Raw genomic sequence first — 115,780 nt, forward strand, 5'->3', positions numbered from 1 at the left:
GTTATTTAGGTAATTACTACAACTGTGGCTTAAGGATAAAAAATAAATAGGTTGTACAGTAATGTGTATGAGGAGGCTTTTGTTAACACTGCAGAAGAAAAATAAACCTACATCCCTGGAAGGAAAAGACAGCTCGTGATCACCTGAAAATGAAAAATATCCATTTGGAACAGGGACTCGGGTAGTGATGTGCACAGAGCCTCTGTGGAGGTAGGAGATGGAGGTGCAAACCAGGCTGGAGGATGTGGCTGGGCTGTGTTGTGCCAGCCCTGCTGCTGCTGAACATCCTCTGTCCCCGGGAGGGCACCCAGAGGGCTTCAGTGTTTGATGGTTAAACCAAAGGCTTAGCTCTTTGAACATGAATGACTTTGATTGATTGGAGTGCACTGGGGTTGCTCAGTGAAGGAAGTGGAGATACATCATCCTCAGGGGCTGTCTGGAGACATCCAGTGTGGGCTGCTCAGGGAACCTGCTGATACTGGGGAGTTATTTCTCAGTACTGCTCTGTCTTAAACACAAGACTCAGCTTTAAGGTTTTCAGTGGTCTGATATGGGGATAGATGTTTTCACTTCCAGGAATTACAGGCAGATTCCTGCATTCTCACTCCTGGGCAGCAGCAGATTGTGACTGTGCTGAAGTCCATCCTCAGTGGTTCCTGAACACGAATCATTAAGGTTGGAAAAGACCTTGAATATAATCAGATCCAGCCATCAACCTCATGTGCATATTTATTGGGAAAGATCTAACATGGGCAATTTGAAATGGATCCAACTCATGCAGCAATCAGAAAATCCAATTAATTTTTTCTCCCACATTACTCATCACCAAGCCCCCTGTGTTGGCTTCTGCAGGGTAATTAGAACACTGTGATAGCAGGTTTTGGCAGCTGTGTTGGCAGAGGTGTGGGTATTCTTCAGTGTGAAACTCCTATGAAAAATGGCATTTCCATGCAGACTGGGATTTGAAAAGTAATTCTCCACAGAATGGTGCCATTTCACATTTTCCTTCCAATTTGAGATGAAAATATTGTCAAAATATTGGCATTGTGCTCAGAGTTAATGAGAGACAGGGTTGTTCCATGTTTGTTTGTTTTGAATTCCTCCTGCAGCTGTACTTCTGGGGCTTTCCAATGCTTTTCTGTCTGTAGCAGACACCATCTGCACTTTCCTTCCCAAAGATGGTCCAGGAGGAAGATCCTGTAGAAGGTCCCCAACCAGCTCTCCTGCTGGCATCACTGGGACTGTTTTGGGTAAAAACACACTGTTCTTGCCACTGCTCAGTGCAGCAGGGTTTCACCTGGGGTACTGCATCCAGCTGCACTGCTCACAGCCTGTGCTGACTGGCCTGGCCTTTTGGCCCCACAAATACCCAGGCAACCACACTTCCAGAAAGGGCTGGAATCACTCTTGCCTTTTCCTAATGCTTACAAATATTTCCAGAGACAAGGGGTTTACCCAGCAGAGCACTGTGTATTCAGAGAGTTGTTTCTTCACTGGATGTTAGGATGAAGTTGTTCTTTGGTGGAATAATTTTGTAAGCTAATATTTAAAAAAGGCCCTAAAATATTTGTTTTCTTAAGCTTCAGCTGCAATTTCTATACTTTGGAACATACCCAATATATGCACTTCAAATTTTAGTAGAGCTTTAGTTTGTAACTGAAGTTCTTCATAATCTATTCAGGTTTGTACTGAAAAGTGATTTGAGACTTTAAGGAACAGCATAATCCAAACCAGAGGGAGACCATCTGCAGGTTGATAATTTCCTCCTTGAGAACCTGTTTGCCTCCCCTCTCCACATGCAGGGTGTTTCTTGGAGCTGTTCTACATCACAGCGCTCTGGATCTCGGTTTTGTTGTGGATAAGTTTGGGGGTTTATTGTTTGGTTGGGTTTTGGCAGCAAGTCTTTAGAACATGGGGTGTGTTGCTTTTTTAAACCTTTGTCTAGAGGTATCTGTGGATTTTTTGTTTCCTTCCAAAACTCCTGGTTAAGGAAGAGCATTTGATAAACGAGGGCAGTGGCTTATTGGTGAAACCAGCCCGTGAGGAAGCAGACAGGCAATTGTTCATGAGCAACAAGGCTTGCACACTGAGGTTATTTGGCAGAACTCTGATGTCTGGGCTCCAGCTCCTAAAGGGTGTGTGGTTGGCCTGGCTCAGGTGCTGCAGGGAGCCACTGGCACAGCTCCTCCCGCTGCCAAGGTGTCTCCCAAAGGTGGGCACGGGTTCCCAGCAGGGTCCAGGCTGTCAGCCAAGGGTTGCCCAGCCAAGGCAGCTGCTACAGGGCCGGTGTCACCCTGTGTCTGCTGCAAGGCATGGCAGGACCTGGGCAAGGACTTGCTGGCGGGATTTGTGGTGGATTTATTGCATCCCAAAAGCGTCAAAAAGCACCTGTAAAACTATCACAAGCACAGAGAGAACAGCAAATTAGCAGGAATTTTATTCATTTCAGTTTCTATAAGACAGGGTTCATCTTATGGTCTTGAAATTCATTTAAGTTCCTGGAATGATCCTGAAACAATATGAATGTAATATTATTTTATATTGGAAGTTGAAATGTTTTGTAGAAAAATTATGTCTCTTTGTGCTAAGATACCTTAAACTCAGCACAAGCTGTATGGAGGCGAAAGAGCCAGAAACAAAACATTTTGGACAGGCCTGTAACCTGAGGTAAAGGCCTGTAACAGTTGTCCTGTGTTTTTATTTAATGCAAATATTACTGGCTATATGGCAACGCAGAGAACAGAAGGGACTAAATGCTCTTCAGCCTGTAGGGAGGTTAGTAGGATGCCGTTACCTGACTGACCTGATGCAAACACTGTCTGCTGTGGCACAGAGATTTTAGGGAGCTGGGCTGCAGACAGTTTATGGATATACAACATTACTGAAAGCATGGTATGGATTGAGCTGATTGAATTGCCAATGAAAGTGATGCTGGCTGGTTTGAATTGTGTTTCACCAGGGAAAAGATGAAAAGGTGGTTTAAGCTCTTAGGTGGGGTTGGTTCAACATCCATTACTGGAGGGATTTTTTTCAGTGGCATGGCAAAAGATACTGACAGTGGAGTGAATCTGTTAAGGATGAAGTTAAGGGATTCTGTTAAGCATGGAATTAAGAAAACTGCCTGTAGCAGAAGAAAAGTGTATTTTAGGTGTTATGGATTGTCTGCATGGCCTCTCTTACAGCTGCAGGGTCAAAAACAGATAGCTGATCTCTGTGGTAAAGAGTTCAACACAACACTTTGTACAACACAGCTGATAGCAACAAGGTCTGACAACTCTTACTATCAACTCTTACTATCAAGTGAAAAATCATCCAGCTTTTTCATTAGTAGACTTGCTTGCTGGGGAAAACGGCTTTTTTAACGTTTCACAAAATTTTTTGTAAGTTGAGATTCTTTTTTTTAATGAGAAACCCAATTTTCTCAGGATTAAAACTTGCTTTGTAATAAAAATAATCTTAACTTTTTCATCAGCGTTGAGCATTGAAATATTAAGCAGCTTGTGGGGAGTACTGTCTATTTTCTGGGGTTTGCTTCCCCCCTCCCCTTGTCGTCAAGTTCATGTAGGTGGGCAAGGCTCTTTCCAGCCACCTTTCTGTAGTTGTTTTATTCCCAGTAAATTTCTGATACAGCTTGAGAGTCTCTTTAATCTGTTTAACCTTCACCTAGTCCTTGCCTGGAGGCATTTGCTCAATGTGAATATTATTTTTTCTGGGCTGTCCTTGGATTTATCCAGCTTGATTAGATTTCTGAACATTTACAAAAGTAGTGGTGGGGGAGCCTGGACATAAAATTGCTTTAGAAATACCACAAAATTAGAGGGAAATGACAACTGCATGAGTTACCAAGGGATCTCCTATAGATTTCCACAGCATTGGGAATGCTGTCAGTGTTGAATGTGGTTATCTGGGTGACCAGAACCTCCTGCTTGCACCATAAGTCTGCCTGGCAGTTCTGGGTGGCTGCAACCATGGATAAAGTGTCTCCTGGTCTGAGATGCTTCTACTGTCTCCTTTCTTGAGTGCAGTGAAACCCAGAGCATTGACTTCTTATTCTGTACTAAATATAGAAATCTGAGCACTGATTGCTGCTAAAACACTGACTGAGCAAAGGAAACCAAGTGGAATTTGGAAAAAAAACCTACCAACCCTCACAGAAACACCCACACCCCCCACCCCCCCCCCCCCAAGCAAACTGAAGTGTGTATGCAACACTAGTAGTAAAATTTTATGGTGAATTTAAGGAGTCTGATGTGGATAAACCCAGTTTAATTTGTGTATACCTGATGCCTCTTAGTGATCTATTTAGTAAAAGATTAATTTAAGGATTATCTGTAGACAATTCCTCCACACGGTCTGTGTTGTTTCGGACTGATGAGTGATTTTTAAACTGCCTCTCTTGATTTGACCAGGGTTGCACATATGTGAAGTGAGGCAGACTTATCCTTTGTGTTTTGGTGTCTTTGGAGGTTTTTCCCCTGGTATTGGGTGGCAACAGCTCTTCAGTGTTCCAGGCAGTTCCAAGAAAGAATTTATTTAAAAGCCAAATAAAGAAGAAGTGCTCATATTGCAGGGAAGACATCAGGGAGTCCTGCAGGCAGCTGAGCATGAGCAGAGAAGGCAACGTGCTCCCCCGAGCTGTTAGTGACAGTGAGTGGAACTGATGGATGGTGTGGAGCTGATGGATGGTGTCCTGGAAGCTTTTACTCCCTGGGAATTTCCCATGTCCCAGTAAAAACACCCACAGTTCCTGCCAGACTTAAATCAATATTTCACCATAATCTGTTGTTTTCAAGAGAGGGTGAACAATTTACTACCTGTGCTTCCTAAAAGCTTTCAAAAATCATTTCAAGTGGAGGATTTGCTGGACTCAGAGAAACAAATTATCCACCTGCTCTAACACCAGCAATGCAAACATCAATGGAAAGTGCCTGAGCAATTGGGCTGATGGAACAGAAGGTGGCTGGGGGACTGGACTGGCTCAGATGTTCTGTGCTTGCTCTTTGTAGATCTCTGTTCATCCTCACTTTTATTCTCTGTCCCTGTGCAAGGGGCTGCCCCAGCTCCTGCCTGCTGTGTGCTGTCCCCTGCTCCAGGGGCAGCTCCTCAGGCAGTGCTTTCACATGGATTATGGCTCCCACTGGCTCTTAGGAGAGGCAGAGCAGGACAGAAGAGTGACTGAAGGATCTGAGTGGGGTTAAAAGAGTAAATCAGGGAAGAGAAAGTCAGTGCTGCAAAGGAGTTACTGTGGGCAGTGCATTGTGCTGGGGCACAGCTTGGGGCAGCAGGGGCTCACATCCTTATGAGGCTTCATATTCTGAACCAGCTTCTGACAGTTCCTGCTGCCCTCACTGTTTCTCATGCCACAACATAAATTTCTTCTCCTCTACATTTAACTTGCTGTTTGTCAAATTGTGTAGTGGAAAGGAAGGACATATCACTATCACTTGCTATTTGGACATGTGGGTAGTTGGTCATCACACTTCCAAAAGTGCACACCTGTCAAACAAATTTGCTCCTTGGAGCCCTTTCTCAGCACGTCCCTGTCATGGATTTCAGTGATGTCAGTGATGCTATTTCTTTACTCCTCACGTGCACCGAATCCAAATAAACAGAAGGATAACATTTTACTTACCTGTTTGTTCAGAAATATGTAGATGATGGGGTTGTAGACTGTGCTGCTCTTGGCAAGGATGGATGGGATGATGCTGGCTGCGGGGGTGATGAGCCCAGGTTTCCCAAACGTGGCTATAAGTGCCACAGCTGCATAGGGCAGCCAGCAAAGGAGAAAGCAAACCACCATCACCACCACCATGATGAGGATGCGCTGCTCCCGGCTGCGGCCCGTCCCTTTGTTGATGCCACTCACCTGGGGGGGAGAGAGGCACAGGGATGGCATTAGCACTGCTCATACTGGGAGCATACTGGTGCCTGGGGGCTCCTGGAGTGGCCACACTGAGGGCAGGGATGGCAGAGTCATCTGAAATGTCCTGGCTGGAGGAGAGGTCTCCAGTGTGGTACGTTATATACCAAAGTGGGTACCTAACAGCTGGAAAAGGACTAGGAAGAGTGCTCTTCATCTAGAATAGTCTTCTCACAGCATTTATGGGTAGTATCTCGGGCAGGAGGAAATAAGAACTCTGCCCTGGTCTAACTGGCCTTGGGAGACAGGTGATCCCCGTGCTCCCAGAATGACTGCTTGTCTTAGTCCTGTCAGGACTAATGCCCCCAGCCAAAGATGAAATCCCCATACCCAGAGGGTGCTGGGGCAGGACAGGAGACAGGCAAGAACATGAAGAAAAAGGCTTTGAGAGGACTTCCTCCTCTGATCCATTGATCAAGTGAGTAATTGAATAAAACTGATTTACAACAGGCTCCCTCTCTGGACTTGGGGCTCACACACACTTGTAAGTAAACCACACTGTTTATAAACACTGTTGGCCTGTGCCTCATCCTTGTTTCCCAGTTTTCAGTGTGTTTTGAAAACCAGACCTTTCACTGACTGCTGTGTAGTGCCTGCACTGCAAAGTGCTGCAGTAAGCAGGAGGAACTAATTATTACCAGCAGTTTTGTGGGAAACCCATTGGGATGTATTCGTGTGCTGGAAGTCACCTTGAGACTAATTAAAGAACCTAACCAAGAGTGTTCAAAAAATAGAACATATCTGTAATTGCCTGCTGAGGAAACTCAAATACCAAGTACTTTATAAATATCCTGTTAATGTGCAAATGAAATCTTTTATGACACTTGTCTGTGATTTAAAAGAAAAAAGTGATACTTGCCACTAGGCAAATAAAGTTGTTAATCAAAATATTTTCATTAGTGAGAAGTGAATATTTCACTCAGAGCCACTACAGCCATCAGTAGCTCAGATTTATTCACAGACATCTTAGACAGATAGCTGCCATTTATCTTCTTTTATTGCATTTCATGGAGGTGATAAGAATTCTGTATGGGACCTTCCCAGTTTCTTTGTGCCTTCCTGAGACTCCCTTGTCTGCCTCCCCATGCCAGAGGCACCTGGGGTAGGTGGTGGGTGATGGCTGGCACATGGTGCACCTTGAGGAAAACCAAAGCTCCCTTTTTCTTGTTGCTTTCTATTGATCTCAGAAAGGCAAACCAATGAACTCTTCCTTCAGATAAGGTCAGAGAACACAAATGTTTGCTGGATACTTCCCAGATCCAAACCAGCTTGGTCTGAGGCTGGTCATGGGAGGAGGACTCTGGAGGGGTTTCCCATTTGATAATCTTGAGCAGGGCCCAGGTCACAGGGGGTTGGTGTAATGCTTGGTCTCCACAGCTCTTTCTGGATGTCCTGCTTCAGCCTGGGACAGAGCTGAGTGGGCACAAGCTGCTGCTTTTGGGCAGTGGGCTGAATATTGACATAAAGTCAGTGGGATACTTCTGGTGGGGTGTGTTCTACCTCTGCAATGCTCCTTTCTCAGGCAAACCTCTGTCAGGTTTCTTGATCTCTTGGCTTTTGAAGTATTTTATCCTTTCCTGAGAAACGAAAAGCTTGCAGTTTTCAGACTGCTGCTGCTGGGGAATGGTTTCATGGGTAAGAAAGGAAAGGTTTGAATTTCCTTGCCAGCAGCAGGAAATTATTATTTTCATGCTATGAGGCCAGAAAGCTTGAACATCCTCCTACTTCTGTAATTCTCCTTGAAGCATTTTTGCTTTCAATTACAAAGCTCCCCTGGTCAGTCGAGGAAACCTGAGATATTCACATTCGAGGCACTTGCAGAAAACTTGCAAAAGTAAACTCAGCAACCTTGAACTGTTGCTGCACCTCATCAGCAGATGGTGACTGGGATATGCCACACAACTGCATCCAAACTTGCCATGGGATCAGCTTCTGTACGTGGACAAAGCAAAGGGCTCTGTGATGCTGCTGAGTGGTGCTGGGGGCTTTTAGTTTAATTTTGGCTTGATGCCTTCCAGGGAAAGTAGGAACTCAAGTCTGGCCCATGTGGCTTGTCTGTAGTTGCTGGCCCGTGCAGGCTGGAATGTCAGCCCAGGCTGTTCCTGGCTTAGGGATAACAGCAGCAGTGGTGCCACAGGAATTTAGCAGAGTTACTCTGGCAGTGCACTGAGCTGCTGTACAGTGTCCTTTGCTTCTGGTTTTATGAAGAATCTAAGCCTCAGTCTGCTGTGCAAGAAATTTTTTTAACAAATCTCACTTTTTCTCTAGGTTTTGGTATAGAAAACAGCCACAAAAAATGTGCTTTTATAGCTTTATAATTTCTTTGCTGGAAAATCAGTCTCTGTTCCTTCTACAATGACTTTTTCAGCTTTCCAAATTTATTATACCTCTGTATCACTGCTTCCATATGTTGTGTGTGTGGTCCAGTGTACTGAGTTAGCAGGACTGGGGAGTTGGAAGCCTTGGTCACATCTTGCTCTTACAATGGTTTTTTCACATGCTGTCCATCGGTGTTAGTTTTTACATGGAAACCTACAAAAAGGGTGAGGAATAGCTGTGAATATTCAAACTATCCACCAGACTAGATTAGGTCCCGACTCCTGGCTCTGTTCAGCATCCAGTCCCTGCCATGGGCAGGCAGAAAGGCTGAGGCTGGGAACAGTTGTGGGTAGTGAAAAGATGGTTTCCCAGTGGGCTGGAGTCACATTCCAGGACAATTGATGTGAGCAGGAAGATTAATGTACTGGAAATGTTACTGTGCACTCACTCTGCACGTAAAGCTGTCCTTTTCATCCAAGAGCTCACTGTGACACTCTGCTGTGCCCTTTCCAGCTAAAACTCAGCTCAAACACTGCGACCAATGCAGCATTTAATTCCATATATTATAAAGGCATTTCCATGGAATATGCTCTCTCAGTGCAACCCATGACTTCAGGGGCTTGCTGGGTACAGCAGGAGTTTTTTATGCTGCCTGTTTGGCTCTTCCTGGGACATTCTAAACCATGATGTGCCAGTGCTATGTATAACCTTCTGGTATTACACAGAAACTGAGGTGGGGATGGCCATGAACACAAGAGAAGGACAGACCCTGTGCTGAGATCTATCACTTATCAACTGTTAGTTTATGTTTTCTATTGCAGAGAAGCACCTCTAGATGGTGATTCATCCTGCAGAAGGGATTAACTGGCTTTTTTTTATGTAATTGCCCATAACTGGGAATTTACCATCCTCCTAGTGCAGGAGCAGAGATGCTCAGAAACAGTGTTTGTGTGGTGTGGAATTGGATGTCATGGACAGGAGAAGGACACGGATGAGCAACTAATGCAACAAATAATAAGGACAGATTTAAAGAGAGGTCACTGTGGACACAGCAAATTCCTGGTTGAAATTGCTGACACTGTGCAGAAGTAACAGATTCATCACATTGCTAGGAAAGTAAAACATTTGTTTTCAGCAATGGATATGGAAATTTCTTGGTAACATCCAGGACCGAAGAGCACAGCTAAGTGTACCCACGGCCACCTGGGAGGTTTAGCGATGAACTCCTGAATATTCAGGATTATCTGAGAATCTCAGCTGAGTGATGGACTATGTTTTCTCTTTTTTCTTTATTGTAAAACAACCATAGTATTTAGACTGTGGAGAATTGCCAGCAATTCTCATGGGACTAGGAAGCCGATCCTTGGGAAACATTGGAATAAGGGAGATAAAGGGTAAAAAATACTCAACCAAACTGGGTATGCACCAGCCTGAGCACACCAGCTGAGCCCTTGGCTTATGTGAGCAAAGCAGAGACAAATCAGGCATCACAGACACCCTTGAGCTGTGGCAGCAGCTGAACCCCTTCAGACATCACTGCCTGTTCATCACAAGAGAGCCCAAAAGTTATGGAATCAGATATACCTGGTTACACACTGCAGAATTCATGACTGCAGTTTGCTTGAGTGCATACCAGAGAACCAGATTATAACCTAATGAAGTTGCAATTAAATTGTATTGCCTGTACATTAAAAGTCGATCCAATTTCTTCTAAAGTGGATGTAAAAATTCCTGATGGTCCCTGCTCATCAGCTGTGCCCTTTTAAGAATTGATAAACAGAGATAGTGGGTTTGCAGTAGGTATGTTGGACATTTCAGGGGAAACTTTTGACCCTCTGGGGTTTGAACTAGATGATTCTTAACGTCCCTTTCAACCCATTCTGTGATTACTGAGAATTTCCTTGGAGCTCAGAAAGATAATACACAGCTGTCATACAGTCCTGGCTTAACATTATCTCATGGTCTTTTCTAATAATAAAAGTTTTTCTTGGAGAGAAAATACTGATGTTTATCTAGGAAATAAATGGCTGATGAGTCCATCCAGAAACATGGCAAGAACAAGCTGGATTTTGTTTTTAAGGAAGTTTTTCTATCCCTGCTAACATTTGAGACTTTGAATTATTCTTAAAAGCTTCTCACTGCAATCATAAGAGCCAGAAACATGGTACCTGCAACCACAACAAAGCATAGGCTTTCTTAAAGATCCCATCCCCTCAGTGCCTTGTCATAAAAATGACAGTGAGGAAAGCAAGTTGCCAACTCTGCGTTACAAGTCCATTTTAATGCTTGTTCGTGGGAGGAATGCTCTGCTCCTGGAAGACCTTGGGCTTTTACTCCCAGAGCAGATTTTAGACTGATGCAACCACCTTGAACCCAGTGGATCAGTCTGCAGTGCAGCACAGGGAGAGACGGTAAAGAACAAAGCTGGAGAGTTAAAATGACTTCAGGCAAAAAGCAGCAATATTGCTGGTTTGTCACTTGGAAACTCCTGCCTCCCAGATTTCTGGTGTGCTGCTTACCAGCACTAGATCCAGTAAATTAACATATCAGGAGGCTTAGCACTATCACTGATAAGAAAAGCCTCAGTTCCTTCATCTAAGACAAACCTTTTCTAGTGCCCCTTGTGCATCACCAACTAAGCGCGGTCCCGGCTGGTTGGGGTCCAGGTCTTTCCTATATGCAAGAGGACGATTTTGAAGCCTGTCTGATTTTCATATATATATATTTCTGCATGCTAGTTCTTGGAGTGTGATTTCTTGTAGAAGGTGTGAAATGAAAAGGATTTATCAGTCCTCTGAAAGTCACAGAAAATGCAGCACCTTTTTCTGCAATGGCAGTAGAGCTCTGGCTGCACACCCAGAAAAACTGGTGGGGAGCAGAGATAGAAACTGCTTTAAAATAGTGGGTATAAGTTTCAAGGGCAAAAACCCCACAATGACTCTCAGGGCTGGGAATTCTTCCTCAGGATTTCCAAAATGGAAACAAGCGTGTCTGGAGGCAGAAGGCTGTGGAGACCCTTGCAGTAGCAACTGCATATTTCTTCCATGACCACACCATTCTTGGTGCTTGGTTTCTTGCCTGGGACTAAGTGTATTTTTGGGGACAATGGAACACCTTATGCACAGGGAGGAATAAAACATCTGTAAGAAATTGCTTTTGCCTCAAACCACTAAATAATTGCAACCAGCATTCCGTCCTTTTGCAGAAGAGATGTGGCCTGAGGGAGCTGAGCCTCGAGTTTTGCTTCACTCAGGAGGTGCTCTGCTTTCCCTGCTCAGGGTTTCTGGTCTCCCCTGCACTGTCCTGTGTCCACCTCTTGCCCAAGCAGAGATGTGAGAGTGAATGTCTGTGATTTATGCAGCTGTGAAAGGTCCCCTCTCTTCTGAAGGCATGTGAAAATATAAGGAAATCTTCAGTAAGATGAACACATTTTTATTATTGGAGCATGATAATACTCTCCATACATTATCTATTTTTTCCCAGCTGAATATTTCCTTTTTTCCTGCCTTTCTTCTATGCTGTTTTACTTTTTGCTCCCTCTGTTATTCAAGACACAGTTTGGGCTGCCCTGAGAATCTCACAGCTTTTGGAGTGCTATGGAGACTTCCATTTCACTTGGCTCTGCTACAGGCAAAGGGATCCAGATGACAAACACTGTGACCATTCATGATGTGCAAAATGTCTGGTGCTCCAAATCCCACTGATGCTTATGCATCAACTTCAACCCTAAATGCAGTGTGTGTTCATATGACTTAATGAGTTGGGTTTACACCAAAACATCCCAAGTTTGCCTGTTCCTGTGGAAGGGACACCAACAGCTCACTTTTGGTGGGTCCAAACAAAACTTCTGACCCCTGGGCTGTGCTCCTGGTGCTGCCCAGCTCTAAGAGTCGAGGGAATATTTGCCTCTGCAAATCATCTCTTTTTTCCCCATAAATGATGGCTGTGGAAGGTCTCCCATGTGAAGTGCATTAACAGGAATGATACTGTGGGAATTTGGCCAAAGCCCTTGGAACTGGCAGTAACCAAAGGAGGGTGTCTCAGGCTGTGTCCTGCTGGCAGATCACACAGCCCATGCAGGGGCCATCCCTGTGCAGGCCCTGCCATTACTGATGGCTTTCTGGAAGCTGCAGTTTCCAATATTAACACAGACTTCTGCCAAAGCTTATAGGGAGGTGAGAAAAGAGAGAGAAGAAACCTTTTTCCAACTTTTCATTTCTGAGAAGGCTTGGAAGATGCTAGATGAATAATAGTGCCTTGTGTTGTGCAAGAGAGAGAGAGAGCTCTGTAGCTCAGACATGCCTTTGAAGTGCTCACAGCATCCTCTCACACTTGCTTCTGTCCTCACAAGAGTAGACCATATGATTTTAGATCCAAAATTAAATCTAAATTCAGTTCCTCCCTTGCTGTTATAAACACAGCAGACTGCAATCATAGAAGTCTTGCAATCACTACAAGGGGTTAATTTTTAATTTCAAAATATCAGAGTATTAAAACAATTCATTCTGGTTGTTATTTGCAAAAGCTGGAGTACCGAGTGCAGGCACAATGCAGTGCTGCTGGGAGGTTGCTGGGTTTAAGCATTGCCTTGTCCCTCTCCAGCTGAGTTCTCTGTAACAGCTGCTGTGCTTCCAGGCTTGGGGGATCATTGTTTAAAGCAGGAAATGTTACAGTTTGAAGGAAACAAGTCCTTTGGAGTTATTAATCTGCATAGCTCATCTGTCAGTGAGAATGAATATCAAACCACTTCAGCACTACTGATGTTCACACTGGTTTGGTTCCTCTCCTTCTGCATCTTTCATTGATGCCTTAATGGCTGTGATGAGAGTATGTTCTTCTCACTGAGAGTGGAACTCTTCTCAAATGTTATCTGTGATACACGGCAGGGTACCAGGAAGAGCCAGAGGAGGAGGAGAATGTGGTCCCTGGGCAGCTCAGCCCGCGGGGCACGGCTGCTCCCTGCTGTCCTCCCGCAGAGAGTGCTCTGAGGGTCACTGCTTCCCTGACTGCACATGCCTCAGCACTTCACTTCTGAGCTTTGGATGCACCTGTGGAGAAATATTTGAGCTCCAGGGGACAAAAAAAAAAAAAAGTGGTATATCACAGCAGCTTTATTTTCAACTAGAAAAAATCGTTAATGTTTTCATCAGGTCAGTGACTGCTGTTGGACAAATCCCATGGCACACATATGTGGTGGTGGAGCATATCTCCCCTCCAGCTCTTTGGAGAAGCTGAGGACAATCACTGTGCCCTTCTGCAAAGCAAATCCTCCAGGGAATCACAGTATTACAGAGTGGGGGAAATGTTGCCTGTTGCTTCAGAGCCAACACATGGACTGTGGCGCTCCCTGGACATGAGTCTTGTGTTCATGTAGGTATCAGATCCACTGCTCACAGCTATTGCTGCTGATGGAAGAGTTTTTCCCCAGCTCCCAGAAGCAGCACTTGCTGCAGGGCAACCTGCAGCAGAGATGAACTAAATACGAGCAGTTTGAATGATGAACCAAGTGGAGCATCTCGAATGGGCAGAGCTCCTGCTACCGTTCAAGTGGGGAAATACAAAACCATAACACAGTTGCATTTGCACTGGAACTGAGGTCAAATGAAGCAAAGAAAGCCAATTCTTGAGTTATCCTGTTTGTAGGTGGATTGATCCTGTTTCTAAAGGTGACTGCCCTCTTCGATCACCTGCCCTGCATGGTCTCTGCAGGCTTCTCTGGGCACAGCTGACTCAAGACCAATTTCTCTTTCCTGGCATCTGAGGTGTTTAGTGCTGAAGCTGTCGTGCTTCCTGTCTTTGGGAATGTGTTCATCTCACATGCCCAGTTCAGTCTCAGCTTATTGTTCCTAAGCACTGCAGCAGCATTCACACAGTCTACATCAATGCTGAAGGACCAGTGTAATTACCCTTTTCCCTTCCTGACAGTAGAAGGCAATTGCTGGGAAAGAGTGTTTCCCCCTTCCCCCAGTTTCCTCTGCCCAAGCTGTATGAAACTATTACCCCAACATTAGAAACTGCTGGACTTGCTAATTGACAGAATGAAATTAATATGTAACACATCAAATGCCTCTCTGCACTTTTTTCTTTTCCATAACACTTGAAGAAACACAGGGGAAAAGGGCTGACGAAAACCCTGCCAAGGTGTTGGCTTTTCCTGCCTTGCCTATGACTACTGCTATTGGTAGATTTACACTGCTGTAACTCAATGCAGGGCATGAGTCTGTGCAGAAAAGCAAAATATTGAGCCCTTGCACTAATCTACTGGAATGAACACTCATCAATATTCTGAAGGCAGAACTTCAGATTAATTTGACAAGGAGATGATAAGAAAGTAGCCTGTACATGAATTAAGGGAAAAACCATCCCAACCACACTGTAATATAGTGACACAAGAGCTGGAATTGATTATATTTGCATTCTGACAAGTCATGTGAGAGGACTCAGCCAAGCTTGTCAACAACTGTAACTAATGACTTTCTAACCCCTGTGCTCACAAAATGATTTATCTATTATCAGGGAGCAATTTTAAGGTCTCATGTGCTGCCTATGGCTATTCCGAAACCTGGTTGCAGAACGGTTGTTTCCTGTAGGTTGCATGGATGCAATGGGGAATCACTGCTTGTGTGTCCCTTTTGGTGAGCTGGCTATTTCCAGTGGGGATTTGGCATGCAGGCCATGTCTGCCCAGGTGGTTTACCCAAACAGGTTTGTGCTGGGCATCTTTACACCCCATACCTTGGGCTGTGCATGGCCAGGATGAGCTCTTGATTCTTCAGGATATCCAAGAGCCCAGGGTGAACTTGACACTGGCTAACAAGTACTTGAACTAGAAGAAGTTCCCAACTACTATTTTTTGTAGCCCATTAATTGTTTGCATCACTGAAGTTGTCTTTGAGGGTCTTGTCCATGTGCACTGTTTCGCTGACTTGAATGGTTTTGCAGAAGTAATATCAAAGACATGACTGAGCTTTTCAAACCAGCCACAGGGCTTTGGATGGAAGATGAATCCAGCCTTCCTGTGCTGCCCAGCTTCGTGTCCCACAGGGTTTGCCCTGCTGCGAGCAGTTGCCTGCATGCTTCACCCTGAACCTGACAGCCTCTAACCCCGCTTGGCTCCTGGGCCCTCCGAGACCACCAAGCTCTTCAGAATAAAAGGTGATGTTTGAATTTGCTTATCCACTTCTCACAGCTTGCTCAGCCTGGTTGCCAGCTGTCTCCCAGGCTCTGTTTCACTTCTGTAATTTCTAAACCTTCATAAACTGTCATTCTTCTCCAGTGATTTGAGTTGAGGGATTATAGCCTCCCTGCTGTAGCATGTAGCATGGATGAGATCCTGTGTTCTCATCTGGAGCTACACACTCAGCTCTAGGAGAAGCAACATGCTCTCGAGGCTGTGCTAGCAAACCCAGGGCCCTTATAAAGCATCCCTGCTCTCCGCAGCAAACTCCAGTCAGCAGGTCTCTGCTTGCAGCTCCCTTTGAGGAATGGGTCCAGACACAGGAGGCAAAACCAGCCCTTGCCACACCACTGTGGCAGCATGGTGAAGCTCTTGTGTAGGAACCTGAGGAAGGTGAGATGACCCCTTGCACCCAGCTGCCTGGCAGCATAACTGCATTGTGCTTTTGCCTCCCCCCAGGGAAGCAGCAGCCTTTGCTTTTGCCTTGGCCCTGCACAGCCCGTTACAGGGGAGGTATGAAACCAGTATCAAAGTAGAAAGACTTCTCAGAAATAATTAAGAATAAAGCTCAATGTGTTTGGAAACCCAAATATCCCCCATTTCCTAATGGTTTGTTTTTAGAATTCAGATTTAATGTCAACAGTGTAATACTGTCAACTGTAATATGTTCCAGTTCCTCTGGTATTCATTTGAAACGCCTCAGAGCAAACCCTTCCCTCTGGCCATTCCCTGCCAGCCTGAAATGAGAGGTGGGGGGAAAAATGGATCCTCTCTTAGTGGTTACAATTTCCTTCAGGTTTAAGGAAACTGTGATCTTAAAGCAAGACAGTGGGATCTGTCAGCTGCTTGCAAACAGCACAGGAGAATGAGAGAGCCTGGACTGATTTCCTAGAGTTTAAGCATCCCTGCATATTTCCTGTGATGACAATCAGGTCAGAAAGCAGAGCATGAAAATACAAATGTCAAGCGAAAGGATATAATTTTTCATGCCTGGCTGAAACCAAACATTCTGATCTCCCAGTACAAGTTTACTCCTGTAAGTGGTGCAGATAATCTCAGTTACAGGGAGCTCTTCATGGCAGAGGCTGAAAGAATGATTAAAGGCTTACAGAGTGTTGCCTGTAATTTGGGATCCACTAAAAGCACAAATGTCTGTTGTTCAATCCTTAAGTGTTTAGCTGGCATGTGAAGCTTATTTTGTTCATGTGTTTTTCCTCCCTCTTGCACACACCAGGGATTTTGCTGCTTCTGTACTTTGCTGCCATGGGAGAACCTGGGCAGCAGCACAACCTGCCTGTGTCAGGAATGGGCACAGCAATGGGGATGGCAATGGGGAGGCTGCCTGGGCCAGGGCAGAAGGCAGGACAGAGGCTCTGGGGCTCCTGCCCCTACACTTCCCCTCACTCCTGGCTTCCCACATGAGCCCAGGTCCATCTGCAGTACCATCCAGTTTCAACTTTCCCTCTTCATGGAAAATCCTCCTTCGTGAAAAGATAACTCGGATCCAGACAAACCAGGTATGATGGCAGTGGTAAAAGCTAAGCCTCAGAATGGGCTCTTCCCCCACATGCTGGGCCTTCAGGAGCTCTGTCCCACAGGGTCTCACAACCAGTATAACACATCACATGCACAGACTTCGCACAAACTGCAGAAAAAATGACTCTTCCCTTCTAAGAATAATTTTCAAAGTTTTCCCCCTTGTTCTGGGGTTCCTGCAGGACCAGACAGCCCAGGAAAGGCAGCTCCTGACCTTTAGAATTATCACCCATCTGACAGGGAGTGAAACAGCTCCTGCCACCACCCTGTCCCCTTTCCCTACCACTGTGGTCCCTGGAGGACCAGTTCACATCACTGAAGGGATCCCATCACTTGCTGCATTCACCAAGGGCTCTGCTAAAGCTGCTCAGCTCTGCTGCTGCCTGAACTGGTGGCATAACTCACCTTGTTTAGAATGTCCACAGCAGTCCTGAAGACAGACAGCTCTCCTGAGCCCAAAATCAGTAGGAAGACTATTTAATATGCAAACTTACATCCTTCAGTGCTCCCACTCAGGTGCGGCTCCAGCAGAAACACAGGTTCTGTTTGCACTGCAAGGCAAGTAGAGCTTGTCCAAGCCATGGCGATCACTCTAATGTGTTGGACAGCACAACCTTCCCACAGGGAACAAGGTTGTCTTGCTGTTTCTTGCCTGTGGAGGAGCTTTGGAGAGGAAGAGCCTCTCTTGCAGGCATCACCTGCTCCAGCCCCAGCTGCTGTGAATACCTTGCAACAAACAGCACCTCTAAAACATTACTTGTGGCTTTAAAAGATGGAAAAACACTGAAGTTTATGAGAGCCATCCCCTGCCTGCACTCAAGAGACTCATCCATGGTGGTGCAGAGGCAGCAGCTGTTCCCAGCAAAGGGTGACCAAAGAGGACTGAGCTGGCTTCCATAGGGAACAAAAGGTATTTGAAACAAGGCAATGGGCTGGGGAAGCATAAGGATTAATTTAAACATCTCCACTGATCTGATTTAATTCTACCCAAAGTCTCTGAGCAATAATAAGCTTAAATTAAATGTTTACATCTGCAAATGTGGCTCATAGAGTGATTTTTATCTAATTCCTTCTTATCTTTCAGGTGTTCTCTGCTCAAGGTGAGCCAAAGCCAGATCTGGTAGCACTGATGGAGCTGGTGCCCAGCCTGGGGTGGGCACCTGGGCACAGGGGCTAACTGGGGAGCTGTGTAGGCGGGTGAATGATCCCTTTGTGCTGGGATAGTCCAGTCTGAGCTGCCCAGTCCTTGTCTGTCCACAGACTGGTCCTCAAGGGGGTTGCCACGCTCAGGGTCTCTCCCAGTGCCACTGCCATGAGGAGACAGTGACGGTACATCACTCCCCACGACTCACAGCTAAAAGCAGACGTTCTTTGTAAGAAAAGAAATCTCTGCATCAGCATTTCCAGCTGCCTGATGGTGCTGACCTGATGGTGTTCAGTACTAAACATTGCACTGGGTGGGTGAGCAATATTAAAAGCAAATATTCCTTATCTCCAGAATAAAAGCTGATGGTCATTTATGGATTGGCTTTGCTTTGTGTATAGTCTTTGTGTTTGCTAAACTCCATTTTCCTGCTTTGCCTGATTCTGCCAGCAGCTGGATTATATATGACTATTTTTTCAGCAGCTTTTTTTGCAGAGTTCACTTTCATGCTTTCAGAGAAACACTGATCTATAGAAATCACAGCTCCCACACCTTCCACTGATCATAGAGCCTCTGGACCTGTTGGTGATGCTCACCCTTCTATAGATTTCCTGCAGATTTAAGTCCTAGGACCAATCTCATCAAGGTAGGTTAAGTCTTTCCTAGTTTTAATTAGTAATCACTGGTTTCTGCTTGGTTTGGGGTCACAGTAAAAAGGCAGCTGAGGAATCAACTTACCTGCCTTACAGCACAGAGCAGCTTCCCATATGAATAAACAATGATGACAAAAGGGATTACAAGGCAAAAGATGAAAAGACACACAATGTAGGATGCGTTGTTGGCATCCTTGGAATGCCAGTTCACAGAGCAAGTTATGCCTGGTCCTTCCGGCCCATAGCTGCTCCAGCCGAAAAGGGGAGGAGTGGTCCAGACCAAGGAGTATGTCCAGGACAGGATGATTCCTGTCCATGTTTTCCTGTAGTTTGTCATGTCAGCCTCTGTTTTTCTTGTCATGGTGCAGTAACGTTCGTACGACAGTACAGCCAGGGAGATGAGCGAGATGATGCCTGCACCAAACCAGACATTGGCATTAGCACACATGGCTGAATGAAGGCCTTGATCCATCTCCCAAAATAAAACTTCAAGTTATAGATGAGACTGACAGCAGTGGCTTTGGAAACTTGGTGGGCAAGGACGGGGGCTGGAGGTGCCCTCCTAAGAGCAAGAGGTGCTGAGAGCCTGAGCTCACTCACTAACAGTTGGGAGTGTTTAAACCTGAGTCCAGCCAAGGCCAGTCTGTTGTAAAATCTGATTAATAATACAGCACATCTCTCTGAATGGCTAAGTGTGGGTATGTGAGCTGCAGCAAAGTCCTGGCTTCTCCATCAGATTTGGTGTTTACTGCACCTGTAAAATTGAAGATTAACAGCTAGATTTGCCTAAGGTACAGGGCTTATCTGGCTTCACAGGATTCCTTAAGCATCACTACTTTCACTTGAAATTATGACATTGGCTTTTTGCCTCCTGGGATTTACGCATTCTCCCAGATATCTTTTTTTTCCCCCCTGTAGGAAAGGTGTGTGAGGAACAATAATGTCAGTGCATATCTGCTGACCTCTCTGCACAACATTCTCCACCACTTCTTCCATACACACATGGAAATGCTGCTACATACACATATGCAGATGCAGATAGCAAAGGAAGCAGGAAAAAGCCACCCTGTCCTTGCCATTTCTTCAGCTGTTACAGTCTCCAGGCACTTCTTGGATGTTTTGATGCAGCCATATGGGTGCTGGTGACCTGCACCAAACCCTCCCAGCCCTGGGCAGTGCTAGACCTTGAGAACATGGCACTTGCACAACAAATGTATGTCAGCAAGGGCAGACACTCTAGAGGAATAAAAGTGCTTTAGTTACGGAATTTTGCAGGTTTAGAGAGAAAAGACAGTTCTCTGAAAGTGGGAAGAGGATGTGCATCACTGGAGAAACACGCTTAAATAAAGCAGGAGCCAGGAGAGCTTTCCTTGCAGAGCTTGTGTCACTTGAAGGAAATTAGAAAGTCAAAATAAAGACCCAGGTCTCCTGGTGCCAGCCCACCTCTGAAAGAACATGAGGAACAAGGGGACCATGTTGCTCAGGTTTGAAACTTAACTTGATTCCAGGGGCAGAAATTACAGCTCATTAAAATAATGCATTTCATATCTAAAGCATAAAGACAGCTTTAAGAGGCATAAAAAATCCAAGCATTCTTTACAGGGCAAGGTAACTCTTCTGAAATGCAGAAAAAGAGAGGATTGTGTCCCTCTACTACCTCCAAAGTACAGCCTTCTCAACCCTTCTTGTGGAAGCACAGCCCACAGGGTTTTCATAAGAATTCAGTGCTGTGCATAACAAAGAACTGTAGATTAAATCCAGGTCCTGAAGCCCACTGTGCTAGCAAGTGCCCCAGGGTACCTCAGCATGGCCCTCACAGCTCATGAGCCTTTACAGAGACAGTTTTAAGGGTCTCCTGCAATTGGGGTACTGTCAGCAGACACCAATAAAATGACTCAGCAGCAAATCAAAGACATGCAGCAGTGCTGGAAGAGAGGTAATTTCTAATGCTGATACAAGAGTTTGTAATTTCCCTCCACGACACACAGTTTCCAGGCTGCACTCTGCAAGTGATGCTGGCAGGTACAATTGGACATTGCTGGAGCTGCTGGTTGATGTTGACACGCTCAGATTAAACTTTTCTTGGCAAGTAAAGGTTTTACATGCACAAAGCTGGCTTGTATGACTTCATGGGGGAGGGAAATGGCTGGAAACATGTGAACTGCTACTGCAAATATAACTTTAGAGTGAGCATAAGCAGTGTGAGTGCCTCCTAAAGTGGTGGTGTACAGCCTGGATGCCGTTCTAAACTACTCCTCTGGTTGTTCAGCTCCATAACTGATGGGCAGAGCGGTGCTCTACTAGTAAAGCCTCTGGCCCATATGAATGCTACCTCAGGGAGGGCCCCACTGATGTGTGCCAATGTCTGCAGGCTGGGAGAGATTGTCAGTGCTGGGAAGTTTGAAAATACGAGATACTTTTAAAGTTAGCTCAAAGAAACTTCTGCTGCAATAGCTTAGGCTATAGCACAGAGCAGGGAGGACAATGCAGGGGCAGGTCTGTGTACCTGCTGTCCACACAGCCCCCTGTCTCCACCAACTCAGGGTCTCCCTTTGTGTGCCTGGCGGGCTGGTGGGGAAGGGGCTGGGTAAAGGCAGAGGTGCACAGGGCTGCTCTTTTCTGGTGACTGCCCTCCTCCGCTCTACAAACACCTTTGCCTTGCCTGGAGTCACACCAGTGCCTGGGACCTGAAGCTCAGCACTTCCCTCCCACATGCTGGGCTGCTCCGGGGGTCCCTCTGTGCTGGCCTCACAAGGGAACGACAACCCCCTGCATGACATTCCTGGGCCTTTGGCTGCACCCACGTCGCTCCTGCTGCCCTGGTGGGCGGGTGGCAGCTGTGGCAACCGGGATGGGCAGTGCTGGTCTGTCCAGCCCAGCGCTGCCCGCTCCCACAGCAGGGTCGGGGCTGGATGCCACCAAATTTCATAGAAATCTCATCTGTGGAGGCTCAGAGCTGCCTGCGCTGAGATGTGCACCTTGGGGACACGGTTTGGTGGTGGGCTTGGCAGTGCTGGGTTAAAGGTTGAACACTATGATCATAAAGATCTTTTCTACCTAAGCGATGCTATGATTCTACTCTCCGCTTTCGTCCTTTAAAGTTTGTGGAGCTGTAAACACGCACTTTGCAGCCTGAATGAGGACTCACGCTCAACGCTGCCTGGTAGCTTACGGGCTTTTTCCAGAAAAACAACCACCGAAGTGATGAAGGTTTAATTTAACGCCAGCCCTATGCTCTTGGCGTGCCCGATGTCCCGCTGCCCCGACACAGCCCGTGCTTCATCCCACCCGCCGCTCTCGCTCTGCGTTCAGTCGGACACGCACCTTAAACATGCATCTGCCAATTTGGGAGATTCCCACCCGCGCCTAGGGCTGTTCCATCCCCTTCCCGTCCCCTGCCATTCCCATAAGTTGTCGCAGCTGTCCTGTCCCCTCTCTGTAGCTGTCTCGGTTGTCCTATCCCGTCCCGTCCCCGTCCCCTTCCCTTCCCCGGAGTTGTCGGGGCTATCTCGTCCCGGTCTCCTGCCCCTCCCCGGAGCTGCCGGACTGTCCCGTCCCGTCTCCTCCCCGGAGCTGCCGCGGCTGTCCCGTCCCGTCCCGCCGGGCGCAGGGGTGTCCTGCCCCGAGTGGTGCAGACCCCGCAGCATCGCTGGTTCCCGGCCGCCCCCCCGGCCCCGGTGCGGGTCCCACTCACCGCAGAGGGCAGTGGCGAAGCCGTGCCAGGCGCAGGCGGGCCCCGGGGCGGCGGCGGCCCCCGTGGCCAGCCCGAGAGGGGTGCCCAGCGCGCAGCCCAGCAGGTCGCTGAGCGCGATGTTGAGCAGCAGCAGGTTGATGGGGGAGCGCAGCGCCCGGAACCGCCAGAAGAGCAGCAACACCAGCAGGTTGCTGCAGAAGCCCAGGCTGCCCACGGCGCCCAGGCACACGGTGGCCGCCAGCCGCCCCCCGGGGCTCAGGCACCGGCCCGCCTCGTCGCGGCCACCGCCGTCCCCGCAGCCGCCGCCGGGCACCGGCATCGCCGCGCCGGGCCGAGGGGTCCGCGCCCCACGGCGCGGGGAAGGCGCTCGGGGGCCGCGCTCCGCCCCGTGCCCGTCACCGCCCGCTCCGCTCCCCCCGCCGGTGACGCTGGGTCCCGGCGTGACCTCCTCGCAGGTGTGCGGGCAGCGCTCCCGGGACCTCCGCGGGGGTGGGGCCGGTCTGCGGGACCTCGCTGGTCACAGCTCTGGGAGATGGGCAGAGCCGCGGGTATCCGTACGTTGGGGTCGGAACCAAAGCTCTGGCTGTGTTCAGGCAGCGCCCTACACAGAACACACGTAGCTTAGCACCGAGAGATATGTGTCTCGGCCGGGTAGAGCCTTTCAGAGGAGAGCTGTGAAGAGCACGGGCTACCGTAGACTTTCCTATAGTGAAAGAAAGTTGAAACTTGAATAGCCAGCTAACTACAGAATAGAGCATTTCTTATCATTTAAAATTCCTTAAAATCTATAGGGCACTTCTACAACGCAGCCAGCTACTGGTCATACCCCACCCCTTGGAAAGAAGAGTGTTGTCAGGTATTTTAGTGTTTTAGTGTGCTGTCCTGGGGGCAAAAAATCCCATGCTGTTCTACTTGTAAGGGAATTGTTCTCTATGTTTGCAAATAAAACCAGAATTTTTCTAATTTCATGCAGCTTTGCTGCTATGAGCATTAAGTGCCGAAAGAGAGGGCATAAAGGTTTGTATACCCACCTCACCCCTCTTTTTATTCTCATTTTATCAACTGTTTATTATGGGGACAGGGAAGTTCGTAGTATCTCTGCTTGTAATGACCTTCAAGTTATTTCTTTAAATGCAAAAACAGGCACTTTGGGAAAGCTGGCTGCTTCTTGCCTTCCCCCTGGGATGCTAAGGATTTGCTGGGTTAAGGATGGGTCCAGCAGAGTGCTATTGTCTTATCAGCATTTCTGAAAGGTAGGGTGACAAAATCATGCCACCGTGCTTTGGAAAGCATCAATAATGGTTGCTGATGGCTCTACCTTTTTTTTTTTTTTTTGAGGGGGGAGGGGGGGGCTATAGGAAGCAAGCCTGTCTGTTTTTATAAAAAATATCTCTCAGATTTCAAGGTTTGCATGGCCCTACCCAGTCCTTGAGGTGGGAGAGGGCACTGCCTGCACAGGCAGACAAAGTTGTGCAAGTGGAAAGGAAGAAGATGGGCAGAGTTCATGTGCGGCCAGCTTGTTGGATGCTCAAGAACACTAGATAATCTACATGGCCTGCACAGAATCTACAGTATAATTACAAATAATAACATATGTAAAATCCAGGGCCACTGTGTTTCTCAAAGGGAGAATTATTTGAGATAAAAAGAGGCTGCAGCCTCTGATGGGAATAAAGCTGAAAGGATGTCTCCCATGGCTCAGAATCACGGATTCTTTTCGGTTGGAAAGGACCTTCAAGATCATTGAGTCCAACCTTTGACCAATCATCACCTTGCCACCTAGACTATGGCACTGAGTGCCCCATCCAGTCATTTGCTGAACCCTTCCAGGGGTGGTGACTCCGCCACCTCCCTGGGCAGCCACTCTCTGGGCCCAGCCTTCAGGCAGTTCTTAAGATAGCAAAGAGTGCACCTGTCCAAGCTGTGTGCTGACAGCTGTTCCAGGAGAATGCCCTGGGATGTTTCAGATCATTTACTGAAAATGTGTCAAACAATCATTTTGATAATATAAAATCATTTTGATCTGATAATTTCATTTCATCTAGAAAAACACACAGTATTTGTTGCAGCAAAAGGACTTGGCATCTCACTTGGGGGAAAGGTGCTACACTGCAGCACATCTGTTACTTAAGCATCTGGAAACTCGACTGAAATTGCACAGCTGCTGTTGAAACTGGTTTCTCTCCCAAAAAAATTGATAGGAATTAGCTAAAACCAAATGTGAAATCTGGAGAGGTTTGGTTACGTTTCCTTCAATTTTAGCAACGGCCACGAGATGGCACAGGGCTCCTCCTGGTAAGATGCGAATATGATCACTAGGAAAAAGGGTTATTCAGGTAGCCTGAAGCAGAGTTTGGCAGAGCAAAGGCTGCTTGAAAATTAAACCCGGACACACGATGCCCATGAGACCTGAGCTTCAAGCCGTGTCTGGGACATGCCAGCCAAGCAGAGGGTGTCCTGCACCCCATCTCTCCTTGGCATGCCCACAGTGGTCCTGTGCCAGGGGGCTCCAGCAATGCTGAGGGTCCAGTGGCAGCTGGGAGAAGGTGGTCTCCATGTCACTGTCTGGTTCAAGGGCTCTCTATTTAGACGCCCCAGCTCACACACAGGGATGGGTAATCTCTTTGCCAAGGCTGGGAGCTGCCCGTGTTTGCTCTTGCTGCCTGACTGACATGGGTGCTGTGACAGCTCCCATGGCTGACGGCCACAGTTCAGGAAGTGCAGGACATGCTTCCACTCGGGGAGCCAAGGGGAGAGCTTAGAGGGGCAGCAGAACAGGCATTTCCGTGGGTGGATGCAGGAGCGATGGCACTGCAGTGCCAAATGTGGCATTAGCAGCTGGACTCTGTGTGCCAGCAGATTTGCTACTGGGCCACTCTGTTTAGGTATCCAGCAGGAATCCAAACACATTTCCTACACAAATATTTTCATAAAGTCTGGAAAGGGGCAGAATAGAGATACAGATAATTCCTGCCAGATTTCACTACTCTGCGGTTTATGGAGTCCTATAAATCCCTTGTCCTGATGTTTTCCACATCCTGTGCTGTGCAGATCCCTGGCTGGCATTTGGTGTGTTGTTAAATACACAGTGGAGATGTGGAGGTTTCCCCCGCAGTGTGGAAAGTTGTCAGGGTGATGCACTGTGGCTGTTTGCTGGGGCTAGGGGTGAATGCTGACTGGAGGAAACCCAGAGCAGCCTCTTGTCTTGCTGTTTTGAGCTATTTAACACAAGACCACACAGCAAGTCCTGCAGGGAGGATGTGTCAGCAGTAGTTCTTGGAAATCACAGCTGTGCACAGTCCCCAAGGGCCATCCCCTTGCTGAAGGACCTCCATGATATTTGGCTTGAGGGGACGAGACCCTTGCAACCCCCAGGTGATTCCCAATGGCCCTGAATTGCAGCCACAGTCATCCATGGCAATAAAGTTAACAGCGTTGTGGCAAATTATCATTTTCTCTTACTAATGATAAGAGAGGTAATAATCCTCCTACTGGACCAATTACAGCCTGTGAAAATAAGGTAATGAAAATAACTCCCATTGCCAGTATTTGAAAAGTTACAATTTACATGGAAAAGGATGCTTATGTGACTAATGATTATTTTATACATGGCTCTCTCTTGTTCCATCTATTCTAATCTCAGCAAATCAGGGTGTAAATAATCATAGAGGATTAAGTGCCACAGGAAAAGGACTGTGAAATTCTGTAGAAGTAAAACTCTGGTTGGTTTTGACTTCAAATAAACTTGGGTTATCTTTTGCAAAACTATCTCCACTTCCCACTGCCAGGTATTTCTGCTGCTCTAAGAAATCAGTGTAATTTCCTCAAAGGTTTAGGAGTCCAGCATTCTGGGTGTCTCCTGGCAAGGCATGGCTGGACCCATGTGGATTTGGAGGCAGCTCCCTTGTTCGCTGGTACATGTGTTGGGAAAGTTGGGTTGCTCTCCTGCTTTGTCAGTCCTTGCTTGCAAACTCTGGGAGGGATCAACCAAGGAGATGCAGGTTATGGCCACTGTCTGCTGGGAGCCCTCACTCCTGCTGGGCTGGGTCAGTCATCACTACACCAGGATGACCATTGCCAGAGCTGTACATGGCTGTCTGTCAGTAACATGCATAATAAACTCTTCTTACCACTAATGTACCTTGTCCTGGATGCCTGGAGTCTGTAATGCCAATTACTGCACCGGATTTCTTGCTGTCCACTCCTTGGCTTTGGCCAGGGAGGGTAATAAAGATGTGGTTTTGCTGCTAAAGCATCGTAAGTTCCTCCAAAAGCCACTCATCTAACTGCTTGTAATTGAACACTTGATATGTGTGAAGGATCATTTGATGTTATCTGTCTTTTTGCTATTGCAGTCCCTAATGATATCTCATCTTTAGATGCCAAAATAAAATCAATCAGCTAATGAGTGCCCTAATGATTGCGTGATTAATGCCCATGTGAACAATTGCTACTCTTTGCTATAAACAGACAGGCTTAGAACTGACTTTTCTCTTTGGTCCTTCTTGTTTCAAATTTTGGGGTTTTGGTTTTTGTTTCTTAAAGATTCTTCCATAAAAAATATTCTTTTATAAATCATCATCTATCTCCTTGTAGGCCTGTTAGCTCTAAAGTATCTTAATGGGGTCTACTGAGTTTGAACAGTGGTTATGCCTGCAACGAGTTAGTGTCTGCTCTTTATTTTGTACAGATTGTTATAAATATTAGTGCTTGCCATTCACTAGGCTTTTAGTTCGAGGTTCTGAGTGCCTGGAGTGACCTGATTTTAAAGCATCTGACTGTTTGCCATGCGATCCCTTTGGGTTGACCCATCAAATATGTTTTGCTGCTCCTCTACAGAGAACTTTCTCTCCAAGATTGCTGCTGTGAGTGCAGCAGTTTCAGTCTGTTTACCCTTTTCTAGCCAGTAACAAATAGTTATCAAATTCGAGTGGTTTTAACTAAAACTGAAACAGTAGCCATAGATAGTAACAAAGCTTTTAGGAGCCCTTTTAATTAGAAAACAGTCCCCCCAAATTACCCGGAATGGTTTGCAGTGGTGGAGAAACAGCAGTAGCTGGGAACATTCACAGGCAGATTTATTTAGGTGTCCAAGACAAACTGTGTGTGGCAAGGGGAAGAGAGGGGAGGCAGGAGCAGCATCTGCCTGCCCAAGGGGTCCCCAGCTGGCACAGCTTGCACTGAGCCATCCTACTGCCCAGGAGCGTGGATGCTCACACAGACACACACAGATACACAGACAGACACAGATACACACAACACACAGCTTGAGCTGATTGCATTCCCAGAAAACTCCCCTATTAAAATGAGATCTCCACTGGACTGCAAGTGTCTCTTCACCTCTTCCTTTTGCCTGCTGCTGGTACGGTGGTTGTTCTCTAAATACTCCCTGATGCTACGTGAAATCCATGTGGCTTCCAAGAAATGTCTCTGATCTGAGCATGGCCATGAAGAGGAATGAGAAAGGAACACACTCTAGCAAGGAAATATTTTGAGTTGTGCTTGGTTATACTGAGTTCAGAGAAAGCTACTGTATTTTGGTCCTGAGCCACAGGCTTGGCTCTCTCAACCAGCCATGAGCAGCCTGGATCACTCTGCTGAGACTCACAGAGTTTCAGATCTCTCTGCAAAATGTTGCTCTTGGTGGTGTTTATTAGTGAAGACGTGTAGTCTGTACTCCTCTCCAGCCATTCAGCTTCCCGAAAAGGTAGGGTGTGGTGGAACAGGTGAGCACAGCACTATGGTCCTTATGGAGCCCAGAGAGCTGAGATAGCATTCTCCTCCATGCCAGGGAAGGGGGCTGGGGAGGAGTGTGTATATCAGGAAACCTGGAAATTAAAGCTGATGGATAGTAAACTGGAAAGAACTTAATTTAGCACTGAGGGCACATAGATACAAAAAAGCAAAATAAAGTTAGTGCTTGAAATCTTAAAGCCAGTAATGTCTGTCTGAAAGATGACCTAGTACAGAAACAGGGTGTTTTCCATGCAGAAATCTCAAGGGAAATAAGGGAAGGGTTTTGGCTAGTTGAAGTCAGAGGCCTCTTTCCTCTCCCCATGGCCCAGGCAGGTGGGTACTTGGCAGGTGAAGCTCCCTGGCAGATCTCGAAGGCTGCAGAGGAGCTGTGATATGAAAGGCATCCCTAGGATGCACTGCTGTGAAAAGTGTGACCTGTGAAATTGGTCACTAACACACAGGTTCAGAAACATTGTTATTGTCTCAAATGTTAGAAGAGTTATATCTTAATTTCTACTGTTTGGGGTTTTTTTTTCCTTGTTTTTCTTCTTATGTGCCTGGTTTTTCGATATAGGAGTGGAAAAATCATGATTCCAAAACAATTTCTGATCTACCACTATCCTTTATAGCATGAGGCCCTCGAAGAGCCCCCACTGTCATCTCCTCCAGTGGTCCAGCCGGACTCCACATTGCAAGGCATTTGCCTGCTCTTAAGCCACCAGTTGCATCTTGGCAGTGACAGCTGGATAGGTTTTGCGATGCAGAAAGTGTTACTGCTCCCCTCTTGGGGGCTGGGGGACCCTGGTTGGTGCAGCCAGGCTGGATTTGAGGCAGCAACCACAGCAAGAAGGCAGCCTGGGCAGCACTAGGTAGTGCAGGAAGGTTCTAGCATTTACCGCAGCACTTTGTTGCACTATTTGCCCTAAAATGAGTCATGAAAGAGGTTGTCAAAGAAGATGGTAGATAATATGCTGTGGAAACCAAAGAAAAAGCTTAATGACTTTTTCTCAATCTTTTTTTTCAAGGCCTATTAAGGCTCCTGGGATGTGCTAAAAGCCACAGAGGTTTCTGTGCTCTACATGTTACAGACAATTGCCAGAAATTATATTTTTTTAGAATGGGGGAAGGGAAAACACAGAGGGAGTCTCTCAGCCATCTGATGCTGCTGGTGCTCATAAAACTGCCCTGGTACCACAGCCATGGGTGTCCTGGTGTCATGCATGTCCTGGTGCCATGGGTGCCCTGGTGCCATGAGTGCAGCACAGTGCTGGCTCCTGGCAGGACAGGGCTTGGAGCTTGGAGGGCACTGCCTGTGGATGTGACTCACTGCCAGTTAGACAAGGCCATTTAGTAGGTCACCAGACTACCCACTCTTCTCTTTGCACTCCTGGCTGCAAAACCCGGGTGAACATGTTGAACCTGGTGTCAGCTGCCCCTTTCCCCTTTGAAGGGTGCACAAGGGCCACAGCACCAAGCAAAGGTTTAGGGGTAGGTGATGAACAACCAGGGTGTCCTAGGGCACTCAGCTGTGCACAGCCAGGTGCTGAGAATCATTCTGGATCTGCTGTTTAACTTGTTTTGTCCAACTGCAAGTGTTTAAGAGTCCTCCAGCAGGTCTGCATAAATGACACACTTGCCTCAGGCCCCCACTGTGCTGTGGTTCATGCCCTCAGCCACACCAGAGCAGCCTTTGTTTGAGAGGTCATACCCACTGTTCCCATAAATAACAAGTGCAAGTGGTTGAAATAGAAGTGTGAACTTGCCCACAGCCTGGCGTTATTCACATCTGATTGTTACGGTGTTGAGGGTGACATCTGCCACTTGAACCTTAATACCTCAAAGGAACCCATTTCCTTTCTTTGGCAACATTAAGAATAATTTGAGCCTCAGCTCTCCCAGCCAAATTTCACACTGGTGTCAGCAAAACACTTTAGCTCAAGGTACAAAGATGAGCTTCAGCAGGTGCACAGCCTGGTGCTGCTCACAGGTAGGGCTGCTTGTGCTGCGTTTTGACCAATGCTGGTGATGCCAGTGTTTTCAGAATGGGGAACTTCAAACCCATTCAGGCAGGAGTGACTTTTGATATGTAGGTATAGCACCTAAAAGCAGCCTGGACCAGGTTTAGGACTTCAGGAGGTCCTGTACTGGTACAGATGCCTGCTACCCTCCCAAGGATGAGCTAAACCTTTCACTAGAGAGGGTCTAGAGGCCATGGGATCTGTAAGTACTCAAATGTCTAGAGGAAATGTCACTGTCACGAGAACCTGCCCACACACTGTGGCACTAATCCGAATTTTGGAGAGGATGCAAACTCTTGCACTTAAAACTGACTAAGTTGGAAACAATAATACAAAGTTAAAAAATTACCTTTAGACAGCCTGCTGTGCCCATCCACAGCCCCACTCTGTGCTCACCCTGGTTTAATCACTGCTGCCAGATCCTTGGCACAAGGGATGGGACGAAGAGCCCCCCTGTGTGGCTGGTGCCCCTTCAGTGGGGTGCTGAGCCCTGCAGAGACCCCACTGTGGGGTCACTGTGCAGGCTAATCCCACTGAACACACACACAGGTCCACATGGATGAGGTGGGCATGGATGTGCTTGCAGCCACATAGGATGCACGTCCTCCTTCCTGCAGTGGTGAAGGGTTATGGGCACACTAATAGTAACTGTGTTTTAGCACCTCAGAAAGTTTGATAAAACCAATAGATAACTCTGTCATCTTGTAGCAAACTGGGAAATCGCTTTAAAATTAATGAAGTCATGGCAAGTTATTTCCTGTACCTGGAAGTTTTTAAACTTAGGGGTCTAGGAGGCAAAAAATAATACTACATCTCACCTTCTTGTATGCCTTCTGCCAATACCAGCAGAAGAGGCTGATTTTGCCTTGACCTTTTACTTCAGAGAGGAGAGCTATTAGATGAGAAGTTTCACCTGTGTGCAGGATGCTCAAGGCCAAGGTGAGTACAGTGATTGATATCTTAGTTGGAATGCCAAAAAGATACTGATGCATGGGAACAAATAAGGTGTATTTGAGGAGTTGTTGGGATGAAGCAATTGTCTAAAGTTGCATCAGCTAGATAAGAAAGTCAGGAGATATCTGTGTTGTTTTCTGAGGACCAACCTCCCATGAGAGGTCTTTCCTTCTCCAAAACTACCAATACTGTGATAAATGAGTATTTTAAACTATTAAAAGTATTTCAGCCATTAAAATTAGGGTGAGGTAAAGGGCAGGGACCCAAATAAGAAGCTACTGTCACTATTGCAACAACAAAACTTGGGCAGATCTAGAAATCACTTGACTAGCATCAAGTGAAGCCCTGCCCTAAATAGGCAGAGGATGGCACTGAAGGCATGAGAAGGTGCATGATTGTTTATCTGTAGGCTCAGGATCCATGTCACTGTCATCTGAAATATGCATTGTGGTCAGATATTTGCACAAAGAGGCTCTGGGGACATCTGTTGCTCTTCTGAGTCAGAGGCTGTGGCAAAAGGCTATCACAGGGTATAAATGTAATGGAGCAAAACAGACACAGCCCCAGCCACCCAATGGACTTCTTAGTTAAATGGGATCCAGCCCAGCTTATGAGGTTCTCATTTTTCCCTCTTCAAGTGCTGGCTACAGCTCACTGTTCTGCACAGCCCTGTCCTCACTCAGGGCTGGGAAGGAGAGCAGCCATCACCACTGGATAGTGTCTTTTTGGTCAAGTTTCCTGTCAAAATTTTGTTTCTTTTTTTTCCTAACAGGGAGGTCTTGAAGTGGGAGGCCTATGGAGGGCATGTATATGGCGGCAGAGCTGTCTCATTGTGAGGGTCTGGGGCAAAAGGCTGTCTATGGCACGAGGGCAGGGGCTTGTAAGTGTCATGATATGTTAAATTCTCTCCAATGACGAGTGGTTGGATAACACAGAGTGATTAAGTGAGAGTGAAAATGACTCAGTGCAAATCACTAGCACTCTGTGGGTGCATTGCTTTAAATATGTTTTAACTGTGGAGATGCTGAAAACCAAGATGTCCAAGTTCAAAATCAAATTCCAGTGTCAGAGACTGGAGCTGAACTTACCAAACCACATTTTCCTTGCTTTATATCTGTGCAGGGGGGAAATCTCACAGCGCCTGTGCTTATCAGCCTGTGTTTCTGTTTTGTTCTCTCGGTATATTTCAGCACAGCTCTGGAAAGGGGAAAGGTTAACATTTATAGATATGCTTATATTCTTCCCTGGCCTGAAAAGCAAATCAATCTTGAACAACTTAACTTTTGATTCTAAAAGGCAGTCCTGCGAAGGTTACCAATCAACCCCATCACCGACATCTTATATTTTCTATGCCTACAGAGACAGATCTATAGATAACACCACCCCACAGTCTCAAGGTAATGTAATTTGCTTTTAGTCCTGTTATTCCAATTGCACAGTTCAATTATGTTGAATGCTTGGTAGCATGTGCAGGAAGGCAAAACCCATTTGTCATCATTAGCTGCTTGTCCTCCCCCCTGATGCTTTGGAACTTGTGTATCTCTGTCAGGACACAAGTATTCACACACAAGGATTTAGATTGTCTCGAGACAGGTTAGTTTTACCTTACTGATGATGTGTTGTTACAATAGTAGCCACTTAATCCTTGATGAGACATTGATCTTCCCTGGAACTGGAACCAGTGCTAACAGTGCTTGTGTGGTGTAAGGTTCATGCAGGAGAGATAAACACTGTGCCTAAGGCCTTCAGCACAGTCCTGGCACATGCACCTGCTGCTGCCTGGTTAGCTGGGCACAGCTTATGCCTCACATACAGTTTGGAAACCATTGCTGCGCTTGAGCCTGGGTAGGACTTCACATACTGGGGTTTGTAGTGATGCTGGTACAGGTCACCTGAGGTGTTTGAGTGGTCAGACAGAGATCACCATCCACTGATTCCTTCATGCCAGCCTACCCCTGGCAAGGGGCTGTCCCTGACACTGCTGAAGCCTCAGGGGACATCCACTAAAAACTGTTTTCCAGCTTTCCACATCACCTTGGGAGCAGCCTGTTGAGAACCCCAGCCCTGCCAGGCAGTGGTGGCTCCGTGCAGGCACCTCTCCTGCTGTGCTGGACACAGATGCTTTATCAGCCATCACTGCTGTACTGCTAACAAGGCTGCCATGCTCTATTTTGCTTTTTCAGTGATTTTTTTTCTTATCTGCTGTCTTCCTGTGTGTGACTTATCTCTCCAGCAAAGATAGGAGTAGGTTTCAAGTATGCAGTACTGAAGGAGAAATTAAAGTATAACTCCTTGGTATGAGTAATCTCTTCCAAACCTCACTCTCTAGTCAGGTAAATCTAGTCAGTTAACTCTTCCTTCTGGAAATATTAAATCGAAGAGTGAATGAGCTGTTCCTAAATTTCCATTTATGAAAGTTATTATTAAACCATATTCCTAAATTTGCTTTCAATTTCAGAAAACAGAAGGAGGTCAGATGTAACAGCATCTTTTTGGTACAGACTCATTAACTTTCTAAATGAGTGAGATGGATTTGAATTTAATTTGTCACCTCTCCTTTCCCAAGTTATTTCTAGTTCTGAAATGATGGGATAATTTTCTTTCTGAAAATGCATGTTTATGGAACACTCTTCCTTCCACACCTCTGTGAACCCTCTGACGGCTTTCCTGCCTCTGACCTCCTGCAGCGAAAGTTTCGCAGTATTGAATCTGTGTGGCAGAGTATGGTTATTGTTCATTAAGGAAGGAACACTCAAGGGCATGGGAGTGTGAGGGGTTACTGTGACAATGAGAAAATGGCCCTGTATCATTAACTTTTGGCTCTTATCCTGTGCTGTTTCTGTTCCCCTGTGTGTGCCCGTGTGTGCACAGTGCACCCTTAGCTCTGGGTTAGCTCATGCCCATGAGCTGTGCTGTGCTGGGTGCAGTGGCAAGGGCTGAGGTGGATGTCCTGTAAAAAATACCCCCACATGGGGCAGTGGAGACATTTCTGTAGGGGAAAAGCGTCTCAGCTGAACTGCTTGTTCTTGTCTGTATTTATGAAAAATAAAGTGTAATGTAATTGAGAAGACAAGTGGAAAAGTAAGTGTGGGGGAAGAAGGGTGATGAATCCAGTGAGTTTTAGGAACACCTGTACTTCAGGAAACCAGTATATATCAACCAAATCTGTGCTAGTAATGCTTAGAAGACTGGGAACAAAGCAGTCCTATAGGCAAAGTCCAAAATTCTAAGCCTCTAACACTAGCATTTGCTACATTGCAGGAGTGATGCTCCTTCCAGCCTGAAAGGGCCTCTGTTCAAGTCCAGAAATGGGGAGGATAACTGCAGACAAATTAGAGGTTGGTAGTGAAAGCTGAGGATAAATTGATTTGCTCTCCTGGGAGCAGACAAGGTCAGAGAATTACCAGACCTGCCTCCACTCTCTTCTTGTTTCCCATTAGCAAACCCCATTTTTGTCCTTTATTCCTTTTTTATTTTTTTTAGTGTCTTGTGGTTGAGGAAAAGAGATAAAAAATCTGGAAGAGCTCTTGAAACCTTAGATGTCTCCACTCAAGCACAGGGCACTCAGAAAAAAAATTACTCTTAGGGAGGGAGAGAGAGAGCAAAAGGGTTTTTTTCAGCTCAAGAAGTCAATGATGTGAGTCTATACCATCAATGTAATGAGGCTGGATAGGCTGGTGCCTAAAGAGCCTAAAGAGCACTAAGGATCTGCTCCAGTGTGTGCAGGTCATATGTAAAATTCATTCAAAGCAGGGGTACCTGTGGGGTGTATTTATACAGCATTGTAGGAGTGGGGTATTGCTGCAGCTCAACTTGAATGTATCATGGCTGGCTGTAAAAATACTTATCTCATCTTTGTTTTCCTCCTTCTTGGACATGAAAACATAAATTGTAAATAAATTAAGTTTTGAATTTGGAATATTAATGAAGGTGAAGACCTTCCACACACAAAGGATTGCACAGAAAAGGGACCTTTCAAATTGATACCACAGGAGAGAGATGTAGTGATTTGGGAGTGGGAAGGAAAAAAAACCAAAGCAAGTTTGAGAGTGTTTTTGCCTTGCTACCATGAAAAAGGTGGCACCTTCAAAGGTCACCTAAGCTTGCTCATAAAGGTTTGCAGCATCCCATGTAGGTGTTGCCCCTGTTTCACACCGCAGCCAAAACCACACCATCTAGTCCTGATTAGTGTCCTATACTTTAGCAAAATACAAATGTATGTAAACTGTGTCAGCTTAGCATCCTCCAGCACTAAGATCTGGTAGGAGAGTGATGACAAATGCCAGGCCCTCAGAAGGATCTGGCATGTGGAACCTTCTCCTGCTGTCCTTGGGGGAACAAACCCTCGTGTCTAGGCTGGAAATTCTGTTGTAGGAAGGTGCCACTGGCCTTACTGCCACAGACCTACATTCTCCCATGTTGTTTGGCTGCCACTATTCCAGAGGTCCTCTACTGCCATGTCTTTGTGTCTCCTGTTCCTTTCCAGCGGTGCACCTCAGCAGTCCTGACTGTATGCGCAGCCTGTATCCATCTCAGTCCCCAGCCACCTCACCCTCCTGGCTTACGCTCCTCTTTGGGGCTCTTTCCTAGATCACCACCTCCAAATCAGCTGCTTCTCACCTGCACCTCCCCTTCCCTGCCATGGAACACTCCTCCTTCCCTTGTCTCTCCTCCAAGGGCTGAGTTCCATCTCCTGACATTGCTGCTTCTTAGACCCCACCATGAACTGCAGGTCCTGGTGGCACATAAGAAGCTCATCTCCTCCTCTACTTGCCAAAGGCAACATAAAACCATGGATGCTGCTGCCCAGCACAGGGCTGGGAGGGTCTGTCCCCTGGAGACACCCTGTCCTCCCCATTCTGTGAGGGGGCAGAGCTCCTGGACAGCAAGCAGTGCATATGAGTCCAGCCAGGGATGGATGCCACCACAGCTCGTCCTTGGTGCTCAGTGCTAGAACAGATGACCCTTATCTCCACCTAAGAGGGACACCAAATCACATGGGAGCTACTCATGGCTTTTTGCCTCGTATGGTGGAGGAGGCTGGACAGCCTGCCTTGTTGGAAGCAAGGCCAGCAAGAGGTGCATGTCCCTTCACATTCTGGTTTTGGACTGCAGCACCCCCTGAATCTCTGTTTCTCAGAAGGGAAAAGATGCATCCTCAGCCAGCTTGTCTCTTACCTGTCCTGCTGAGGCCTACCTGTGGATGACAGAGCTTGGATGGTCCCTGCTGACAGCTCTCTCAATGATGACTTAGGCTATGGATAGGGTTTCTCCCACAGCCTCTCTCTGTGATGGGTATCTGGTCCCACCCTGGTGGGATGTCCCCAGCACTGGGCTCTCAGGAAGGGGCAGTCTGACTACCAGGGCTGACAGCTGCACTTCTGCAGAGCTGACACTCATGAGACTCTTCTTGATGCTGTCTCACACTCTGTGGACACAAACACAGTAACAATTTTCTTCTGAAAGGAAAAGCATCACACCTTAATGCACCATGCCACACCATCGGACACTGAAGCACACAGCCACCCTGCAGCATCACCCTCACAAAACCACTGGGAGGTGTTTGCTCCCTTCCCCACTGGCTTTTGTCCACTTAGCATTTCAGAGTTCAGCACCTTGTCTACCCATTGGGAAGGTGGATGTCCCTGCCTTTCTGCTTCCCTTCAGTGGGTGCATCCACTGCACAACTTCAAGGGGCTGCAGCAAGCACACTCTGTGCTGCATTTTTCCTATCCCTAGCACTATAGCCAGATTTTTGGACAGCAGCACACAAAGAGTTAGGATATTCCATAAGAAAGCTTAGCCTGCTCCTTTAGTTTTCCCCACCCAAGGTGATTTTCTACTGCTGCTCATCTTTTACAGCCAGGTTTGTGTGTGAGCTGGTGCTTGTGGTGTGCTCTTCCCTTCAACATTGCTGACTTCCTCAAATACCACCCCCATCTTCAGCAAAGGCAGCAAGGAACATGCAGGGAACTGCAGGACAGTCAGTCCATGTGATTCCTGCAGCTGAGGAAGAACAAGCCCATAACCAGTACAGACTGGGCCTGACCAGCTGGAAAGCACCTTGTCAGAGAAGGGCCTGGGATGCAGGTGGAAACAAAGCTGATCATGGACCAACAGTGTGCTATGTCAGCAAAGGCAGGCAACAGCAATGGGGGCTGCATGAGCATGAGCACTACCAGTAGGGCAAAGGAGGTGTATCCTGCCCCTCTGCCTGGCACTGGTGAGACAATCTGAGAGCTGGGTCTATGCTGGGCTACCCAGTACAAGAGAGACATGGAGTTACTGGAACAGGCCCAGGGAAGGGTCACAAAGATGATTTAGGCACTGGAGCTTCTCTCGTAAGAGGGGAGGCTGAAAGAGCAGGGACTGTTCAGCCTGGAGGAGAGGAGGCTCACAGGGATCTGATCCATGTGTACAAACACACAATGGCAGGGAGTAAAGAACATAGAGCTCTCCTCAGCAATGACAGGGAGGGAGCAAGAGGCAATACAGGGAAGTCTAATTAAACATAAGAAAAAATGTTTACTCTCAGAATGATCAAGCACTGGAAAAGATTGCACAGAGAATTAGTGAAGATATCCTTGGAGCTATTCAAAACCAGACTGGACATGGTCCCAGGCAATGGGCTTTGAGCAAAGGTTCGGAGTAAACCTAAAAAGGTTCCTTCCAACCTCAATAACTCTGTGAACAAGGCCATCATCCTAGGCTCTCACTCAAAAATAATGCACAGAATCAGCCCATCTGGGAAACACAGCTGCAGCTGCCACAGGCGAACAGCTCCCACAGCCTTTCCTTTGTGGCTCTTCAACAGGTCTTTCCTGGCCTTAAACACCTGCAGTGACCCTTTGGCCCCTCTTCTATGCTAGAACCCAAAGAGTCACTGCAATGTTTCATGCCAGCATGCTCCCTTGTCTGCTTCTGCCACAGCACCTCACAAATGCCAGATGGTATCTGAGGGTCTTATCAGTGTGTGGTTCAGAGGTATTTGACGTAGCTCCTGCCTTATACACTGATTATTTTTCCTCTGTGACAGGCACACCCAGGATATTGGATGCCTCTTTGCCTCCTGAGGGCTGTGATCAGCACGCACATCTCTGTGGTTATAGGAAGACTGAAGCTGAATAAGCCTTGTGGTGAAGCAGACCTAATGGGTCTTATCTTCAGGATCCTCTGCCTGGTCCTCTCCCCTGCACAGCCTTGCCTGATAGTTTGTGTTGCAATGCTTCCTCTACCTGATGCCACCTGCTACCTCCCAAGCCAGGGGGACTGAAGCCATGTTGGCATCCTGCCATCCTTCACTCACCACAGCAGTGCCTGAGTGCCTGAGCTCGAGCCAGAAGTCTTCTCTTCTCTTACAACTCACATGGCCAGGAGAGTACCCATTGTGCTAATTTAAGAGCAGTCAACCACCACTAGTACAACCATCACTGCAACAAACCAGTGTAACAGCTGGTCAGGTACTAAAGGGTGAATGTGCAGTGAGGGGATTCCTCACTAGCTATACTGCATGTTGATTATTAACACCAATTAAATAGCCCATTACTGAGCCCTCTGGGGCTTACAGCTCTGTCTGACCTCTCCACTGCTGCCAGTGCAGAGTCTGACAAATGAAGCTCTTTGCCACCTGTGTGAGATGCCAAGGCCTCTGTTTGGTCACCAGCCTGAAGCTCTCAAATGTTTTGGCTGTACCTGTGTTCAAACAGGAGTGCAGGCCAAAGCCCTAACACTGGCGCCATCATGGCCATCGTCTGCTCCATCCCTGTCCCAGGCACCAAACCCATCCCAAGGGACTGTTTGGGGGCAGCAGTTCTCATTTGGTGAGGGTTAGGGAGGCTTTCGGCAGCCTAGAGAGAGCCCACACTATGTGCCAAGCTGCTCTGAGTGCCCACCTCTATACCCAGAGCTGTGCAAGCATGACTCAACTCAACACTCAGCTGGAAGGCCCTGTACCTCCAGCTGCACAGGGTGATCTGATGCCAGATATCGCATCTTTCTGGTCTTGCTTAGCTTAGATTTCAGCACAGCATTTCAAATCCACAGTTGCTGAATACTGGCTAAGGTGCTAGAGCTCATTACGAAGTATTGCCACCATTGATTTGGTCAACAGATTGGCATCTTCTCTTACGTAGAAGGAGGAGGTGCTATGGAAACCTTCAAGTACAAGGGAGTTGTTGGTGCCAGGCACCTGCCCTGCACACACGGCCTGTGCTGGTTCTCCAGCCCCGCTGACTGTCCCTGCTTGTCCTGAGCGGGGTGTGTGGCTGCACAGACCTCACATGCCTTGCTCTGGCTGGGACCCACTGCTGACTGTGTCGCCTTAAATCTACAGGTAAATCACTTTTTTCCTCCTCTCTTGCTGTCTATGGACTGCTGGCCAGGGTCCTGCTGTGCCTGGGGGAAGGCAGAGGAGGCTTGGATGCGTGGTTGCTGCAGGGCAGTGATGTCCCTGTGATGCAGAGGTAGGTTGTGATTTCTAAGCCTTTCAGTTTCTGTTCTTTCTCCAAGGTATTCTCTGGGTGCTTTACTCCCAACACCAGCTGGAAACTGGAAGCTAAAATCACCCTAACACAGGAAACAAGTAATTCCAAAAGTCTTTTCTGTCTAAGTGAACTCTTGCATCCCTTTCCAGGGTCTATTGAAGCAGATCATGGTTAAGGTAACTACATTACTGTTTTCAAGGGATTCAGTGATTGATGAGCCTGAAAGAACATAAGTTAAAAAAAAAAAAGAAGGAAAAAAGGTGCTATGCCTTAGGTCACTGCATCTGAGAGAGCTGTGAGCAATGGCAGCAAGGTTGGAGCAGGCAGTTTGCAGATTTCTTTATGCTGTTTGGAAACAGGGGAAAGCCCCTCACTTCAGTGCTGTGGTAGGGCCCTCACCTGGATCTCCTCTGTCACAGAGGCAGTTTCCCTGCTCACTCTCTGGCCATGTTTCCCCCCAGGCCAGGGCACTGCCCAGGGCCTGCTCAGCAGAGCTGTGGGTGTGTTACCATCCCCAGGAAGTACTGCCCTGTCCAAGTGTGTTCTCATATCTGTGCTGCATCTTCATTAGATCTTTGCTGATAGCTGTCCATTTAATTTATAGGAGTCTTAGTGACAATCAGGGCTGTTGCCATGGAGGTGGCAGGTTTGAAGGCAGTGGATTCTGAAGATGTCATGCTGTACCCTGTACTTCACATCCCATTTTCCTTCTTCCTCTCCCTCTGCTCAGGTCCAGGTCCCTTCCACTGCCCAGCATGGCTCCCATGCTGTCATGCAATCATCTCATCCACCACATTCATTCTTCAGCTCCTTAGTGCCTGCTCACTTTGAGCTCCCCGTAAAAGGAAGGATGAGGATTTTAAACAAAAACTGCCTCTCCAATGCAGCCACTTTCCAACTGGGAAAAGCACTGGGTGCTTGCAACAACAGTGTTACTGGAACATCCACTATGCCTTCAGCCTCTGCCTTACATCTCTTCCTGCAACCTCTCTGTTAAAGGTTTTACAGAAGCCCGCTACCTCTTGAGCTGCTGTAGGAAGTGAACCCAATCCTGGCTTTCCTCCCCAGATGGTCACCAGCTTCCACAGTGGGGGACAGTTGCTGACTATCGCGGGCACCATTTATTGGGGTCCCCTTGTCCCGAGCAAGGGTGCAGCATGAATGATGGTCAGAAGAGTTCAGGCACAGCAGGCATCAGAAGGCTAGATCAGAAGGCTTACCAGTTTGAGAGTTTCCAAGATAGTTTATTCAAGATAGTTTGACAGACAGTTTCCTCGTAACTTATAGATCATAGTAGTAGTAGTTCATAGTAGTTCTATTCTCAGTAACATTCACACCTTTTATATCCTCTCACATCCAACATGTCATGACATTATTGGCTAGCCCATTCACCTCACATTCACCAAAGCATCTCATTGGTCACAAGACCCCACACACACTCCAGGTAGCTCTCTTCTCTTTAAGGGAGAACTCTAAACTGCTTTCCTTAAGGGATGCACTTACAGTCACCCCTACAGCTGACCAGCTCTGTGGTGGGGGATAGGAGGACACACTGCACAATACTGGTGACCTTGCCTGTTAAGCCCCAGGCTACTTCTGGTCCTCTAGCAGCAGCAAGATGCTGTTTTACAGCTGCCTTCATCCTTTTCTCAGGGTTATAGGTTGCTGCCTAGCCCCTCTGGCGCTTCAGGCTTTTAATCTACCTCACCTTAAGCATTTCCAACAGTCACAGGATATCCTAGCTTGTCAAGCTGCATCTATTTAAAGGTACTTTTTCTCACTACTCTATCAGTGCTATGTGGCTTGCTTTAAAACCTCTGCTTGTCTCCTCCATCCTGTTCCCAGCCTCTGGGCTGCCTCATGCCCCAGAGTACTTGTGAGCTCTGATGCTGGGAACTGCGTTTGGGCCACACCTCCTGCTTCAGAGGCAACGTTGGTCAGAGCCCTTTCACCGTTGCATAGCCTAAAAGCTCTGGTTTGCCTGTGCACAGAAGCTGCTGCTGGCATTGCAGGTCAGGGCAATGGAGAGAAACCTGGGCATCAGCCATGCCAATGGAGTTCTGCCTCATGCAGTTAGTAAGCATAACGACGTGGCAGTTCCCTGCTGCTACTTACTGTAGTTCAGAGAGGTTTTCCTCAGGTGACAGCAGTCACCTTCCTTCCAGGGGGCAGGTAGTGAGCAGCAAGCCTCCATTGGGAAACCCAGACCTGAGCACACAAGAATTGGCAGAGAACTCCACCCAGGAGTCACATTAATGTCTGTTAGTGCCTAAGACACCTACATATCCCCCCAGCAACTGAGTTATTGGTGTGTTTTTCAGCTGCTTCAGAACTGAATGCTAATTTGCAGGCAGTGCCCTCACCAACTGGCCACGGGATCTGCATTGTTTGTAGAGGCAAATAACTGCTTAACCAGGCAGACATGGTATCCCTTCCTACATCTCTGAAAGCTGTGGGACTTCACGAGATCTCTCACCCTTCAGTCTCCTGGTAGAGTGGTAAAAGTCTTATTTTAAATTAAGAGGTTATTTTTTTTCCAGAGTGCATTTAGGTGCAAGCAGAAATCAGGTGATATGTACTCGGAATCACCAGTTCAGAGAGCGGTTCCACGTGAACATCACACAGAGCAGCTTGGTACAGGATGGGGTCTGACAAAAGTTGATTTTTATCAGCCCATGAAGTCACACCAATTCTCTTGAAAAGCATCTTGCAGCCAGTGTGAGTGAGGCTCAGTAGCTACTACTCACATCTCATGGATTTCTGAGGTTGACAGGATGCTTTCCATGAGCAGGATCCATCTGATGCAGCCCTTAATGTCAAGTTCATTGTTCTGCACTGGTGTTCCCTCTTTCAGATGGGGCTTTCTGCTTTGCATCTGCAGACTCGTGCTCTCTTCTGAAAACCAGGTTAATCCTTCCACCCCCAACTCCCCTCCTGACAAGGTGGAGAGCAGCATACCTCATTTTCTCCCTTTCAGTTTCAAGCATTCCTTGGGAACACAGGAACCCAGATTCAGCTCTGTTTTTCTCAGCTTGGAGAAGGTGCTGCAGGTTCAGAAGGCAGTTCAAAGGCTCAGATACCTGCCCAGCTGGAATAGACCATGAGGATGTCTCCAAAGTGACATCTGCTATGCATTCACGGCCCTTCACCCCCTGATCTGTCTCCCAAGCCAGGAGAACTCATAGAAGAGCTTTTGCTCATGGATTGTGCTTGGCTTTAGCTTTGATCACTGCAATCCCTGCCTAGCTCAACATCAGGCTAAGGGTAATTTTACCTCATCAGCACAGCCTGGCTTAAGGAGTTATTGTTCACATTGTCACAGAATGTCCCTACTACTTATAGGGGCTCTTCTAAGTGCTATTTTTCCTCCTCCCCTCCATACTTTTAGACCTCCCTATTTAATAAAGGGCATCTGACAAGTCCTGTTGGAAGTTTATCTTGAGATACTTACTCATAAGCTGAGTGAACATAAACAAAGCTTGACAAAGGATGCCAAAGAATGAGACAGAATGACTGAGAAGGACAGTTCTGTAAACTCAAATTCACATTCATAACAAAGGAAGTATTTCCTTAAAAGGGCTTATTTTATTAAGAGGTCTTACCATGTCTTCTCCCATTTCAGGTGTCAGAACATCATACAACATCTAGAACTCAGGACAATGAATGTGTCCAACAACTGCAACGCCTCAGATCTAGAACTGTATCACCATGTTCGCCTCATTGAGTTTGCTCTGTATAGCATCATTTTCTTTTGGGGGGCATTATTTAATGCCCTTGCCCTTTGGGTGTTCTTCTGCAAGATGAAGGAGTGGACAGAAACCAGGGTGTATGTCATCAATTTAGTCTTTGCAGATTTCTTTGTAATCTGCACCTTGCCTGCTATGGCTTATTTGCTCTGGAACAAGTCGACTCGTGGTGAACTCTGCCAGTTTATAGAGGCAATGTATTTTATCAACATGGTAGTGAGCATCTACATCATTTCATTTATCTCCATTGATAGATATATTGCCATAAAGCACCCCTTGAAAGCCAGGACCCTCAGGTCTCCAGCAAAGGCTGCCCTTCTCTGTGGGCTTCTGTGGGTCTTTGTGATAATTGGTGCCACCTTACAGCTCTGGAAGAGACATGCTGCTCTCTGCTTCCAGACCTATGCCCCCACGCCTACTGCTCTGACCCTGCTCGCCATTTTCTTCGTTTTCACTCTCCCATTTGTAATCTTGACTTTTTGCTCCACAGAAGTAATCAAGAACCTTAAGAAACATCTGAGCACAAATTCGCCGGAAGAGAAATTAATCCAGAAAGCCGTACACATTATTTATGCAAATCTGATCGTATTTGTAATATGTTTTCTGCCACCCTATCTTGGGCTGCTTGCCAGGTTCATAATGGAGAGCACTGGAGCTACCTGTTTCCTGCTCTATGTTATGAAGAACTTCTCCTCTATGATGAGGTGTATTGCCACGTCCAACTGCTGCCTTGATAGCATCTGCTATTACTTTGTGACCAAGGAGTTCCATGAAGCCTTTCTACCGCCCAAACCCAGCACTGAAAAAACAGATCAAATCCAACCCTTGCAGGTACACACTTGCTAAAATAAAAGGGGGGACAAAACCCATGAACCCCCTCCCCTCCCCAACATCTGTAACATAAAGAGAAAACACAGCTTCAGCACTCTTGGGATAACTACTGCTCTTTCTCTCTAGTGAGTTCTTTACTAGGTTTAGTGTTACTAAGTCAACTGCAATTTATACTCCATATTTTTATTAAACAAATAGGTCACAGAGATAGGTGTATGTAATTATTAACGTGTCTCACTTCCTTCTTCTAGCACCTACTTGTTACTCTTACAGGAAGACAAGTGACCTTTGTATGACTCCCTGTTATAGTTCATTTTGCAGCTAAAGTCAATTGATCCTTACTGCCAACATGTACGAAGGAATATATCATGTTTTATGTCATTGTGTATTTCAGGTTGTTTGAATTATTAAAATAATTCAGTTTATTTTGTATCATTCTCCTTTGGCAGGTGGGGGAGCGGGGGTGGGTTCAGGTGGCATTAGCATATTTCTAAGTACATGACCCTACAAAGCAACCCAGACTCTCCTGATTCTCCTTCTGTGTCAACTCAGCAGGTCAGACAGGTGTGAAGAAAGACTTCTAGAGTGAAAGCTAGACTTGTCCAGTGCCACAAAGGCACAAAGTCCAGATTTCAGAGCTCAGTCCTCCTGCTGACTCTCCTCCAGCTGCACTGCTGAGCCCTGGCATAAAGAGACCTCTTTAGAGCAGCCACCCCCAAGGGGCCATTGCTCCCATCCATGGGGAGCTGTTTTAATGCTGCCTAGACATTTGCCACCCATGCACTACTATTCCCTAGTGTTATGTTGGGGCACCAGGATGGCTCCCAGGTTCACCCTCCCAGCCGCAGCTCAGCATCAGAGTATCTCAGCTGAACCCACCCTGCTGGAGACAGGTGAGTACGGGTTTCCATAGCCTGCCCACAATGACACCCCTGCCATTTCCACTAAGGAAATACATTTTTCCATGAGTCAGCAGCCTGGAAAAGTCAGGGGAGATAGGGAGTGGATTAACTCCCTACATGTTATTCAAACATTCCCTAGAACTGGGCCTTTTTCCTTTGTGAATACTGAAAAATGTCCAAAATAGCCCTGGGCTCTGCACCAGCAATGCTCACAGCATTCTAGGAGACAGTGTGGAGAAGTCTTTCCTGCCCACTTATGCATTTTCCACTGTGACCTACATCTGCTTTCAGTGAGCCCATGGCTGGTGCTCAATCTGCTGTTGTCACCTTTGTGAGCTCCAGAGACATGAATTAATGGGACCAATCCCAGGCAGGGCCTGTCAGCTGGCTCACACGTATGGGACTGCAACCGCTGTAGCCAGTGGACATGCTCTTAACCATGTTTCTAAAGGCTTCCAGTGATGCTGACGAACAGTGTTACACACCTGCCTGCTGCACGGAGGGCAAGCCAGCACATAACATCTGTCACCTTGTAAAGACACCAAAGAGCAGCACCTAAAGAGCTGGGTCCCCATACCCTGGGCTCACTGTCACGGGGTGCACAAGCACTGCTGTGCCCCCTTGGGAAGGTCATTGTCCCCACAGTGCTGCCTGCCCAAGGCACACTGTAACCGCAGCAGGGGCTGCACAGCCTGCTGGGCTCCCTGGGGAAACTTCTGCTGCCAGAAGGGCAATATCCAACCATTATGGGTTTTATTTCAGAAATTGTTTTCCCATGATTGAAAATATTAAATTTTAATTGCCAGTTTGTGTGAGGCGAGGAGGGGGAGTGCACTTTGGGTGGAAAAACTGGTGGTGAGGCATTGAGTGGAACAACAGAGGGCACCAGAGACTCCATCAGCCTGAAAAGAAAGTGATAAATAAAGCAGTTTTGATGCAGTCGAGTTCATTCCTGAGTGTCAGCGCTGCTGAGCTGTGACAGCGGGTTCCAGGACAGCTGTGCCCTGCACTGACACCTGTGGCATCCGCAGAAGGCCTTCCCTGCATCTACCCTGCAAGCTTTCTGAGGACTAAACCCACCTGACAGCCTCACAAGAAGCAGGTAATGGTTTTCAACTCTCCCCACATTAATGAGAGGCAGTGTGTTCTGCTCAGTTTTTCAGGGTGTGCTTTTTCTTAACTCTAGCCAGGGCTCCTGCTTGTGAATATAGAGGTCAGTCCTCTGCTGAACACGGGCCCCTTGGTTTCCTCCTGCTTTCACAGGAGGTTGTTTTGACTCAGTTTTGCAGCTACATGTGCCACTATTGGGGGTCTTCATCCCTTGCTTCAATTTCACACCAGTGCTTCTTACCGTGCCTTTTCCATGAGTGTGGGCACACCTGGCTCCAGGCACACTGTGGCACACCATCCTGGGAAACACCATGGGCTCTGTGTTCATATGGTGCCCAGCCCCGTGGGCTCAGCTGCTCCTCGGGGCACTGGTATGCATGCAGTGATTGGCTTTTCCACTGCAAGGTGACCCTAAATAGGCTGGCAGGGAGCAGCTGCAGGGTAACCACTGTAAGGACAGTGCAGCCAAGAACCTGTGTGACTGAAAGCCCAAGAGTGCTAGGACAACAGCTGTATGTTAGTTGCTCCATAAATTCTGCCCTAAAAATGACTGTATCCTGGTGGTTCAGTAATACTAAGTCAGTTCTGGTGCTAGTGCAGGTGCTGTGTTTTATTCTGTGGTTGCCAGATATGTCTCCTAATCTTGGACACTAAAAGCACTTTACTTTTTTCATGCAATCAGACAGTTTCACTCCAGTTTTTGTGTTAAAGTTTAGAAGATGCTGAGTTATGAGGCAATGTATTTTTACAAGATTGTAGGGATCTGGGCATTTTCCATACTTGCCTCATTGTAAACACTTCCTTTATGAGCTGCAAAGTCTAATTCATCCTCCTTGCTGGTAGTAGATGACCTGGAATATTTAAAGGATTATCAGAAGATAGTGTAAGTTTGCAGATCCGTGTTTTCTGCTCTAGCAGAATTTTGGCTTCCTACCTTTGAAGGCTGAGATCAGATACCTGTTGTCACTTGTCCTTCTTTCTCTGAAGACCTGTTATGTGCTAGAGGCGGTGGTGCTCATGCTGAAATGTTTCTCCCCAGCACGCTGCAGTGAGGAGAGGGGATTCATGCCTGGGGCAGCCAGTCCACAGCAGGCAACCACCCATCAGCCTGCAGCAGTGTTCCCACCGCCCCTGGGAATAAAGCCACCTGAGCTACCCACTCCTGGAAGGATTCAAGTCCTGAGGAGGTTCTCAGGCCCAGCAAGACCCTGAGCAAACCCATGGGGTGCCTTCAGCAGCAAAGCAAGGGCCTTGGATGGCAAATGGATAATGTTGCCCAGCTCTGCTGTGGGCTGCCCTAAAGGCAGTGGCTCTCTGATAATCACAGAAACAGCAAAGGCAAGGCAACAAAAATTATCATTCTGCTTTGCTCTTAACCAGGACTAGAGGAAAGGGGAGGCAGGCTTAACTCACTAGTAACTGCAAGAGAGGGTTGTTTCTGTGTTTTTGTTATCTAGCAGCAAGTGACAGTGTAACTTTGATGGTTAAGGGACTGACGGTGTGCAGGGGTATGAGAGCTGTAGAGCCATGAGAAGGAGGGCACTGCAGCAGGACCAGCCCAGAGGACTTGACACCGGGCTCAGTGTCATGCCTGCACTCTTTCCTTGCAGGGGCAGCCCAGCATGAACAACAGCACTGAAAATTATGTGGTGCGGGATGACGTTGCACTGCTTCAGCTGATTGTCTACATCCCAGTGCTCGTTTTGGGGATCCCACTGAACACAATTGCCTTCTGGGTCTTCTGCTGCAAACTCAAGAAGTGGACCGAGACCAAGGTGTACATGATCAACCTCATCATCGCGGACACTTCGCTGCTCGTTACTCTGCCTTTCATTATATATTTTTCCAAGTATAACCATCCCATAGACCAGCTGTGCTTTGCCATAGATAACATCTATTTTACAAACATGCCTATGAGCATCCTTATCATCACCCTGATTGCGATCGATCGATACATTGCAATCAAGTTCCCTCTGAAAGCAAAGATTCTTCGCTCACCGCTGAAATCAGCTTCTATCTGTGTCTTTCTTTGGATAACGTTGATAATTTATTCCAATGTGCTTCCAAGACTTCGCAATAGGTGGGAAAGATACTGCTTTCGGAAACAATCTCTTGACCCTAGTTATCTTTCATTATTCTATATTATTTTGGGGTATTTCATTCCCTTAGGAATTGTGATTTTTTGCTCAGTACAAGTCATCAGATGTCTCAAAAAGAAGATGACCACAAACCCTCATGAGACAAAATTAATCCAGAAAGCCATGTACATTATTTCTGTGAATTTGTGTGTGTTTGCTGTATGTTTCTCACCTTTGCACATCGCACTGCTCCTGAGGTTTGCAGTGGAAGTTGCTCAAGCTTCTTCTCTGGCTCCAGGTGTTACCACCTTTATTAGGATCTCTGCATGCTTAGCAAATTGTAACTGCTGTTTGGATGCATTTTGCTACTATTTTGCAGCCAAGGAATTTCAAGAATTTTCTTCTGTATTTCCCCGCTGTATATCTGTGAGGTCCAAGACGGGCCAAAGCCAAGAGTCACAGCCACCCACAGACCACGTCATGACACGAACAAGGTGTAGTGCATGACAAAGTGTAGTTGTTAAGTGCCATAGTGCTGCTGAAGTTTTGAGACAGAGCGATAGGTATAGGCATAGCTGCAAAAAGGAGCAACCCTCTCCAAAGAGTCTGATATTAACTTGAATTTTGTCCTGTCCTCGGTGACTTGACTCCAGCTCTGACTATGGTCTTGTATCATCATATTGCAGCTTCAGGCACCTCCTGGTGATGGCTGTATCTTCATTGGCTTCACAGTCTTTCAGTGTCTTCTGACTTGTAAACCTCTAAAAAATTTCCCTCCAAGGACTGCAAACCCATATTCTACTCATTTAAACCTAGAGACAACTAACTTTCTCAGTGACAACTATCAAATAGTTCCCCTACAAGCCTGTCACCTTCTTGTATCTGCAGATCATAGTTTGAAACCTCTGTCTAGACATTGGTCAAATAACGTAGCAAATGACTATTCCCATCACAGAAAGCATCTTCCATCCAAAGGTTAGATCTACCTGCTTTGTGTCAATACTTTGGCAGGTGGCCCACCATGATGGAAGATGCAGTGAGCAACTGTGGAATAAAAATGGATGAAACTACTCAGGTCATTAAGTTAATGATTTATGTCCCAATTCTCTTCTTTGGTGCATTATTTAATGCTCTAGCATTACTGGTGTTTCACTGCAAGCAGAGAAAAAGGGCCATGTGTGTATGGGACCAATTTAATCATTGCACACTGTTTGGACCTCATTCTGCTTTTTGAAGTCACTTTTCAAAGACAGGGAAAGATATGAGACAAATAGCAATTGGTCTTAAAAACCATCTGTTGGTTAAGGAGAAGTGCAAGTGTTGTTTCAGTCTTGTAGCTGTCAACAAATACGCTACAATTAACTATTTTCAGAGAGCAAGAGGCTCCTTGACAGGCAGCACTTACTATCCAGACAAGTGTCATTCAGCTAAGAAAAAGCCTTCTACTTCAGAAACAGCACAGCTTCAAATACATTTTTGGCTCCAGGATTCCCTTCTGGGGCTTTGCATCTCATTGGTTGTAAGGAATGCCCGATCCAAAAAATTATGATGACATTTTCTATTATTGTGAAAAAAATGAAGCTTGATTCTTATCCACCTGTTATCCTACTGTTAATCTGGAAAGCAAACAGCTGCTTTTTTTTTTTTTTTTTTTTGCAAACCCAGTCATGCTCTTGTTTTCTCCAGGCTAACATGGGGCACCTTCTCCAATTTCCAATGTGCTCCAAATACATTGTCCACTCTGAAATATAGAACAGGAATGCTTTTATATGTGTGGCCCCATGTATTGGTCTCATAATAACAGCAAATACTAACTTGTTGTTGAGATGCTTTGCTCCTCTTTCGTAACCAAAGAATTTCAGAGCACTTTATTCTTACCAAGCCTACAGTTTTTAAATCAAGGAAGGATCACAGACAAGACATTTGGTTAAACTAAACAGCTTCTGTGGCTTCACCCCAGCCTGCAGGTAAGCACTACACAGCCACTCACTTATTCAGTGTCAAAACCAGTACAACAGCTGCACTAAAGGACGTGGAGCTGCCATTCGTATACATAGCCAAACCTACTGCATCTAGAGCCATATGAAGTTAATGTTTTTGCCTTGTAGGAAATGAATCGAGGTCTCCCACTGTTTATGTTCTAAATTTAAAGAATTTAAGTGTTCCTTTTTGTTATTGTAAAGGGAAAATCAGTTGACTTCACAATCCCTGTCATCATTAAGTAATGTCTTTTGTTGTTTGCACTGAATGCTATGAAAACAAAAACCAAAACATACTTTTGCAAATGAAAATCTCATTGTAATATATCTATAGTAATATATCTATCTCATAGTATTACATCTACAAATAAATACTCACTTTATTATTATTAGAGTCCTCTATTGTTGATGCTAAACCTATACTGGCGATTGTGAGAGAAGACTTGAATATCACAGTATAAGATCTGCCTCACAACAGGGCATTTAACAGTGCAACCCAAAGATGAGAAAGGAGCTTTCTGATTCTCTGAAGATGTATGTTCTACCTTAGACAAAATTTATTTTTTGGTTTATTTGTAAAGCTTATGCGGGTTTCTGACATCCTCCTTCAGTCTGAACAAAATCTCAACTCCCTGAGTGCTCCAGTAAATGGAACAGATCAGTTACCAGTGCCTGGGCCACACCAAACTGCCAGCCACCACAGAGCACTGGAACAGCAATCCATGAGGTCAGCAACATGGTGATCCCCAAACCTTTTCCATTTCCTAGCACAAGAGCCTGACAAATGATGGTGGGGAGCAGCAGTCACAGTCCACCAACAGCCTCAAGTAGCAGGGCTAAACCACTGCAGTTTTCTCACATTTCAGCAAGATATAACTTTCCTGTACCTTAAAAGAAGAAGATGCTAACAGTGGCTTCAACTGTGAATGACCAAACTGACACTGCAGTCAAAATTTGGGCTCATTAATAAAACCCAAAAACCACAAAGAAAAGCCTACAAAGTAATCCAGGATCTTGCTTCTATGTGAGTAAGTAGCCATCTGATAGAGCATTTTTATCCCTCCTATGCATGAAAGACAAGGACTGGTATAAGGCAGTATTTTGCTGTTTGCTGGCATTTGGGCAGGCCTGAAACCTGAGTTGCCTCCAGGGGTTTGAGCTCCAGGAGCTGAAGGACACATACTGGGGAATTGTGAGCTGGGTGCTGCTTTGGGGTTTTGGAGTTTCTCTGTGATGTTGCTTCCTTGGTGCAGCACAGCTGTTCCAGTCACCAGCACTGCCTGGCAGTGCTCAGGGCATTCTGCAAGCAGCGAAGCAGCAGCAGGCAGGGGGAAGCTTTGCCATGCCCTCCCCGGTGTGTGTCACAGAGACACACAGCCAGTGCCTTCAGTGTTGGTGCTGCAGGAGTGTGGAGAGGGTTATAGCACAGAGAGCCCTGCCAGCACCTTATCTGTTTAGTGGCTCAGCTCCATACGCTTCTGAGGAAGGGGAAAGGGGAAACAGCCCCAAGAGCCAAGGCTGTTTGGCACACTTACCCTAACACTGCCATTTCACATGCTGTCCATGCTAAAAATAAGACTGACGTGTTTTGCTCCCAACCCTGTAGTTCCGTTTTGGTCAAGATCTGCTGTTGCAACATCACATCTTGCTGTGAGAAACCCACATGGGGCAGAGGCACTGCAGAAACCAAATGCTGCAGGATAACAGTGTTCCGTGTTCCTCTCCCATGTGTACCTCTTTCACATTGCCAGAGGGTCTGACCCAGTGCAGCTGGAGCCAGCAGGGCACAGACTCTGGGAAGAAAGGGTGATGGAGGTCTTCCCTTGCCGGGAAAGGATGCAGGAGCCCATCAAACCTGTCTGTGAGCAATCTCTACCGGGGTGCAGGGAAACCTCATCAGAAGGGCTTTCTTTGGCTGGTAAACAGTCTCAAACAGAACATCAGGCAGAGCTTAGAAGGGAAGGAAAAATTACTATGTAGAACAGAAATCAGTCTTGTAGATCAAAAGATGTAAATATCCAACAGGTTTTAGCAAATGCTTCCCTTAGATATGAAAAGCTACCTAGAAATTACAAGAAGTGAAATCATCCAGTACTGCTGCTGACAAAACCAAAAATAATTGTCCAGATGTGTCCTGAAAACTACCTGATTGTTTTATCACAACTTTCAGTAAGGATGAGGAATCAGACAAGTCCAAAATTTTAAAAGCATGAAATCTCACACCAAGGCTTTTAAATGTCAACCAAATTAGGCTTTTAAATGTCAACCAAGGCTTTTAAATGTCAACCAAAGTAGGAGTGGGGCAGATCACCAGACATTGTCTCTTTCCTAGGATAGAAGAAAAAAGGGAAAGTTCAGGCCAGTAACAACTTCACTATGCTCAGATCTGAAAAAAGGGCAGTTTCACAATGCATCTGGAATAGTAGATGGGAGGGAATAAATAGAAAGGCAAAAGTTAAATGGTTCTTTACCTTACTGGAATACATTGCCCCACTGGATACTTTCAATAAGAAAATCACTTTCCAGGCACAATGTTGTGGGCTGTGTCAGTAAAAGGCCCTTTGGGGCACCCTGGGAGCAGCAGTGCTCTCTGTACAGGCACTCGGTGGTGCTGTAGGTCCCTGAACTGTCCTGCCAGCGAGGAAGTGACAGCACAGCATGAGTGTCACCTGCACTGTGTCACAGGGTACAGCACTGACAGGGCTAGGATAGGCTGAGAACGGCAGCGACCAGGGAAAATACCAAGTGAGCATCATTGGTGTGTGGCAGAGGTGATTAAACCTGTGACTGCATGGAAGGAGGGGGCCATGAGCAGCTGCAGCCTGGAGGGTGGCTGATGGGTAGACGAGGTGGAGAGAAGAGAAACATGGGGATCCTGATGCAGTGCTGCCCAGGAATCAGACAGAAAGTTGAGAGCCTGACCAGGAGACATGTAAGTTCTCCACAGATAACAGTTTATCCCAGCTTTGCCTTCTGGTAGCTGATGTTGAGTTTGGTTTGACATATTCTGGTGAACCTGCTGATCACAGCCAACTGTTTTGTGCCTGGCACTATAGCTTGTTCCTCCCTTGAAACCTCACTGGGCTGAAGGGAAACCCTCATCTGTGCCCACAGCACCAAGGTGTGGATGGAAGCACCACACCAGACAGGTGCTATGGGCTGAGATCCTCCAGCCTTGATTTTGACTGCTCATGGTTTATACTGCTAGTGATTGTCCTGATATAGACAATAGGAGTGTATGAACAACACAGAATCAACAGAATCACAGAATATTCTGAATTGGAAGGGACCCACAAGGATCATTGAGTCCAGCTCTTAAGTGAATGACTCATGGAGGCATCTTGAGGATGATGCAAATTTATCTGTACAGTGGTGAAACTAAACCCAGAATCTGGATGACTTTGAAAACTAAAGTACTAAAAAGGATCATGACATGAAAATTATGTTGGTTAGATATCAGTGAGCTGGGTGTACTTATATGTCAGTAACTACTTATAAGCATCCACCAAGAAGTAGCCACAGAAGGCAATAGCGGTTCCTGGAAAGTCTGAAGTATTAAGGTAAGTCCTATACTGACTGTACACTTGCAAGGAATTATTTTCAAAGGCTGGCTTGTGATACACAGAATGCAGAAATACTTCTGCAGTTGCTCTAAGATGGCCTGGAAAGTGGGAAGGGGAAATATGTTTGCCTAAGACAGCAATTCCAGGTGCTAATATCAGGACCTTTAAGCTTATGATCAACTTCTCTGAGCTGTTCTGGTGAATGGGCTCCAATGGGCAGCCAAAGAGCATCCCCTGGCCAGCAGGCACCTGCAGCTGCAGGGCAGCTACAAAGTCAGCAGGTCAAAGGGTCACGGTGTCACATTTTCTCAGAATTGCTGGCTGATGAGCACTGTGGAAGACAAGAGAATTACTACAATTCAGAGTGAAACCCCTGTATAATAATCACAAAACTGCCTGCAAACCACAGACCTCTCCTCTCCAACAGCTTTGGGACTGGGGGCCTGTCAGGGCTGCTCTGTTCTGGGGCTCAGCAGTGTGACAGCAGGTGCCACTCCCTGCTCCAGTCCCAGCAGGAGTGGCAGTCTGGACGGCAGAAAAGAGGCCTCAGGACCTTCCAGGGCAATGGGTCCCCTCCAGGGAATGTGCACAGTCTGTTGGGCGAGGCAGGTCAATGGGCATTGCCCAGTGAAACATCAGGAAATGGAAAGCAAAGAGAAGGAAAAACCCGAAGCCATGGCTTGCTGGAGGAACTGCTGCAGGGAGCACATGACAGACAGAAGCGTTTCACCACACTGCAGGACTAATGCAGTCAACAGGAGGTGGTACAAGACAGACAAGCCCCAGACAACTGTGTTCAGGAGGGGCAGAGGTGCTTCCTTGGTCAGCATTGCTGCTGTCACAGCCACAGCAGCTGGCTGGTGATGTGTGAGGAGCACTGCTCACCATACCTGTACGGCGCTCTGCAGCTGCTCTGGAGGAACACGCTCTCTCCCAGGACACCAAGTGAGCAGGTAATTTCTCCTGGCTATTTACTGACATGGTTGCCGAAATTCTGCAAAGTGTTGCCTTTCCCCAGCCATGGTGAGACATCAAAATGCTGGTGGAGAAATAGAAAGGGTCAGAGCCAATGTATTTTCAGAGGTTTATTTTGAGACCGGCCGCATTCTACGTGTTTTGGATGCTTATCGGCTGCCTCAGCCTTTCCTAGAGCTCCCTGTTGTCTGTTACGATCTACCCTTTTAACTTAAGGGCTCGTAACTCATTTCTCTGGTCCAAAGGACAGAGCTGCTGCAGGTATCTGCTGTTGTCTCACCTCTGAAGAGGTGTCCTGGAATGATTCCTCTGAGGCATGATTTTCAAAGCTAACCAAGAGTACACAGATGCTGCAGCATTGCCCTACAGTTTACTCACTGGGGATGCTTTTGAGCCTCACGAACTTGCACCCATGGAACCATGTTCCCCTTGCAGGGAAAATCCAAAGACATATCAGACATCCTGGGTCTTTTCTGTCCGTTAATAGTTGCAGCTGGAATATGCTTCTCCATTAACTCCTCCAAAAGCAGTATTGCCCTTAGATCCAAGGTGATAAACCCAACCATTAGACCAAAACCAGCTCACCTCTTTCACATGGCTGCCAATCACATTTCTTGCAATAGCATTGGTGGATTTTTTTGTATTGGAATTGTGGCAGATTGCTGTTATACTTCTGAGATAACAACCAACTTGGATGATCCTTGAAAGGCAGCAAGTAGATTCTAATACTTTGATTCTCACTGCAGACCACTAAATGCTACCTCTGAGGACAGGATTCAATGGCAGCCAAACCTCATGAGAGATTTAGTAATATTTTCCCTTATCATTAATGAGAAGGGATGCAAAGAAAGCTCAGGACTGAAGGGGAGAACAGCTGTCTTTTTGACACACATCTCCTGGAACATTTTGAGCTGTTTTGATGCTGGCTGGCTTCAACTGAGCACTGCTATAAGGGAAGGGATGGCAGCTGGGTTTAGGCTTTCCCTTTTCATTATCAGATGTTTGTATCAGCTCACAGAACTCCTACATTCAGGATATCTGCTGCTGCCTGATCCAAGTCTGACCACAATAGAGGCCCACGCACTTCCCCCTGCCTCTCTCCTGGAGCAGTCTTCCTAGATGGTACCCAGAGAGAACCTGTGCTTTTCTCTCCTCCACAACTGATCAGGCATGTGTTCCTGACCCTCTTCATCCCACCAGATACCCTACAGACAGCTTTGCACAGTCATCTCCATGGCTGTATTTTTGTGGTTGGTGAAGCCCTGAACTCTTTGAATTAAAATTAATCTTTGATTCAATCCAGAGGCTCACTTCTAAAAGGTTTAATCTGCTTTTGCAGGAACTATGACTTTAACCACCTCCAAAATGAACCTCAGCAGCTGCAATATCACGGTCGATGACAGTTTTCCACTTGTCCAGCTCTGTGTTTATATCCCAGTTATGGCTTTTGGCATTTTGCTGAATGTGTTGGCGCTGTGGGTGTTCTGCTGCAAACTCAGCAAATGGACAGAAACCAGAGTATACATGGTCAACTTGGCTGTGGCAGACTGCTTGCTGCTCTTCACCTTGCCTTTTAAAGCATTATACCAGTTCAAGCATCTGAAGGTAGACAGATGGTGCCTGGCTCTGGAAAGTGGCTATTTCATAAACCGCTTCATGAGCATCAGTATCATGACCATTGTAGCAGCTCATAGGTACCTTGCAATCAAGCACCCTTTGAAAGCCAGGGCACTGAGATCACCTCTGAAGGCAGCTTTTGTCTTAGGGTTTCTTTGGATAGTCATCATCTGTAAGATGACCTTCATTAAAATATTAGAGCCTCGAAGACAAGATGAGCTTTGCTTTGAAAAATCTTCTACGAAACCCTCAGTGGTCATACTGGTTGTCATTCTTGCAGAGTTTTTCATACCATTGGTCATTCTGAGTTATTGCTCCATACAAGTCATTGCAGAACTCAGGAGAAAGAAGAATGAAGACTGTCACAAGGAAAAGTTAATCAGGAAAGCTGTCTACATCGTGTCCGCAAACACAGCTCTGTTCATCATATGCTTTTTACCTGTTTACCTGGGGCACCTCCTTCGCTTTATCTTGGAGTCCATCAGCTCCAGCTGCTCCACAATACGGAGCGTTAACAACTTCGTTCACTTCTCATCAGTCCTCGCAAGCACAAACTGCTGCCTGGATGCTATTTGTTACTACTTTGTCAGCAAGGAATTTAAGGAAGCATCTTCCAAGCTAGCAACGTCCAAAGCTGAAGCCAGTGAAGAAGATGAAATTCAGCTCTCACACTGTTGTAGTTTGGGATTATTATGTAAATTCTCTCCCCTGCCACTAACTGCCCATGCCAGCAGTTAACAAAAGAAGCAGTTAACTACTGATCACTTGGATGGGGGCAGGTTTTGTCTCTTTTGTTTTTTGGGGACATTTTTTTTTCCTTAGCTCCGTGGAAGGCAGGAGCGGAGCGGTGGCTGCCGAGGAGAGAAGTGGCTCTGCTGGCACTGCTGGGGCTTCTGGCTGAGCTGCTGCTTTTTTCTCCTCGCCGTGGCTGTTTCTCCCGGTTCCTGCATCTGGGATCCCGGCCTCTGTTGCAGTCTGACCACCGCCTGCACTGACCACCGCCTGCACCGTCACAGCCTGCCCGCCCCGGCCGGGGCAGTGACCCAGGAGAGAGAGAGGTTTGCAGGTGCTTTTGCAGGACACGTGGTGGTTCCCCACTTTCAGCTTTCTTTTTCATTCATCTGGGACAAGAGACACAGAGTTCATCTGAGAGCTAACCACTCGTCTGGCTCGCTGGAGAGGGACTGGGAACTGCTGGGAACTCACTCCGCAGCCAGCCGGACTGTGACATTTGACACTGCTTGAGTATAACTTTTCCTCCTGGAGGAAAACCTGCTGGGTTTTGGTTTTGGGGTTTTTTTTCCTTTCTTTTGTGGTGTTGGGGAAGCGGTTTGCACTAGTCTGTTTATATATAGCACTTAAGAACAGTTATCCTTCTTCTATTAAAATTCCTTTTTTTCTTAAATTTGATAAAGAGTGGTGTGATTATTGTGGAGAAGGCCCCCTCCCCCGCTTGTGGGTAAACATTTTGGTTTCTTTCCCCTCAAACCAAGACACACACATAACACACTAGGGCAAAACACAGCAAACATTTTATACTTGCTGTGTTCATGTTCAACTGGGACTCAATAGCAAGCTTTTGCATTTCCTTTTTCATGAGAGTGGGATAGAGGGACATTTTGCTAAAGCAAAACATTCAGAATTATGAAAATTAGCTCTAATTCAGGCAACCACTGCAGTCCAGATCCTGGTGTAATGATCTAGATTACTGTTCTCTGCCTCATGCAATTTTGAGTAAAATGATAGATTTCTCCTCCAAAAAATCCCCCGTCTTTCATTTTCCCAGGAAACCAAAAACAAGTAAAGGAATGGGTTTTGTCCCTCATCGCCACCTTGGATCAGTTTTTGTGCCGCTATGACAAAGAAACAGAGGCTATTCCAAATATGAAAAAAATCAAAAAGGATTCAGGGTGAAACCACTTCAGAAAAAGAAAGGATGGTGTTTCTGTAAGTCATCAACTTTTTGGGTTTTTGTTGTTAATAATGCACAATCCCAGTAGCAGAGGCAGATTTAGCCCGCTTTACACAATTTTACAGCAATGTAACAGCTACAGAATGGTCCCCATTGCAATACAAGAACAGAAGAAATTGCAGTTGCTTTTACTGGGGAAAAACTTGATATCAAAAATGTTTGAGTCAAATGGCATTAAAACTACTATCCAAAGAGTTGGTGCAGGGCAGTGGGAATAAGGACTCTGTATAAGGATTCTCCTATTCAACCTTATAATGTAAAGGACTGCCTAAAGAAAGTGGCAGCAAGAAATAGACCTAAATAAAATTGTATCTCTAGCACAGAATTCAGTTTCTTAATGAGTTAAGTGGAAAAGGTGGGAGTATGTGTGGTACAGAACCTGCTCTACTGTCTGCCCTAGAGGGATAGCTCAGCTTCTTGCTGTCCAAGCAAGAGGCAGCAGGTGTGAGCTGCAGCTGAGACTGGGGTTTTCCAAGGCAGAGCATTGCATGGCACCACAAACAGCTAAGTAGGTGAAGCTACTAACAGGCCTCAGACCACATGCCCCAAGATGGGATGTACCCGGCACACACCTCCACTCAAACCTCCTAATCCCAGACTGGGCTACCAGCCTGGATGTGCTGGGTCAAACCCTGCTGCCACCTAAGCAGCCCTAGAGCCCCCACACGCAGAGAGGTATTTGCATCTTCTCCTACTGAAGGCACATGCCAAAAGGAGAAACCACCTCAGGGATAGCCCCTATTGCAGACAATGGCTACTCAGAGCCTTCCATCCACCTGGGCAGGGGCGGTGGTGCTGCTCAGAAAAGCCCCTGCCACCTGAACAGGACAGTAGCAAAACCCTGCCAGTTCCCGAGGGGATGCAGTTTCTCACCACACTTCCTAGAGATTCAGGTAGAAATGGGGCTATTTATTCTGTAATCACCAAAATCAGAAGCAGAACCTCTCCTTTGCTTACTACATAATGGAGAGGGTGGAGAGGGAGGAGAGAAGGGGCTCTGGCGGAAAAAAGAAAACCTTTTAAGGAGGTTGGTTTCTCCCCTTTTCTACACTTGCATTTTCTTTGAAAAGATCAAAGCAGCAACAAAAAGCACTTTGCATGCAGAATTGGGTTATCTCCTGCTGGCTCAGCCCAAGGTGCAGCAGGGCCCTGGCAAGGACTGGCACTACTCAGCCAGGCACAGCAGGGCTCATACCTTGCCTTCCCCAGCCCAGTGTGCTCATGGGTCGCCCACATCACTGTAGTAACACAGGCACCTTTGTGACTGTAATTCGATGAACTGTTCCCCAATAGGCCTAAACACACCTTTCAGATCACCTCCCCAGTACAGGATTTGTTTGGTGAGAGCACAGCAATTTGAGAGATTACCTAATTGCCAATGTGCTTTTTCTACACCTCCAGTCTCCCCAGCATGGTTGTGAGCTCTTCAGAGCTAAAAGCTCTGCAGAAACCCAATTGCTATTTCAGATGGGCAGGAAAAAAACCCTTCTAGCTCCACTAACCGCTAATTAAAGGGTGGAGGAGATACAAAGACAACAAAGAATTTTCGAGAACATTCTGTTAAGCCACCTAACTTCTAGTAACGCCTCTTCCTCTTGCAGCCTTTCCCCTTGAAATACATGCCTTGAACGCTTGGCCCAAGAGACAAAGTACCTCACCACAGAAACCTCACCTCAGAGCCTCTGTACACCTGGGAGTCCTGGGGTGCTTACTGAGGTTTCAAGATGGGGGGTGTCTTGGAGGGGCTGTACAGTAGACTCGGGTTGTGCCAAGGTGGTGCTGGGCAGGGAGTGGAGGGATGGTCCTCACTGCCACCACAGCCTCGCAGCAGCCCTGAGCCTGAGCCAGGACCAAGATCAGCACCACTGCTCCAGATAACTGTCCAGGAGCAGCTGGTTACCAAGGGCAAAGAGGCAGGACAGCACGTTCTACTCTCAGAAAAGAGATGTGATAAACTATCCCTTTGACATTGGACTGAAACTTCTGTTCTTCACCATTCAGGCAGGGCAGTCAGGGATTCAAATGTGCTGAGGCTGAAATATTCGGCACAAGGACCAAGAAACCACCTCAGGCTTAGAAAAGTGGTTTATGCTGTTTGCTTTGTTCACTGTTTTTGCTTCTCCCACCTCGGGCTTTTGAGCCGATTTAGTGGAAAGAATGTCCCCTAAATTCATAACTCACCTGGCCAAGCTCTCTCACACGGTATAGAGAGAAGTTAAGGGATGAATCAAGCAGTGAGGAGACACCAGTGACCTACTGTAGCAGACATTTCTGGTGGGCTCAGCAGCCTCTGGGAGACAAGGGGAATCCAAGCACTTGCTGACAAGAAACTGATTCTACCACCAGTGCCTGGAAGGCAGACAGCCCTCACCCACGGACAGACAGACCGCAACCATCCAAGAGGTGCAGGCCTTGCCTGGCTTGCTTTTATCTTGCTGCAAAAACCTACCTCACCACATCTGCCAGGCTTTTAAATATGTGCAGCTTAACCTTCACACTCTGTCTTTCAGACTTCCCATATTTCTCTGGAGCCAAGTCTGGGCAGCATCAACCTTGTGTTTTCCAAGTAATGAGGGTACAGGTGCTAGAAGGGCTGGAACCTGCACTCACAGGCTGGCCAAGCAGACATCTCCCAACGTGCATGAAGGCATCCTGCCCTCATCCAGCCATGCTGCCCTCCCAACAGCTGCAGGACACAGGTAGGACAGACACCTTGCACTGGCAACTACCACATTATATTAATTCTATGATTCTGTGAACTGATGGTAGAGCTGGATAAAGCCAGTGTGGTACCTGCCAAAAACACTGAATGGACTTGTTACAAAAACAGATCTATTGGAAGCACAAGTGGAGCTGCTGCAGCACTAGAGGTGGCTGCACAGGAAGGATACACACACACACAGAGTGCAGCTAAACATCCAAACCTCTCTCTGACTTTCATGTGGCTGCTCACAGAGGTCTGGTAACATCTCACACCAGATTTTGTGCTTGGGGCTTTCCGTTTGCTGTTGCTGTCACATTTTAAACGAACTCTGCTGTCAAGTACTGAACCAAGGCAGCTGACCGAAAAATGAGAGTTCAGCTGAATGTCAGGTGTGGGGGGAAAGTGTGAAAGCTGCCACCAAATTGTGACATACTTCAAAAATATTTTTATTGGAGACAGAAAAAGAGGGCACTTCTGGGGAAGTGAAAATTGGGGTGTGTCATTATCATTAGCCTGAGATAGAAGCAATCTTACTCAGTTTCTGAATGAAGACTCAGAAGCATCACCAAGTTGCTCTAAGGGGATGAGCTGTGTGCATGCACCAGCCAGGAACAGTGTCTGACACCATGCACTCCTCATTCCTCAACATGCGAAAAGGCTGCAGCAGCTGCAACCCTGTCTATCAGAAACCCTGGCAGCGGTCTGCCAGCAGCTTTACTAACTTCAAAATTCCATTTCGCTTCTGCCTGCTGACATTTTTCTACCCAGATGAACACTTTCTAATTCTACCTTTCTGTCCCTTGACTATCAAGCCAGGCTCCCTGCTGTGGTTTGGTAAAAATTTAGCACAGATAGTTCAAGCCTGACTTCTATCACCCTCAAAATTGCAAGAGCAAATTTGTGGATGTCTTGTCCCTGATGGGTACACAGCTCCCAGTCCCTTGTTTAACTGTTGCTTTATGTTGCTGTGTAAAAATGGGCTCCAGTAGCATCACATTTTCACCAAAAGTCACACAGCACCAACCAAAGGACCAGCTTTTCCCAGTGCCCCAGCAGAGAGACTGCCATTATGCACACCCCATGAGGGTCACACATCTCCGTCCTGATGCAGTTATTTCATGACTTGCTTAATTCAACACATTTACACTTCAGCCTGTCACAAAGTTTATTATTAATATTAATATTCTCTTCCTGAGAAGAGCCCGTGGTGGCAGACAGAAGGGGACTGCATGATCTAATCTGGTTCTGCAGAAGCAGGACAGCAACAAAGAATTGCTCACCAGACAGCGCAGGCAGAAGATCAGGAGTGATCTTGGGGCAGGAAGGAAGAGATTCTTGTTTGAGCTATAATTTAATGATAATTTAGATCTTTTATTGCTACTCACTTTCTTCCCTTGCTAATTATTTTGGTGAATGGAAAAAGGTGGCTGGTAGTCCAACACTTTTTTACTCCCTCAATGAAAACTGAGTAAACATGGAGAATTAAATCCTTTTTTATCACTCCCAGGCTGCTTCTTGTCATGTTCTGAGCACCGGCTATACCAGATTGGATCGATATTTAACACACCCTTGGGGGTGGCTCTGAGTCCCTGCTGGCATGTCCAGAGGGGCAGAGCAAGCTCTGTGCCCGGGAGGAGCCCACCCACCAGCCACGGCCCTTCAGCATCAGTGGGACTGCTCTCTGCCACTGCAGTTACATGTTTTCATCTCGAGTCACATGGCCGCATTCACAGGGTTTTAGCCATTTTAGAGAAGCCGCGGATTTGGCTCCTGGTTTGTTTTTAAAGAAACAGAACTTTGAAAAACATCAAAAGTGCAATAAAGTGGTCAATGATAAAAGATATGCAACGTTAATAATAGGCCAGGAATTATTCTCTTTTACCAGCTGGCTGGACTCCAGTGGTGAATTTTGTCCCTTTGGGAAGAGCAGATGATATTTTCAGTGGGCAGAGAGCAGCAAGGGGTGATCTGGAGGGATGATGGTCTGCAGTGGTCCCAGCTCTGTAAGAGGGGATGGGGAGCACAAATACAACAGCACTGATCCAGGTAAGCACGTCTGGATTTTGGTGGGGATTTCTGTTTGGTTTGTAAGATTCTTCTGTTCTAACGTCTCATCAGGGACCTCAGAGCTATTTCAGTCACAGCAGGGAGGTTTCAGTAGAGGCAGATGCTTCACCACCTTCCCTGCTAGGTAAAGCACGATATGGGCAATGGAAGCACTGCAATGAACTCCCTGCATCCAACGCTGACCTCCTGCTGGCCTGCACAGAGCAGCACCACCTCTGTCCTGGATACCCACTGCCTTCCCCCGTGAAAGGGAGGTGGATCCCACCACCTGCCTGCCTGGGACAGGGAGACTAACCAACAGCATTTCCCACTGTTTTCCAAAATGATAAGAATAAAAAAAAAAAAAGAGAGAGAGAGATTAAAAAAGAGAAAAAGAGCCTCCCATGAAGATGAGGGCATGGCAGAAAAAGCACTTTCAAAAAGGCAAAGGCCTCATTTAAAGTCTCACCCCAGGGTTGAACTGTGCTGCTGGTAACAATTTATCTACACTGAAAGACCGATTTTAAGTGAAGATACTGAAACCAGTTATGAAATTCAGCCTATTTCTGTTTTTTTAATCAATTCACATTGGGTTTTTTTTCTAGTGAACTCCAGACTGACTTATTTTCATTGCTGTATTTCAACATTTTTCTCTTCATCAGAAATAAAAGAACCCCTCAATTCTACCTTCCTTCAAACATTTCCCTATTTAACTTCTTAACATATATATTTTCATGGTAAAAGTGGCTGAAGGAAGACTTGCTCTTCTGCTTTCACACAGGGCTGTGTCAGCCAGATGCTAAAGAGAGCGTGTCACTTCTGGGCTTGGCCAAGTTTCTTCAATTCCCTCCTGCAAAAAGGCACAGCACATCAGAGAACATATACAGAAGACACAAATCACAAGAGCTGAGTTTTGTACAGTCAAAACTTCCCCCATGGGGCTGGCAGAGCCCCTGATGGTGCAAAGCTTTCAGCCAGTGCCACAGGAGGAACACAGGGGACACACAGCTCTCTGGTGCAGCACTCACACTTTGCTCCATTGGGTTTGGGTCTAATGGTACAGGTCTGCATGCCCTGTCCCCAGCACAGGGGCTGGCCTGTCCTCTCCTCCTGTGTGGGAATTGAATGATAATATTTAGAATGGAGAAAGTCCTGCCAGAAATGGACTTATGAAGAGAATGAAGAAGCCACCTCTAATGCCTTAACAACTGATGTTCTTAATGTTGTTTGAATGCACAAAATGGTTTCTATTGTCTTTTTTTGCAAAGTCACTGCTTCTCCTTCCCAGGGTCCCTTGAGATGATTGTTACCTCAGGGGTCTGGAGGGAAGTTGCGACATGCATGTTACCTACCCCCTTGCTATTGAATGTAAATCCCCTGATTCCCATTGGCCCACAGCCAAACCCCCTCTTGTTTTCTATTGGTGGGTTTTGGATCCTCCAAGGTCCATATAAACCCTGCCCTGCAGAAATAAACTCTCTCTCCTCCCTCTCCTGTTGTCTCTGTGCATTTCAGGCTCTCTGGGACCACGTGGTCAGGGGTAGCAGGGGAGCACATTTTCTCCTAGGCAATCCCCAGGACCAGGAGAACAACCCAACCATTGCAGATGGTGCCCCACAACACCCCTGCATTGTTTGTTCCTGGATCTGCACCAGAGGCATCCCACAAACCTCTCCACCATAGAGGGATGTGTAGGGTAGCTCTAGGAGTCTTTCAGGCCCTTCTGTGATGCAATAAATGCCCTCCCTTGGCTCCAGGAGGGGTGCATATACATTCCTTTCCTCCTCCAGACTCTCTGTCATGGCAATCACCTAGCCCAGTGCTACTCCCCATGCTCGGCCAGCCCCAGAATCCTGCTGCAACTGGAAACTGCCTTTTGGCCTCAGATTGCTGTGACAGAGGAAAGGATTAGGGGTACAAGGTCCACATGGGAATCTAGGTTTAGAAACTGCTGTGTCAGCAATTACACTTTCTAGAGAGTGAACTGTGCAGCACAGCTCCACTTGCTTTTCATCCTTCAGTTTTCCTTCCACAGGTGACTCCATCAAAATGTGTGCACTCCAAGATCACCCAATGTCACTGCACAATGCCAGAGGTTGGATCTGGGACTATCCAGCTGCTCAGCAAAACCACCCTTCCTGTACTACCATCAGCTGCAGAAACAGCAGATTTCCCCTTCCCTGGGAAAAGCTGGACAAGATCAGGATGAGGCAATGAAAGAGGACAGGCTGTCATGGCTGGAGGAGGCAGGGAAGGTTCCATGTCTATAGAAAAAGTTTAATTCAGCAGACTTGTGAAATTCCCAACCCAGTCTGAGAGTACCCAATGTGGTTCTTGGGTGTGCAGAGATGTGGCCGCCAAACAGGGGTGGAAACATCACTATTTCCATCAGCCATTTGGACTCATCTTTTCCAGGTCTGTGTGATGAGAAGAAATGCAGCTGAGAGAGGAAGGTGAGTGGTTAACAGACCCCAACCAGCAATCCCCTTCCCCAAATGGAACAACAACTATTCAAGGTCTGCTCCTCCAACATGTCCATGTGGGTTGAAAAGCCCAGCAGGACACAATCCCTAGCCCCAAGGGCCAGGTCCCTCCTTCTGCATCAGAATCCCTCACTGGCCCATTTTACTACCAATCTCCACAGACAACTTAGTATCAACCTGCAAAATGCTGGAGGAACCACCTTTCAACCTTCCTCATCTGACCTTTTACTTCTCCACCTTGTGCCTGAGTAGCCTGCCTCTGATCAACAAAGCTTGCATCATGCAACGATTTCTAGCAGATCTGACTCAGTAAATGACCCATATAAGAGCAACAAACCCCAGATGGCAGTAAGTTAGGGACAGTCCCTCAAGCAGAAAGTTGTCACAGAAAAAACCCCCAAATATGTGAAGTTTCATTTTAAGATAACAGCTAAAAAACAAGTTTCCATGAATCATCCTCTATCATTTCCAAAATCCTGATGTGAGAAGAAACATTGTGAGAACAAACCTCAGTCAGGAAGTTCCACTTCCTCAGTGGAAAAGTAAATAACACATCAGTCAGTATAAAAAAGAAAATAACTCCTTTTTCTGCTTTCTTCCCTGTGCCGCTGACAAAAAGTTGTGGTGTGACCTAAGAGGAACAGAAAGCATGTAAACATTTAGGAGAGACACAGTGATGGAGAAATGGCATTGTCTGCAGCATGCAGAAGAGAAAGAAAAAAATATTTACATACATTTAGTTCCTGATGCATCAGGCTTGTAAAATTAGAAAAATCAGGAACTCCCCACAAGTAATATTTCTGAGCAGAGAGCATGGGCAGTTCACTGTATGCAGTTTTTTGTATAAACTGCTTTATTTTCCTAAACTCCAGATTCTAAGATGTTCTGCATAAACCAGAAGGTTTAGTAAATATTCTCTAGATGGGACTTCCAGACTTAAGGTGGGTTTTATTTTTTTCTTTTTTGATGTAGTGATTAATCTCTGTGCTAAGATGCCTTTCCAGGGGTTTGAAGCACTTCACTCTGGGTCTTTTGAAAACAATCATCCTCACTCACTGGCAGCCAGAGCTTCTTCCTTTGGCTTCAATTTGACCTTATTAGCAGTTTTTGGGAGCCCCTGGGCCCCTCTCAATGCAGAGCTCTTGTTTGTAGGCAGTCAGAGAAAAAGTGCAAGTGCAGGAACTCTCTGCCTTCTCATGAGGAAGAGTCTCACACGGAAATCAGCCTCTCACTCTACAGGTCAAGCCACCACAAGGTTTTCTGCAAGTTGTAACAGAAATCCATCAGACCCCATTCTGTGCCAGCCCCTGCTGTGCCAGCCCCTGCTGCTGCAGTGCTGTCTATCTCCAGCACCTGAGCCCAGGGAACATGGGATTTCCAGGGTCCTGGAATTCCACTGCAAAGCTGGAAGGCCATCCTGCCTGCGTCAGGCCGGAAACGTACCAGATATTTTCCCAGGTTACTGCAGCCTGTACTTTAGAAAACTCCTAAACCAAGTTCTTTCTTTATGTAAAATGGCCCATCAGGGATATTTTTGCCTTCCACAAGTGCACAGAAACACATGAAAGTAACCACACTATCCACATTTATCTTCCACAGCACAAGTCAGCATGTCCCTGTACCTGCCAGAGGCTGGTGCAGCATTGCACCAAGCAGAGCAAACGGAGCAGCCAGCCCACACCAGGTAAATCCTGAGCTGGATACTGCTCTGAAGGGAAAACATCTGCACACACCTAGAGCTGCCAAAGCTAAAGATTGCCCTTGAAAAGGCCTCAGATATGCTGTTACACTGAAGAGTTGCACAGAAGGTGTTAAACCACTAGAGGGGAACCTCACCTTTGCCTGCACCAAACTCCAGCAGACCTGGGAGAGGAAGGACAGAAAGGGGCCTAAGAAAGCAGGCAAAGGCATTTGGAGCAGATTTCTCCTGGCCTGGGCATGGCAGAGTCCCCGGAAACTTGCACCCTTGCTTGGATGTCTACAAAGACATTTAAAACGACTCCTGCAGCAATATGTCTAACGCTGGTGGAAGACAAAAATAACCTGAAAACGTATTCCCTAGATGCTTTTCCTCAACCTCCTTTATCCAGTTTCTTCCCTCCCACAGTTGTTTATGCAGGTACCCAGGGAGACCTCAGCCCACATCAAAGCCAAGCAAAGGGGATTTGGGGGAAGAAAGAAACCAAAGTTTGGACTAAATGGAAGGAAGAGGGAAAAGAAACATGTGTGTGAAGCAAACAATGCATCAGTGTCAGTTCTGGTACTTTTGAAACATCTTTGTGCTCCTGCTCTCATTCTGCTCACTTCCATGGGAGATGTGATGGGAAGCAGGGACTGACCCTAGCCAAGAAATGTCATTTTTTAGTGGAATTACCATTCTGCTTCAAAGGGACAATGTAAAAAGAACAATTCTCATAGGCATTTTTTCCACACCTGGTGATAAATGAGTAACCCAGAAAGGACTGCTTTAGTAGAGCTTATTCTTGCCTCCAGATGACCTATGGCAAAGAAGCATCTCAAGAAAATTACATTAGTTTTGTTGCATCCTTTTTTTCTTTCCTTCCTTTTTTGTTGCTCTCCATTGCTGGGTTTCTTTTTATAGAGTGCAATGATGTATGGGGGAACTCCTGAACTTACTCAGCTACAGCCACTGCTGAAATCAGGGAACAAACTGTTGCTAATTAGGGCATGGAGTAAAGCAATTTAGTGATTCTACCACCTGGTAAAGGACTATTGTCCACTTGCAAAAAAGGAGGATTCATACCAAGATGAGTTTGTGCCACTCTAGGATTACATTGCTTTGTACTCAAAGTGTGCAAGTAGTCAAGGTCTTCTCTGCCTCCTCAACGGCAACACACATGTAGTGGTCACATTATCCAAGGTGATTTCTAATTCACCTCAACGTTTCACATGTGAGAGCACAGACTTGTAGAAAAGGCTGGAAGAGACCATGTAATGAAAGGCCAGCTCAAACATTCCCATGTTATAGCCAGGAGAGTTCTGTCTGACCTGCTCAGTGTAACACCTCACAGGCAGGGGTATGTCTGGTTTCATCTGACTTTAGCATTGAAGGGTTTCTTGGAATTTCCAGGTGCCACATTTCCATCTCCATTATTTCTTTTCCCATTTGCAATGGATATAGGAAACTATTTATTCCCTTCCCCTTTGTAGTTACCATTTATGTATTTGAAGACCTATTTGTGGCCTCTACATTTCAACATCTGTGCTCTAAATACTCTCAGCTACTTCTAGGCTTCAGTTATAGTTTGCTACATTTGCTCCTGTTTTCTAGGCTCTCTCTTAGATTGAACTGTGTTTTCTTCTTTCCTTTCTTGTTTCTTTCCTCCTTTCTTCTTTGTTTCTTTCTAGAGAGGCATCCAAGACTGAATATAGTTCTTCTAAATCTTTAAGCAATTGATATCCCATAATCATGTTGACTTTTTTTCTGCAACAGCAAAACCTTCCAATTCATTTCTGGTCTTGCTCCATTTGCAATTTGTTCTATGATGCAGATCCCCTTTTTCAGATCTGTAGCATGTCAAGTTCCCCCCTATTTCACATTTGTGCTCTCAATCATTCCTATGTATGTGCAAAACATTGTATATGTCTTTCTGCCTTGTTGAATTCCTTCTTTTCCAAACCATTTATTCAACCTGTCAACACCATTTGAAATAATGAATGTCACTTCCACTGTCTTGTCGACTCTCTCACTCCTAAAATAACTAATTACATTGTACATAGAGTTAAGTCTTAGGTTAGGTGAACACGAATGGAGAAACACTTTTCATAACACTTAAAATAAGGCAGTATAATTCTAAAAGAGTCTGTTCATACAGTCATAAACTGCACCATTATGAATTAAACGATGCCATTATGATTTAACCTAGTCCCTGTTAGTAGACAGCCTGCCAAATATCTGGAGACACTACTGCTTTCTCCTGCAAAAACTCTGGTTCTTTTTCACCAATTTCTTGACTGTAAGTTGTCAGAGATCTATGAAGGGCAGCATGAATGTAAATCCCTCCCCCTGGCTGCAGAAGCTGGTGCTTCTCCCCACCCCTGTGCAAGGTCAGAGGGAATGACAGGTGCTGCAGCCCCACAAGCTGTGAGCTTTGCAAATGCAAGCAATGCTGCTGCTGTGCTTCAGACCAGCAAAGCTGACAGGACACACAGGCAACAGGGTTTGGTTTTAAATTAACCTCAGTTTAAGACTTTTGTTAAACAATGAGGATCAACATGCATGGCTGAGACAGTGCAGTGTCACAGCCAGACACCCAGTGCCTGTTGGCTGCCTCCTTTTCCTCCTCATCCCTGACAGCACCATTCGGTCAGGGCTGAACAAATGACCAAATCGTGCTTCTGTGTTTATCTACTGACTGATCAACATATTCCCCAGGCCACAGCTGCCCTCTGCTGTTCAGAACCAGAGGAGGCTCTGAACCCTCTTCATGGCCCTGAGCTCTGGAGCTCCATCACACTGGCCATCTCCGGCAGCACGGCAGGCTCCAGCTTCATCGTGGGAGTTGTGGGACTGACCCTGGGAAGACTCCCAGCCTCCATCCTGGTGGAGCAGCAAAGGCCTGAGTTGGGACCAAACTCTGGCAGGCTGCAAGTCCCTCACCAGCTGAAGGCGCCTCCAGGGAAGCTTTGCTCTTTCCAACTGGGAGATGATCCTCAGGCTGCGATCTGCGGTGTCAAAGTCTTGCTGTTTGAGGAATACCGCAGACTTAAGGCAGAATTGTAGTAATATCCACACACCTGGCTGGTTGCCAGTGTCTACATAGGTGCTCCAGAACAATCCCAGTTGGATGTTTAGGCTCAGTTAAAGCATTTACGAGGGAATGTCTATCTCCCTCTGGCCTAGGAAATTTAAGCCCAGCATCACAGCTAAAGCCCTTTGCAAGGAATAAAACAGATCATGCCCAGGGTGTGAATGTAAGGTAGTTCCTGGGGTCAGAGAATATGGTGAGTGGGAAGGGACCCAGAAGGATCATCAAGTCCAACTCCTGGTCCTGTACAAGACTGTAACAGGGTGGGTTCTAAAGATGCTGGAAAAGTGAGACTAAGCACCATCAAGAGTTCAGAAACACAACATCTTTATTAACAGAGGTGACCAATAGTGCCCAAGAGTCACACCCTGTGCCTAAGAGTGTCATTCAAATGCTCCTTGAGCTCTGTCAGGCTTGGTGCTGTGCCCACTGCCCTGGGGAGCCTGGTCAGTGCCCCCTTCTGGGGGAAGAACCTTTTTCTGATATTCAGTCTAACCCTGCGCTGACACACCATCAGGCCATTCCCTGGGCCCTGTTCCTGGTCCCCAAAGAGCAGAGATCAGTTCCTGCCCCTCGTCTGCCCCTCTCAAGGAAACTGCCTGCAGTGAGGTCTCCCCTCAGTCTCCTTCAGCTGAACAGACCAAGTGCCCTCAGCTGCTCCTCATATGCTTCCCCTCAAGGCCCTTCACCATCCTTGTTGCTCTCCTTTAGATGCTCTCTAACAGCTTAATACATTTCTTACATTGCAGTGACCAAAACTGCACACAATTTTCAAGGTGAGGCTGCACCAGTGCAGAGGACTCCAAAAGCACAAGACTTCAAGGCAACAACACAATTAAACTCCTATACAATAACCTACCTTCATAAGTTTCTTGGCCACTCGTACAACCCCTGTACAACTGCCCTGGTCTCAGCAATCACCCTTCCCACCCAATGAAGGGAGAAATGGGGTTTGTTCAGAGCAGTCTATTGTAACGGCACAGGGGTTTTTTTAAAAGAGACTGGCACTTGCACTCTGCTCACACACTCTTTATCCTACCCCAAATTGCTGAGGCAGTTCCTTAGGACAGTCCTGGTTTGTAGTACAAAACTGGAAGCAATCCTTCCTGGAGAAAGCCAGCTAGTCAGCACACATTCATGGCCTTTATCAAAATCCTCCAAGGCCCCCAGCCTCAGGAGACTGCAGCACAACAAACCCTACATAACATACAGCAAGAATCATTTAGGACGACAGCTGTGCTGGGGTCCTGCCTCCTCACCCAGCACAGGCCAACACACCTCCAGCTGGATGCAAAGGGATAGAAGGGCAGTTTTAGAGGGCAGACCATTCTGGCTGCACAGAGACAGACAGACATGTACACATTCCCTACCTCAGCAGGCAGGCTGGACCACGCTGGCCTTCAGATAGTTGCTGTGTCTTTCAGAAGCTCTGTCCACTGAAATTCAAATGTTATCATCTCAGGCTATTTCAGTAACCTGGTAAGGTTACTTTCCAAAACTTCTGGCCTTTCAGATTTTTTGTATTTTGAAATCTTAGCTTTTTTTTCTTTCATCTGCACCTGATTGCATGATCATTTCTGCCACGGTAACTTTAGTTCATTTGAGAGGTTTTCATCTGCTTGAGGTTTCCTGCAGATTGCTTTCTTGAACCCTTTCATGTTACGTGGCTTTTCTCTACAGGTTATTTATAGGAATGCACCTGTGCTAAAGGGAAGGGGCCTTTCCAGCTTTTCAAATAAACCTCTAAAACTTGATTTGAAGTGCAAACCTAGAAGGTTGTCAGTATAAGTGGCATGATTATACATAAATGAAGTGCAGTTTTTATTTCCAAAGCTATTCAGTCATTCTAATGGATAAGTAAAGACAGTGGACTGTGACAGGCAGCCAGAACTACTCAACTAGACTAACATTACATACCAGAAGAAAAGAAGTATCTAGTCACTGTTAGGCTCAAACACTACAACCTTTCTGTGCACAAAGGAGGATGAATTCCCACGCTCAAAGAAACAAGCCAGAGTGCCTTTCTCCCTCAGGAGCCAGCATGTTGCAGCATCCTCACCTTGTTCTCCCTTCTGCAGGACCCAAGCCCCTGAGACCAAGGGCAGATGACCTATATGAGTAGAAGAAACAAGCTACAGCTGATTGAACTTAGCCCCATTACTGTCCTCTTCAGATTCCAGATTCAAGGATGGCCAGTCCTCTTCAAGGCAAAGACCACTTCTGCATGGAATAAATAAGGAAGTTTGCTCAGCTGCCATTTCCAAAGGCAAAGAGACAAAGCTGTGGCTTCATGAAAGGACATTTTTTTCAGCAGCACAAAGCTGAGCGCTCTCTCTCTCAAAGGCTGGCAAACTTACTGAAATAAAAAGTGGTTGCCCAGGACTTTAGGAGAGATGAGAGCAAAATGAAGCTCATAAAATAAGTGTGCATGCAACCCACACGTGCAACATAACGACTGTGAATAAGTAATTATGATATTGATGTGTGCACAAATATATACACACATATCTTTTCAGTTACATATATGTAGGGACATAGAGCACCACACAGAGGAAAAATGCCTGATGCCTCTTGTCCAACTCATAGACACAAACTAAAGTAAACAATTTATAAACGGCAGAGGAACTGGACTTCACCAACAACCTTATGAAGTTTATAGTGAAGACCTTTTATTACACAAAGCACACAGTTTATATAGGGTTAGGACTACAGCTTATTGGCTAAAAGAGTTACACACCACCATGCCAGATACTTCAATTGGTTAAAGCCTATCTCTCACAAGTCCCATGTTTATATTATTTATCCTGGCTGTTTTCCTGCACCTGCAGAGTCCTGTGAATTCCTACTATGTGAATTCTTGGGGAGTAACCTCCTCCCTACCAGCCAGCAACAGCTGAGCTCCTTGCTGCTTCTGGCTGATAGCTCGGTCTCGCAGGGTTTTTCTGTAGATCTGAATTGCTCACTTTTGATTTTACTGTAACAACAAACTACCCAAAGATGGCACTGTCGGGCAGCAGTTCCTCTGCCAGCACCGGCAGCCACTCAGAACTGAGACGCCGAAGTGAACGTGGGGATCCCTGAAAGCATTTTCTTGAACTTTACGTTTTTTTCCTATCTGTCTGATGAATTCTCCCTAGACACTTTCTATTTCTCTGCAGCACTCACTGCAATCTCCACAATAAGTAATTCCGTGGTTCAAATTGGGACTTTGGTGCCCTGGGACCTGTGTGGACTCTTGTTATGGCAGCAGCAAGACTGACAACAGTTCTCATACCCTCAGATCTAACTGCTAAGATGAGAGGACAGAGATTTGAGAGTCTTCATTGACAACTGCACCCTGCCAGTACACTTGGCTGTGATGGAAGGATTCGTGCTATAGCCTGCAGAAACCATGAGGAAAACCAAGCCAAGCAAACATGAGAGCCATGGGTGTGCCAATTGCCATCGTCCAGGTGAGACAACACCAACATGAGAAAAAATCCCGAGCTGGCAGTTCAAACAGCCATGTCAAAGGGACAGAAACCTTCATTTTGGACATGCTGTGAGGGGCCAGAAGTGGCCTTGCTTCTCTGCTGTCCTTTGATACCTGTGCTTTGAGAGGTGCCTTATTGATGCACAGCTGAATACACCCTGGTCTGACAACAATGAAATGCACTTGGCAGCACATAAGCTGAAATGGGAAAGACCCCGAGTGCAACGATGATGTGCATTAATGAAACAGGGCATATCTCAGGTCTGGAAAATGTTCCTTTTGAACCGCTCTGTGATTTTTATTTGACTCCTATCCATTGTGCGTAGGTTTGAGTGTGTAGGTTTTCTTTCCAGAAAAGCCAGTCCCTACACTGAGAAGGGGTGGATGAGGAAAAGTTAAAGGAAATGGAAGAAATGTAGTGACAACAAAATCAACAGAAATGAGTCCCTCACAAAGTCATAGTATCAAGAGCACATAAACTCTGCAGATGAAGCAGCTCCTACCCTCTTGTGCAGGGCTGTCTGCGGGAAGGTTTAGGAATGACTGTGCAAGGTACAAGTGTGCAGTGCAGCTGCTGCTCCTTTCCTGTGCTGGCATGTCTCTCTGCCAGCCTGTAGTGATGGCTGTTGACTTGTAGCAATGGTTCAGTTAACAGTGCTAAGGTAATACTTGGCAGAACGAAAATACAAAGGAAATAATTTTCGGGTTCTGTTTTGTTACCTAATGCAATACAAAGGTTGAGAAGAAAATGTTCTATGTAAAAAAAAAAAATCTAGGTACACCATTTATCAAGGTTTATGTTATGTGGTGTAGATGCACAAGCCTTACATGACTGATCTGATCACTGTCTCTGTCAGGAAAAAGAATAGTGTGCAATAACCACACACTGGTACTACAGTGTAAGACAAAGCAGATAAATACCTTATTTCACTGTTCTCACAGAAGCCTGAGTGCTCAGAAGGCCTGCTAGAAGCCATGTGGCCTCCTGCACAGATGCCAGGTTTGCATCCTCAGTGCTCCTAACCATTAGTTTCCTTTACTGATTGATTGTAAAATTAGCTGGTGGTTTCATTTGAAGCTTTGGTTTTGTGCACACTACCATTTCCCTTAGTAGTGCCATGGCTCAGTGAGCAAGGCATCTCCATCAAACAAAAGCATTTCTCTGTTTTAGGAGACCAACAAGCAGCCTTGCATTTTTCTTTTTCCATGGAGCCCCTCAAGTGATACAACCTGTATACAACCCATGAAAACAACCCGTAGGAATTGCACACAACTTGGTGGATGGCAACTGGTGCTGGTGCTTCACCAGCACCAGCTCAGCTCTGCTGAGCAACCACAGAGCTGCCTGACTGGGCAGCTGGCACAGGTGGATGTGCTGGTGAGCCTCGTGGAGCAAACTGGGTGCACAGGGGTGCAGGAAGCTCTGTGGCTATTCTTGCATAGTTTCACTAAAGCTGAGTTTGCAGTTTCACTGCCTGCTCTGTCCTACAAATACCCAAGAAAAATTTATAGCCTGTTGGCACGTCCATGACCAGAATTACTTTTGGCCACACACAAGCTATTCTGTTCCTTCCTAGAGGAGGAATGGACTGGCTAGGAAGCACATCCTCACTGGCACCTGGCTGGCACTGGCCCTTTTGGCGCTGGAAGAGCCATGGGAAATTAGCTAATTTGAGCTCATCTGCAGACTGTGGGTATGGCACCCTGCACGCCTGGTGCTCCGATGGTAACTTTCTGAGTCAGACACAGCTGAAAATATTCTGTACTTTAAAATGTTGCTCCCATGGTTTTGCTTGCTTAACCACATTAGTGTGAGACTGGCTGCTCACCAGACTGCCCAGTTCCCTTCCGTTCAACATTCAACCCTGACAAACCTTCATAAGGCTTCTCAAATGCAGTCAGAAACAATTCTACCCTCATGGCCCGCCAGCTCCAAGAAAAACTATTCTTTTTTTGCCCTGCCCTGGGATGACTTTAAAGATCTCTGCCTCATCCTGAAGGCAGCAGTTCCCAGGTTTCCTGTTCTCCAGCTTTGCAGTCTTCTGAATTCAAAAACCTGGTTACATGAGAAAAGCACAACCCCTTAGCCATCCAAAGTTCGCAGCTGTGCAATAAATAGACACCGGACACCAGGCTTTGAGTGCTTATGAAGATGAGGAAGAGAGTATTGAGCAACTCAAAGAGCACTGGTGTGAAGTGGAAGGCCTCCAGATTAAAAAAAAACAACAAAAACAAAACCCACTGTATTCCAACCCAAGCACAAACAACAGTTTCTAAGTCACCAATGAAAATTAAGCTTGTTCATTAATTTACCTATTCTTTAGTCAGAAAGAGTGTCACAGGACACCTTCAGGTATGTCATATCATCACAAGCTCTTTGCATAGTTTACCTTTCCAGGATTTTTCTGCTGCTCAGGTATATGAAGTCCCCAGCATCTCCCCTCTTAAAAGAGGAAGGCCAATCCCTTTTGGGGTACAAGCTGTGTTATCCTGCTCATAACAAGACAACTTCTTACTTTAACTCACTTTGGCCACCCAGTTTTTGAAACCTTTGAAAACACAGAAATATCAGAAACCAGTCACAGCACAACACAGAAGACGCCACAGACTCAGGTCAGGGCTGATAAACTTTCTGTTTTCTCACTTTGTTCAGCACTCTTCACAAGGTCAAAGTCTGTCACTCACCTTCTAGCTTTCTACTGAGCACTGTCTTTTCCTGAGTCTTTGGCTCTGGATGATTAAGTTGTGTTACCCAAGACAATATTTTATAGCTGTCTGGGAGAACAGGTCACACATCCTTTCAGAGAGATAGAAAAACACATTGGACCCTACCTTTGAATTTTGATACACTTGCACTTGAACATCCTAATTCTAGTTCTTAGACCTGACTTACTTCATTCTGGTCATTAATTACAAACAAACTCATAATTGAGATATTTGTGAAAGCTGGACTGCAAAGCTGCTTTGATATATTTCCCACTTACAAAGAACAGCAGAATTCATGCTGGCGTAATGCAAATGAATGTGGTTTTGCACAGTATGAACATGTTTCCTCTGAAACAAATTTTGATTCCTTGAAAACGGCAAGTCCTGCCTGCTGGTGCCTGATGGAGCATGAGCAGCATTTATGGAGGATTAAAGACGGAGAGGAAGCTCATCAACCTGTAAAAAAACCAACCAATGTTGAAAGTTCATCATCCTGTAAAAAATCAACCAATCTACAAAAACCCCCTACTCGTCTTTGCCACAAGCATTATAAATTTTTTGCTCAGACGCTTCCTTTTAGTCAGTTGGATTTTGGTTCCTCCAGCCACTATTTGTTTGCTATTTGGAACACAATGCTGGGAAATGGATAAGGTTGTTAAGATTGCTGTCTCTAGGCAGAACAAACAATATACATCCAGCACATTTTAGTGGTTAATAAAAAAAAAACTGAAATAAACAAAGCCCTTCTCCTTCCCGTTGAAAACCTCAGAGCGGTGCAGCCACCTGGGTCCCTGAAATACAGCATTTATCAAGCAGCAGTGCTGGCTGATAAGGCACTGTGAGCACAAAGGACTCGCTGAAATAATTCCTGCTGAGCTTATTCATGTGTAACACCTGAGAAAGTACAAAAGCAATCACCAAAGACAGGGAGAAACAAGTCCTAATTTCTCAATGAAAAATCTGTCCGCAGGCTTGGGACTGAGTCATTCATAACTCGCCCTCATTAAACACACTTGAGATAAAGTTGTCCTAATTTAAGCCAAAAAAGGCCAACCTGCAAAAAGATGACTTATGGGTACACCAACAAATGACATGCTCACCTACAAGCAAATTGCCAGCTTAGTAAATGTGGTTAATGTGTGCAGAAATGCTAATATTTTTTTGTCTAGCTCTGATGCATCAAGTGATACTAAGTGGGATGTTCATAGAGCTGCGAGGAATGAATCTACTGCTGGGAGTGAAGGCAGCACAAAATACTAAAATTCATTTTTAAGATGTCTGGAGTATGCCTGTAGTGAGAGGATTCAAACCCATTTCAGCTGCAACATGACACAGAAAAACTTGTTCAAAAGTCACACAGAGTTGTATTTTTTTCTGCTAATATTTAGTTGCACTCTTAGATTTGTGTGACTCCAGATTAATTTCAAGCTGTTGCTGAGACCAGCCCACAGCTCTGAGAAGACAGAAGTTTAAAAGCCCTCGAAACCTCCCAATTCCAGAATGTGTTTCTCAAATGCTATGAATCATACTGTCTTCAATTCCTCTGCCATGCAACTTTCTCAGGAGGTTCACCCAAACCTTGTTTGGGTTCTGCTTTTTTATCTTTTTTTTTTTTTTTCCCAAATCTCATTTTTAGATGAGACAGGAAGAAAATTGCAAGTTTTTTCTTCTCCAAGTCCTGTGGTACAAATGTTGGTGCTACTTTTTCTGCAGAAAGACAAAATTACTTCCAAAGCCAGGTTGCAATTTGAAAAATGTCACTTAGAGGTGGTTTCTTTTGTTGTATTTTTCTGCAAAGGGTTGCAGTGTGTAAGGGAAAAGGGCAGTCCACAAGTCAGAAGAGGTGCTGTCAGCACTAGCAAGTGACTATCACACTTCATCCAGTGGGAAAATATTTGCACTCATCCATATGAAGTGTCCATCTGACACAAACAGATGAGCCCCTGCTTCAGGTTTTATTCTTCTGCTAGTTTTGTTGCTTGGACATAAAATTCCTATGTATGAGAATATCACACTGTCATGAAACAGATATTAACTTTTTCACAGTAAAATTATGTGATTTTATGTAACCACAAACATCCATTTGATGCCTGTTCAACCAAGCCACAGCCAACCCGGCTCTGAGGAGCAGTTGGGTCTCATCCTTGTCCTCTCTCTCCTGAATATGGCAGTGATGAATGTCCCCATGTTCCTGCTGTTCAGGCTCTGCAGGTACCATTCCCTTTCCAAAAGTTGGACATTGCAGACACCTCCCAGAGCAGGGGAAGAGCTTCAGACTCTCTCAGGAAAAAGCTATTGATGGCAAAGCCTTGAAAACTCATTACAAGAGAAGTGTGATTTGGGTACTACATGACTGACATGTAAGACCCTAGTTTAGTGCTCCATCTACCTCACTTCTCTCACATATAAATATCTGTTTGCCAATTTGCAGTTATGAATCACACACCTGAACTGGCTAAAACTGGCACATGCCCTTTAAATAGTTAAACAGCTGCATGTGTGTAAGTAGCTGTATCTTTCAGAAGCCTCTGAGTGCCAAGCTGCTCCAGTATGCAAATGCAGCAGAAACTGGAGGGTAGAAACACTATTTTTATTACAACCTCTCCTACAACTTTCCACCCTCCCATCTTCCCTCCAGCTCAAGGAAATTGGAAATTTGAAGGTAGCTAAAAAAAACTCTCAGGTCCATCACACCAGGTAAGGACCAGAATGAAACCCCTGACTTCAAACTGCTCCCCACCCTGCTTTGACTACTGCCTGGAAACAGCTGAACATTCAAATCTTTACACTTTTTCCACCTTCACTTGTCTATATAAATAGGCACAGAGAGCTTTTTTAAAACGGTGGGGGGGGGGGGGGGGGAGAAGAAGAAGAAGAAGAAAAGAAGGATGTGGTTGGTTATGCCACTTAGAAGAATACTTGTAAGGCATGGGCTGTAAGCAAATGCTTTCATGCTCTATAGAACAACCTGGACTAAAGCAATGCTGCTGATCTGCTTGCTGGGGTTCAGGTAAAGTAATTTATGTTTTAATTATGAACTTTTATTTTCCCAATATTTTAATAGCAGTGTTAATTGTAGATGCTATTTTTAAGCTAGTCAGGTGATTATTACTTATAAAGTTCAAACAATAAGATCAAACATCTAGCGTTACTTAGGGCAGAAAGGTATCTGCTTTAGTGATAAGTATAAATGTATTCTGTTGCAATCAAAATACTTAGAAAAAATAGCAAGAAATTATCCAAATACAGATGAAATATATGGCAGATGTGGGACCTGCTGCTCCTCACTGCACTAAGCCATCTTACTCTTCTCCAGCACACCCAGCTAAAGAATAACTTACATCTAACATGACTAATATTCTAGAAAATAGGTGTAAACAAGGGATGTTTTTGCTAATGATGCTTTCATGGATAAGAATGCCATTAATCTGACATCTCCCATCTGTGCTCTCATACAAATTTGTCTGAATCCCAACTAGAGCCAGATGAACTCGGATCCAAGCTACAGAGAGGAAACCATTCATGGATTCCACTGTGCTGTAAAAAGACCAGTGAACCTAAGACTGTAAAGCCTTGCTGTTCATTTCCTAGACCAGCACACCTTTGCTGCTCACTAAACCACTTCTGCTATGGGTAAACCCAATAAACCTTTAACTAGTTCATAGGAAGTGGAAAATCCTTAGTAGGAGAAACTGAGAACAAATGGTGCATGCAGCAAGAGGCTGGACCAGCTAAGACACACTCTCTCAAGTGCTGTTACTTAGAGGTTCTTATGTTATCTTTTGGCTTCTAGAAGTTGCCTGAAACAATCCTAAAGCCACAGGAGATGGACATTTTCCTCAGAAAACTGAAAAAGAGCAAACATGGTACCTGTCTCTTGAGAAGGTGCAAAGGGGAGAGCTGGGAAACAGTAGATCACTAAACCTGGCATTAATATTTGAAAAAAACATTGGAATCACCTACCAAAGAATCTGTTTATGAGAACACAGAAGTCAACTCAGTGGTAAGTAAAAATCTGCACAGATTAATCTACAAATGACTGAAAGAGAAGTAATTTTACTTCCTCTGTAACACACTGGCAGCACTGGGCTGGAGTGTAGGAGGGGGAAACAGGCTTCACACACTATCTCTGAAGAAATTCTCATAGGCAAACAAAGGAAACATGATCTGTATGAAACCTCTATATGATTAGTGAGTACCCATTGAGATACTAATCAGTGTCTACCATACAGGAAAGATGTCTCTGGTACAGTTCAGTATCTTTCAGGATGAGTATTATCAGTATTTTTAATAAAAATATGGGCAACACAGTAAAGATGATGCTTATTAAATGACTTCAACGTTATGCGTCAATGAAAACGAATCTTCAAATAACTTCGAGCAAAAATATTACTTAGTCTGGTCTGATTGCAGACAGTTCCCTTGGATTACTCAAGATATGAAATTTGAATTTGAGAGGGTAAAATTTAAAAACCATCACAGGTTTGACAATCAGACTCTCAATTAGAGCATTTGAAATTACCAATTTAAAGGCTGGCTAATGTTTTCTTTAAATGAATCATTTTCTGGAGTAATGCTATACGCAATTTGGTATTAATGAATTCTAAATAAAAAGCATTCAGTGAGCTAGAAATTTGATAAAAGTCGAACCAAATGTCACACTTTTAAGAGACATCATGCACAGTTTTCTCATGTATTTATTTAGTACATGAAGTGCTGGATTGACAGGTGTTACTTCCACAAAATGTTTCATGTAATCTGATTTTTTCCCAGCTAGATGGATGCTCTTGGTCACAGGACACCTGTGCTCACAGAGAAGCACAATATTCCCATGTCCCCTTACCTGTCCCGCCCTCCAGTGACAGCAGCACCTGCCTACCATAATCCCACATACTCACGGCACTGGTGCAGCTCTGTGTTTAGTGTTGATTTTCTCACCATTCATGTACCACCAACACGTGATTTTCACACACTGCTGGCTCCAAAAGGGACTGATTCAGCCTCATCTTGATGACCAAACCAAGGTTTTCTTTTTTGTTCTAATTTCTGACAGATCAAATCCACTGATAACATTTAGATTTCCTTTTGCTGTTTCTGAAGTTCACAGAGCTGTGACAGCTCAGCTCAGGTGGCTCAGTCCAGTTCTCTGCAGATGGCTGTCATATCCAGCCCCTGACCAACAGCACCTCTCCACAGGTCACCTTCATACCACAACACAGCCAAGGAGTGGTCTCAGTGAATTTGTGCATCCCCTCAGTAACCTCCATCCACTCTGTTTTCAGTCCTCATCAACTTTCATGACACCATTTCACCGCCTACTAAATAGCCCTTGTTCTAACCCCATTTTTAATAGTGATATTTAGTTGTTTCTAGTGCACTTTGATGAAATGCAAGTGCCTAAAATCCTCAGCCTTTCCCTTATTTGAAAAAGCAGATACTTCAGCAAAGAAGATAATGGTCTGGTAAGAGCTATCAAAGACTTACTTGGCAGTTTTCTTTAAAAATCTGTGTGAAACTTAGAATCAACAGTTGCTCTTCCCTTCAACAGGTAGACTAGATTAATCCTTTTCCTGCTACACTACTAACATACATACTTCATAACAATTACTGGGCTGACTTTCAGCATTATGTGCCCATTCTCTCTGTAGTCTGAGCTGGAAATAAACTGGTTCACTAATATGAGCATGTTAAGCCCTGAGTGTATGCTGTGTTCAGATGCAGTAATTTCCATCGTCACTCAGTGATTCCCTCAAGTCATCCCACCTCTGCCTTCCAGCACAATATGGAAAGCAGTGGTATTAGACTTGGCAGAACACCAGGCTGTCTCCTCAGTTAATGTTTAGCAGAACTAGTTGTTCTCCATGTATTCAACTGTATTATGAAGATGTCATTTGCTATTTTTTTGCTAGATTATCTAAGATAATCAGTTAAAATTTAAAAGCCTTGCAACCCCCAAACTTAAACAGAGCTGAAAGTTAAACACAAGTGAGAAAACGCACTTACTCATTTTGCACCCAGATAAAAGATCAGTCTTCTTAAGCTGACCTTTTAAAACACTGCAGTGGATGTAAGCACTGTTTGAAACTAAAATGTATAAATGTGGGTGTAGTAAAAGCACATCAGCAAAAGCTACTGATGTAGGGAATCACAGATATAAGAGTGAAATCCCAGCTATCAGATTGGCATGCCTTAATAGAGAACCATAAACTCATTAATTAATCTCTGTGTAGCAACAGAAACAAACATAATCATTAGGGAAATTTCATCTGATGCACAAGATACTAGAGATAGCCAGTACTCGTTAGAGTTTTTGAAAACATATGTTTAAGTGGGTCAGTCTCTTCAATATCTGAATGGGATTATACTACAGGGCACGGTAGTCAGTGGATGCTGACTACTGGCCACACACAATCAGATTCCTTTATAAGGGATCAAGACACTCAAATTGGAAATCCAAAGCTCTGTGCTTGAAATGAGGTTTTTCTTTCCAAAATAGCCAAAGGCTGACCAAGTGTTGAGCGCAAAACCAAAAAAGCCCAGAATTGTGTTTGAAAGTATCTTGGTCTGGATTGTCACAGCATTAATCTGGAGCTTTACACATTTCCAACCCCCTTTCTCTGTCATTTTAGGAGAAAAATGACCAACAGCAGCGGGAAATGCAATTTTACAGCCATTGACAGCTTAGCAAAGACTCTGCAGTTGGGGATTTCCATCCCCACCTTCATTCTTGGGCTGATTCTCAACATTCTGGCCCTCTCTGTGTTCTGCTGTTTTTGGAAGAAACAGACGAAAACCTCCATTTACATGATCAATCTCGCGCTTGCCGATGTCCTGCTGCTTCTCTCGCTCCCGCTGAAGATGTACTACTCCAACACAGCAGCACCTGGGCTCCTCTGCTCATTCATAGAGTCTCTTTACTTTGTCAACACGTATGTCAGCATCTTCATCATTGTCTTCATCACTGTTGACAGATACATGTGCATAAGGAACCCCTTTGAAGGTCGAGCTAACCAATCCCCCAGGTGGGCTATCTTGATTTGCTGCCTCATCTGGGCAATAGCTTGGATGTGCAGCATCCCAATGTATGTGTTTCACAAGAAAGAACCTTTTACATGCTTTCACAACATGTCAGAACAAGCGTGGAGTGTTCCCCTCATTGTTTCTCTGGAAGTAGTTGGATTTCTGATCCCACTTGTGGTAGTGGTTTTCTGCTCTGCTCGAAACATCTGCATTCTTCTAAATCACAAAAGACAAGCCATAAAGAAGGTAGAAGGCAGCGGCTCCATAAAAGTAATTATCATCAACCTTGTGGTGTTTTTGTTGTGCTTCACACCCGTCCACCTGGCGATCTGCCTCCAGTGCCTGGTGAGACACGACGTGATAGTGGACTGCAGCCAGAAACAAATCATCAGCCTCTTCATACAGGTGTCAATGATACTTGCCAACCTGAACTGCTGCCTGGATGCCATCTTCTACTATTTTGCTGCAAAAGAGTTTCGTGAGAAAATACACCTGAAAAAGGTCATTGAGGTGTGTCCTGTCTTTAAGCCTTGTGCCACAGTGATGGGACTGGCAGCAGCACAAGAGCCCCTTTCTCCGCTCCCCCTTGCCTCACTGAACACAACAGCATTATCCCTGACACAGCAGGAGGGTCACCCAGGCCACAGCAGGGAGAGCACCAGAGGGAGAAAGACAATGTTTTTCCAGTGAATGTGAACCTGTTCTGCATTTTTCTTTTCTTTAAAGAGGAAAAATAGTGGAAAAAGGAACCAGCAATAGCAAAGTGATAAAGTGACACCACGAAAAGCATTAGCCTAGACAATATCTACTAAACGTGAAAGGCTTGCCAGAGGGAAACTACCCAGACCATGGGAATAGCACTTAGAATCAGTTTTTTTCATAGTTGCAACAGTTTTCCTTTTGCTAATGTGATTAAAATGTTGTTGCCAGGAGCAAATACAGAAACAACTACTCAAAACCTTCTTTCTAACTTAGAAGGTATCTGCCAGTTAAAAAGCCACATCCAGCGAAAACCTGACTGTGCTCTTTCCTTCTGTACAGCCTACAGAAGGTCACTGTTGGAGCTATTCTGCTTTGGACAGCTTGGCCTGCCTGGGATACCAGTGAATCCTCCCTCCTGCAAGCATTAACACTGCTCAGGGCTGCCAGGTGGGACAGCAGTCCTTGCCCTCTCGTGGAGGACCCGCTACCCACTATAGAACCCCTCTGCTACCAGCAGTTCCTGAGCAACAAACATTTAGGATTACCTTTTCTGAGGAATCATCATGGTTTTCCCCTGCGATTTTAAAACTGGTTTTGCATGTGAGAACCAAAAGGACCCATTCAAATACAGTATTCAGTCAAATACTGAATGTGATGTACTGTGTTTCTACATCACTGTATTTCTATCAAAGACATAACATAACACATGCATGAAATTCTTCTGCCTGTCTTCTCATTCTTTCTTGAAGGAGGAGAATTAAGAAAGCAAGACTTGCAGCACAGAAAATTAAGGAGTGACTGATATTCTCCTTGCTCCCAGCTGGAAGACTGGACCAGCTGTATCCATCTTGTTTCTTACAGAATTCCTTCTAGCCTGGACTGTACACTTCCCAAAACTTCTCTGGCCGTGCCTTAACCCTTCTCTGTCAGCACTTCTGGAATGTCATCACCACAATGTCATTTGAAAGTTTGGCTCTGAATCTGGTCTAAGGGTGTCTTTGTTGCAATTTAAGCCTGCCTTTTCTTGTACCCTTACGTGAGCATGGTTTGTGCTCTTAGCCAGAAAATCTTTCACATCAAGAAATCAATTTCAGCTGTAAAAGTAGTCTAAGACTTCTGGTAATCAAATCTTCATTCTGGGGCAGATATTCCCTTTATTCAGGATGTGAAAAGAAATTACTTCCTATCTGGAGCAAATTAAAAAAAAGGGGGGTTGGTTTTGAAGATACAATTTGCCATCAATTGATTTCCACAGCAATGACTGACTTTACAAGTAGGCAGCTGCACATATCTAAGAGTGGGCCTAATATATGAACATCTTAAAACTTGTTAGTACTAGAACTATGAGCACAGCTGAGGTGCACAAGAAGTTCAGAGGCAAAAAAGGAGTTTTGTCATCGTCTTTGCTGATATCTATAAGGGAGCAAGAGGAAGAACTTTCCAAAAGAGTAGTTTTCCTAAACTTTATTTGTTATTGTCTTGATCAATCAGAAACTTAGAGCCTTTTCAATAAGTGGTAACCTTTCTTTTTTGCACCTTTTACATTACTTTGCATATGAAATATGTGTGTGAGAAAAAACATGTTTTACTAAATAAACTGTACTTATAAAAGCATATGACTTGAAAATACATTTTCATTTTCCAATTTGACATCAGTGTATGATTCTCCTCTACCTTTCATAGCAAATTTTTACCATTTTCTTCTTAAAACAGGTCTGAGATGAGGAAATACACTGGCTGCCTAAAAATTACTCAGCAGCAGCTACTGTGTTCCACCACACAAGGCTCGGATTATTGAAGTTAGGATTAATGAAGCAGTACCTTTGACTTTCAACTCAATTATCACTAAGCACTTGAAAAAGGTCATATGCTAATCTTCAAAAGAATAACACATATTAAGCAGAGAGTAACTGTGTGGGACTCCTGTATGCAGGGGTTGGGGTGAAGTTTGACTTTCCAGAACAAGGGAGGCAAAATTCACTCGTGTCAGTGCTTAGTCACAGCAAACTCAGGCAGGGAGAGACTTCCACTTACAGAAAGAAGCCAGTGTAATTTTCCTCAATGAAGGAAACAAAAGCCAGTTTATCAAAATCAGCTGCAATAATGGAGAGTGGTGGGACCCACTACAAACCACTGGTCTACAGGCTCAGTCTGCTCCTGTCACACACAGCAGCAAACTCAGAGCACAGAATCTGGAAGTTAAACTGGACTACTTTCTTCTCATTTGTTGCCACCAGTGCTACTTCTTTGTTGGCCAAAAGTGATTTTATACATAATTTTATTTGTCTAAGTTTTTGCCTGTTATGCATGCAAATGAGAGCAGCCTCTGGAAGCATACTTGAAATTTTTTAAGAAAAGAGAAAGCCCAGGTGGGATGGCATTACAGGCTATTACAATAGCCCATTTTTTAACCACAAAAAGAAAGCAGGTCTTTTGAGCAAGAAGGTGTCACTTTCCATTATTGCTTTTCAAGATGATCTTACATTTAAATAAAACACTTAAATCCTGTATTTGACCTGCAGCTAACAATATAGTTCTTTCTAAATCAGGATTTTACATACAGGCTCCTCTGTGAAATTTACTGTTAATTCTGGAGCATCTCCAGTTGGTTGTACTTTTATATTTGGACAAAGGTGATGAAAATCCTCTGGTAGCATAAGAAGATGCACAATTTTGTTGACAAATAAAAAGCATTTGATGTTTTTAAACAACAAAAATTTTCATGAGTCAATACACAGGCTCAGCACAACAGATGAGGTTTCTTCTCTCTTGGTGTCATTCTGAATACAGAAAAAATGATAGGAACTTGAACGTGAATGCCTCACATGCCCAGGTTTCCTTCCAGGACCTCAGTTATACTGAAAAGTCAAAGAAACACTGTCTTAATGAAAAAAAAATCAGGTGCTGTCAAAAAACGTCCAGAATGATGACTATAAAAATTACATTTTCAGTTCTGCTCTCCTCTTTGAACAAAGTCACAATTGCACACTTAACCAGAGACTTTAAAGAGCAGCTGCATTTAACCTTTTGTTTTTCTAGACAAGGCTGTTTCAGGACACACAGGTGAAAATATTCACATAAAGCTATTATTGGTTTTCTCCAGGTAAACTCCTCCAACCTGGCCAAACCTCACAGGTCTTTGTAACATAGAAGAGGGCTGATTTTTCTTGAGGGCATTTTCATCAGTGGCAGATTGCTCCACCGACATCCTACAATTAGCATTTGTTCAGTAGTCAGTGTAATTCCCTAAGCTGGATTTTGTAGACTCACATAGCAACTAAAGAGAGAAGAGCAAAAAAGAAGTTTGAACAAAAGGGAAAATAACCAAACCCCAATTTAAAACTAACAAACAAACAAAACCTCACAGGATTTGTTCTCCAAACTCCTTTCCTGTCCCTTTGCCTTGTGGGTTTTATCATCTTTCATTTCCCAGTCCTGCTTGAGCACAGAACTTCTCTGAAGGGGCCACAGTGAGCACAGAGGGACACACGCCATGTAGAGTCAGTCCAACATCATTTCATTATGATTAAATACATTAGTTGAAAAACATAAAGCAGGCAGTGTTCCACATGAGAATGAGCAACCACAAAGAAAGCCTGATAAATGTCACTCTGGCAGTTTGTCCTATCAAGTAATTTCAAGTGTTCAGAAAGCTACAAACTGCGACAAGCAGCCATCTCACTGCCTGAGGCAGCCTCCAGATCACAATGAACAGGGCTAAAAGACTGAAACTGATCTTCACAGAGATATCCTCCTAAACCTCACAGCACTCTGTGCTGCTCTCAGTGATATTTCGCTCAAGGTTTATTCTTCAACACCACAACCTAACCTGGCCAAAACCTATGCAAATGAGAGAGAAACCAAGGCTACTCAAAGGTACAGGCTTCCGCCTCTCTCATCGAAATGGCTTTGCAGGTTTTTATCTCCTCACATTCAGAACATTTTCCACTCTAGACTAATTTCTTCCTGCAAGCCTTGGGTGCCCTCTCCATCCTTCCACCAAAACAGAGGAAGAGGAGCAGTGCAGAGACAGTGTTATTTGAGGAACTGGCAAGACTAGAAGGCAAAAACAGAGAGCCAGCCCTCCTGAGGGGACTGTCAGCTGTCACAAGAGCCTGAAGGGACCTGCTCAGCACCAGTGGCAAGTGGCAGAAGCTTGGACAGCCCCTTTATGGAGTCAGGGGACAGTGACACCTTGGCTGCCACACACCAAAAGCTTTCCCAAGGACTTCCCAAGTTCCCAAGGAACTGTCTTTACAAAGAGGGGCAGAAATGTGCTTGCCCTGAGCAAACTGAGAAGAAACCTACCTGTCTGTTTTTTACACAAGAGTCGAGATAGGAAAGCTGGCTTGGTTAGATTTCAAATCAGTGTGCTTGCTAAACATGTGGAGAAACACAGAGACAAACTACACACACACTATTCTGTCTGCCAAAATATGGAGCATGAAGGGAATAGTGTAAAGGCTCAGTTACCAAAAGGGGTAGCAAATTCTTCTCTTCCTCTTGAGCTCACTGTCTCTGCATGGGGGAAGGAAGGCCCAGAGGAAGATGAACAGAGGATGCCGTGGCACGTGGTGCAAAGTGGTTATGCAGATGGTGAGCTGAGTCTGCTGCCATGGGAAGGATGTGTCTGGGCAGCTCCAGATGGCTTCAGTCCAAAGTGCAAACCTGCTCCTGGAATAAAAACCACATGAGGCACAGAAACACCTTTCAACCTCACTTCCTTCCCTAGGCAAGATTTTGAGTATCTCCCCAGAGGTGTGCCCAAGCTGCTGTGTGTGTGCCTGCCCAGCACTCTTAAAAGCTGGGCCCTTTGCCATGCACCTCACATTGTGGCTCCCACCCAGCCCTCACACAGGAGACAGACCCTGCTCCTCTAACAGGACATGGCAGGGCAGGATTGGGTGCCGGGCACACTATGTGGTGCCCATCTTGCTATGCACTGGAGGTGACCACTGCCCCAGGGATGGACACCAAGATGAATCTGCATATTCTGGGGCTTCCTTCAGCCACATTGACTGCTTTTGTAAACAGCTAAACCTGTAAGGATGCCTGTGAGAGACAAGAGAACAAAACCAAAGCCCACCTATATTTTTTAAAGTTAAGTAACATTAGCCTATGTAGAACATTAGGTGAAGGATCCTGTACTGCTTCTAAACACATAATTAAATGATTTTCTGTTGCCAGAAATCTATTTGCATTGGAACACCACTCCTAGGAACTGATTGCCACAAAACAGCACTACATGAGGAGCTTTTTCAGTTGTTACCTCAGTGTTAGCTGTGAAACTCCAGAGGGAGAAAACAGGCCTTCAGCAGAGGTATGTCAAGTTCACACAAGAAATCTTCTGTTGATCTTTTTTAACCTCAGCGCGATACACAGACTAAAGCAAGTGTTAGCACTGAAGCACACCTGAACAGACTAAGAATAGTTGTACTTATATAGCACCTTTCATCTGAGGAAGTCAGAATGACTGAAAGCAAGAGATATGATCCCCTGCTGCACAGACTTCTCTCCATCTAGTGCTGGAAACACAGGAACTGAAATGTGAACCAGATGGGCAGTAGCCAAACAGCTATGGTAGTTTAGGTCTAAAAGGTGATTCTGTGTCCCTGGAGCCTTTGGCCCTGTGAGAAATGTTGCTTTCATTTATTTCACTTTAAAATATCTACAAAATGAAAGAAATGCTGGCAACACTCAGCACAGCATGCAACGTGACAGCGGGATCACCAGGTTCATGCTGGAACCATGGATTTTTAATATCTGTTTTCTTTAATCACTGTCATTTTTGCCTCACCAATAGGCCATGGGGATGGCACTGCTTTCTCCAGCACCCATCATTCCAAGGTGAGGACTCGTCCTTCCAGGAGTGAACTCAGTAGCCAAGTGGAACAGACCTGCAGTACATCTCTTGAGGGGCACCAGGATGCCATCTGCACTGTCTGATCTTTGTGTCTGACACTCTTCACTGCAAAAACCCTCACCCAGTGTCTGACATCTCTTCCACACCATGCTCAGTGGCTTTTGTCCATACTGCCTGTACTGAAGGTCGCAGTGCTCACTCATTTAAGGCCTGAGAGGCAGCACTGTGGGGAGGCAGGGCTCGCTTGCAGACCTCATGGCAAATCTCAAAGCTTACCCACAATGCAGGTGTGTAGAAGCGAACACATCCTGCTCTTTTTCTTCTCCTCAGCCCTGCTCAGCACTTCTGCAAGTCTTCTATTAGCCAGGGTTTCAGGCCCTGTTTCTGGACCTACATGCATTGCCCGGCTTCCCATGGAGCAAGGAACATCCCACAGGTGTGAGAGATCCTGTCTTGCTGCTGGATGCCACCGCCATGGCAGCCCCCTCAGGCTTGCTCCGTAGCACCCGGGGCAGGCTGCTGCTGCTGAGCCACTGCCTTTAAGGGAGGTTTGAAAAATCAGCTGGAGTTTTTTCCCCCTGCTTACAGAAGCACAACTTCAAGGACAGGCAGATTTCCCTGTAAAAAGACCAAGGGGGAAACTACTTTTGTTTGTTCAGTTTTAAGGCCCTTGTCTACTGATTCCTTTTCGTATTTCTTAGACCTAGAAAACCTCACTAGTGAGTGAGAGACTGTTTCACAGTTAACCTTCATTCCAGCCAAGACTGAATTTACCTATTTCAGTGCACAGGTGAAGTTCTGTTGTAGTTTTGGAAACTGCAAACAGCATGGAAATGGCATGGATCTGTTTTAGATCATCACCACAGCCGATCATCACCACATCAAGATCACACTCCAATACCACTGTTTTTCCTTTTTTAAAATGTAACTTTAAGTTGTTAAGTAAACCCATGGAGCATTCCTGTTAAAGCTAACAGAGAGAGCAGAGAAAGGCTGTAAGCTGTCAGGTCATATGAGATATATATATAAAAATGTATATGTTTTATCTTTTATGCAAAGTGCTGAAACGAAACAAAGGTTTCATTTTGGCCCCCACAGTAGTGCCAGTGCTCAGTGTCCTTTTCCAGTTTCCTGGAGGTCCTCTCAGCAACTCTATTTTTGACTGCATTTTAGCACCCCGTAAAGGTGTCACACTGTCATTAGAGTGAAGTATCTGCTCCCACCTCAAGCAAGGGCTCATCCTGCAGTATCAAATACAGAAACTAGTGAGGTTCCCTCAACAATCACTGAAGAGCTTTTGGCATCTCCAGTAAACAATTTGTATTTTCACTTCTGGCTTGCCCTCAAGAGGAACCAGTCCATCCTTCCCAAGGAGAGTTCGGACATCTGGGCTCTCAGATCACCTATCTGTGTGCTTGCATATCTGTATCCTGCAGATGAAACCATACAGATGCTTATTAAGCATCTCTGTCACCCCAATCAACTCATTACTGAAAAAGATGCAGTCAATAATTATGCCAGAAGATATCTAAGCTCTGGAAAGGAGGCACACATGACTGCCCTTGTAGGTTAATAAGAGTTCAAGTAGCAATTAGTATCTGTATTAAATCTACTAATTGCCTGGTGTTACTGGGAAAAAAATTAAGGTTGTTGTGTTTTTCTGATACCTTTGATCTGTTTATTTACTAAGTTACCATGGTTCATTTACCCTTCACTCAAGTTTACATTGGCTGGGGAATTTCCCTCAGTATTTCTTAGAATCATACCAAAATATGTGGAATATGTCACTTCCTAAAACCTCCGCTTTGAACCTTTTACAGACAGTGCCTTTTCTCTGCTCCTACACCAAGTCTTGTCCAAAGGCAAGTAATTCCAATCCAGCAAAAGGAGGACTTGCTCTCAGTTCCTACTGCAGTTGAAAAAATTGCTGAAACACTGTAAAATCACCAAAATAACAACACTGAATTCCTGTGGATCTCTGTTCTTCTTTTTCCACTGCCCTGTATATTCTTAAGCGTGCCTAGCACACAACAGTTTCAGTAAAATCAGAGAAATCTACATATTTCCAGCTCTCTCATTCTAAGGTACTGAGATCACACTGCAAGCAGGGCCCTGATGCATGATTGACTTGAAATCATAGATCACTTGGCTGGTTAAAAATACCAAACTCTGAACTGCGGTAAGTGTGAATTTCTGTAAGTGTTTTGTTGTCATTGTTTGGTTTTGTCGTTGTTGGGTTTTGTTTGGTTTTAATGTAACAACAAGCCATAAGCTTAATAAACACAGTAAAATTGTTACAAAAACTATCACCTTTAAAAGCTGTTTCTCTTTAGGCTCCAAAAGTAGAAACACAAAGATATTCTGAGAATTAAATCTTTCTCTTGAAAGTAGACAGCATGATTCGTTTTGAGTCACGAACTTCTTTAAATGACTCTAAACCACATTTGCCCAATATAACATCGTAAAACCTTCTGTTCTTTCTCCTCTTTTGACTTCCAGTGCTGGAAATTCAGCTTGGGGGTATTCAGCCAGATCATCTCTTATTTGTAAATCCCTGTCAAACAAATTCTGTGCCACCTAAAGTTTGTAAAAGTCCATTTCACTGGTGTTTTCTGGCAACACACGAACATAAGAAGGGATCAGAGGTGATGCTACAGCCAGAGCCTCTGCAGCAAGGATGCTGCCAGCGTGAGAACAAGCACATGCTGCCTCTCCATGCTCATGTTGGAACCCAAATGCCTGCTCTCTCTCACACCATTATTCATTCAGAGCACAGCTTAGTGCCTCGAGCGTCATCACTCGCAGATTTCAGTCCAGCTCAGTGGGAATTGCCTCTGTGTTGCCTCAGTACTGCAGACAGGAGAGAAGGAGAAGCAAAAATGTCCTACCTTCAAATAAAAATATTCAGGTATCTCCTAACTGCACCAAGCACCAGGTCTAATGTAAAGAAGGTGTTCAGGGTGATTTTTAGAGCAGAATTTGCCACCACCATCTTCAGCCTGACTCTAGCAAACCAACTAGTGAGAATTCTCCCCTATGGAAAGCTGATAAGATTTAACATATAATTTTTTAACAAAGAACATACATTACACACTGTTTCCCATCTCACCTCCAGCCTTCTGCCCTTCAAACACCCTTGGCCACACAAGCCATGGTTTACCTTTTCTGTCACCTACTTTTAAGCTGCTATCTCTTAATTTCTGCTGCCCTCCTCCTACAGTTTTACCCTTGTACACATCAAGAGATATCACCAGATAAATCTTTCATCCTGTCTACACCCAGTCACCCACTGATGGATACTCTTTTCAATGCCAACACCAAATGTCTTTAAAAATTAGAGTTCAGTGTGGCAGTTTCCATCACCAACCTCTACCAATCTCAGAGTTACATGCACACCAGGGACTTACCTTCATTAGTCCAGTCTTCAGGGCCCTGCTTTTCCAGTCATCACTATAAAAGGAGCAGTCAGCTGTTCTCTCAATTCATTTAGACTGGAAGGTGAAGAGTGCACACGTGAGCTTCAGCTCAAGATCAAAGATACATTATCAGGAGGCATCTTAGCTTTAAAATAATTTCAGACTATTGTAACTTCTAAAGTTTTGGGGGTTGGGGTTTTTTTTAAAGGTGAGTGTCTACAGGGTCAGGCTTTTTGCCTTTTTTTTTTTTTTTTACTGTAACTAGAACTCAGGAACCAAATATCTAGCACAAAGATGTACAGGCATCACCTACCAATATCAGAGGTGTCACTCAGCTTTTTTAACTATCTGGCCATGAAGTAACAGCCAAACTTTAGGCATCATCATTAAATGGGCAGGCTACTTCCTTTTGGTCAGGCTGTCAGGAGCAGTGGGGCTGCACCTGCGAGCACCAGTGACCATACCCATCCCACAGGGTTCATCCTGCTGTGTCCGGGCAAGCCAGGCACAGCCAGAGCCCCTGTGCCTGAGCAGGGCTGCAGGGACACAGCCAGGCCTGGGGCTGTGCCCAGCAGTCAGGGCAGCACCAGCAAAGAGGAGGCTGGGTGCAAGTGTCTCCCTCCTCTGCCTCGTCTTGCTCCTCCACAGCAGCCTGATTTTGAGTTACAGCTCATCTCAAGCACCCACTGCCAAGGGCCGTTTGAGGAAGGGTTTGTAGGTGAGTAAGAGATTGCAGAGCCCCTTGGGCTGTGACAGGGACACTCACAGTTGAGCCGTGGTCCTTTTGATCATTCCTGTCAGTCCATCACATACAGGTGATGTCAACCGTGACTCACCTTTGTCACCAGACACCTCTGTAGCAGCAAGCTCTTATGAATCATAAGGTACTGACATTTTTACAAGTTATTAAAGATTTCAACTCTTTTCCTGTGATGTGCCTTTATACTTCTTTAACACAAGCACAGCCTGGAGGGCAGCACTGACACTGGGGCATGTTGAAAGCTTGCTGGTCCCTAAGGGACAGAGTGGGTACCACACACTCAGTGCACTGACAAGACCTGGCACACAGCTTCAAACCAATCCCTTTGCAAAGGTCAGTAAGCCAAAAAACTACATATACTGGAAAACAATAAAAATAAACCACTGTCTGTTCCCCATCAACACAGGGAGACAAGCTACCAACACACGCTGGCAGTGATCCAGAGTACTCTATGTCTCCCAGCAAGTCCAAATTCTGGGCTAGATAAGTTCTTTGACAAAAACATCTTTCATTTTTAAGTGGCTGTACCATCTAGAGTACCCAATACATCACAATTCTCCTCCAGGTCCTAAGCTAATAGCAATTACTCTAAATTTTAACATTCTGGGCATGTTTCTGTCTCTGAGCTTGGTCTCAGCTGAAATGCAAACCCTCTTCCATTGCTGAACTTGGCACCTAAAACTTGTCTCCTTAATGTTACAGTTCAGTTCTTAAAACTGGTTTGTGACTCAACTGCTTAAACTGAATAATGTTCCTTACCAAAATTTCCTACTTTGCTGGTCCTCTAACAAGTCCTGTTTCCTTCCTACAGTAGGAAGTTATCCCTGAGGCCAGGGAAAGTAGAGGAATCCCTCTAGCACCCACAGCGGTCCCTCGGAGCAGCCATTCCCCTCCTCCTGCCCCTGCCTTCCTCCACCACATGTGACTCACCTGTCCATGGGGCTGTTTTCCCAGGTCTGATGCTTGCTAGCAAGCCACAGCTGGGACTCTTCTGAGAATCTGCCCCAGATTTCCCTCAGCAGTGAGAAAAGGTTGCTTTTTCCTGTACATTGAAAGTTGTGGGATTGAGTCACCTTTCTTCTCATGTCCTGTTACCCACATTTCCCATTCTTCTCATGTCAGTGAGCTGGGAGGCATAAAGCCCTTGTGTACACCTCAGGCTGGAGCACATGGTGTAGGTAAAAAGTGAAGAGCTGGGGGGTAATGAAATGACTGAGGTGCAACATGAAAAACCCATGAACATAAAAACCCTGCCTGGTTTTCTTTCTTTCTGAGAGATTCTCTGCACAGCACCCAAACTCTTCTCAATCCCCAGCCCAGGTTTGCCTTCAGCAGCATGATGGAGCCTGGGTGTCTCTCGTACCTTGGTACAGGAGATGAACCTACATGAAAAAAACCACTTTGAAATAATGAAAACACCTGGAAACTCAGCCCTCCACCACAGGCAGAGAGACTTCTGAAAAGGAAATCAGCCATATCCCAGCATGGCCCACCAGGAGGAAGGCACAGGATGATGATTTCAGGCTCCCCCAGAGCCAGCACTGGGGCCTGCCTGCTTTCCCTGCCCTGCTGTGGGGGAGCAGCCAGTCCTGGGAGCCCCTGCGAGCTTGGCTTCCTCTGTGCCTGAGCCCCACAGCAGTGCCTGACCTGCCTGGATGCAGCTCAGCTGAATGCAAGCCAAAACCCAGCATTCACATTCACTTTGTGGTTCCAGCATGTACAAAAATAAGTGTGATGGTGTAACCAGCACCAAGTAACCGAATATAAAGGTTTTTATAGCAGCCTTACATACCTCTTCTTTGTTACCCCATTGCTTATGTGTTCTTCACAGGCTGAAAATCCCTGTCCTGCTGAGCAGCAGCTGCCTCTGTCAGGGGTCACCTGGACACAGGTGTGGAAGGTGCTATTGAGCAGAAGAGTGGTAAGCCATAATTATATAGTGCACCCTTTTGTTTGGGAGAGAATCACAATTAAATCAACGTGTGTGAGTTTCCCTCCCAACCCACAGCTTCTCCTCAATCCAGAATCACAAGCAAGTGTTCTCCTGCAGAGAAATGGTCCGTATTTCTTAGTTTGATAAACCAGGTTGGATTAAAAGAAGAACAGAGCAAGCACAACAAATAGTTAATCTTTTTTACTGCTCTAGAGGAACAAATTTGAAGCCACCAGTTATGGTTTCAGGCAGAGAGTTGGCTGAAATACAGCAGACTATGTATATGTTATTAAACTGCAGTTCTAGAGGCTTGGACTCATGTCGACCTCAAATTTGATCTGACTTTTCACAAGTTCATGAGATCAGAAAAAATGGAAGAAACAATTTTCTGAATCCTGGAACAATTTACTCAAAAGAACCAGGTTTCAACACTGCAAAACATGAACCAAGCATCAATTCTGCAAAAACTGAATTATGGCAGAAATATTAAAATAATCCTGTAGTTAAAGAAAAATATATTCTATCACTTTCTCTCTTCTTCATCTAATTCAGATCACAAGCCTGACTGCTAAATCAGCAGCAAAGTTCTAGCCCTGCTTCATTTTGCCTCAGCGGTTGTGGTTATTTACAAAGAAATGGTCAGGACCAGAGAAATTTCATGCTAAAATGTTTAAATACTTGACTGTAGAACTGCTAACCAGGAAAACAACAGGAAAAGGATGTGGCCTGATAAATGCTTGTAACATCTTCATCAGTGTCATCTATTTATCTGTATGAATTTGATTTCACTAAAAATTAATAAGTGTGAGAAGTCTGAAGTGTGCGCATATCGCGGTACCAAGTGAACAGCAAACAAGCTCCGTTTCCAGACAGGAAGACAGACATTTTTAAACTCACAGCAAATGTTGTCCCCCTAAAAGCCCTTTAAACCTTTCACTGAAAGGGCATTTAAAAAGGGCACAGAATAGTGCAGGCTCAGTCCCCCACGCCAACCCACTGAGGAAAGCAAGAGATGGGCAGTGGGAAGAAGAGGGGGTTGGCGTGGAGGAGAGGGCAGGAGCAGCAGCTCTACCTTTTTTTGGGTGACACACAGGCTGTGGTGCCATGTGAGCCCCTTCCTATGGGGACTACATGTCTAATTGGGCACACGAACTACAGCATAATGGAGATACAAGGGCTCCCTCAGAGTACAGGTGGCACGAACCTTTCCCTGCCCTGGTTCACACAGCCTCGCCCTAACTAAAATGTTACTGAAATTAAACAGAAAGACTCAAGTCAATGAAGTGATCACGTACATACAGAAAATGAGAGAAAATATACGTAGTCATATTCTTGATTACTTCTTTTGCATCTTACTACATAGTTTCAACACAGTTTCAACACCTACCACTCAAGAACAGTTTATTCTGAAAATGAAAGGGCAGACAGACAAATTGTTTCAGAAGAATTTGGGACTTCTAAAAGGGTGTGAACTCCATTCATGATTGCTGCAATATTGTCTCTCCTGGGCTGCAGACAAGGAGCTGGACCCCAGGAAAGAAGTGGCTCCCAGGCACTCAGCAATAGGACAAAGGGGCACGGGCTCAAGCTCTGCATGGGGAAATTAAGTTGGATATCAGAAAAAAATTCTTTCCAGAGAGAGTGCTCAGGCATTGGAATGGCCTGCCCAGAGAGGGGGTGGATTCCCCATCCCTGGAGGTTTTTAAACTGAAATTGGACATGGCACTGAGTACCATGATCTAGTAAATGGACTGGAGTTCGACCAAGTGTTGGACTTGATGATCTTGGAAGTCTTTTCCAACCCAATCAATTCTATGATTCTAAGTATTGTGTTGGCATTGGATACCTGGATCTGGGAAACTGCACTCCACTGCAGGTATCTTGCATAACCTTTGGAAAGTTCATCTGATTATCTCTGCTTTGATTCCCAACATGTAAAATGGAAAAAAATAACAACAGCAGAACAGGTACGTTTAGAAGAGAACAGAAAACCCCAACCATGACAGTGCCAAGCAAGCAAGCCTGTCACGATGCCTTGGGATGTCCTGTGCAGACACCTAAATCACCTAAAAGCGACGTGCTCAGGCACAGCAAACACCACACCTCATCAGCACAGAGCTCAGCAAGCTAATATTTGATAAATAGGGTGTAATGTTACCAAAACACCAAACCAACACGTCCAACTCTGCATACAACAGGAAGAGAGAGGTTTTCATTAGCAGCCAAGTCCTCTGTGCACTCCACCTCTGCTGACCATAGCAAAGTTAAATCTTACTGGTAATTTGTGATATCATGAACACATGCACTCCTGCTGGCCTGTTAACATTATAACAGACCATGGGTTGAGGTTTGGCACAACAATGGTACACATAATGAAGTAACAGCAGAACACAGAGAAAGCAAAATGAATTTTAATTAAAAATAATTTTAAAAAGTTTCCCTTCCTCCCTTCCCCAAAAAAGCCTTTTGAAAACACATAATTCTGTAAGAATAATTCCTTTGAGGAATATCTTATCAACATAAACTGGGGGAAAGTAGTTTTTGAAATTCTCACTGCTGTCACTGTATTTCTAACTAATTAAACTCTTCATGCTAATTGTCTATACTCGGAGGTTTGCTGTCTTTCAATTTCTGCCACTGTAGGAACATGGGAAAGCACAATTCAGCTGGCAACCTGAATTCTCCTCTTAACACAGTTTCCTACACTCCTCCTCTAAACATCCACTGCTGGCTTTAGTCAAAGACAGGATGCCACATTAGACACACTTCTTTTCTTGCCTAAAATGACTCTTACATTCTTCTTCAGGTCACTGCTTTCTCATAGTGACATTCAATAACCTTCCCTCCAGCCACGAGGGCTGCTGTAAACACGTCTAACAGTTTCTCACAGACACACCGTGCCCTTACATAGGCCCCAGAAACAAGGCAAGGAAAAAACTGATTTTTCCCATTAGGAAGAAATAAAACCATGAGACATGTGGGGTCTAAGTGAGACTCTTGTGATTGCCACAGAAGGATATGTGCACCCCAGAAGGATGCAGTTCCTTCGCCACATCAGCAGCCCAGCTGGCTCAAAATGCACACAATGCCTTTTGAAAAGAAGGTCCAGTTACACAGTTACTTTCCTGGAATTATATGTGCAATTCAGAACTATGAAATATAAAATGAGATCTTGGTCATCTTCAGTATCTGATTTTTTTTCCCACCTTACAAAATTACAGCTGAAGTGCCCATCCAGTCATGACAGGGCGGTCTTATGGTTTGGAGGTTTGTGTGATCTGTCAGGAAATAATTAGTGAAATTGTTCTCTCAGGTCTTTCAAAGGTAATTGTATATTGAAGACCACTGTGTTAATGGTTTGAGCAGGAAAAAAACCACCTTAGAAGTGTCAAAGTGACTCAGCCATTAGGCAGAGGAGGGGCGTAGGCTGTGATGTGGGATGCAGGGCCCTCGGCTGGGGAGCACGAGCCCCGTTTGAGCGTCTGCGCTGCGGAGCTGGAGAACTGCTCAAAGTGCAAAAACTGCAACTCAGCAGACAGGCCTCCACCAGTTTCAAATTTCACCAGTCTCAGGGCTCTGAGATGGAAAATGTCTACCCTGCTGACCTGGCCTCAGAAGCATCGCCAGCTGATTCCTCTGTGGAAACTAAGTCTCAAAAAATACTAGATCACTTCAACACTAAACATGTCTGGGCTCAAAGAGCAAGACCAGCTCCCCTACTCTCCCAAGCAGCAGATTTAGCTCCTCCAGCACTGAAAGGACCCTTGTCTCCTGAGACTTGGCCCTGGTGCACAGCCAGGGTTTGCTGGTGCCCCCCTCCACCTCTAGGGTCTTTCCAGAGGACACTAAACATGAGTGACTGGCACAGCAGCTTTGGGTCCCAGCCCCTCGGCCTCACCAGTGACCCACATGCAGTACTTTTGGTCACTTCCTCTACAGAAAAGCTCTATTTCAGCTGTTCCTGTCCTTAACCATCAGAGCTTTTGACTCTCCTTTGCTCATCACTCCTGGGCTGCCCACGGTGAGGAGAGTGGATCAAATAGAGCCAATGAGGACAAGGAGGCCAGTGCTCAGCTGGTGGGGGCAGACTGGGATAAAATGTTTGAGCTACCGGATAAGCTGTTCCTCCTGGTGACCAACCACAACTAGAGCCAGAGACATCGCAGGGCTGAAGTTGTGCTTCTCATTTCTCCTGTAGCCACGAGATGGAGCAACTCAGTTACAAATAGTTCTGCAGAGTCACCAGATTTAGGTGATGGGACTTTTCATCCCAGTTCTGGCTCACCCAGAGGCTGCAGGCAGTCCTGGATCACAGCAGTGATCTTCTCAAGCAGAGTAAATATTTTTCTCACTGGTTAGACTCATTTAGATCAAGAAAAAACCCCACCATGTCTTCACTGCATAACCCTGTGTGGTGCAATGGTTACTGCTTTACCTGCTGACCTGGAAGGATGACAGCAGCACCAGTCCCACGCTGATACTCTTCCCAAGAGCCAGAACTGACAGCAGGAGAGCCAGGATGATGACACTGTTCTCTGGTGCAATCCAGTGTCAGGGCAGTGCCTGGGAATGTCTGGCACAGCCCAGCACTGCAAGAAGGTCTGTCTCAAGGGCAAACACAGGGAATCAGCAGAGCTTCACTGGTTGACACCCAAGGCTGTGTGTGTGGCCTGAAGGTGGGGGGGGGTTGTGTGGCAGCAGCAATATGGCAAAGTTCTCAATACTAGCAAAACTATGCGTGTGAAGCAGCTCCTTCATCATGAAAAAGGCACAAGATGGCGCATTCAGCATCTGCAGTGGCATGAAACAAGAGGTGCTTCACACACTGGTGTCATTGATGACAAGCACAGAGGCACCAAGGACAGAGAAGAAGTGGCAGAGTCAGCCCTCTTCTCCCTAGTCTGCAAGAAAAGGGACCCATCCTTGGTCTTGGGCTCTCTGTGACAGGCGTCCCATTAGCACAGAGAAGGGCCTGTGTTGAGAAAAGAAAGGTACCTTGGCTGCCCCCTGCTTTCTCGCCTCTGCATCCCAAGTAAACTATTCAGGAACAGTCTGAGAGTCCTTCATGGGCTATCCCCGACTTTCCACTCTGCTGCTCGCTCGGGTTCATTTTACCCTCTCCATCAGCCCTCAGCATTACACTTTTTTGTCCATTCCTTTTTGAAGGGAGAGGAACATTTGCACCTTGCCCCGAGTGCTTTTGTACCCTGTGTGCCTTCCTGGCCACTTATCCTCATACTCTTCCCTTAAAAACTCACAAGGACACTGCTGGCAAAAAAAAAAAAGCAGACCAACTGCTGGTGGTGTGTTGACTAACCCTGACATGGCTGCTTCCTGGTCCTCTCTTTTTCACAGGAACTTTCTTCAGATGTGTAGCCATCCAGGGCTCTGTGCAGCAAGGACACCCAGGGAGAACTTCTGGGCAGCCCCTGGCAAGGTGGGCAGTGCCTAGGTGGCATCAGAATATGAGTGTCAAAGAGAAAACGGGAGACAAGAGAAAGCTCCAAGTGCGTGAGAGGAAAATCTTGACTGGGGAAGAGAGAGCACCCTCTGTGAGCATTGGTGGCAGCGTCAGAACTGGCATTTGCAAACCCCAGACCAGGCAGGAGCAGAGTGCTCTGGCAGCTGGGCTTACGTCCGTGCTTGCAGCAGCCTCAGTTCCCACCCCCAAGCTGTCTCAGCCCTCAAATGGCTCCTCACGAGTGGTGCCTCCCCGTGCTGAGTGGGGATTTCTGTTAATACAGAGAAAACAGCCATGGTCACAAGACCACACCCAGAATATACAGAAGTGAAACCTAGCTGAGGAATGAGATAAGGTATTATTTGTTCAGACCTTCTGTCTTGTTTGTTTCCTTTGGTGGTATTTCTTTTTTTCCTTAAGTAGAATAATTTCAACTAGAATACCATGGGGAAACCCCAAGTACTATTTCTTCTCTCATCTCCTATCCCTCATCTCTTTCACAAATGCAGTTTTAATTTAGCCACTATAATCCTCAGTTTTTAAGTATATTTAAGGAGCATGCAGAGGATCAAGCAAAACTACATCTCTGGCCTTTCTTTCCTCCTTTGGTAAGAACATTTGAAACATGCATACAATGGGAAAAAACCCTACCTTTTTTCCTTTCCTACCTGAACAAAATCAGCACCTGACACTCTCCGTGGGTATATTCCTGCTCCCTAGGAGTAGAAACAGATTCAAGATTAACTCTTGACTCTTTTAAAGTACCAACTTGCAGTGAACATGTTAGATCACTACTGAAAATCAATAATCACTTTTTCATTTGAAAAGTAAGGGAAATAATGACAGGAATAACTCAGGGTTTAGCTAAAAGCATGTTTTGACAGCAAACACTCTACACCCATGGAAGTTACATACCATGAATAAGTCTTGTCTTCTAAAAAAAGACAGAGAAAGGTCTGTAGGGCCAGAGTTTCATTCTCTGTTACTGAAGAGTCATTTTAGTGGGTGACTCACAGACGTTAGTCCCACAAAGCCATGTATTTGCATCCTTAAATGAGCTGTGTGACATATTATGTACATAGTGCGTGCATGCAGGCGCAGTGTGGGGAGGCCAATGTAATGGAAATTTGTGAGGTAACAAAAAGCAGCAGCACCTCGTGCTGTCTGACATCCGGATCAGCAGCTGCTTTGCATGCAGTTCACTCCACTACCTTAAAAGAAAACACAGGACTCCAGAATTCTGCAAGCTGAGAAGGAGAAAAAGTCAACATCCAGAGCTGGAGACGGTCCAAAGGTAAGATGACAAGATAGAATATTTCACCACAGCAAAATCTTGCATTATAAGCTTTCCTTTTGCTACAAGATCTGAAAACTAAGTATATTTTACATAACTTGTTTTGTTTATAGCATAGCTACTCTCTTTTTTAAAGACTGAACAGTGTTGCCCTTTGCATTTATGCTTTAAATAATATTTTTTGTTTGTCTTGGATTTTTCTTTTTTTAATCTACACAACAGATTTTAGTCTGAAATGCCTTTTAACCATAACTAGAATTTTATCAGTTAAACATCTTGCTGAGAAGCTGAAATTCTATTTCTCTAGACCCAGAATTTCTTAGACACACTAGCAAACAAACAAATTAAAAACAAGTCTGAAGAAAAAGGAAAGTACTCATGAAATCTCCTACAGAGGAGATGAAGTAAAGAACTTTGTCAGAATTTATTACTGTTCAGTAATTTCTTAATTAACTTTTTCTCCCTTTGGGTCTCATTAATGGGTTCCCTCCCCACATTAGACTCAGGGTGCTTCACTCAATGAAGGTGACTCAGCAGGAGAGCAGCACTAGGGTGTCCAAGCCTTGGTCACACTCTTGTACCAGGCAGTCTCACTGCCCAGCTCATCAGTGTAACCCCCTGTCTCTCATGGGCCACCTGAATTCCAAGGTTCAGGGACCAACCCAGCTCCCAACAAACCCTACAGCCCTGTGGATTTGACTCCTGGATACTGAGCTACCTGCAGCACAGCAAGGAGTGCTTCTCCTCTCCAGTCATTCAGAGCTCCAAGCTCTTCACAAGCTTCCCTGTCCTTTGCCATGTGGGCAAGGAAATGCCCTTGTGTGCCCCCAGCCTCCCCTCAGTCCCTGGCAGCAGAGCAGGCCCTGCTCAGGGGCTGCTGCCACTGAGCCACATCCCCCACACGAACAAAACCTGTTCCTGCTACAGCACGACAGGAGCTGCAGATGGATCCCTGCACCCGACCCTGCCAGAGGAATGCTCTCCTGCACTCCCAGCCCTGCCAGATCCCATTCTCCTCCTCAGGATGGGCTTCTGGAGCTGGTTTTCTTACTTCTGCCATGTAAGCCAGCAATTTACAAAATCATTTACCCAGCATCAATGTGTTCTTAAGGAACAAAGAAATAAATTTCCTTTTTGCTGATCCTAATCTCTCTCAGAGAGATCCTAATCTCTCTCAACCCACAGCAAGGGACTGTTTACCTCTGAAATACTCAGGGGGTGACTCGATCTGCAGAACAAAAACTTTGACTGCATGTTGGACAACTGGTTGACAAGTCTGAAAAGGAACAGCATCGAAATCAGGAACTCAAGTAGAAAGCCACTGTTTTGAAGTAATAACAATTTGGGAACAGCAGGCAAAAGCAATTTCTGGGCACTGACAGAAAAATCTCTGACAGGCTTTATTCACAGGTTACCTTTGTTGACGTGGAACTGGCTGGAGGAAGGCACCATGTATTCCTGGGCATTTGCATTTGTAAGTGATTCCAGCTGAGACCAGCATTGCAGAACCAGTGAGCGCCTTCCCAGTCCTTATCAGGAGAGTCTGAGGGCAGGATCAAACCAACACCCTTCCTCTGAAGAAGATAATTGCTTCATGACTCCAGCTCAGAGAGTGCCTACCTCAACACTTTAGTCCCCTCTCTGCAGAGGAGAATCCAGATGCACTTTTCCTGTAACCCTGTCTCTGCTGTGGTAAGTCTGGCTGATTTAGACAAAATCTTGGGTTCTTAAATCTCATCCTTCTACTAAAAATGACTTCTGCTGGAAATAGCCTGTTTGAAGCTTCCTGCCAGCTGCTTTTAGACAGCTTGTAGGAGGGCAAAAGGTAATCAAAGTCCCTCTTTTCCCAGGGGTGGTGGGAGAGGGTGCAGGATGGCAGTGACTGGGTGGAATCTTCACATTAATAAAGGTGGGAGACCCTTGTGCTCTTGGATCCCCAAGGTCTTTTATGATTGCTTGATGCAGGAAACCAGATTCAACTAATTTTCTCCACTCTCACCATCCAAGAAAGCCCCAAGTCAGGGCCTGGCTACCTTGGCTCTGCAAAGAGATTGCATCACTCCAAGGGGATGGTGCAGTCACATCTACACCTTGCCTAGCCTAAATTATAGCACAGTTACAAGTGACAGTGCAAGTGAGGCTTGGACCCCAGAAAGCCCTTCTCCTCCCTGAGGCACAGTTTTGCCCCAAGATTCCTTGGTGCTGAGCAGCTCCATGTTACCAGCAGCCTGAGAAGAAAAAAGCATCTCCAAGTCTGTGGACACACAGAGACCTCACTGGCCTTTGTAACCATGTCTTACGTATGATCTTCATCCTTCCTTGCAGTAAAGGTGTTTTTCTTTCCTTCCAGCACACGTGGAGACATGAATGACACCCGTGGCAAGAGCAACATCAGCAATATCAGTAGTATCAGCAATATCAGTAGTATCAGCAATATCAGTGCTACTGTGGAATGGTTCCAGCTGATCATGTACACCCCCACCTTTAGCCTGGGACTGCTGTTCAATGTCATGGCTCTGTGGTTCCTGTTTTTTAAGGTTAAAAAGCTGTCAGAACCTACAGTCTACATGATAGCCCTTATATTCCTGGATACTTTGCTATTGTTTACTCTTCCTTTTAAAATCATTTCCTACCACCTTCAGGGCAGGTGGAACTTGGGGTCTGTGTTTTGCTCCACCTTGGAGAGCCTTTACTTTGTGAACATGTATGGCAGCATCCTCATCTCCCTGTGCATCTGCGTGGACCGGTACGTCGCTATTCGGCACCCCTTCGCCGCCCGCTCCCTGCGCTCCACCCGGAAAGCTGCTGTGGTCTGTGCTGTCATCTGCCTGGGCACCTCGGTGGGGACAGTCTCCACATTCCAGCTGCATGAAACGGGCCGCAACATCTCATCCTGCTTTCATAACTTCTCCAAGAGAACGTGGGAGAACAAAGGTCTGTTCAGCACCTTGGAGGTCATCTTCTTTGGCAGCATGGCAGCCATGACCTTCTGCACTGCCCAAAGTGTCAGGTGCCTGAGAAAGCACAGAGATCCAGAGAACCCCCAGACATGCATCACTAAAGCAGAGAGGATAGTGGTGGCAAACCTTGTGGCATTTTTGGTCTGTTTCACACCTTACCACGTGGCATACTTCATGTACTTTTTGGTGAAGAATGAAATCATCCACATCAGTTTTCAAAAAGTGCTACGAGACGTCGTCCAGATCACCCTTTGCTGGGCAAACCTGAACTGCTGTCTGGATGGGGTGTGTTATTATTTTGTTTTAAAGGAGTCCTTGGAAGACCCATCACAAAATGGTGAAAGAAGAGCCATGCAAAAGCCTTGATTTACACTCTGCACGTTACTTATTTGGGATGATGTGTGGCAAGGCTTTTGTGGAAAGCAGAGTCCTGAACTTCTTACTTAAGCAATTTGCTTGAAATATTCAGTTCTGAAAATATTTCATAAAAAATAGAACTAAGTCCATTTCCAGGAGACTTTTTTTATTTCCTTCCATAATGTTTTCTGTTATTATTTATAGGTAAACAGAAAGGTAATTATTCATATAAATGGTGATGCATATTTCTTCAGATGTGGTTCCTCTTTGAAAAGAAAAACGTGTTCACTTATGTGTGGTAGTATCTTTCAGCCTCCCAATCTACACTGCACCTGCAAACCTTCCTCAAGACTTTAGTCACTACAGGCTTGGGCTTTTGAGAAACAGAGACTTGGAGTTTATGGTAAAAAACTTCAGACTAAATTGCCTCCACCTCCCCTGCATGTATGCTTGTACTCATACATGCACCCGGGAGGTTTAGACCTACACATGCTGTTTAAAAAAATAATAATGGCTGTAATTTTAAATGCAAAGGCAGCTTTAGGTTAACACATGGACATCAAAATCTCCATGTAATTCCTCCCCTGGGTGACTTGCTCTTCAAGGCTGTTTTAGTGACAGCTGTTGTGGCTATCTCATCATACTTCTAGCTAGTATTGCCACTAGCTCAAGTCCCCAGACAGCTCATGTTAATTGAGTATCCCATTTCCAGTTTCCCTGACCAGCCCCTCTCCTACTCTCAGGCTTTGCACATCTGTTCCTTGCTGCTTGGTTAAAAATATAGTTTCAAGAACAGAGCCAAACCAAACAAAAGCATGAAATAAAAAGCCTGAGTCCAACATAGTGGCAAACACATGAATCTGAAGGAACAATCCCCACCTTACTGGGGGATAAGATAAGAGTAGCCCTGAGCCCTAAAGCAGCAGCCAGAAACACAGAATCCCAGGGGGAAAGCAACCTTTTGGACCTCGGACGGGGCAGAGCACTACCCCTTCCCAAACAAACAAGGCAATAAAAAATAATCAACCAAGGGGAGCCAAACATGCCAGTCAGTTACTTCTTATCAGTGCTCACAGGCATCCAGATAAACTGAATCCAGCTGGGGAGAGGCAGCCCCCTGCTCTGGGGACCCCCATTGCTGCCTCCAACGCTATCAACGAGGCTGATTTAACAACTGAAGCAATTAGTTTTCCTATTCATGCCGAGCTGGATCGTCTCAGTATCTCTTCTAGGCAGGGATACTCATCCCAGCCTTTGGACTGTCTTTCGTCTGTGCACTTTTGAAAAGGAAAATGCAAAAACTGTGTATTGATTTCTCCCGCAAGCTGGTGATTTACATGTGGAGGCTCCAGTCTGTCAAAGTGAATTTTTTTGAAGTTGCTACATCTATGTATGAGATTGTACCAAAGAAATTCAGTTGCTGAGGAGGGGAACACGGACCCAACACAGACCTGAGGGTGTGCTGCTGTTTGCAGAGTCCCTTTGGTGTTCAGGTGATGTGCTTCTGAGAAGACAAGGGCTCTGCATTTACACTAATGATGTCCTGGTTACGTAAAAGTACATGAAAACAAAATTCACCAGGATATCCCAGCAAGAATTCCCTCCCCATATCAATGGCCATTTCTATGGGTTCCCTCAGTAACTTCAGAGTATCTGACTGGCTTCCCTGCCAGCACAGTGAATCCTCATCACCTCCTTGTTCATAACTTACCTCTTAACTAACACTTCAGCAGACACAAAGGTTTTACCACTGCGACTTCAGGCTGCTTTTGGAAACAGAGTTAAATAATAGACAAAAATAGTGCTGAAGGAAAGGAGTTATTTTACATCTCAAAGTAGTGAGCCATGCCAAGAGGGCTTCCACTTTAACTCATAATGACTGGAACAGGGATTGAGTCAGTATCTCAGGAGGCAGAAAATGCCAAAGTGTATGAGAAAACTGATCTCAGTTGCTTTTCTGTAGCCTGAGGCAGCTCCATTCCTTTTACTGACATGACTTTGGGCTTACACTGCAATAACAGACTAGAAGCTCACCTGTAGTTTTATGCTTCCTCTGTTGCTCTGCTTTTACCCAGTTTTAAGTATGCCTGTTCTTTCTTGTTTTGTTACCCTGCTGTCCTTGGATCACAGATCATAAAGTAACTGGCACTGCAATTTCACTTAGTGTGCTGGTAGACAGCAGTGAGATGAACACTAAATTTCGGAATTTTTGGCTTCTTGGCTACCTTCCTCAGCAATAACATACTCCTTGGAAGAGGCAGGGATGTTGACCAGATTAAACATTGTTAACATGGCATGAAGGACAAGTTAAAATCTTGGAGGCATTTTTCCTTCTCCCAAGCCTTTCCCCTGTTTCTCCAGTGATTCCGGCCATTGATTTTTCTGGAAACAAACAGGTTGAGGTGTGGAAAAGCTCGTACCTGCCCCAAGAGAGGGTACACCCACAACAACTGTTCAAGCTCCCATCTCTACAGATGACCTGCAGTGCCTCTGCCAGCTCTGAGAGAGCACTAATTACCAGAGCACAGTGATGACTTTCATTCTAGATTTCTGGGAGAAATTACAATTCTGCAAAGGCAACATTTTCTACTCAAGAGTTCCCTGCTGGATCTTATTGCTTCTGGGCCTCTGAGCATTCACTGTTCAGGTCAGGTCTGATCCCTTCTTTGCTCAGGTGGGTAACTGCAACAGCTTTTTCATTTGCAGGGCTTCGTACCCAAATCATGACATGGGGTATCTGGTGAGACTACAGAGATTTCTCTTTGCACCAAGAGGATATTAAAGACAAAAAGTGCTGAGAAATAAAAGGAGAAAAAAATATCTGAAAACCTGAAACCCACATTATGAAAAAGAAAGCAAAACCTGAGGATTTGTTTGGAAATTATTTACCCCTGAGAACTCATTCCTCACACATACAGTTCTTAGCTTAAAATCTTTAGTTTATTCTGAAAGAATGAGAGTGGGGGTTAGAGAGTTGTTATGGAGCACTTTTTCCACTTGCATTTGTATTTTCATTTGGATAATAAAGGGGAAATATTTAAACCAGCCTTGAAAGCACAGCAGGTATGGGAGCTGGTGAAGCTGCTTTGCTGGGGAACATCACCCTTTGAGCCAACCAAGCCGTTTCTTTTGAGAGGCCTTTCAAAAACACACCCCGAGGCTGCCAGATTTCTTGCCAAGGGACTTGTCTTGCAGACATTTAAGCCTGTATCATATTCATAAAGGTAACCTTCCTACTCACTTATTTGAAGGTTTCACTGAGACTGGGCACGTGTTTCAGCAGCAGATGCCCTTTCCCTTCAGCCTCACTCACCTGGGAAAGCGCTGAAGCTCAGATTGAGGTCATGCACTAACTCTGCACATCTGTCTTTTGCTTTCCAAACTTCTTTTCTTCTAGTACAACTACTATCTATATTTCAAATTCAGGAATTATCTCTTTGGTTTGGGAAGGAAAAAAGGTTTAAAAGAAAACATCACTGATGATATTTGCAAATAACCACAGAAATCCCAAACAAAGCATTTATCCCCCAAAAAGAGAACCAGCAGAGGTACTAGGCATGCAGAAACTTCTATGAATGTCACTATTTTTGGAATTTTAAAAAAGGGTAAAAAAGTTTACTTTTTATGTTTTGTGAAAGATGTTCACATGCAATGAATGGAATAAATTATTTACCATGAACAATATCCCATCTGTAGTCAGTGATAATGAGAAAAACCTCAGAAAAGTAAGTCTCAAGAGAAATTTAAAGGCTTTTGTAGATTTTGTTATGCTATGCTCCTTCCAAAATGTTTTTAGGATTTTTATTGCCACTAAAGATGGTTAACATTGCCCTTTATTTTCTCTGCAGGACAGCAGCATGTTTTAAAGATTAATTTGGAGCACACTAGATGTCAGGGAGAAACTCTCTGAGAAGTGATATAGTTAATTTTGCTGTGACAGGGAAGGACTACAGAGAAGCCCAGGCAGAATCACATCCCAACTCCCTTCACAGCTATTTCCCCACAGAGCAAAGCTGTTTGCATGCCCTTCCATCTGCTGCATTTACTGGTGGAAGACTCACAAAGAAGTAAAAGTGTCCTAAGTGGCACCACATAGTGACAGAGTTCCCATTGCTGACCTCGGTGTGACACAGACACACAGAGTCCTGAGCATGTCTGGATTTGGTGGGAGGACACTCTGACTCTTCCCCCCAGTCTGTGCAGTTTGCTCCTGGATTTGCAATGGGCCAGTGCAAGGCTACAATTCCATCTAGTGCTCCAGCTTGCTTTACTTGTCCCTGTCTTCATCCTTCCTTTCCTTTCAGTTGCCTCTGTCTTCAGGGTTTTGGAGACACAGAATCCTTTAGCAAAGCTGAGACTTCTCCCTTCTTCAGGTTTCCTGCTACGGAGAAACACCTACCATAGCAACAAACTCTAACGAATCAGCATCTCCAGCTACTGCGAAAGGCAAAGGACACCTACAACCTCCTTCATTTTATCTCATTTATTCTTCTTATTATGATTTTATGCACTGTCATTCCATAAGAATGGCATTTACCACATTTTTAATGTGATTAAAAAAGTTGCTATGGGATACTGGTACAACCAAAAATCCATGAGGAATGCTTCCCAGGAAGAAAAGCTGAATCAGTGCCATTTGCAGACACCAAACGATGTAAAATCCCATGTCTGCTGTATGCTACAGATTCCTATTAATCCTTCTCTCTATTCCAAGACAAAAAGGGCATTAAACTGGGATTATATTTGAAAGCAAGTATCAGCAGTTTAGAGTTATAAACACTGCTGGGCAATTGTTAATCCAAAACTAAGCATTACAAACCCAGGAAATCCAGTTTAGATTACAGTCCAGAGTACACCAACACAATCCTGACCATTCCTGGGTAAGCATTAACTTTGTGACTACAAGCAAAGCCACCTCCCAGAGAGCAGAATCCAACCTGGCTCGCTTGGCCAGCCATCATTACTGAGGCAGTGAAGGACACTGTCTGAAACAGCTTTATCAGTTTAAAGAGAAGCTTAGGAAACAAAGCACAAGAAGTTGCAGACAGCAGAAGCCCGTCTGACTTCATTGGTACTGACAGGAAGTGCAGTGGCTTGGAAAAGTTGCAGCTGGGAGGGGGCAGAAGTAAAGGACTGTGACTTTTGACAGACCAAGGTTGGCATGGCAGTAAAAACCCTGCAGGAAGGTTTATTCCCCTCATGCAAAGTAGAATAACTTGGTATTAATAACAAACAAGGCACACAGACCATTTTGTATGAGCAGTGAGAAGATAAAAGAAAACCTGAGCTATAAAACACTTCATTTCACTCTGAGCTCGGCTCTTGCTGCCACTCCTGCCTGTGTCTGCACAGAGACCTGGTGGGACCTTGGGCAGGACCATGCTGTGTGACAAGGGGTGTGTGCTCCCATTTGAGGTGCCCTGTGGTATCCCCCACCCTCCAATGCTGAATCAAACAGGGATGGGCTATTCCTGACCTGTCTCAGTCCTGTGAGTGAGGTGATGGGGTCACCCCTCACTGCAGAAATCACACAAAAGGAGCCAGATCACACAACTCAAACCCACAGCCTGTCACACCTTGCCTTGTGATACCTCAGGAAAAACACATTTAGACTCTCAGGAGTGGGAGGAAGTAAAGCAATGGGCTGGACACATTTGCATTTGTAACACACTCCCGCTATGATGGCAAGGCGAAACTTGAACACTCAGTAGCAATAGCAAAGACTGTTAATGCCCCTCTCCTTTGCAACACAAAATACAGAGACTAGAACAATTATGTTCCCAAATTTAGGAACAGGGCAGAGATCAAACAATATCACCAAGTCTTATCCCAGATTGCATTTCTGGATATAATCACATCATTCAAATAACTTTTATATTCCATTGCTCCCTCAAATTAGCCTGTGTCACTTGCCTTGGGGTGTCCACATACACCTGATGCAAAACATCTTTGAAAAACATCCCAAATCTCTCTCCCGCTTTTTGACAATCAAAAATTTTCAGTCTAGCAGACTATCACTTGCACAACGCAGTAGCCAGACTCCCATGCTACAAACTATTTTGTTTGCATTAGATGAAGCATTTGTTTTTCCAGAACTCCACTGCGTGTTCAAGAGTCTTATTTTCAACATTGTTCCTGGTCATATGAGGTTTACAATCCAGCTCCCTCCTCATGTTTATGTGTCCTCTAAACACATACATAAACAGAACCAAATAAGTCACAATCTCTCCTATCAAAGTTTTGGCAAAAGTGTTCAGAACACAAATTATTATTTTCTTGGATATATACAAAACTTGGAAGCATCAAAGCTTGAATGTCATCCTGTCAGGGAGCTGAGAGGAAGGAAGCACTTTGCTGGTCAGTTCCAGGACACCTAGAAAAGTCTTGCAACACTTTTGAGCCTTAATGAAGGCAGCACAAAGAACCATCAGGCAAAATTTCCCAGATCCATTGAGATGAAGAAGGATCACCACAAGTCTATGGCAAACCAGCCTTAGAGAACAGCCACAGTGCAGGTGGCCCACAGGAACAACAGGGCAGCAGATGAGGCACCTCCAGCTCCAGGATTCGCAGCCCCCAGGGAACAATGGGGTTTCAAACACGGCCAGAAATAACACACGACAATTTCAGTTCTTTAACAGCTTCATTTAGCCCTTGGAGGACTCTCAGAAAATCACTGTCAGAAAGGCAGTTTGGTGATGTAACTTAAATTTTCAGTATTACTGCACCCCAGTCTCCTTTACAACCATGTTCATTCAACTTCTAATGCAGACTTAATCCATCTGAAGTTAGAAACCCTTTTCTATACCACAATCACCTGCTGTGGAAATGAGCCCAGTATCCCAGAGGACTGGAGTCTGGAGGATCTGATTTAATTGCACTCCCTGGGCAGGCTCAGAGTCCAATGGTCAATGTTCAAATGAGGAATATGTAACAGGGATGGATAAGCTCCTCAGAAAAAAAAAGATCCCATTTTCATGCAAATAGCATTTGATAGGAAGAACAATGAAGGTTTTTCAGGAGGTATCAGCTGCTCCTTAAACTGTAAACAAAATTTCAGAGCTTTTCCATCCCTAGGCAGGAGTTGATAGGTGCAACCAAAAGCAAGTTCCGATTTGCTTTAACTTTGTTATTGTCACTTGCCTCCTATTCACACCCTCAGATGGGAATGGATTTCAACATCTGTTACCAAACTTTTAAAGGAGAAAGAAAGAATGAAAAAAGAAAATGAAGAAAAGAAAAATGCAGCAAAAAGAAGAGCAGTGGTAATGCCAGCAGCTTCCTCGGCAGGTGCTGGCTGTGAAAAGCTCCTTTGGAAGATCTTGGCAGCAGCACCCCAGACCCAGGGTGAGCGAGTGGCGACAGAGCTGCTGATGGGAAATAATGGAGGGCCGAGGGAATACCTTGGCACAGGCACAGAGAACTGCCAAGCAGCAGGGCAGCACCAAGGGAAAATGCCAGCAAAACATATATACAGTGACAGCTCTTTGGATAAATCGTGATAAATCACATATTGCTTTACAATTCTTTCCATGCTAAGCCCTGGTGACATGAGATACTTTTTTTTTGTCTCTTGTTTTGTTTTTGTTTTCTTCCTCCCCTGGCACCAGAGCACATAAAATCCAATGCTGCCATCAGGAAGGGCTCACTGCTGGCCAGGTTTGACTCCAACCATGCCAGCTGCTTCTTTTATTACATTTTTTAAAATGACAAAGCAATGCCACCTCTAGTGATGCCACACATCCCTGAGTGCAGGCTGCAGCCCCAGCGCTTCCTCTGTCCACTGCCATGGGGTGGGGACCTTTGGTGCTCCCCTTCCCTTAAGGCTGGTTTGTTTTGTTTGAAAAAAAACATAAAATAAAATAAAATAAAATAAAATATAAACCAACACTTTCCTAAATATACCACAACATTCAGGATTTCATCTCCACAAGATATCCTGGGGTCCTTTTTTGCAGTGACTCCTGACAAGAGCCCAGGGAGCCACGAGGGCAGGCCTGGCCGCTGGCAGGCTGTGCCTCAGTGCAGCAGCACAAGGGTTTATTTTAAATGTGGGCAGCAAAGGACAACTTCTTTCTCCTCAAAGCTGTTTGCCAAAGTCAAAAAAGCAGTGTTCCTTTTAAACCCTCTCCATGCCCAGGGAGGATTTAGCACAGAAACAAACACTCAACTCCACAGACGAAGTGCTGCCCCTGGGGTCTCATCTCTGTGAGGGAACAATGTGACTTTGGACATTAAAATGAGTTTAAGCTTCCATCATGCACTGTGTGTTGGGTGAGTGCCAGGACATGGATAGGAGTGCATCCCCCCAGGAGTGGAGGATGGAGTTGTGGGTGGACAGGTCCCAGCAGTCCCTTCAGCCTCCGTTCAGCCAACATCAGACACCACCCATCACCTCTACTGCCCCACCAGGGCAAGTGGGGACAGCACAGCCAGCAAATGTGCTCAGTGAGGGGCTCATTCCAGGAGGTAACACCGTGCCAGTTCCAGGAGAAGTACACACTCCATGGCACAGGTGCTGGGCAACCCTTGGCCCTGCGCACTGCCTTGGACTGGAGCCATGGGGGTGGCAGTCCCAGAGTCCTCAGAAACAGGCAGCAGGTACTGAGAACCTCCTCCTTGCTGGAAAATCACTCTTTTTGGCCAAGTCAGTGCACATAAGCAGTGGCTGGGCTACTCCACTCCAGTTGCATGGGGCTGGGATGGCACTGCCCAGAGGTATCACAGCAAACCAACTGAACACACTGAGAGGTGCAAATATTAGAAGGCATTAATTGATTTTGCAGCTCCTGCAAACAGCCCCACACAGCACTGCCCTTCCAGCAGTCAGTGTGTAAAAATAGTGGAGCACGTGCTGTTAATGAAAAATCTGGGGAAAGAAGGGAACTGAAAATGTGAAGACCCACCAAGCCCCTATATGGGCGAGCATGACGTGCTGCTTTTGCAGAGATGGTGCCTCAGGAACAGCTACACCAGATGAACTCATATTGTCAAGGAGATTGATACCAAATATTTACCTTCAAGCACAATTAAGCAACTTCATCAAAAGCACTGAATGAAAGTAAAGTGAATTTCCGTTGTAAACCTCATTAGAGAATTGCAATGCCTTCCTCTCCCCACTTAACATTTCAACCAGCCATTTGATATTTGGTACCTGCTGTTATAAAGGCAACCTGGATTGAGTTTCCTTGTTGTTTGCTCATGCATTTCATGGGCTAACACTAAAATACTGGGTCAGAAAGAGCAAGCATTTCTATGACATCTTACCTGAAACTTTTTTTCAGAGCTGTTATAAAGCTCAGAAAGAGATGGTCCAAAATGCTTATTGCAAACCTTCTTCATGCTTCAGAGGGGCTCAAGCTACATTGCAAGTCTCTGTACTTTTTTAGCATTCATTTTTCTTGGAGAGGTGGATGACTGTCAGTTTT

At 45.5% G+C, this 115,780-nt stretch overlaps 6 protein-coding genes and 2 long non-coding RNA genes across 10 annotated transcripts; 5 read left to right on the forward strand and 3 right to left on the reverse strand.

The window, feature by feature from the left end:
• Positions 1 to 2,153: 2,153 nt before the first annotated feature.
• LOC139677160 (pinopsin-like) lies at positions 2,154 to 22,761 on the reverse strand. Its single transcript, XM_071566851.1, has 4 exons — positions 22,443 to 22,761; positions 18,834 to 19,162; positions 5,633 to 5,866; positions 2,154 to 2,396 (listed from the first exon to the last, which is right to left on the reverse strand). Exons 1-4 carry the CDS (start codon positions 22,759 to 22,761, stop codon positions 2,154 to 2,156), a joined length of 1,125 nt encoding a protein of 374 aa, XP_071422952.1.
• Positions 22,762 to 43,292: 20,531 nt separating this feature from the next.
• LOC139677194 (G-protein coupled receptor 35-like) lies at positions 43,293 to 44,225 on the forward strand. Its single transcript, XM_071566946.1, has one exon. It carries the CDS (start codon positions 43,293 to 43,295, stop codon positions 44,223 to 44,225), a length of 933 nt encoding a protein of 310 aa, XP_071423047.1.
• A 1,846-nt stretch (positions 44,226 to 46,071) lies between these two features.
• On the forward strand, positions 46,072 to 50,668 carry LOC139676894 (G-protein coupled receptor 35-like). Its single transcript, XM_071566325.1, has 2 exons — positions 46,072 to 46,214; positions 47,833 to 50,668. The coding sequence occupies exon 2, from the start codon at positions 47,845 to 47,847 to the stop codon at positions 48,805 to 48,807; it is 963 nt and encodes a 320-aa protein (XP_071422426.1). The 5' UTR covers positions 46,072 to 46,214; positions 47,833 to 47,844; the 3' UTR covers positions 48,808 to 50,668.
• Positions 50,669 to 53,012: 2,344 nt separating this feature from the next.
• On the forward strand, positions 53,013 to 57,848 carry LOC139677163 (G-protein coupled receptor 35-like). 2 transcript variants are annotated; one of them, XM_071566862.1, is made up of 2 exons: positions 53,013 to 53,211; positions 56,157 to 57,848. In XM_071566862.1, the coding sequence occupies exon 2, from the start codon at positions 56,162 to 56,164 to the stop codon at positions 57,170 to 57,172; it is 1,011 nt and encodes a 336-aa protein (XP_071422963.1). In that variant the 5' UTR covers positions 53,013 to 53,211; positions 56,157 to 56,161; the 3' UTR covers positions 57,173 to 57,848. The 2 variants fall into 2 exon arrangements, with proteins under 2 accessions (XP_071422963.1, XP_071422962.1); XM_071566861.1 differs by lacking the exon at positions 53,013 to 53,211 and adding an exon at positions 53,219 to 54,795.
• On the reverse strand, positions 54,755 to 95,383 carry LOC139677164 (uncharacterized). The gene is made up of 4 exons (XR_011698780.1): positions 95,278 to 95,383; positions 93,579 to 93,662; positions 88,782 to 88,982; positions 54,755 to 54,881 (listed from the first exon to the last, which is right to left on the reverse strand). It is a non-coding gene; the product is annotated as an uncharacterized lncRNA (long non-coding RNA).
• On the forward strand, positions 79,503 to 85,900 carry GPR55 (G protein-coupled receptor 55). Its single transcript, XM_071566408.1, has 3 exons — positions 79,503 to 79,596; positions 80,380 to 80,589; positions 83,216 to 85,900. Exons 2-3 carry the CDS (start codon positions 80,564 to 80,566, stop codon positions 84,294 to 84,296), a joined length of 1,107 nt encoding a protein of 368 aa, XP_071422509.1. The 5' UTR covers positions 79,503 to 79,596; positions 80,380 to 80,563; the 3' UTR covers positions 84,297 to 85,900.
• A 5,425-nt stretch (positions 95,384 to 100,808) lies between the features above and the next one.
• On the reverse strand, positions 100,809 to 102,737 carry LOC139677165 (uncharacterized). The gene is made up of 3 exons (XR_011698781.1): positions 102,657 to 102,737; positions 102,410 to 102,457; positions 100,809 to 100,881 (listed from the first exon to the last, which is right to left on the reverse strand). It is a non-coding gene; the product is annotated as an uncharacterized lncRNA (long non-coding RNA).
• Positions 102,738 to 102,836: 99 nt separating this feature from the next.
• Positions 102,837 to 106,640, forward strand: LOC139676897 (lysophosphatidic acid receptor 6-like). 2 transcript variants are annotated; one of them, XM_071566328.1, is made up of 3 exons: positions 102,837 to 103,035; positions 104,433 to 104,727; positions 105,386 to 106,640. In XM_071566328.1, exon 3 carries the CDS (start codon positions 105,399 to 105,401, stop codon positions 106,359 to 106,361), a length of 963 nt encoding a protein of 320 aa, XP_071422429.1. In that variant the 5' UTR covers positions 102,837 to 103,035; positions 104,433 to 104,727; positions 105,386 to 105,398; the 3' UTR covers positions 106,362 to 106,640. The 2 variants fall into 2 exon arrangements, with proteins under 2 accessions (XP_071422429.1, XP_071422430.1); XM_071566329.1 differs by having other exon boundaries at positions 104,446 to 104,727.
• The last annotated feature ends 9,140 nt before the right edge of the window (positions 106,641 to 115,780 follow it).

This window comes from Pithys albifrons, chromosome 11 (genome assembly GCF_047495875.1).
Source record: "Pithys albifrons albifrons isolate INPA30051 chromosome 11, PitAlb_v1, whole genome shotgun sequence".
NCBI lineage: Eukaryota > Metazoa > Chordata > Aves > Passeriformes > Thamnophilidae > Pithys > Pithys albifrons.

Bases quoted from the DNA above. Each gene is read 5' to 3' on its own strand.
- LOC139677194 (XM_071566946.1), top strand. From the start codon at position 43,293: ATGAATGTGTCCAACAACTGCAACGCCTCAGATCTAGAACTGTATCAC.
- LOC139676894 (XM_071566325.1), top strand. From the start codon at position 47,845: ATGAACAACAGCACTGAAAATTATGTGGTGCGGGATGACGTTGCACTG.
- LOC139676897 (XM_071566328.1), top strand. From the start codon at position 105,399: ATGAATGACACCCGTGGCAAGAGCAACATCAGCAATATCAGTAGTATC.
- LOC139677163 (XM_071566862.1), top strand. From the start codon at position 56,162: ATGACTTTAACCACCTCCAAAATGAACCTCAGCAGCTGCAATATCACG.
- GPR55 (XM_071566408.1), top strand. From the start codon at position 80,564: ATGAGAACACAGAAGTCAACTCAGTG. The intron at 80,590-83,215 runs GTAAGTAAAAAT...CTGTCATTTTAG, and splicing joins ACACAGAAGTCAACTCAGTG to GAGAAAAATGACCAACAGCA.
- LOC139677160 (XM_071566851.1), bottom strand. From the start codon at position 22,761: ATGCCGGTGCCCGGCGGCGGCTGCGGGGACGGCGGTGGCCGCGACGAG. The intron at 5,867-18,833 runs GTAAGTTGATTC...TCTCCCCCCCAG, and splicing joins TGCTCTGTGCTGTAAGGCAG to GTGAGTGGCATCAACAAAGG. The intron at 2,397-5,632 runs GTAAGTAAAATG...TGCTTGTGATAG, and splicing joins ACATATTTCTGAACAAACAG to TTTTACAGGTGCTTTTTGAC.